At 44.9% G+C, this 127,709-nt stretch overlaps 2 protein-coding genes and 4 pseudogenes across 4 annotated transcripts; all 6 read right to left on the bottom strand.

The window, feature by feature from the left end:
• Positions 1 to 10,662: 10,662 nt before the first annotated feature.
• Positions 10,663 to 15,177, bottom strand: LOC136331971 (leukocyte immunoglobulin-like receptor subfamily A member 5; annotated as a pseudogene).
• An 18,159-nt stretch (positions 15,178 to 33,336) lies between these two features.
• Positions 33,337 to 34,285, bottom strand: LOC136330144 (leukocyte immunoglobulin-like receptor subfamily A member 3 pseudogene; annotated as a pseudogene).
• Positions 34,286 to 42,329: 8,044 nt separating this feature from the next.
• Positions 42,330 to 75,220, bottom strand: LOC136331964 (leukocyte immunoglobulin-like receptor subfamily A member 6; annotated as a pseudogene).
• Positions 75,221 to 88,242: 13,022 nt separating this feature from the next.
• Positions 88,243 to 90,337, bottom strand: LOC136331983 (microtubule-associated proteins 1A/1B light chain 3B pseudogene; annotated as a pseudogene).
• A 93-nt stretch (positions 90,338 to 90,430) lies between these two features.
• Positions 90,431 to 98,478, bottom strand: LOC136331968 (leukocyte immunoglobulin-like receptor subfamily A member 5). Of its 3 annotated transcripts, XM_066271162.1 has the most exons (11): positions 98,339 to 98,478; positions 97,980 to 98,037; positions 97,787 to 97,822; positions 97,317 to 97,601; positions 96,870 to 97,169; positions 96,506 to 96,556; positions 94,962 to 95,078; positions 93,930 to 93,972; positions 93,782 to 93,840; positions 93,533 to 93,585; positions 90,431 to 90,693 (listed from the first exon to the last, which is right to left on the bottom strand). In XM_066271162.1, exons 1-11 carry the CDS (start codon positions 98,339 to 98,341, stop codon positions 90,442 to 90,444), a joined length of 1,257 nt encoding a protein of 418 aa, XP_066127259.1. In that variant the 5' UTR covers positions 98,342 to 98,478; the 3' UTR covers positions 90,431 to 90,441. The 3 variants fall into 3 exon arrangements, with proteins under 3 accessions (XP_066127259.1, XP_066127260.1, XP_066127261.1); XM_066271163.1 differs by lacking the exon at positions 98,339 to 98,478 and having other exon boundaries at positions 97,980 to 98,074; XM_066271164.1 differs by lacking the exon at positions 93,533 to 93,585 and having other exon boundaries at positions 90,441 to 90,693.
• Positions 98,479 to 114,481: 16,003 nt separating this feature from the next.
• On the bottom strand, positions 114,482 to 115,428 carry LOC136330143 (leukocyte immunoglobulin-like receptor subfamily B member 2). The gene is made up of 2 exons (XM_066266650.1): positions 115,060 to 115,428; positions 114,482 to 114,811 (listed from the first exon to the last, which is right to left on the bottom strand). The coding sequence occupies exons 1-2, from the start codon at positions 115,426 to 115,428 to the stop codon at positions 114,482 to 114,484; spliced, it is 699 nt and encodes a 232-aa protein (XP_066122747.1).
• Positions 115,429 to 127,709: the final 12,281 nt, after the last annotated feature.

The following is a 127,709-nucleotide window of genomic DNA, read 5'->3' as shown; positions in this document are numbered from 1 at the left end:
TCCCCCTGGTCCCATGGCTTTGTCCTGCATCTTAGGGGCACTGATTCAGGCTAGAGCTGTGATTTCTCAAGGACAACTTATCTTTATTTAAATATTTATGTGTCACCCACTACCAGGGTGAATTGAGCAGTAACATCACAATCAGATGTTTTCTTTCATTCTTTTTAATTGTTAATGTTTATTGTATTGGTTTGAGAGAGTGAGAGAGGAAGGGACAGAGGGAGGTAGAGGAACATGAATGTGTTCTTGTATGTGCCGTGACGAGGGATAGAACTGGCAACCTCTGTGCTTGGGGACGATGCTCTAACCAACTAAGATATCTGGCCAGGGCTCTTCCATTCTTTTTTTTTTTTTTCTACAAGAGAACACATCCACTTTTATTCATTTACTTTCCAAGACATTTAAATCTGGAGGGGTGCAGCATGCCAATGGCCCCAGAAAGAGGTTGCTTTGGAATTTGGCATGATCTACCCACTGTTTCCTTGAGCGCAAGTGACTTTCCCCAGATGACTCTGGTCTCCTTCAGTTTGCCAGCAGGAGTCACTGTGCTGCTCTTTGTTTTGTAATCAGGAGCACATCTCTTGCCTAGATAGAATTCAGTTTCCCCTCGAGCACAAGCACTTCCATTTTAAGAACAGCTGGGTGCTCCACTGGTCCTGGAGACCCCATTTATCATCAGAAAAATTACCCTGGCCAGGTGGTTCCATGGACAAAGTGTCGACCCGGCACACCAGAAGTCACAGGTCCCACCCCTAAGTCAGGGTACACATGAGAAGCAATCTATGAGCACACAACTAACTGGAAAAACTAAGTGAAACAACTAGTTGATGCCTCTCACTCACTCTCTCTCCCTCTCTCCTTTCCCACTTCTTTCACCCACCCCTCAAATCAATGTGGAAAATTTTTTTCAATCTCTCATTAGGACCCACAAGAGAAGCTACTATCTGCTCCTTTCCCCTCCTTCTCCCCCTTCTCTCTCTCTTCTCCTCTCACAGCCAGTGGCTCGATTGGTTTGAGCATCAGCCCCAGGCACTAAGGACAGCTCAGTTGTAGCGAGACAGCCTCAGGTGTAAAAAATATAGCTCAGTACTCAAGCATTGGTCACAGAAGGGGTTGTTGAGTGAATCCCATTTCAGATGCAGGAGGGAGTCTGTCTCTCTATCTCCCCTCCTCTCACTTAAAAAAAAGTTATATTGTCCTTTTTCCCCCTAACTCATGGATACAAACAACAGTGTAGTGATGGCCAGGGTGTGTGGGGCAGCTGGTGCAGATTATGGGGAGTGTAAGTGGTGATGGGTGAAGACTTGATTTGGTTGACTTGGGGGTGCTGAATGTACAGTATAGTGTGCAAAGACATGTTGTGAAATTGGGCACCTCAAACCTGTATCATTATGTTATCCAGTATCACCCCAATAAATTCATATTTATTTATTTATTTATTTATTTATTTATTCTGTATTTTTCTGAAGCCAGAAATGGGGAGAGACAGTCAGACAGACTCCCGCATGCGCCCGACCGGGATCCACATGGCATGCCCACTAGGGGGCGACGCTCTGCCCACCAGGGGGCGATGCTCTGTCCCTCCGGGGCGTCACTCTGTTGTGACGAGAGCCACTCTAGCGCCTGGGGCAGAGGCCAAGGAGCCATCCCCAGCGCCCAGGCCATCTTTGCTCCAGTGGAGCCTCGGCTGCGGGAGAGGAAGAGAGAGACAGTGAGGAAGGAGAGGGGGAGGGGTGGAGAAGCAGATGGGCGCTTCTCCTGTGTGCCCTGGCCGGGAATTGAACCCGGGACTTCTGCATGCCAGGCCGATGTTCTACCACTGAGCCAAACGGCCAGGGCCTAAATTCATTTTTTAAAAAGTTATTTTGGGCCCTAGCCATTTGGCTCAGTGACACAGCGTTGGCCTGGTAACTGGTTTTCCTGGGTTTTATTCTAGTCCAGAGCACATAGGAGAAATGACCATCTGCTTCTTCACTCCTAGCACTCATTCTTCTCTCTCTCTCTCCCTCTCTCCTTCTCTCTCTTTCCCTCGCACAACCATGGCTCAATTGGTTTGAGCAAATCATCAGGTGTGTTGAGGATGGCTTGGTGGAACCACAGCCTCAGGCACTAAAAATAGCTCAGTAGCAGAGCATCAACCCCAGACTGGGTAGGTGGGTGAATCCCGGTAGGGGTGCATGTGAGAGTCTGTCTCTCTATCTCTCCTTTTCTCATTTGGAAAAGAAGAGCAAAGAAAGTTATTTTGCACCTGAATGTATGTGGAAAACCTAAGTGTGATTTTTCTCTCTTGAAATATCCTCTTCAGGTTTTCATGTTAGCCTAAGTGTGATTGCTCTAGAAAAATGTTTAATATAAAATTAAAGTCTAATTTTCCATAATTGTTTGGAAGAAGTCACTGCATATCTTGATGGACCTGGAGTTAATTTTATGGGATGATTTTAATTTTCAGATATAACTTTTGATAGTTCAATGATGATTCATATTTTCTATTTATTCTCAAGGCCTCCTTGGAAAATAAATTTTGGATATTAGTCCACTTTGTCTAAATTGGATCAACTTTTTCACAAGGTGCACTTATATGTATTGTAAAAGAGGTCATTCTAAAATAGAACTGGAGGATAGAAAATGGATAACTTCACATACGGATTCTCAAGGAAACTAAAAGACTGAAAGAGAATAAATGTTTGATTTATAGAAAACGGAGACAGCCCATCATCAATGAACCTCCACCAAGAGCATCTACCCATCCTCAAGACAACGAAGTTGTTGCTTGTACTTTAGCTACCCTCCCCCTCCTTCCAGTTCTTGCCCATAAATCTAGCTTGCTCCAAATCCTCAGCAAATTCACCTGTAGCTTGCTACAGTTTGCATGTCCCATGTTGCAATTCCTCTGCCATTCCCAAATAGACTAATTTTTTTTGGTCATTGGAGCTTGCCTCAGTTTACCTATTGTATTTATGTTGACAGGAGAAACATCTGTGGGATCTGTAGTGATGTCTCATTTCATGACTGATATGGGTTCTTGATGACATATCTCTATTTTGTGTTTGTTGCGGCTGAGTGTTATACATTTGAAGAATGTCCAATAATAAATATGGCGGGCTTTATGCATGCTGTGGACTGAATGCTTGTGTCCCTGCAATTCACATGCTGAAGCCCTAACCACCAGTGTGGCTGCATTTGGAGGTAGGACCTCTAAGAAATTGGGTTAAATGAGATTACAAGGGTGGGGTCCAGATATGATAAGCTCACTATTCCTATAAGAAGAGAAACCAGTTCATTCTCTGTCTCTCCATGTTCTCACACCAAGGGAAGGCCAAATTCTCTCACACGAAGAAGGGGCTATCTGCAAGCCCAGGGAGAAATCCTTCCAGACTCTGAAGTCTCCTTGTTCTGGGACTTCCATTCTCCAGAACTTGTAAAAAAGTAAGTTTTTGTTGCTTAAAACACTCCATTCATAATATTTTATTATACAAGTATGAGCAAAATAGCATAAAAGTTGGTACAAAGACTTGGAAGCAGTTTTGGAACTGGTAAAAAGAAGAGGCTAGAGTCAGAGTGACGTCACGGAAATGGCGCTGTGAGAAGCGCGTCCGACAGCTCTCCCCTAAATCACAACAAATTTATCAACTAGAAACAGAAAAATTTATCCTCGGAGCATTCCGGAGTTCCACACAAACTGAAAGCAAAAGGACTGTTATCACTTGAATCTGAGAGACGAGGGTGTGGAGGAAGCTACCGCAGCGACGCTCATTCAAGCCGCCAGGGAGTGCACCCGCGGTGAGTCAGCCCATATACTTGGGAACCGCAAGCCGCCGCGAGCCCGCGAGCTGCCGCGAGCCCCCGCGAACCGCCACCACGAGCGGCCGCCACGAGCCGCCGCGCGCGCGCCCGGTCCGGTTGAGCACTGCTGACGTTCCCAGCGGCCCGCACACTGCGAGTGGGGGTCGCCGGCCACCGGTGCCCGGAGCGCCCCATTCGCGCGCGTGCCTTGGGCATTCCACGCGCCCAGGGCGCCCTACTGGCCCGCACACCCAGGGGGCTCCATTATCCTGCGCCTGGTGCGGTCCAGCCGCCAGCGGCGGGGCGATCGGGAGAGGCTTGGGAGATTCTCTCCGTGGGCGGGGCACCTCACCCAGCCATTCAAGCTAACAATCAAGCGTTGGGGGAGGGGTGCGCGCAGGCAGCCTAAAATACCTTCGGAAACACAGCTGCGACCCAATCACTGAAATTAGCTTAACCCATAAAATCTGCGCACCCTCGGTTCTAATTGATAAGATCTCTCTCAGTTCAGCGATCCAAGACAAGAGGCGTGATATTTTTTAGTGCCTCTCCGTAAAGGGGCGGGGGCAACTTCTGATTGATAGAGCCTCCATATTCAGGGATAAACGCTAACAAGAAGGACTTGGCAGATAATAAGGTCTATACTACACTAGTCGTAAGCAGAGACTAGTGCCTCTTCTTCCCTGCAAAAACAGGCTACAAAGTGTGGAAAGCCTGGGTTGAGAGGTCCAACTAAATGATAGGCGCTGAACAGTCACCTTGACAACAATTGACTTCCACCCCCGCCTGATTACACTGGAGGCCCTGACTCTCAGAGCCTTTCCCAAAGCCTTGCACTGAGTGGGGATAGAGTGGGGATTTCCCAGCTCTTTGAGCCTCTTACTCCCCAGGCAGAAGCAGTTGCAGCCTTATAGCTGGATCACCAGGCTGCTAATTCAGAAAGGGGGGACTAGGAGAGAGACTCCAGGAAAGCAAACTCTCTCATCGTTGGACCCGGCAAACGCCAACAAGCCTTTACTTCCAGCAAGACTAAAGCCAATTATATGACATTGCCATAGAATCCCATCAACTGCAAATCCCTAACTAAGAGTGACACAGGGGCAGAGCCTGGGGTACAGAGTCACCGACTAGGAAGAGGGAGAGAAAAGAAAAAGGAAGAAGTTAACCTCTCAAAATCAAGAAAAACCCACAGACTTTACAACTTGATCCACTAATTTTTTTTTTGTTGTTGTTGTTGCTTGTTTCTTCTATCTTTTTGCCTTTATTTCCTCCACCTCGGTCCTTCTATTCTCTGCCCATCTTATGCTTCCCCTTTCTTGAACTACACTACCCATGAGTGTTGCATTTTATTTTTCTTCTTCATCCTCACCCTCCTTTAAGGTTATACTCCAAAACACTTAACTATCACTCTCTCCTCTTTTGTTTTTTGTTTTTGTCTTGCTTTATTTTGTTTTTTTCTCCTCCTATTTTATTTCTTCCTTCGTTTTTCTCTTTTTTTTATTTTTGCCTTTCTACTCGTTTTTTCTTTTCTCATTTTACTTTCCTCCCATATAATCCTCAATCACGAACAAATTAGTTAATTTGGGACTCAAGGCTTTTTTTTGGTTTTATTTCTCTTTTTTGCTTTTGTTTTTTTTTTTTCTCTTGTTTGTTTATTTTTGTGGCATTTTGGGTCCTCCCAACCCAAGGTCTCCATTGTATTTAGTCTTTGCTCCACTTAATACAACAGATTTTTACTTATTATTTTTATTTTTTCTTCTTTATTATTCTTTTTTGGTCCTTTTTTCTGATTCCCTCTTATCCCTCTCATTATATCTCTTAGTTGACCATCACTTACAAGCAAATCATCTTATGCTTGTCTAAGATTTTCTTCCTTTTTTTTTTTTTTTTTTTTTTTTGCATTTAGTAGGTCCCTACTCCCTTTTTTTGCCCCTTGAACTCTTCACCCCAAATCAGGCCCTCCATTATAGGCATGATATTTCCCTGAGGAGGGGAGAGGAGGGAAAGAGAAGAGAGAAAAAAGGGGGAAATAATAAATTATTACTGTTTTTTTTTTGTGGGGTGTTTTACCCTTTTTTTTTTTTCTTTTTACTCTTTATTAATTCTAATTAGTGCTATCAATAAGAAGAGGCTAGAGGAGTCCTGAGGTGCATGCTAGAAAAAAAAAGTCTAGGTGCTGCAATTGGACTGCTTGTGCATATATGGACGTTAATGGTGATTCTGGGGAGGACTCAGAAAGAAAAGAGTAGATGCAGAGTGCAAGGCTTGACCTTCTCTGAAAATACATGATAAATGGTGAACATAATTTTGATTGGCGTCTATGGATGGTAACACCCCTTTCAGTGAGTCCTCAGACAGAAATAATGAATACAGTATTGGAAAATGGAGAAAAGGTGATCTTTGTTATAAAGTGGTAAATAACTTGGCTGGGTCGCCTTCTAATGTTTCTAGAAAATAGCACTTGAGAGCCATGAAATTGCAGATTTAGCTGAAGACTTTCCTAAGCAAAATGTTGACATGCAGCCTTGGTCCTCACGAGTGCTGAGAGTAACTTCAAGAGGAGGGAGCTGAATTGAAGAAGGAACTGTGAAGCAGATGGACCCGGAACTAAATGACTTGGAAAATTTTTGGCTGTCCATATGCTAGAAATGAGAGTGGGTTTGGAGAGAGCACCCCAGAGGGGATGGACAGTCAGTTGGGATAGAGATGATGGGTTTGTGGGAGCAGAAACACTGCTCAGCTACTACAGGCTGAGATGATTCTCTTATCTGTCTGCAAACAAGAGCTATTGTTTTTCAAGAAAACGGAAAGAATGACCCATAAAGGCCATGATGGGTCATTCTGAGATGATCAGAGCTGCCCCATTGACCTCAAAGTTATAGTCACATCCTCAGATTCAACAGGACTGATGTCCCTCAGTCACAGCTTTGGGAGTGACGTCCCCACAAGGAGATAAAGGTGCCATGCCACCTGGCTGAGCCATGGAGGTGACATGGTCATCCAGAAGGGCTGAGCATCAAATCTAACAACAAATGCTATATACCTGAAACTAATATAAAATAATATTGAATGTAAATGGTAATTGAAAAGTAAATTTATTAAAAAAGAAAGAAATTAAACCTAAAAAAGACAAAAAATAATACCTAATGAATATGCTAGGAATGCATCACCCTTTGCATGGGTCTTTCCAATGTTCCCCTTTGGGGATAGGAATATCTCCCCGCTCCCTGCCACAGCCCTGCATTTTGGAAGTACCTAATGTGTCTGGGTCACAGGTTCACAACTGCAGAGGACTTCTGCCTTCCGATGAGTCCTACCCCAGGTCTGAGGCAGACAATACGTAGCTGCAACTTTGAACTTGAGACCTGTTAGTTGATGATGGAATGAGTGGAGATTTGGGCAGCTCAGTAGAGCTGGAATGTATGTATTTTGCATGAGAGAAGGACATGAATATGGGGGTAGCTCTCAGGATGGAATGTTGTGGATGGAATATTTATGTCTCCGCTTAACCCACAGTGCAGTTGTATTTGGAGATGGACCTCTGAGGTAGTAATTAAGGTTAAATGAGATAATAAGGGTGGGTCCTTGATTAGATAGGTTAGTGTCCTTATAAACTGCCCAGTCTGTGGTCCTTTGTTATGGCAACCCGAGAAGATTAATGCAGTTGAGTTTTCTCTTTTTTATTCTTTCCATGTAAATATGTATCCTTATCCTTTTTATATCCTTTCATCTACAGTCATAGGATGAATTTGTTGTTCTTTGATTGTAGTCTTTAGATGCTCACCTAGGTCTCTGAGTTTCAGGCTTTCTTCTCATTTTAAAAATTCCATTTAGGCACTAAATTTTCCCATTTGGTCTGTGTATATCACATTTGCATTACTATTCAAATAAGGATATGTATTGATGTATAAAATTCACATTATATTTTAAGTAAACAAAATTTCTGTCTTTATTTGTGATCTTTCTTCCCTCAATTATTAGTTATGTAAAAGTGTATTGCTCTCTGTCTAAAAATGTAGAGCTCATATTTATCTTCACCTGCAGTACTAGGTGACTTCGAAGGTCTCACGATATCCTGCTTGCTTACAAAATGCCCTCAGGCTTGGAGTCAGAAGCTGAGAGTCCAGTGTGCCTTCCAGAGTCCCTGCAGGGGCCCACTCTGGAGTGTGTGGTCTGAGTCCTCCCTGGGCTAGTGCAAGGCCAGAGCAGTGTACGTGCTGGGCTCATCTGGGGGCTCCTCTGACGGAGAGGAAGGGGTTGCACTTGTCTTCTGTCTGAGGGTTAAGTGGTTCAGCTGGGTGAAGGACATATCCTGGAGGTCCAAGGATGGAGCACCCTGGAAAGTGTAGAGTGAGAGACAGTTGTATTATTTGGGCAGGGAGAAGCCAGGACACTTAGAGCAGGAAGGATCCACCTGACTGCCCATCTTCCTGTCCTCTGCCTCTTATCTGCCATTTGTGGACACACATTCCTCTGCCAGGACAGAAGGCAGGGTGACTATTCCCCCCCCCCCGACCCTTGCGTGGTCCACCTGGGTGTACATCACTCCCTGGGTGTCTTTGTAGTCAGAGCTCTGCTCCGGGGAGACAGGAGGACATGAACCTTCATTCCTTGTTCCCTTTGTGTCTTTTCTGACAAGTCTCCACTCAGAAACCAGAGAGTTGATTTTAAATCATAACTCTGGTCATATGAACTCCTTTTTCAGCTATATTTCCATTCATGTTTATATCGCCCAGACTAGGACAGAGCCCCAGAGGGACTGGCATGTAGAACATGAAATCAGGAGGATCATTCTTGGAGCTAATGGTCACCGACTTGCCGAATATTGTCTGTGCTTGGAAATTGTTATCCTTGCCTTCTTGATTTCTATTAAGGATTTGTTGACTCATTGAATAAACAAATGAACTAATGAGGGAGAAACTATACATCTTGATAGACCTTCATGTAGGCTTTGATTTCTCACCTCACCCAATATACATATATGTGTGTGTGTGTGTATATAATATATATAATATGTACACACACATATATTTTATACACATATATAGGAGTATATTTATAATCATAAATATATAAAATATATACTTTCTATAAATGCTAATAGTGTATACATCTGTGTATCGTTTTGTCTACTTAGCTATATAAAGAGGAAATGACAGAAAGAGCAACTTAGCAGTGGTTTTCAACCTTTTTATACTTGGGGAACAGTGAAAATAAGAGCATTATTTCAGGGACCGCTAGGACAGAAATCATCCTGAGCATAGAGAATTTGACTAAGATCACTGGGTCTATAATCTTTGTACAGCATCAGGGTGGTTTATTATTCCGTGGACTGGCACAAAATTTCTGGTGGACTCGTCTGTGGAGTGACGGTTGAAAACCACTGACACAGAGACACAGAGAAAGAGACACAGAGGGGCAGGGTACTTGTCAAAGGGCCAAGAAGAAGACAGCTAAGGGGCCTGCCCTTGGGGAATTCACAGTCCCTGGGTTGAGGACAGACCATCAACAAGAAGCTCGGTTGTGTGGAACGGTGGTAAGTGTTAGGGATACAAAGAATTAGTGACTCAGTAGGGAGAGAGAGAAAGAATTAGAAAAGGCTCCTTATTTTTTTTCTTTTTTTGTATTGGAAGTATTGAACATTGAGAAGAAACAAGTCTTTGGACGAAACATTTAAGAGTTGTACGTGTGCTCTGGCCTGTGGTGCAGTAGCTAGAATGTTGTCCTGAAACACTGAGGTCAGCAGCACAAGCCCAGGGTCGCTGGTTTGATCACAGGGTCACCATCTCGATCCTCAGGTCACCATATCATTCCCAAGGGCACCGGCTGCATCTCAAGGCCGCAGTTTGACCCAGAGGTCGCCAGTTCAAGCCCCAGTCAGGGTGTGTTTGAGAAGCAATCAATGGGAGTGTAACAACATGGAACAACAAGTTGATGTTTCTCTCTCTCTTTTTATTCCTTACCCTCTCTCTGATTCTCTCTCTCTCAAAAAAAAAATAACTGTAAGTGTAAAATAAAATGTTATATGTGTGACATTAAAATGCCCACTAAAAAGACAATAGAGATGTCTCACAGGTATTCAGATGTTTGAAACTGGTGCTCAGAGAAGAGATCAGAGCTAGAAACAATTGTGGTTTTCTGAACAGAGAGAGGTTCCGGCTATCTCTGGGATTAAATAAATTTTACAATATCAATACAGAGCTGTCTCCATGTGAGATTAACGAGATAGCTGGTGGACTTCCTCAGGGAGTAGGCACCAAATACCAATAGTTACAGCCACAGCACATTGTTGGACAAATCCAGTGCATCTCAATCCATGGGACTGGAGGAAAGACAGAAAATGCAGTTAAAGAAATGCAGAGGCAGAGAGGCTCTGGCTTTTGGCTCAGTTGTAGAGCATCAGCCCAGTTTGTGGAAGTCCCAGGTTGGACTCCTGGGCAGGGCACACAGAAGAAGCGCCCATCTGCTTCTCCACCCCTCCCCATCTCCTTTCTCTCTATCTCTCTCTTCCCCTCCCGCAGCCAAGGCTCCATTGGAGCAAAGTTGGCCCCGGCGCTGAGGATGGCTCCATGGCCTCTGCCTCAGGTGCTAGAATGGCTCTGGTTGCAAAGGAGCAAGGGCCATAGATGGGCAGAGCATCGCATCGCCCCCTAGTGAGCATGCTGGGTAGATCCCAGTCAGGTACATGTGGAAGTCTGTCTCTCTGCCTCCTGGCTTCTCACTTCAGAAATATTAAAAAAAAAAAAAAAAAAGAAAGAAAGAAAGAAAGAAAGAAAGAAAGAAAGAAAGAAAGAAAGAAAGAGGCAGAATGTCATAGTACCAGGTCTGCCTGGTCTACAAGGGGACTTTGTGTGAATCAGGAAAGGCATGTTGGTCAGACAGCACCAGGAGGGTCTCAACCCTACAATCACTATCATGCAGTTCACGAACAGCACAACCGTCTATTGCAGCATGACCATTCAGAGATATGAACAACCAAGGATCAAAGGGACCCAAGTAGGGGAACCAAGAAGAAGGGGCCCCTGTGTATCAGAAAAACCTATTGAGAAGCAGTGTTCCCACAGCCTGCACGTGTTCTCGCATGGATGGGCACGCTCAGATATGCTGAGCTGGGAGTGCCGGTAGGCGGAACAAGCATCCCACGAATTGTTTGTGAGCACGCCTGTGGTGGGCGCCCTGGATATGGCAGGGGTCTTATCCGGCCATCCAGCTCTTCGTCCCCTTCAGCTTGGGGGTCCCTTAGGGAAGCACCTGGAGAATGAGGAGATTCCATCTCATGCCAGGATTCCCACAATCCCCTCCCAAATAGGTGGGAAGGCTGACGTTCATGGAGGAGCAGGGAGGTGTCTAAGACTGCGCTGACGTGGGACTTTCACACTTCCTCACTCCGAAGCCCAGAACCCTTTTCGATCCCTCCTCCAGCTCCCGTGTCCCACCAGGACCTCACCTTCTCCCCAATTGCACCGGTTCTGTTCATGGGCATGGGCCGTGTGGCTGGAGCCGGAGCTGAGGGAGGAGAGAAGGAGCGTCAGGCAGTGGTGAAGGAGCCACAGGTGGAGGCAGGAGGTCTAGGGACCTTTTGGGGAAGAAATCACCTTTTCCTCAGCACTCTGGTCTGAACGTCAGGGTCTGAAGCAGCTGCAAAAAGTTAGACATTAGCTTCGAAAACACCCCAGAATGCAGCCTCCAGGGCCTCACGAGGATCTCAGAGGCTGTGATCCCCAGCCCAGTCCAGTTGGAATTCAACGTAAGTGAAATTAGAAGGTAGCACTAAATTGCATGGTTGATTTAAATATACACATTTTTATTAACCTGGAAGAACAGTTTCAAAAGTCCAGCTTTGTTCTTGTTACATCTCTTCATTCTCACAGAGGATGGTATTTAGAAGCCAAGATCTGGGTGGTAGGAGGGCTTATTTCTAGTGGGCTGTCACTGTGTCTAGAACTTAGCTGGTGCACACAGTACAAACACTGATACCTCTTACTATTTCTATGTCAGTTGATGTGTGTGTGTATACAAAAATATATATATGTAAAATATTTTAAAAATATTTTTCTTTTTTAAATGAGGTTATAGTGACACATTCAATTCCAAAAAATATATCTCCGTTATTTCTAAATTTTTCAAGGATGGTTAACCCCATATATTAATATATTTTCTCAAAGCAATGAAATTCCCAACCTCTTTAACCTCCACCCATTCTTCACAACCAGACCCGCTCCCCACCACTCTTGACTGCAGAATGCCAATGACACCTTCTCATGGTTCCCCCTCTTCACTCACTGGCAGCATAGTTTCCTCAGGTGCTGGGTGCACCCTGCTCCCTCCACACAGGGCCCCTCCTGTCACAGCTGTACTTCTGTGGGAATCCCAGATCTCTGCCCAGGAAGATTATCAGTGGCAGCCGGGATAGAAAGAGCTTCCTAGAAACTCTGGATTGTTTAATTAGGAGAACTTTCAAAACTGAACGTTACCTTACTTTATTTCTTTCTTTCTATTTTTTTGTTTTATATTTTATTATTTTATTTTATTTTATTTTATGCCACATTTTCGCTGGTGCCCTAGCAAGCCACTTCATGTGTCTTTAGAGGAAGGGTGCCCCTCTCAGGTAGACCAGCTCTCCCCGTCTTGGACTCACTTGGTTTCTTGCACTTTTTCCGGTGCTTGAAGAGGAAGAGGAGGAAGAAAAGGTGGAAGAGCAACAGGACGAACGTCACAGCGACCCCAATGAGAACTTTCTGGTGTGTTTGAAGACCTTGGACACAATGATGTCATGAATGAATCAATAATGTCATTGGATTGAGCACCCACTGTGCACTTTTGGGGGTTTGAAACTTAATCACCTGTCACCTTCATAGCAATGAAACAACATGTGAATGCCACCCATGCTTCCACCTATTTCACAGATGAGGAAACTGAGGTTCAGAGAGGTAAATCTGGTTCCCCACGTCTCCCAGCTTAGAAGTGGCAAGGCTGGAATTTGAACCTGGTACGGGGGGATCCCTTGTGCTCTGCTCATGCTTCCCCACCAGACAAGACACCAGCTTTGGGCTCTGAAGGCTGCTTGTCAGATTGGAAAGGCCTTTCCCCCAGTCCCTGTGTGCCCCAGGCCTCTTCTGTAGCTAGAGCTGGATGCAGCCCCCGCATGTAGTTCCCACTCACCAACCTGTCAGAGACTTTGTGGGGTGGACCCTGTGACCTTCCCAATCTTGATGTCCAGCCAAGAAATGTTTTCTGTCCTGCAGACCCGACATCCCCACATGAGGCCTCTGTAAACTTTTCCAAGTGGTTGTCTGCGAGGGGAACTGAGGACAGATCTGCCATTTCCTGAGCACTGGGTGGGCCACTCATGAGGAGGGCCTCCACTTCTGGGATCTCACCTACATTCCTTAGCAAACCGGCAAGGGAGACGTGAGGAGACACATTTCACAGACAGTGAAACAGGGACTCATAGGGGGACGAGGCTTGTCTGAGGCCCCACTGCCGGGAAGCCGTGGAGCTGAGATTCACACTCCGTGGATCCTGGTCTCCCGGCCCTTATTTATTTTTGTTTGATTTGTGATGTTTTTTCTTTGATAAGAACAGGCTGGGCACCACAGACTGCAAGGAAAGCACTTGGGATGTCACCTTGTCATTGCCCTGTGTGTCCCTCACACCCCACGCACCTCACACTGCCCACCCCTCACTTCTGCAAAGCAGGGTGGTTCCTGCTGGGTCAGATCCGCGATGCTCCTGGAAATCTGAGCTGGGATTCTCCTCTGTTGCATGGGGGACAGGCTGAGGCTTAGATGGCAGGGGACCTGTCAAAAATACCCTCTCAAGGAGTACTGAGACCCCGCCCTCTACAGAGGACCCCACCTGTACATCATAAACCAAAGACAAGGAGGGGAGGGTTGGGGGCTGCTGTGTCCCTGCCTCACCTTGACTTTCCCTCCCTCAGTCTGGGCCCCAGCATCTCCTTCTGCCCTGACCACAGCACCCATCATCAGCCAGCCTCTGAGCCTGTGGACCCCTGTGGTCCAACCCCAGCCTCAGCCCTGCATCTCTGCCCGCCTCCCAGCCTCCCCAGGGGACAAGCTCACTCTTGAGTTTCTGAGGAGGCATCAGATCCCCTGAGACACTCAGAACCCCCCTGGGGAGGTCCGTGCTCCTGCGAAGCAAAGAGGTCCCAGGGACTCACCAGCTGTGGAGATGGGCCCCGGGGGTGGGGCGCTGGGGTCTGCAGAGGGTGCTGGGAAACAGACAAGAGGAGAGTGAGGGGTAGAGTGCCCCCTGCAGGGATGCAGTATTTGCTCACACCCATATCCTCTGTCTGCCCTGTGCCCGTGGCGAGGTCCTCCCTCCACACCCCTGGAAAATGTGGTGGCGGGCATGAGGAAGGGGCAGCGGTGACAGAGGCCCTTGGGCTCCATCCCTCTGAGGACAGTGTCTCCATCTTGATGACCCTGCCCTGGAGCCCTGCACTCCTGTCCTAGATTAAGGCTATTCTGGGCAGGACACTGAACCAAACATAAGGACATAGAAGGTCAGGATTGGGGCTCTGTACCTGAGACCAGGAGCTCCAGGTCATTACTGGGCGGTGACCACAGCTGGGGACTGTTCCTGTAATACCCATAGCATCTGAACGTCCACCTGTGGCTGGGGGTTATGGGGCCCACAGGGAACAGGGCCAGGAATCGCCCATTTGGGTGTTGTTTTGAATCCTGGGTCCAAGAAGACCTGTGTTCTCCTTCCTTAGTCAGAATGAATTTTCCAAACCTTTTTCTGAGCCACATTGGAGGATGACGTTCCCTCCTGAGGTCACGACAGGGCTGGGCAGGGCTGAGAGGCTGGGTTTGCTGTAGAATCCTAGGAGAGGAGGAGGCAGCGTGTTAGATGGGCTCACCCCTCCCTCATGTCCCTCAGGGATGGGCTGTGAGAGGGGAGACCCCCTGAGAGCAGATCCCTTTCCTGAGGGCAGAGCCTGAGGCTGGGACACCTGAGTGTCCCCTCACCTGTCATCACCAGCTCCAGGGGGTCACTCTGCTCTCACCAGCCAGTGGTGCTGAGATAGTAACAGTGATATATCCCTGCAGTGCGCTCTGTCATCTGTGTGATGGCGAAGTTGGCCTTGTCTCCAGAATCCATTGGCTTCTTTTTTTTTTTACCAAGGTTTAGAGCTTCTGTCTTTATACAGATGGAATTCCTGGGCCTGCAAGGTCCCCTGACACCAAATGGTTACAGAACTTCCCCAGGCGATCAAAGATCCTGGCTCAGCCCAGATGGTGGGTTTGGGGAGAGTCCCAGGAAGGAAATCAGGGGCTGGGTCACAGGACATCCCTCACTCCCAGTCCCTAGCTCTCACCCAGAACACCTCAGATGCCTCTTATCGATTAGCCCAGAACTACTTTTTTCCATTCACAACTTCCCAGGGCTGACCCCTTGTCCTCATGAGAAGTGGAACCTGGGACACCTGGGGACAGACTCACCTGCCTGCACTTGGGTCCTCAGAGACACACTCAGTCCTGGAAGAGATTTCATGTGAGATTTAGCCCTGAATCCTGAGCAGAACCACCTCCCCCATAGTGAGTCTCCTGAGTCCTGGGGTCCTGACAGACCAGGGCCTGGCTGTGGGGCGGGGTCCCTTCCGGACCAGGGCTTCCCCTCCCCCTCCTCATTCTCACCCAGGCAGAGTAGGGCCGTGAGCGTGGGGGTCATGGTGTCTCTTTCCTCTCCTCTTGGCTGTGCAGATGGAAGAAACCATGGTGCCCTCAGCAGAGACAGACACACAGGGTGTGGCCACTGGGAGGCTGGTTCTTCCTGTCACAGGGCTGTCACGTCTGCAGCCCCTCAGAAAGGGGAACATTCCTTCCCCAGGGCCTAGTTCTCATTTCCATGATTCAGCAGGAAATAACCCACAGTTCCAGGTGAGCTGACTCAGGGAAGGTTCTTCCCTGTCAGAGCCTCCCCCATGAGGTCACCTTTATCCTCAGCTCGTCCATCAGCTCCTCCCTGTGGGGTCCTCACCATGGACGGTGGTCACCAGCCCTGGAGATGCTTCAGGAAGACATGGGTCCCTGTGACTGCAGAGCTCAGATCAGCAGGGACAGGTCCACCGTCTCCCTGTGCAGTTCAGGTCCAGTGTCTCTGACAATGAGCACAAAGGGGAAATACAGGGAAATAGGGAAGGAAACTTGTCCCTTCCATGGCCCCAGAGTGTGGGTTTCCCTTCTGGGAACAAACCGGACTCATTCCTGCCCCTCAGAGCCCCTTGCTCCTTGGGCAGGGTTCTCTTCCTCATTCTGCGGTCCTGCATGTAAGCCTTAGAGGACTTTTATTTGGGTTCAGTGTTTAATATTTAAGAAACTGATAACTATTATGTAAATATTCATCTGTCATCTACTGCCTGTGTGACCCGGACAGTAGCATCTTATCTCGTTCCTTGTTTGGATCATGTTGTCATGAACCATGACTTCTAAAGTGAAAAACAAAAGTCTGGGTGTTTAGAACAACATGAAAGTTGATGTTAGAGCAAAGGTTGATGTGGGAAACATGGCAGAAAGTTCCCTTCTGCTCCATTCATCTCCAGAGCAATGCAGAACTGGTGGCCTCAGGCAATGGAACTAGGACAAAGTAAGTAAGGTCTTTCCTGATCCAAGCTGGGCTATCTGCTACCCCAATAACATTACTTTTATTTCTCTGATAAAAAATATTTTTATAGCTCAGGAGCCTTCTTGTAACATCTAGGAGTCCCATTTAACAGCAAAGCAAGGATTTTGTTCAAAGGGAAACAGACCAATTTCAGATTTTGAGGTGTTTCCAATATGAAATCTATCGTACATTATTATAACATAAATTATCCCACCAACAATTCCTTATTTCCAATAACTTGTTTACAGATTATATTAAGTTCTTGGTTTTCTATTGCTTCTCTTTGAGTTGTCCCATTACAAATGACTCTGATAGGTTATAATTCTGCAACTATAGTGCTCCATGTAATCTGTATGCGAACAAGCACAAAAATGTTGAGACAGCTCTGAACCTTGGTAAAAAAAAGAAGCCAATGGATTCTGGAGACAAGGCCAACGTCACCATCACACAGAAGACAGAGCACTGCAGGGATATATCACTGTCACTATCTCAGCGCCACTGGCTGGTGAGAGCAGAGTGACGCCCTGAAGCTAGTAGTGATAGGTGAGGGGGCACTCAGGTGTCCCAGCCTCAGGCTCTGCCCTCAGGAAAGGGATCTGCTCTCAGGGGGTCTCCCCTCTCACAGCCCATCCCTGAGGGACATGAGGGAGGGGTGAGCTCCATCTAACATGCTGCCTCATCCTCTCCTAGGATCCTACAGCAAACCCAGTCTCTCAGCCCTGCCCAGCCCTGTCGTGACCTCAGGAGGGAACGTGACCCTCCAATGTGGCTCAGAAAAAGGTTTGGAAAATTCATTCTAAGGAAGGAAAACACAGGTCTTCTTGGACCCAGGATTCAAAACAACACCCAAATGGGCGATTCCTGGCCCTGTTCCCTGTGGGCCCCTTGACCCTCAGCCACAGGTGGACATTCAGAAGCTATGGGTATTACAGGAACAGTCCCCAGCTGTGGTCACCGCCCAGTAATGACCTGGAGCTCCTGGTCTCAGGTACAGAACCCCAGTCATGACCCCTCTATGTCCTTATGTCTAGTTAAGTGTCCTGCCCAGAATAGCCTTAATTTAGGACAGGACTGAGGGGCTCCAGGGCAGGGTCATTAAGATGGAGACCCAGTCCTCAGAGGGATGTCTCTCCTCAGCCTGGTCGCAGTGTCCCCGGTTCCTGGCTCAGGAGAGGGGACCGGTCACTGTTCTGGTTCAGACCACGTGCAGACACAGCAGGGTCATGGTGTCGGACTCCACAGTGAAGAAAAACATTTGTTTCATCCACTCTAGAGCCTTGTCTGCTTCGAATACCCATAAATGCCACTACACTGTTTCTGAAATATGCAGAAATCACCATTTTCAGGAAAAAAGAAATGAAAGTTCCCCAAAGAGACAGGAAAACACAAGGAAAAAACCACAAGGAACAGAAAACAAAGCTGTGTGGCAGCCAGAGCATGGGTCCATCAAAGGTCCCTAGAATGTGGGTCCCCAGTCAGGTTCTTGCAAGAAGGAAGGTTCCGGGCTTCAGGCAAAGGCTGGAAGCTGCAGTGCCCCTTAGTTTGTGTCTGTGGGTGGGCTGCTCTTGCTCTGCTCACGGACCCACCCCCTTTGTCAGCACTGAGTCACTCCTTCCGTGGGGTGTGGGAAACAGAATTATTGCACAAACTCACTGGTTATTTTTAGTGGCACGAGTGCATCCCTCATGTGAGCATGAGGCCAGCATTACCTGTCCCCACCTTACACAACCCCGGGCAGACGCTAGGTCTGAAAGAGTGAACACCAAGGAGCAGGAGCAGCTGCCATCATTACCTCTCCACCATCAGCCTGACACCCAGGACAGCCTTGGAAGAAACCTGCGGAAGATCAGGTGTGTGAGGGGAAGAGACTTCCAACAAGAATGGACCGTAGAGTAACCCTCATACATGACAAAGCACTAAGGACAGTGGTCTATGGTAACGGGGACTGTCGAATGCAATGAAATAGAGTCAGTAGGAAAATGTAAGAGTGACTGAAAATGAAGGGTGTATAAATATCTGATAAAAATAAAGGGGAATACTGAATTGTTCAGACAAGAGTATGGAGTCTATTACAGAAGAGTAGGAAACCTTTGAGGTGATTTGGAAGTTTTAGATATGAACAACATAGTAGGATGAAGATAGTCAAAGAAAGTTTTTCCATCCCAGACAAGACACAGCTGAAGAGACGTTTACAAACTGGAGTACAAAATTGTTTGGAGGAAATTTTCAGGTTGTGAGGCTGCGAATTCCATAAGTGTAAATTCAAGACACCTGGTAACTAGAACAAGGAGGACTAATGTCATAGCCAATATGAGTTAAGAAGAAGTGAGAATGCCATATAGGAACAGCTCAAGAGGTAAATAACTGAGCACCTTGCAGAGAGAGCTGAGTCTTAGGATGTGTGTATTTAAAAAACGGATTATGTATCTTGATGTTGTAGGTCAAGTAAGAAAATGGGGATGCATTTAAGAACGTGGCAAGAGCTTTTTCAATGCCGTGCCTCTGCCTAGGGGAGCCAATCGAAAGGGGGAACAGGGGAGTGAGTCTCTGGCTTCCCCAGCTGTGTGGGATTCCGCACCTCAGGAGAAGCCAACACGTGAGGGTCAGAGAAGGGGTGGGAATGATGGAGACAAGGTCGCTGAGATGTGGTCTGAGGAGAATGTGACCTGCCGCAGACTGCCGCCTTTGAAGACAGAGAAGCCCTGAGCTGAGGAATGGGGTTGGGGGGGGGGAGGTGACCTGTGACTCTGGAAAAGGTGAGGCAATGAAGTCACCCCTCAAGCTTCCAGAGAGCATAAGCCCTGGAGACACCATTCTGTCAGCCCAGGGGACCCATGTTAGATGCCCAGCTCTAGACCTGTCAGATCGTAAGTGTGGCTCTTGTTGAGCATGACGTTTGGGGAGTTTCTTACAGGAGCAATGGGAAACGAGAAAAATGGCAAGTTGCAAGGCAATGTATATACTTTGCTGAATGTTTTTTTATTTTAAGAAGGGAGGTGTTTTTCACATATTATTTTCATTCTAAAAACCTGAAACTAACAAAACTAGTCATCTCCCATAGGTAGGGGTGTGGGGTGAAGGGGACAGAATGAAGTGGTTATCTCGGAACATACCATTCTACGTAATTGTCTCTTCTTAAACCTAAAAGGATTTGACATCGTCCAAAAACACAATTAAATCATCAAAAATTGGGAAGCAGGAAGCACAGCCCAACATGAATATAAGCAAATGAAACAAAAGATAAGTTTACATTCAATAACCACAGCCACACGATTAAACAAAATTTTTTTTTAGAAAGGGACCTATAAGAATGTGTTAACAATTGGGTTTTCACATAAGGGACACAAAGACAAAGTAAGTGAACCCTGTAATGTCACACCCAGTGGGGATACCTGTGTGGATTTACACTGTGCACCCTTCCTGGTACTAAGCGGTCCATACAGAACAAAACCCCCATAGCCCTGAGTTCACATAACCCCAGGTCATGTTTTCTAAGTACGTATTGTTCCCAGTAGAAGAAACTCAACAACTTGGGGACAAGGTGGGCTCCTGGTCCAGGGCAGGAGGAACGCAGACAAGACTGGTTTCCCTTTGATCTAGAAAGCACAGTGGGGCACAGGTGACAAGAGGAAATGTCTCAGAAAGGACCGCGGGAAGCTGAAAGTATTACTGGACGGGGACTGGGCCCGGAGCAGGTCTGCCTCGGGTCAGCAAGTGACCTGTAGTTTCTTGACTTCATGTAGGAAAGATTTCACCAGACGAGTCCAGGTGCTTTTGGGAGGGTGTTTATTCCAGCGGGGGACAGTGCAATGAAGGAAGGGCTTAGGACAGGAGAAGCCACAGGAGAGCCCGGGAAGTGCTGCTTTAGCTCACTGGGAAGTCAGAGAAAAGGGGGCCTTGGAGACAAGCTCAAGGGGTTAGCCTGAGAGGAGCTGCCGCTGCCCACTGCTTCCCAGGTACAAGTCTTGTGAGGAACCTTAGTGTAGGAGCAAAAAGTATGGGCTTGCTCTAGACTGAGCATGCTTCTGATTTCTTTGTCTGAAGGTTTCTTCTCTTTCTTCAGTGGACAAAGGGGGTGAATCCTAGGTGAGGTCTCAGAGTAAGGGTCTTAACAGAATATTCATTAGCTTTCCAGGTGTGCCCTCAATATGCACATTCATCAAAATGTGTGTAAAGAGGCGTCAGGGTTCTTTCAGGTGAATTACATTTCATTTTTTCAAAAATTTTCTTGAAGAAGAACCGAGACTGAGGCTCATTTGCCTGGAATGGTCTGGAATGTGTAAACTATTTCCTCCTCAGTGTCCTTAATTAAGGAAGATAAAACCCTGTGATTCATCCACTGGCTGTGAGTTATGCAAATTGTTTGGCCTTGGTTCATTATGTGGTCTCAGCCTCCCTTATTCCATTTGTCAAGGAATTTCCCAGCTTCTTACTCTTCTGCTTCAAAAGGACCTTCAGTGGCCACATTTGGGAAGCTGAGCCACACAGTTAGAAGGGACTGTACCTGCTCTGAGTGGGGTGCAGGGCCGTGCAGTCAGGCCCGGTGCTGGAAGAGCCCCTTCCCCCCTGACAGGGACACAGAATCCAGAGCACAGAGGGGCTGAGGGTTCCGCACAGTTTCTGGAGAGGAGACACCTCAGTCACAGCAGAGTGAGCCTCCCCCTCACAGTCTCCTGCCTGTGCTGGGGACAGGGGAGGGCCAGGGCACCCTGCCCAGCCCTGCTCTGCAGGAGAGAGGTGAGTGAGGACTGCGCCCTGGCCACACAGGGACCGGCACACCACAGCCCAGCCACAGGACAGCCAGCACCCCGGAGTCATGCCATGTCCTTCAGCCCCTGCGGTCGGCGGTGTGCCCTGCCAGACTTCCGGCCCTTGGGGGGGAGTGGTTTGGATGAAGGTCCGGGGTGAGGCCAGAGGCTTCTGAGAAAAGCTCTGTCCCGGTTTTCAGAAGCCTGAGGGTGTCCTGAGACCACAGAGTGTCGGACACCAGGTGCGTGAGATTCCTGCTTCTGCTGTGACCGGTCAGCACCCGGTGGTGGCTCACAGCAACACGGTGTGTGATCTTCCGGCTTTGGAGGTCGCAAGTCCGAAAGGGGCCTCACGGGCTGAAATCAAGGTGTCAGCAGGGCTGTGTTCCCTCTGAAGATTCGGGGACAATCTGTTCCTCATCTTCCCAGCGTCCCCTGGTCCCTGGAGTATGACACGGGGGTCTACTCCCTCCTCCACGCCGCAGGAGCCCTGTGGCCGCGTGGGCTGCTGTGAGTCAGGCTGGTGTGCACACGGGTGTGCAAGCACCGAAGTCATGCTCACTTCTCCACACGCGTGTCCCCGCGGGGCTGCGGGCCGCACGGCAATTCCGTGGTTATGTTTGAGGGAGGGGCACAGGGCGCGTGCGCGCGTTCCACCCCCAGCAACCCTGTGCACTGCCGCCTCCGCCCCACAGCCGGTGACAGGTCTCACTTTCCCCTCCCCTGCTCTTATTTTTAGTCATAGTCGTCCTGATGGGTGTGCGGGGACATCTCACCGGTTTTGGTTTGCGTCTCTTTCCCTGACCTTTGATCCAAGCTGGTGGGGACCGGAGGGGACAGAGAAGGAGACAGAGACCTTTCCAGGCACAGGAGAAGCGGGTGCCTGGGGGCTGGAGCCGGCGCCGCTCCACGGGTGACAGGGGTGGGTGACATCAAGGTTCCTGAACAGCAGGGTTCCCGGAAACAGCTGGGAAGGTGGGGACCCAGGAGGAGAAAGGTGGAGGGAGGAAATCACAGCGCAGGTGTCGCGCGCTCAGACTGAAGGGGGGGCAGCCCAGACGCTGAGACCTCGGGGAGAGGCCTGAGCACCCAGGAAATGGCTGGAGCTGGGCACCTGCAGCCTCAGAAATGGGCGGAGGGAGGGGAGGAAGTGGGGGTAGAGGAAGAAAGGGGGGGGGCAGACTGCAGTGCCTGACCTCTGTCTTAGACTCTGAGGAAGGGAGACCCAGGGTAGAGTCCTGCGGGGCCGTGATCTTCGTGAGGGTCAGACCTGGAGCCAAAGCCTGGCGACCTGAGACAGACCACCCAGGAGCGGCCAGGGCGTCACCACTTCTGATCACAGAGTGCAGTCCCGAAACCAGCCTCCACGGGGCGCACATTTTCCTGCCCAGCTTCCGCTAGAATCGCCATGAGGATCAGCAAGACCGTGCCAGCGAGGCTGATGCGGACACAGTTCCCCACCGTGTAATTCCGAGAGGCGGGGGCTGGAAGCAGAGGACAGGAGGTCAGGGACAGGGGGACAAGACCTCGCCCAGACAGGACCTGTCAGGCAGGAGCTCCTTCTCCACTGGGCAGGACCTGCCCCTCCCAGCACTCCCCCTGGGCACACTCCCAGGTGACTCACCTGTTTGGGGACCTCCTTCTGTTGGTGGGAGGGTGACTTCACGGGGTGGTCCTAGGAGTCAGAAAGGGTCAGCAAATGACTCCTGCAGCCTCTGGCCCCTTCTCATGGTGACCTGTCTCCCGAGCCAGCACAAGCCCTCCCTCCACTGGGAGCTCCCAGACACCTGCCCCTCAGACACCTCCCCTCACCCACCTCAAGACCCTTGCTTCCACATCCCTCAGACCCCCAACCAGTCAACTAGAGGATCCCAGGACCAGGCACAATGGCAAAATTTAGTGAGTTGCTTGATCAAACTCACTCAGGGTCTAGGGCAAGTCCCCTTCCTGTCTCTCAAACGTCCCAGGTTCATTCCTGGTCAGGTACACAGGAGAAGTGACCATTTGTTTCTCTTTCTTCCTCTCCCCCTTCTCTCCTTCTCCTCCCGCAGCCCTTGGCTTGATTGCTTTGAGCATCGGCCCCAGACAGGGGTTGCCGGGGGATCCCGGTCGGGGCGCAAGTGAGAGTCTCACTATCTGCCTTCCTCTCACTTAAAAAAAAGTTGTATGATTTAAGTTATATATCTATAATTTAAATTGCATAAAATATGTAATTTAAAAGAACTTATTCTGTAGAAGTTACCTCTATCAATGACACATTTTATTAGGACATACAGTGCTCATATTTATGCTAACATTTGCATATATTAATTTTAGTAATATATACTATAATGTAGAGCAGGGGTCCCCAAACTACGGCCCGCGGGCCACATGCAGCCCCCTGAGGTCATTTATCCGGCCCCACCGTACTTCTGGAAGGGGCACCTCTTTCATTGGTGGTCAGTGAGAGGAGCATAGTTCTCATTGAAATACTGGTCAGTTTGTTGATTTAAATTTACTTGTTCTTTATTTTAAATATTGTATTTGTTCCCGTTTTCTTTTTTTTTACTTTAAAATAAGATATGTGCAGTGTGCATAGGGATTTGTTCATAGTTTTTTTTATAGTCTGGCCCTCCAACGGTCTGAGGGACACTGAACTGGCCCCCTGTGAAAAAAGTTTGGGGACCCCTGATATAGAGTGTAATATATAATAATGTATTCTGTCTTCATTTTATTTATGTTAATGTATTTTATTATATTATTTATGTTACATATATTTAATATATAACCTAAATATATACATTAACATAATTTAACGTACAAAGCTGAAAAATTACATTTACCAGCTGTCCTGGGCTAGTTCTTCTTTTTTGTAACTTTGTGTCCTTGGGTGAGAAAGTTTATCTCTGTTTCCACAGATTATAAAAGCTGGTCTCTTAGAGGTGAGAGAAGCACCCCCTCACAGGCTGATGCAGCATGAAATGCTTTACAGAGCTGGTACTCAGTGAGTCAGGCCAGTGATGTCACAGTCATGAATATTAGGGATGCTCTGTGAATGGCAACCTGTTGCTGTGGTTTTTCTGGTCTCTGATCCAGCCCAGGACAGAGGGCTGGACATGGGAGCCTTGTCCCCAGCACAGGGGTCCGTAAACATGCCCCAACCCCAGGGTGAAGTCTCTACTCACCAGCTAAGGATACAGGTTTGGTGTGTGTGACGGGAATGGACTTGGTGACTTCAGGGACTCCTGTGAACACAGCAGGAGAAGGGTTGATGCCCTGTGGGGGCTGTCTAGGGTGTCCCACTAAGAATGGACCCTTGTCACCCTGAGCGTCCACCCACAGACCACAACTGCCATCACTCAGTCCCAGATGACATTCCTGAGACACCTGAGAAATGAGAGGACAGAACACAAGGAGAGCCCCTGCTCCCTTCTTCTGGTGGGGGGGTGTTAGCTCCTCTCCCCTCCCACCACCATCTCCCCTTGACCTCAGAGAGCAGCAGGGAGCAGGTCCTCAGAGGCCCAAAGAGGACATAGAGAAGGGTCCAAGCATCGCAGATAGACCCTGAGTTCAGGAATCTCAGGGGCTGAACCCGCACAAGGGAAAGGCAGTGTCATCCCCCAATGCCTTAAAAGCGTGGTCTAGCCCCGGGCAGTGACTCCAGGACCACATGACTTGACCAAAAAGAATTGAGCACAAACAAGGGACACATTGTCCCACAGAGCCTGGCCCATGAAAAAGAAGGTTTGTTACCACCATGAGTGAAATGACACATGTCCTCATGAAGGCAGTCTGTCTTCCTCTGGTCTCTGGAAACCCACATCCCACCCAGCCCTCCAGGAACAGCTCTGTGCCCACTTGAGGCTGAGCTAGTATCCATGTCACCCGGGGTCCAGAGGGGACCAGGACTCTGGGCCCCCTGAGCCAGGTGTGAAGGCCGAAAATCACCTGTGCAGAGGGCAGGGGGCCACAGGGCTGGGGGTCAGCAGGAGAGGGAGCCTGAGGACAGAGACAGAGCTGGGACAGGGTGCAGGGACCTGCGGCAAACCTGAGGGCAGAGTGGACACGTCCTCACCTGTCACCTTCAGCTCCAGGGGCTCACTGCGCGGAGACCAGGTGTGTGTTCCACATAAATGATAGAGGCAGCGATAAGGCCCAGCAGTGTCCTCAGTCACGGCGGGGATGAGGAATCTGGCCTCTGTCCCCTGTGACCCACGTTGATACTCGATTTTGTCATTTTTATAAGCAGTTCTTCCATCCTTGCTCTCCAGGCAGAACACGTCAGCCCGAGTGGGGCCCTGGCACACGATGGTCACAGGCCGTCCCTGAGGGATCACAGACCCTGGCTCGGCCCAGATGGAGGGTGTGGGTGGGACCCCTGGGAGGAAGCAGAGCAGGGTTTCAGGGTCCACTGTGAGGACATCATACACATCACAGTCCCCTGGTTTAGCTGCACACATCAATGTCTGTAGCAACTTACAGAGCTGTGCAGCCATCACCACAACCCAGTCTGAGAACATTTCCACCACCCTCTCCCACAAAGACCACCCCACGCCCACTCCAGGTGCCTGAATTCTCATCACTGCAGAGGGATTTCCCCACTGACACAAGGATGCTCAGTCATGGTCACATCTTGGGCTTTTCTCAGGGTGACACAGGAGGTCTCAGGCAGGCTGAGTCCCCAGGCATGTGTTCCTGCCCACGGCCATGTCTAGGGGACAGAGAGGGCTGGGAGGGAGGCAGAGGATGAGGATGAGCAGGTCATCCGTGGGGACAGGAAGCAGGGCTCTGAGAGGGGGGCAGTGATCTGGGCCGGGTCAGAGGGGCAGCTGGGGAGGGTGTGGAGAACTTATGGGAGCTGCACGTTCCCTGGAAATTCAGGGGGTGCGGCTGTGCTGGAGCTCCTGCCCAGACCTGCTCAAGGGACCCTGTGGATGAGGACCCCCGACTCCAGGGCACGGCCTCTGTGGAGTCCTCATGTCTGGTCCCTCTGCATTTTCTACCTTCCTCTCAGCCTAGTTAGGCTTTCTTGTCCCTGAGACTCCTGAGACCCCATGTGTCCACTAGGCTGGGTGGGGAAAGAGGGGGTTTGTGCCCTGAATCAGGAGGAAGGTGTCCCGGTTACGCCATCACCAACAGAGGCCGGCGCTGACCCAGGGTCACCACTCACACATTTGGTTGCTCATCCACTCACACTTCATCTATATCTCAGCTCCTGTCTGTCCGTGTGCAGACACCCTCCCTGTGCCATTGGCTCCACACACATGAGAATCTTCCACAGGGGTCCTTCTTGGTCTGCAGGTGCAGAGGGAACACAGGGCTGATGAGGGAACTGTGCAAACCCACAGCCACATGCTGTGACACGCACCCTGGGGTGAGTGGGGTCACAGGACAGACAGAGGCTGAGCTGACCTAGTCTGGGATCAGAGGGGAGAGGCTCAGAGCTGAGACCAGACTGCCAAGTGTGAGTTATCAAGGCCAGTGACAGGAGACATTGGCCCAGGAGGAGGTCGGGGTAGAGGGGAAAATGGTTTGTGTCAGTGATAGAAAGGTCAGGACTCTGGTGAAGAGTGAGACAGACAGCAATAGTGCAGACAAGTCTTGACACAGAGAGAGCCATGGGACTCACTCTGGCTAAAGATAAATATTATTCTTAAAAATAAAACATTTACGTAAACCTAAATGAAAAGGCAGACTCACCGTCCTGCGTGTGGATCGTGTGGCCTAGACAGAGCACTGGAGGAGAAGGGCTCGTGAGAAAAGCACCCAGTGCCCGGTGTCCTCACGGGGCTGCTCTCAGGGGCCCTGATGGGGGAATTTCAGCCTCCGAGAATTTCCAAACCACACTCCTCAGTGTTACCTCTGATAAAACCCTTCTTCTTGCTCTGATTGCAAGACAACTCCCACCACCCCCCTCAGGTGCTAGAATGGCTCCAGTGGCAAAGGAGCAGCTCCTCAGATGGGCAGAGCATCGCCCTCTGGTGGGCATGCCAGGTGGATTCCAGTTGGGCGCATGAGAGAGTCTGTTTCTGCCTCCCTGCTCCTCACTTCAGAAAATAAGTAAATAAATATAAAATAAAATAAGATGAGTTTGTATCAGAATACTTGGGATTTCCCACAAATACCTCAGCATGGGCACTCATACTGACCAGTCCTCCTACCATGACTGTGGTGGGTAAATGACCCCCATGGACAGAACAGGGTTCTCAGGCTGGATCTTGGTCCTGTCTACCTGCTGCAGCCCTGGGTCTGGCCTCATACACAGAGTAGCTGCTCAAACCTCGAAGATCCATGTTCCTGAGCAACCCAGTCTGGCTCAGCCAAATGGGAGTGTCCGTAGTGGGTCCCCAGGACACAGTCTGTTCCCAGAATGCCCTGGGCGGGGTCTCCGCTTCCTGGTGTTTCCAGGAGACTCAAATGCAGAGCCCCTCCCACGTCATCCAAACCAGCCCTCTCCCCTGCACTTGAGTCCTGCTGCTGGAAGAACCGTGGTGTCCAGCCCAGAAACCACCGAGAGGAGGGCATGGAATAGTGTAGAAATGACTCACTCTCGCACGTATGTCACCTGGCTCAGGCTGAGCCCTGAAAGGGAAGCCCCAGTGAGAAAGCCACCCACCACCCAATTTCCCTAAGCGGTGGTCAAGGTCAGTGTGCTGTAGGGAAAACTTTGCCACCTTAATCTCCAAACCACCTTCACCAACATGGCTCCCAGTGGGTGGCCTCCTTCCCCTGCAGTGGGCTCCACACAGGTCCCCAAGCCCCTCCCATGCAGATATCCCCTGTCCTTTCTGTGTCTGATATGTCCTCTTCCCACGGTCTACAACAGGATGGAGGCCCTGAACACTTCACTGCAGGCTTAGGCCCGGCTCACCCAGAGTGGACTGGGCCCGCACGGCTGACGATCCCCCAGGGCCCAGCAGGTCCTGTGCTAGAGGCTGCATGGAAGAAGGACATGGACCACAGCCAGAGTCCCCTCATGCTGTCCCTGCACCCCTGCCCCTGTGTTCTAACTCATCGAGGCCCAAGAGGGTGGTGGGATTGGAGGCCATGGTCGGCCGCTCACTGTCTGTTCTGTCCTTCTGAGTGTGAGAGGACAGCGCCCTGCAGGTCAGGAAGTGTGCAGGAACCACGTTACGGGGCTCATGTCCACGGCCTCACAGGAAGTGAGCTGGCTTGCTTGCAGACCCAACTCTAGCTCTCCTGTTCAGGTCCAAAGATGCCTTGGTTTCTGGAAGGCATTTCTACTAAGATATTTCATAACCCATCTGAACTTATGTCCAGATGAAACCTCCAGTGTATTAATTCATCAGAGAGACACAGATAGATTCACAGAGATAGATAGAATATTATAAATAAATAATTACATAGATTGTAATTACAGTGAGATAGTTACACAGATACTTAGATATGATACATATATACAGAGGTAGATGCACATAAAAATATGTAGATACTTACATAGATATCTAGACACATAGATGCATAGACTTGAACAGATACTTATAGAGATACGTAGATACACAGACACCTACATAGACAGTGTGACAGGGAAACTTATTGGTTTGTCATCTGATCCTCACAGCCTCACTGTTACCAAACCACACATCACTTATGCAAACATTTTGGTTTCTCCCATGTAAAAGGGAATTTATAAAATTCTCCAAACACTTGTATGTTACAAGCGGGGTTGCACAGAGAGGTGATGCCACATTGGAAGGATACTCCGTCCATCCCCTCATGCTCCCCAGGACTAGTGACTCCCTGCTCAGGGATGATGCCCTTGTCTCCGGGACCCTCTGTGTCCTGTGACCCCGGGCTGCACTCTGCACACTTCCCCTGCCTCCCAGCTGGTTTCTATTGTTTAAAACTGAAAGCAGGTAAGTCTATGGATGAAAATGCACTAAAACAAAAAACAACAACAACAACAACAAAAACAGTGATGTTGAGGATACGATGGTGGGTGGGGCTTCTTGGGAGGTTAGTCTCCAAAAATCAGAGGCGTCCAGGTTGGTGCCTGAATTTTCATCTGAACACTGATGGGCATCCCCGGGTGTATTTACGACACAGAGCACAGGCACTGTGACTAGGGAAGGTGGCCTCATCGCCTCCGTCCCTCACAACACTGAGTCACATCTTTATGACGTCACAGAGGAGGTCAGCCCCATGAGGAGGAGACAGAGGAGAATCAGGCCCTGGAGGGAGGCCAGGTGAGATCTATAGAGAGGGAGGAGAGGTCTGTAGTGCCGGCTCTCACGTCCTCCTGGAACTGCTGGGCTCAGCCTCTCCAGACCTCGAGCAAAACCCAGGGGACCTTCAGCCCAGTGGTCACTGCTGTGCAAGGCGAAGAGACCATACTCTAGTGTGTGTCACCACCCCCCCTTTGGGTACCAAGGCCCTGTGTTTTGAGACCATTGGACTTGACCCACATCATCCCAGACCCCCATGTTCCCCAGCCCAGCTGACCAGCGCCTCTAAGAAACAAAAGGTCTAGTCTACAGGCCCCACCCTGGGAAAGAACACAGGAAGGGGCCCTGTGGATCCGGGGCGCTCTGGCCCCAGGAGACAGGGTGCCCCACGTGCTGCAGGGAACCTGGGGTCTGTGGTCAGAGTCACCATCCACAGAAAGCATTTTTCTTTCTATAATAGGTGAGATCAACTCCCCACAATTCCCAAGGAAGCATACCCTCTGCTGAGACACGGCCCCAGGCAGAGACAAACAGGGCAATTGCGAAGTGTCACTGAGCACTCGGTGATCATCCATGTTTGTACCAAGTTGCCCCCAGTGGGAGAGTGGATGAGAGGAGCAGGACAGCACGTCACAGACAAAGCCGGTGTCGGAAGGAGGCTCTGCTCACAGATGCGAGGCCTATCCGTGTGGTGCTGGGGACATGGAGTGAACATAGGGCCACCTTCGATGGGGATTTAGGAAAACGCAGCTCACAGGAGGCTCTAAATTATTTCTTACACTGAAAAAAAGCCCACGTGATGCTCACCTCCGTTCTCCCCTGGGTCCTTGAACCCTCAGATCTGGCCCTATTTCCTGTTCTCGGAGTGACCTGACAACAACATAGCACCCTGTTCAACAGCCACCTGAGAACATCTTGTGATAATTATTATTCAACCTGGAGGTCTTATCTGAGTTACACAACTATTTAATAATATCATTTCAAAGAAGCCAGCGACCACTAACTCTATCCGGAAGTTCCAAGCTTTGCTAAGAGGTTCTGTAGGGAGGTGCTTGGGCCCCCTCATGCCAAGAGAGCAAACCGCACACTCCTCAGAAATGCTGACTCTATAGTATTTTATATCGCTGTCTGGTCTCTTGTATAGTTCAGACAGGTCATCGACTTTGATCATTTTATACTCCTTTGTTTTGTCAAAGCATTTTCAAAAGCCCTACGTGGTATATATTTGCCAGTCCCTGGGAAATTAAAACCTGGGTTGGTTAGATACTACTGCATGTAAGTGAGTGACCATCATCATAAGTAGGCATTTTGTGTGCGTGCGTGTGTGTGTGTGTGTGTGTGTGTGTGTGTGTAGCAGATCACAATGCAACTGTTCAGCAGGAGAAATGAAAGATCTTTATTTTGTTCATCACTGATGTGATCTTCTTTATGGGATTTCCTCACTTATTAGCTCCTCTCTGTTTCTCTCTCTCTCTCTCTCTCTCTCTCTCTCAGCCTTTCCCAATCATTGTAAACGTTCCTTTAGCTTTAACTCCATTTTCAGAGTTCCGTTTCCGTACTCCTCCCCAGGATGGTGTTTCGGGTGGAGGGAGCAGGTGGCCATAGTGACTATTGGGGGGAAGGTGGCTCCATGGCCTCCTATGGCCCCTAGGTCTGAGCTGACTGGATCTATGGGCTTTCTTCACCAGGTTGCTGGAGGCCCCACTGAGATCTGTGCCCATGGTCATGAGGCCCATTCTGTCACTGCTCCCTCAAGACATGGGGTCCCTTCTGTTGAAATGTCCGGGAGCCATCTTTGTCCTGGGTGTTCAATGGACATGTCTGAGCCTTCCCTCCTGCCCCATCTGGTCCCAGTGAGATCTCTCCTCACACCACACGGATCTCCTTAGCCTTCCTTGGTGTTCAGCCGTTGGACACCTCAGAAAAATTTGGGGGTCCTTGTGCAAGGTAGAACACCTCTTTTCTGGCCCTGGCCAGTGTCTGAGTGGATAGAGGGTCGGCCTGGTGTATGGACAGCCAAAGTTAGAGTTCCAGTCAGGGCACACAAGAGAAGTGACCATCTACTTCTCTTTCCCTTCTTCTCCCCTTTCTCTCTTACTTTCTGGCAGCTAGCAGCTCGGTTGAGCATCAAACCAGGTGCTGAAGATAGCTCAGCTGATTTGAGCATCGGCCCCACATTGAAGAGGATTCAATGTGCTAATGTTTGCTGGAACTAAAGTAGAACTGCGCTATTATGAGATTTGGTTAAGCTTTAAAATATATCTTCTTAATATAGGATAACATTTTTAATATCAGGCCCTGTAACAGAAATGCAAGTTTCTCTCATTTCTATCAATATTAAAAAACAAACCAAACCAACATAAAAGGTTGCAAAATTCATCAAAATGAGACGCCGGCACCCCCTAGCGGTTCTCAGGATAACCTCGCGTTTTAACGCGATGGGCGGTGGGTCTGACCCCACAAGCAGCAGGAGAAAGAAACAGGTCCCACCTTCTGTGAGCTCAGGCTCACAGCGCTGCTGGCGAGAGTCCCGCTCCGGGCACGTGGTATTGCGGATCCCAAATGTTTCTTTGTGGAGACAGCTCTTTGGGCAGCATCCTTTACAAGCCTTGCTAAGTAACCAATTTTGCGGTTGTGGGTAGGACATGAAATAAATCTGTTTGAACAGATGAACAGACATTCAGAAATAACATGGGGACACGGGAAAGAGAGGATGGATGTGTTCACATGACAAGATTGATGAGCCCGGACCCCATTTGGTCAGCGCACCAGGGGAGAGGGAGGTGTAAGGGTGCCTCCCCCCCTGTGGACTTCCAGAGCACTGGGGGATTTGACACCCCTCGAGGGGGAACAGAAGGAAACTTTCTGCCTTCTGCACACCACAAGGGGGGGGGGCTCTTGCGTAACAAGCACCAAGGTGGCCACACCTCCTCCTGCCACAGCCCTTCCTGACAAAAGGTAGTTCATGGTCAGAATATGTGTGATCAAGGGAGTGGAACTATTAGAGCCAACAGACTGCAAAGAGTATGGACTTACCTGGGAGAAACGGTAATGTCCCACCCAAGTAAACAGCTGAGAGTCACTCCACCTCAGCAGTAGGGGTGGTCTAAAACCCTGTGGTTAGTAGGATGTTTGAGGGGTAGTAAGACTGACAGAACAGGGGTGGTGGCCATTGGAGACACTCTGTCACTGACAGTGCCCAGGAGAGGGGGCGCACAGGGAAAAGCTTCCATGGTTACAGTCCTGATGTGTCCCTTGGACGTGAACCACACTTACACCCTGGACACTCCGAGCAGACAGTCCCCAGTACTGCCCACATGTTCTTCCAGAACCTCCCGGTGTCATCAGTCATTTCCAAGGTTCTACCTCAGTGAATAATGGGTTTGTCATCTCTTGTGTTTCCATCCTGGCTGCACCGTGGGTCTTCTCTGAAGCTAAGCTTGAAACAGCAGCACCCCAAGGACCACGAGGACCAAGCCAGCCACACACATCCGGTTGACATTCTCCACTGTGAGTCTCAGGTGCCTGAGGCTGGAGATTGTGGAGAATGAGGTCACAGAGGGCAAGGTAATATTAAATCACCACAGGGTCACAGGATGTCTACGCAAGTCCTGACTCCCAGATGCCCTGGAACACAAGCCTGTCTTAAGTGTCTGGGGGGCAGTAAATCTTCTGAGAGACTCAGAGCTGCTCTGGGGTGGGCTGTGCTCCCACTGAGGAAAGAGGTTCCAATGATTCGTCACCTGTGGAGATGGGGGTCTGTGGGAGCGGGGTGGAGACCCAGAGGGTCTTGGGAAGGAAGACAGGAGGCGATGAGAGTCTGGGGCTGACCACGGCTGCTCACTCAGACTCTCCCTGCATTGGCAGTGTGTCCCCTTCAGACCCTCCCACTGTCCACCTGGTGCCTTCTGGACCCGGGCTGGAGGAATAGTGGACAGGGATAGGAGAGTTTCTGAGGGACAGGTGTCTTCTGTGTGATCATCCCTGAAACCTCACCCTCTTGTAGCCCATCATTCTTCTGGGGACGGAACCCTGAGCTGACAGAACGACAGTGTCAGGGGCCCCTCTCCTGGCTTCAGGAGCTCTAAGGGCACTGGGATATGACAGCAGGTAGGGGTCATGTTGTCTGAGCTGTAGCATCTGTAGATCCCCCCGTGGGCTGAGGTCACAGGACTCATGGAGAACTCTGCCTGGTACTGCTGAGCTCGGAGCTCTGATGTAAGATGCAGGAACAGGTCGGCTGACCCCTCCTTGGACAGAAAGAAAGTTTCCCTCTGGACTGTGGACTGACACAGCAGGGTCACATTCTTTCCTGAGGCCACTGTAGTTCCTGGTTTCACCTAGAGGGAGGGACGACTAGAGAGAGTGGGGGAATGTGGCTGAGGGCTGCCCGTTACCTTGTTCTGACCTGAGAGTCAGCAGGCCTCTCTCTGAGGACCGTCCTCTCTGTCTGTCTCTGTTTCTCTGAGTCTCCCCTCGCCTCCCATTCTCTGTCTCTCTCTGTCCCCTCCCTGGGACCCTGCACGTTCACTCTGCCCATCACCACCTGAGATCCCCCAGCAGGGCCTGTGCAGAGTCTGGGTCCCTGACTGAATCCATGGGCCCCTCACCTGCCACCAGGATGTCCACAGGGTCACTGGGGGCCAAACACTTGGAGGAGAGGTTGTACCCACCGTAGCATCTGTACCCGCCCCTGTGGACACTTTTCACAACATCAAAGGAGAGGTTGGCCTGAGAGAGCGCAGCCTGGGACCCAAAGTCAATCTTCAGGGAGAGGGAAATTCCCTCTTTTTTGATGAGAACAAACCTGTTATAGGTGACATCAAAGTGACACTGGAAGGTCAGGCTCTTTCCATAGACCACGATGGGGCCCTGCTGGGTCAGGAGGGAGGGCTTCTGAGACACACCTGGGGAGACCAGACGAGAGTTACATGGGCTGCTCCTCCCATACACTGTCATCTCCTGTCCTGGCCCAGGTCTCACTGTCTCTCTCTGTGTCTCTGACCCAGGATCCCCCTATAATCCCTTCACCGACCGTCTCACACGAGGCTCCCCTCCCAGCAAAGATGCCCGTAATGGGTCTGGTGCCTCAATCCATGGATGAGATAGTAATGGGACTTATTCACCTGTCACCACCAGATTCAGGGAGTCACTGGGCCATGACCACCCAGTGGGACTAAGGTAGATACAGTGATATCTCCCTGCAAAATACTCTGTCATCTGTGTGATGGAGAACTTGGCCTTGTTCTCAGACTTCAGTGCCTTCTGTGGCTTCAGAGGTTGTGTGTTTCCCTCTTCATACAGATGATACTCCTAGGCCTGCAGGTTCCCCTGACTCCAGATGGTCACTGACTTCTTCAGGGGGATGACAGAGCCTGGCTCAGCCCAGATGTGAGGTTTGAAGAGGGTCCCTGGAAGAAATCAGAGACTGGGTCCCAAGACATTCCCCACCCCCATCCACAGCTCTCAGCTCCGAACACCACAGATATCTCCCATCTGTCAGCCCAGAATTGATGTTCTCCCTCAACTTCCCAGGGGATAGCCCCTTGTCCCCCATGAAGAATGACACCTGGGGCCACCTGGATACAGACTCACCCACCTGCATTCTGGCCCTTGGGATCATGATCAGCCCTGGAAGAGAGTCCCTATGAGAGATTTGCCCTTAAAACCTAAGCAGATCCCCTTCACCCCATCGTGAGCCTCCTGAGTCCAGGGCTCCTGAGAGACCAGGGCCTGGCTGTGGGGCGGGGTCCCCCCCAGACCAGGGCTTCCCCTCCCCCTCCTCATTGTCACCCAGGTAGAGCAGGGCCATGCGGGTGGGGGTCACGGTGTTTCTTCTTTTCAGTCCAGGAAGTGCAGATTGAGGGGCTTCAGTGCCCTCAGGATAGAAACAGAGGAGTGGCCACTCAGGGATTGTTCTTTCCTGTCACATCGGCAGCCCCTCAGAAAGGGGAACGTTCCCTCCCAGGAGCCTGGCTCTCATTTCCATGATGTAGCAGGAAATAGACTCTAAAGCCTCCTGAGATGTCCCTTCAAGGTGAGGTGACTCAGGGCACGTCCTTCTCTGTCAGAGCCTCCCCCATGGTGTCATCTTCATCCTCAGCCTGTCCATCAGCTCCTCCCTGTGGGGTCCTCACCATGGATGGTGGTCACTAGTCCTGGAGATGCTTCAGGAAGATGTGGGTCCCTGTGACTGCAGAGCTCAGATCAGCAGGGACAGGTCCACCATCACCCTGTGCAGTTCAGGTCAGTGTCACTGTGACCATGAACACAAAGGAGAAATAGAGAGAAATAAGGGAAGGAATTGGGTGCCTTCAGCTCCAAAGTGTGGCTTTCTATCACAGTCCCCAGGTGAACTTCTCTTTCTTACAACAACATTCACCTGCCTTCCTGGGAACAAGTGTGCGTCAATCCTGCTCATCAGTGCCCTCAGTCCCGTGACCCTGTCTTCAGATTCAGTGGACAACAAGTGAGTTATTGATCTGATTTGGGGAACCACACTAATTCTTGAAACATTCCTTCATTGTCCACTGCTTTTGTGACCTTGAGCTGTGATGTACGATCTCTGAGTCCCATGTTCTCCCTGCGCAGCACATGGTGAATATCTGCAGTCCTCAGAGTGTTTGTTGGCTCGGTGCCACCAAGACATGGAGGGGCCTGACCAGGAGGTGGTGCAGTGGATAGAGCGTCAGACTGGGATGCCGAGGACCCAAGTTTGAGACCCCCAGGTCGCCAGCTTGAGCGCGGGCTCATCTGGTTTGAGCAAAAGCTCACCAGCTTGGACCCAAGGTTGCTAGCTCGAACAAGGGGTTACTTGGTCTGCCGAAGGCCCGCGGTCAAGGTACCTATTAGAAAGCAGTCAAAGAACAACTAAGGTGTCACAATGTGCAACAAAAAACTAATGATTGATGCTTCTCATTTCTCCGTTCCTGTCTGTCTGTCCCTGTCTATCCCTCTCTCTGACTCTGTCTCTGTCTCTGGGGAAAAAAGAAAAAGACATGGAGGGGAGGGATCAATCTCTGTTTATTTCCAGATCTGATTGAGACGTGTGAGGTGAGACATGAGCGATGTTGTTTTAACTACAAAAAGTTGGACTATTGCTATACCCACTCAAGAACCCGCATTTGCCCCTGATGCTGAGAAATGTGAATAATATTTCTGAAATGTGTAGCCATATGCAATGCACCAAGCAGAATGTTTCCAAATGTAGAGGGGACCAGAACAGATGAAAGAGGCCAAAGATGAGTGGCTGCTGGTGCCTGGGGCATGCAGGCAGTGCTCAGCGGGCAGGTTATCCACTTCTGTGAGGACAGGAGAGGGGCCTCAGACTCTCACAGGCAGGGAGGTGGAAATCCGAAACAGGGCTGTTCCTGCCACATGTTTAGAGTGAGCACTAGGATATATATCTGTGCCCTCTGGCTTAGCCCGTGGTCAACACTGAGCCCTGTCATGAGTGTGTATGCGATCATGTGTGTAAAAAAAATGGGTTTTAACCCAGGGTTTTTTAAGGTGAAAAAGGAGGGGGTGATGAACAAAAACAGAGCAAAGGAATCAAAAGGTGGAGTCTGAGGGTCCTTTGCTGAAGTGGGTGGGGGTGGGAGGGGCAATGCAACGCAGCTCAGAGCGTTCCGATGACAGGTTGTGGGCACGTATGTTCCAGAGCTGGTATCTCTGCATGTCGGAGTTCATTCCTTCCCTTGGTTGCTGCAAGAATGGCAGTTAGCAAGTAACTTAGAACAAGTGTCCAAGATTCACGGTCAGGTTGTCTTTTTGAAAACCTGTCCTGAGTGAAAATTGGGATTGTAAACCTCGGTGTGGTGTGAGTGAGGAGAAGTGGTTATTCTTCCGGCTTGGCTGTTCACCCCTGATGAGCATCAGAGAGAACAGAAATGGGCATTTTAACTGCAATGAGAGCTTGGCCAGAAGAAAAAGTACAGAATTGATTATATGCTTTGACTTCTTACACAATATATAACTGTGATTACTAAACCAGTAATACTCAATCATGGTTATAAGAGCGACAAAACTGAATTTAACATTTTTCAGGAATCCTTTTATAAGCTTACTTTGTAAGTATATTCTCATGTAGCTCTATTTTATGGCTAGTCAAATTAATATCAGCAAAGCAGTAGTATAGCATATCTACTCCTGGTTAGAATTCTACATGTATGTGAGGTTATGTGGTAGTTGTCTTTCTCTGACTGGCCTATTTTACTTAGTATCATAATTGATTAGGAATGAGACAAAGATGTCTGCTCTTACCACTCTTATTCAACATAGTACTGGAAGTCCTACCATAGCCATCAGGGAAGAAGAAAACATAAAAGTCATCCAAATTGTAATAATAGAAGAAAAATGGTAATTATTCACAGATGACATGATACTGCACATAGAAAACCCTAGAAACTCCATGAAAAAACTACTAGAACTGATCAATGAATTTAGTAAAGTAGCAAGATAGAAAATTAATGTTCAGAAATCAGTGGCATGGCTTAGACATGGAAACAGCCAAAGTGTTCCTCAGTAGAGGATTGGATAAAGAAGGTGTGGTAATTATGTACAATGGAATACTATTCAGCCATAAGAAATGTGACATATTGCCATTCACAACATGGATGGACCTTGAGAACATTATACTGAGTAAAATAAGTAAATCAGAAAAATCTAAGAACTGTATGATGTCACAAATAGGTGGGATATGAAACTAAAACTCATATACATTGATACAAGTGAAGTGTTTACCAAGGGGTGGAGGACATGGGGGAGTGGGAGAGGAAAAGTTGTAAAGAAGGAAAAATATATGGTGATGAAAATGATTTGACTTTGGGTGATGCATATACAATATAACCAACAGTTCAGTTGTTATAATAATGTTAACCTGAAACCTATGCACTCTAACTGATTGATGTCACCCTGTTAAATTTAGTTTTCTAAATAAAATAAAAAAAAATACATCAGTGGCTTGTTTATACACCAATAATGAACTATCAGAAAGAGAAATTAAGAAGAAATCCCACCTGACCTGTGGTGGCACAGTGGATAAAGCGTCGACCTGGAAATGCTGAGGTTGCTGGTTCGAAACCCTGGGCTTGCCTGGTCAAGGCACATATGGGAGTTGATGCTTCCAGCTCCTCCCCTTTCTCTCTCTCTCTCTGTCTCTCCCTCTCCTCTCTAAAATAAAAAAAAAATAAAATAAAAAATAAATAAAAAAAGAGAAGAAATCCCATTTACTACTGGAGCAAGAAAATAAAATAAAATAAGGTACTTAGGAATAATTTTAACCAGGGAGGCAAACCACCTGTACTTTGAAAATTGTGGGATACTGAAGAAAGAAATAGAGGAAGACACAAACAAGTGGAATCATGTATCATTTTCACGGATGAAAAAAATTAACATCATTAAAATATCAATAATATGGAAAGCTATGTATCTTATTAAATATCAATGTCATATCTCACAGATCTAGAACAAATACTCCAAAAACTTAAATGAAATCCAAAAAAGATTCCATATAGCCTCAGCAAACTTGAGAAAGAGGAACATGCTGTGGTTGGGCAGTTCATCTGGCCAGAGTGTTGTCTGACATGCTGAGGTTGCAGGTTTGATCCCAGCCAGGGAACATGCAGAAATCAACCAATGGCCTGCATAAGTAAAGCAATGGATCGATATTCCTCTCTCTCTCTCTCTCTCTCTCTCTCTCTCTCAATTAATAAATTTTAGAAAATGGAAGCATTACACTACCTAATATCTAACTACACTACAAGTTTATTGGAATCAAAAATCAAAATAGCCTGGTACTGGCATAAGAACAGGCACACCGATCAATGGGTTCTTTTGAAATCAGATGAGATTGGGTGCATTCAGAGTGGTATGGCTGTAGATGATACAGATTAATGGGGCAGAATAGAGAACCCAGAAATAAACCCATGCCTTTATGGTCAATTAATATTTTAACAAAAAAGGCAAGAATATACAATGGAGTAAAGACAGTCTCTTCAATAAATGGTGTTAAAAAAATTGGACAAGTACATGTTTAAAAAAATGAAATTAGACTACCAACATATGTGGCATACAAGAGTAAACTCAATGGATAAAAGACTTCAATGTAAGTTGTAAAATCATAGAAATCCTAGAAGAAAACTTTGGAAGTAAAATCGCAGACATCTCTCATAGCAAATATGTTTGCCAATATATCTCCTTGGGCAAAGGAGTCGAAGGGATAAAAATAAACAAATTGGACTACATCTTATGCTCCTTTTGTTTTCCATATAAATTTATAAATAGCCTTTTGATATTTAAAGCATAATCTTGTGATGCTTCATCTTAAAAAATTTTAAATGCTCCTGAGAAGTTGCTTACTCTAGAAACTAGGATTTGAGAGGCTCACTTTGTTTTTTGTCATGGAAAATGCAGAATTTGGGACAGTCATATTTCACAGGCTCATTTACCCAGATATTCTATTCTACTGAGAAGTTTTATGTCCTTCTTAACAGGACACTGATTGTGAAACAGGAGTAGTACATATTTTTAAGGTACAAATAATCCTCTTGATGTGTTTGAGAGAATTCAACAAGCACTGGCCCCAGCCACTCCTGCATGCTTTTCTGTGAGTACAATAATGAGTTAGAGGGGGCAATCTCAACTCCTGGTCAAGGTGAATCTATAGTCCTTTTATCTTCAGCTCAGTTACTACTCTACTTCCAAGGGTCTCTGTCCTTGGACCTCAACTGAACTCTAAGTTCCTGTATTTCTTTTGAAATAAGCTCTAGTGATGAACATGGGGTGCATGTGTCTTTATGTACCAATGTTTTCAAGTTTTGGGTAGATACTCAGTAAAGGAATTGCTGGGTTACATGGTAGTTCTATTCTTTTTTTAATTTATTTATTCATTTTAGAGAGGAGAGAGAAAGGGAGAGAGAGAGACAGAGAGGGAGAGAGAGAGAGGAGAGAGAGATAGAGAGAGAAGGTGAGGAGGAACTGGAAGCATCAACTCCCATATGTGCCTTGACCAGGCAAGCCCAGGGTTTCGAACCGGTGAACTCAGCATTTCCAGGTGGATGCTTTATCCACTGCGCCACCACAGGTCAGGCCTAGTTCTATTCTTAATGTTTGAGACACCACTGTATTTTCTTCCATAATGGTTGTTTTAATTTACATTCCCACCAGCAATGAATGAGGGTTCCTCTTTCTCTACAGCATCTCCAATACTTGTTATTACCTTTCTTGTTAATAATAGCCAATCACACAGGTGTAAGGTGGCGTCCCATTGTAATTTTTTATTTGAATTTTTTGAATAACTAGTGAAGATGAGCATCTTTTCATATATCTGTTGGCAATTTGTATATCCTCTTGGGAGAAAGATCTGTTCTGTCCCAGTCAAGTTAAAGTTAATTTTGTAAATAAAATTGAAAGATTAAAAAAAAAGCTTTAGTTAGTCCTGTAAAATGTGTTCTTGGTGCTCAACACACAAAGGAGTATAAAATACCTACAAGTGCTTAAGATGCAGTTGTAGAGCATGTGAGTTATTAAAGAAAACATGTACCTATGAAATATACTACACAAAGCATGCAAACCTTATATTCATTTTTCTATTTCCCCTTTATATCAAAAACAAGGACTCTGGATACAAAATATATCTGGTTGTGGAATTGTCCATAACCCAGTGCTGAATTTGCTCTCACCCTCTCAGGATTAACATACAAAATGATAGGTAGTTAGGGGAAATGGTGATGGTCCATGGTCTTGAGGTGAACCTTCTAGATACACCTGCATGATTCTGGTCAAGGGAAACTGGAGAGCTGCCCCAACTTGCGTGTTTCATGATAAGAATTTTGAATTTACTTTGCAGTATTAGGTTGGTGTTTTTTATCCATCAGAAAGTGTGGTAAAGTCCCAAAACGGTTTTTATCACAGAGCTCTTCATGATTTATTTTTCAGGTGATAAAGAAGCTCAGGAGACAGACCCACAGGGGCTGGTGGCAGTGTCCCCACACGACAGTTGTGTCAGTCACAAGGTCCCTGTCATATAGAAAGAGGATCAGCTTCTTCTCATCATAAAAATAGTGTGTTTTGCAAGTTTTGTTTGAACCACATTACTGAGCACAACTCCTGTGTAAGGTGTCACAAATAGTTTTCCTAAACTCTACAATTACATATTAATTTTAGGATAGTTTGCTGCCATGTGAAAGTCATAGCAATTATTCAGTACAGAGAACAGGATTGACAGCTGTCAGAGGAGAGGTGGTTAAGGGCTGGGTGAGATAGGTGAAGGTGTTCAGAAAAGAAAGAGAAAGAGTCATGGACACAGACAATAGTTTGATGATTACCAGAGGGAAAGGGGAGTGAAGGGAGGGAGAAGAGGATAGAGGGGGATAAATGGTGACGGGAGGAGACTTGACTCTGGGTAGTACACACAAACAATATACAGATGATGTATAATAGAACTGTATACCTGAAACCTATATAATTTTATTAACCAACGTCATCCCAATATATTCAATAAAATCATGTAATCAGAAGAAAAGTCATATCAATTTTCCAGTGAATGACATTTAATATACCCTGGCCAAGCTATTATACAAAATGATTAATGATGTGAAACAATTTTCAGAAGAAATATGAAGTCCATCTCCACCCTCATTTTAATTAGACCTTGTACTATATTTTTTAGTCTGTGACAAACAAAAACAAAGTGGCCACCTTAATTCTGCATTTTTAAAAGAGAATAAAACCTGAACAATTTGCTTTGTATTGTTTTAGATGAAATTATTTCTTGTGTGTGAGCCAAAATTTAGTTTCACTTGTCAATATGGAGAGGTGTGTGTGTGTGTGTGAGAGAGAGAGAGAGAGAGAGAGAGAGAGAGAATGAGAGACATTGAATTAGTTTGTTAAGGTTATCACAGCAAATGACAACTAACAGTGTGGTTCAAGAAAACTATATTTATTTTATTAGTTCATATTGTCAAGGCCAGAGAGATTGAGTGGCAGATGGAGATAGACATAAAGATAAATAGATAGATGATAAATGATATATAGATAGGTAAGTAGGTAGCTACAGAGGTAGATAGGTAGATAGATGATAGATAGATACATAGATAGATAGACAGAAAGATAGATGATAGATAAAAAGATTGATAGATAGACTGACACACATAGCTAGACATACAGATATGCAGGTAAATGGGCAGAAGAAAGAGAAAGGGGAGGGGGAAGAAAAGCATTTATTTGTTGTTACACTCAGTCCTTCATTCATTGGTTGTCCCATGTGTGCCCTGGATAGGGATCAAAACTGCGACGTTGAAATTTCACTATGATGCTCTAACAGACTTAGCTAACTGTCAATGGTGCACTTCTTTTTATTGACGTAAAATTAGCATAACATGAAATTCAGCTTTCAAAGTATATCATTCAATGGAATATAGTAAATACACAATATCTCAACCACAACTTTTTTTCCACTTGCAAGAAAATTTTGTCATCCCCCAATGAACACAAAGCACTCAGTCTCCAGTCTCTCTTCCAGCGCAGCCCCTGACAAACCTGATTTCTGTGTCTATGGGGTTCTTTCTCCTGGACATTTCATGTAAAAGGAATCTCACAAAATGTGACTTTTTGTGTCTGGCTTCTGTCATTTAGCAGCATAATTTTGACGTCCACCCAACAATGTAGCAGGTGGCAAGGCATTGTTCATTATTGTTTAAAATTTTCAGTGCTCTGAAGATGCCATGTTTTGTTTATGTGAATGTGGTCGGGCGTGAAGGGGTGTATAGATGTGGATCTAATCCATCCATGTGGGCGCACCCTCATGTCACAGGAGTGAGAACAAAAGGACAGGCAGGGAGAGTCAGTGGTGACAGGGAGGGAGGCCCCCAGTGGGTGGAGGAGACGTCCTCCACAGGAACACGGCACACGTTCTCTGCACCTCAATCACAGTCACTCTCCTAGACAGTCTCAGCAGACAGTGTCCCCAACTGTGGTCCCTACTTTCTCTCTCCTGGGTCATCAAATGTGCTCCAAGGCTCCACCTTTCTGAATACTGCATTGGTCCCTCTGTGGACACCTCCTGACTGCATCGTGGGTCATTTCTGGGCTGTGTCGAGCTTGAAACAGCAGCACCCCAAGGACCAGCAGGATCAATGCAGCCATGGCCATCCGAATAAGGTTCTCCACTGTGTAGTCTTGAGGTTCAGTGACTAGAAAATGTGAATATAGAGGTCACCATGGTCAGGGAAGACTCAAATCTCCAGGGTTTGATTGTTTATCCTGGGCTCCCACCACCCCTTGGCCTCACCGTCCCTGTGACGTCTGAATTCAGAACCTGCTCTGAGTCACTGTGATAAGAGTTAGCTGTGTCCAAGAGCTCAGGATTAGTGAAAAAAACTATCTCAAATCAGAAATATTTAAGGACTGTGTGTTCTGTGTTCAGTCTGAGACTCAAAGTCCCCAAAGCTTATTACCGATAGCTGAGAGATCCCACAGTTTTAATAGTTGGAAGCCAGGGATCTTGGAGCAGGGGTTGGTGTTAGGAGCTCTGAATGTCAAAAACACAATACATATATATATATATGGTATATATAACATATAATATATATACAATTTATGTAGTATATTATAAAATAGTATGTAAAATATATTTGTATATATAGTTGCATATATATTCTTTCATGAATACTAGAATTACATATCATTTATATCTACATATATGTGCGCTGTACCAATATGTAGTGGATGTGTGTGTGTATGTGTGTGAGTTGCATGTGCTGTGTATCTAAGGAGAGAAGGAGAGAGAGCTAAATGGATGGCTACTGATGTAATTTTTATCCCAAAAGGCAACCTCCATGCACCCCTTATCAAATGTCATAAACAGGGACGTCCACAGTTCTAGTTTTCAAGCTTTAAGGAACAAAGAAATTCCATCAGATTATAATATTTAATGAGCACAAAAACTAGGAAATTATGTCAATCTGTCACCCCATCTTGATAGAAAAAGCAAAATTAAAAAAGTATTATTGAAGTATCCCAATTACAAAAATCCATGCAAAAATTTTAAATATCATCTCACACAATTCAGGAAATGCACATGGATGATAATGATTATTCTCTTTAGTTAATGTCCAAATGGTTGCAACCAGGAAGCTTTGTAATATGTCTCATGTGGCTGTAAATCAGAGGAAAAGTGTAATTTCTAGGAAATGTGTATTTGTTAGAACAGGAAAGCACGCCTAATAAAACCTTAATAAAACAGAATAACAGATAAAAATGAAAAGATCAATATGCTTTTGAGGGACAGCTTGGGTGTTTCCCTGTCTTGACCACTGTAAATAATGCCGCCATAAAATTTAATTTTCTAAATAAAATTATTAATAAATAGTGCTTTCAGTATAAAATATAGATTTCTCAATAGGTTTGCATTGAAATAATTTGGGGCATGAATTAAGCTGTTTTCCTGAGGTGAAGCTTAAAACATTTTACTCCACCATTTCATCATCAGGAGTTTGAAGTGAGAATGATAGGTATACAGTTTGAAATTAAAAAAGTGAAGTTCCATGAGATCCAAGATGTCTGCAGAGTCAGTGAAAGCTAAACTCACCTGCTCCTGGCCCCAAACCAGACGTACAGCTAACTTACAGAGCAATCAACCTGAATACCCAACTGAAGGCTATCTGAACTGAAGTATTATGCCCATGGATTTACAGAGGAAACCACATAGAGACTGGAAGGAGGGCGGAAATGCATAAAGACTAGCCTCTTCACCCAGGTGTGGCAGCTGAGAAGCTGGAGGAGTACCTTGGCTGGAAAACTTTCTCCCCCCAGGAGCAAGGGACCTCAACCCCATGCAAGGCTCCTCAACCCAAAACAACAGGGATGGGAAGAGGAGCCCATATACCATCTGGTGGTGAAATCACTGGGGATTCGGTCCACCTGGAGAGAAGGGAGTCTTCTGGAGACCCAGATGCTGCCTTCCCAGGGACAAGACCTCCATTGATGGGGCAGCACTGCTATCTCCCCTGCAAGCTCAGCCTTCACTCTCCCAAGCAGACTGTTTGGATCTGCCCTTCCAAGTCCCAGATACCTGACTACCTGAGCTTATTTGTGCAGCTGAAAGGGGGAGCTGCTGGGAGTTGGGACATTTGACTGTGAGTCCCTTGAAGGCTATTGTCTGGGACTAGCATGAAGGGCTTGGCCCCCACCTGTGGGCTGGGCTGACATCAACTTCTATGGGAAACTTTTCTGATCTGTTCTCCTGAGCCCAGGGTCCCACTGGGTGAGATGGCTCCTGTAGAAGGGATGGAGTAGAGGTCACTTTCCCATCATGGAGTGCCTCACTGTATGACGCGCACATTGTGGACCCACTACACCCGTCCTCCCCAGTTCCAGTTGCCCCACCCTACTGAACTCACAATGAGTGAAAAGGGCTCTGGTCTTTCTTTAGAAGGCTCTGAAAGAAGACCAGGCAACCTCAGGGAGAGACAAATTAGCTGACAGGTAGAGGCAGGTTTCAGGGAGCCTCAGTCATTTTACAGATCTGTCTTCAGCTCTAAGCTGGAGGAAGCTGACCCTTGTACATAGGCTGACCCCTTTCATGCACACCCAGGCCCGGGAGATGTATCCACAAACAGTGAGCAGCATGTAGCTCCAGACAGGTAGACCAAGGTTACACACAGTGTCTGACATCATCCTGTACCTGAACCTCGTCTAAGTGGACCCAGAACAAACACAACCACTGGTGGGCTTCAGACCACACTTAAGCTCAACCCAGCTAGCCATACAAGCAGCACACACAAACAGGGATCTCGGCAGCCACAAGACTCTGCTAGGAAGAGCTCCGCCCAAGGGAGAACCTCTGCAGCATGTCTTCAAACAGTGATTGAGGTTTATCCTTATAGTCAGCCAGCCCGAAGGGTTAACTCCATCCACAAGAAAGGCCAACAACATTCATGACCCAACTACAACAGGAGGGTGCCCATAACCCAAAAGAAACATTCCTGGAGCATGGAACTCAGGTAATCTGAAAGATTGTGCCACTGAACCCAACAAGCCACCATCACCAGAAAAACATCATAACAAGTCACAGCAGAGATACTTAACACAGAGAGACAAAATGGGGAGAGAAAGAACATGCCCCAAATGAAAGGACAAAAGAAATCCATAGAAAAGGAATTCAATGAACTAGAAGCAACAAAAATAGCAGGTGCAGAGTTTAGAACAATGGTTACAGGCAGAGGTGGATTAGGGTTGGTTGAGGCCCCGGGTGCAGAAGAAAATATTGGGCTCCTTAAAAAAAGAGAGAGAAACAGTGAAAATAAAAATACATGTTAACCATATTTTTATATAAATAAATAAATACTATGTTCTATTAATGTTGAAATTGCACATATGAAACCAAACTTTATATCATTATAAAAAAGTATAAAGTTGGAGTTTTGAGGGGCCCTTCAAAAATCAGGGACCAGAGTACATGCCCAGTGTGCCTACCTTTAAAGCTCCTCTGGTTCCACGGATGTTCAAGGGCCGTACGGAAAAAATAGATCATCTCAGCGAGAACTTACACAAAATGATACTAAGTATTAAAGAAGGACATAGAGGGAGATGACATCAGAGTAATGGCACAGTGAGAGATACCCTTGATCTCTCCCTGAAAGTCCAACAAATTGAGCAGCTGTGGTGCAGTAAGAAAGTCCCAGCTGGGCTCACAGGTTTGCATGAAGCGATCCAAGCATACAGTCAACTGAAGGTGGGAAGGGTTTAGAAGGAGGGCAGAAAATGAGACTTAATGCCATCAGCTTGGTAAAGGAGAGAAACCTGGATTGTCTGGGTTATTGTCTACTGGATTCCAGAGAGAGTAGAAACCCAGAGTGACTGATACTTCTAACAGGAGGAGTGCTGAGTTTGAGGGGCAGAGAGGGTGATATTGAACCAAGGTGGCAGCAGAATCAGGGGTAATGCCAGGGTTCCCTGGTCTGCTGGCAGCCTGCACTCTGCACAGAGACAGAGAAAAACAAAGTGCAGACCCCTAGCCTTTCAGATCCTGCCTCCCTCACACTGAGGGGTGCAGAGAGTGGCAGAGCCATATCCTACAGCTAGTTCTCCAGAGCGTTTCTCTCCCTTGAAGGACACCAGTACTCTGTGTCTGGTCCCCTGGTCTGTCGAGATGTGGAGAACAGTGCCCAAGGCCTGATACACATATTACTAAAGCAGTAAAGCCTTCACAATATGACTCATCCATCATCATGACTGTAGTCCTGCCTCCATCATTGTGATGGCAGCATCACAGCAGAGGTCAGCATAGAAATTTCAGAGCTGTGGGAGTGATGTCAGAGAAACAGTGCCATGAACATGCTACCAATACTTCTCCCTGAAATTTCAACAAATTCAACAACTAGAGACAGAAAAACAATCCCAGGAGCATCTGAAATACACATACATCAAACAAAGGTATGATTGGGTGAATAGTGGCTTCATATATATTCCACTCTGAAGAAAATAAGTCAGAGAACGGAATATTCTGCTTTCCTCACTGACCTGAGGAAGGGCTGTTTTCACTTGGAACTGAGAGGAAGGGAGGTCTAGGGGTGAGGGAATAAACTGGCTAGGGCAGAGATGTTTAAGCTGAGGAGAGAGTGTGCCTGTGGCTCAGCCTACACAGAGCTAACACCAGCAGCAATTGCCTGCAGGAACTGATATCAGAGTGGCTTTGTACTTTGTTTATTCCTGATCTCCTGGGAAGTGTGGGCAGTTTGCAAGTGGTTTCACCTGGTGCTTAGGGCATGGGTGCCCATGTTTCCAGACACAGGGGCTGGGTCAGAGATTGTCAGCAGTCACCTTCTGTGTGGGCTGTAGCCAGAATTTCTGCATAATCCCAGCTCTCCAAACAACAACACATGGGAAGTGTGTGAGAGCCGGCTTCCCTACATCAGGACCTGTCCAGGCGGGGAGCCTCCACCCGCCAAAACAATCTACAAAACACATTCTTGCCGAAGAACACTGCAGAAGTGCTGGGGGGCAGGGTGATCGGCAGCTTATTACAGCAGGCAAACTTTAGAAAGCACGTCCGCTGAATGCTGAGGCAAACCAGACATACCCTAGAACCCTTAGAAAGGAGCCTAACTCGCAGTCTGCTCACTGCCCTGCTGGCTTACGTTGGGGGCTCTGGCTGACAAAGCCTTCTTTCCCAGGGCTACGATTTAAGCAGATCTTGAGGAGGGACTTGATAGTTCTTAAGACCTCTTGCTCTGCAGGCGGCGGTTGAGGCAACTTCCTACCAGCTGATACAGGTTAAAAAGCACATTCCCATGGAACAGACCTCAGAGAACACTGCGGAAGTTGGGCAGGCTGAGCTGTAGGCTTCACAACAAGTGAGAAGCCCTGTGGAGAACAGACCCATGGAGCGCTGAGGCAAATTTAACTAGACATACCTGGGGAACCTTAGAAGGGGTCTGACCAGAATTCAGCTCACTCTCTTGCCTGCTTGAGTAGGTGGCTCTGGTTGACATGCCTTTCCCACCCAGAGCTGTGCTTTGAATGGACCTGGAGGAGGGACTTGGCAGCTTTTAGGACCTCTTGCTCTGCAGGCAGTGACTGGGGCATCTTCCTGCCAGCTGATACAGGTCACAAAGTGCAAAAAGCCTGTAGAGAATAGACCCATGGAGCACTGAGGCATACTAGACATGCCCAGAGGCTCATAGAAAGACACCTGAAAAGCATTTGGCTCCCAGCCCTGCCTGATCAAGCTGGCAGCTTTGGATGGCAAAGCCTTACCCAGAAACCTGCTTTGAGTGGGGCTGGGGGGTAGGGGGATTGGCAGCTCTTAGAGCCTCTTGCTCTCCAGGCAGTGGCTTTGGCAACTTCACAGCTGGGTCTCCAGGCTGCTGGTTCATGAAAGAGAAATTTGGGAAGAGGCTCCAGGAAAACAGACTCTCCCATTGTCGGAGTCTGCAAATGCTAACAAGCCCTGCCTACCAATGGGACTGAGGCCTAGTTTATGTCATCACCATAGTGACAGATCAACTGCACATCTCTGCTTAAGAGTGCCACAGGGGCAGAACCTGGGGTACAGTGCCACTGGCCAAAAAGAGAGAGAAGAAAGAAAAAGGAAGAAGATAACTTCTCAAAACCAGAAAAAATTCACAGTCTTTATAACTTTTTTCATTTTTTTCTTGTATTTTTTATTTCTTTTTTCTCTTCCACCTTGATCATTTTATCCTCTTTCAGTTTTATTCTTTCCTTTTCATTTTGAACTTCATTACCCATAGGTGTTACATTTTCCATTCTTTTTTTTCTATGAATGTTACATTCCCAAAACCTTAACTCTTTCTTTTCTTTTCTCTCTTTTTCTTTGTTTCTTCTTTTCTCTTTTACTTTTTCTCTCATTCGAATCTCACCCACAAAAATTATTTCATTCTGGATTCAAATTTTTTCTTTCTAGCAGTTTATGTGCATTTTACTTGGCTTTTTATCTCTTTAGCATTTCCCCCAAATCTGGCTCTCCATTCTATGTAGTTTTTGTTGCACTTAATACAATAGAATTTTCATTTTTTATGGTATTTTTTCTCTTTTTCTTTTTTTCTTCTTTTCTCTCTCACTATTTCTCTCATTTGATCATAATTTACCAACAAATTATTTTATTCTTGATCCAGATTTTTTTCTTGTGGCATTTTGTGGGTTCTTACCTCACATTTTGCTTCTTTGTCACTTTCCCCCATCTCAGGCCCTCTGTTCTATGTAGTTTTTGTTCCACTTAGCACAATAGAATTTTCAGTATTTCATTGTATTTTCTCAAAAAAAATTAAATTTTTTTATCAACTCTTATTAGTGTCATTAACAATACCACTCCCAAATGCTATTAAGGAAAAAGAAATCAAATATCATGGATACAAAATACAGAGATGTAGCTCAGACAGATGAGGAAAAAAGTATAAAAAATTTAATAGCTTGGCCCTGGCTGGTTGGCTCAGCGGTAGAGCGTCGGCCTAGCGTGCGGAGGACCCAGGTTCGATTCCTGGCCAGGGCACACAGGAGAAGCACCCATTTGCTTCTCCACCCCTCCGCCGCGCTTTCCTCTCTGTCTCTCTCTTCCCTTCTCGCAGCCAAGGCTCCATTGGAGCAAAGATGGCCCAGGCGCTGGGGATGGCTCTGTGGCCTCTGCCTCAGGCGCTAGAGTGGCTCTGGTCGCCAACATGGCGACGCCCAGGATGGGCAGATCATCGCCCCCTGGTGGGCAGAGCGTCGCCCCATGGTGGGCGTGCCAGGTGGAACCCGGTCGGGCGCATGCGGGAGTCTGTCTGACTGTCTCTCCCTGTTTCCAGCTTCAGAAAAATGAAAAAAAAAAAATCAAAAAAAAAATTTAATAGCTTGGAAAACTTGAAGTTAAAGAGAGAGAATTTAAAATTGAAGCCCTGAAAATACTCAGGGATATACAATAAAGCACAGAAAGGCAATTTATGGAGCTCAGAAATCAATTCAATGAACAGAAAGAATACATCACCAAGGAAATTGAAACTATGAAAATGATTCAAACAGAGATAAAAAACTTAATTCATAAACTGAAAAACTAGGTGACAAGCTTAGCCAGTAGAACAGGCCAGATAGAGGGGAGAATTAGTGACATAGAAGACAGGCAACAAGAGGCACGACTGAAAGAAAAGTAGAGAGACTCGTGAATTTAAAAAAAATGAGAAAGCCCTATAGAAATTGTCTGACTCCATCAGAGAGAGCAACATAAGAATAAAGGGTATATCAGAGGAGAAGAGAGAGAAAATGGAATGGAGAACATATTTAAAAATAATAGACAAGAACTTCCCAAGCCTGTGGAAAGAACTAAAACCTCAAATTCAAGAAGTAAACAGAACACCGAGTTATCTGAACTGTAACAAACATATTCCAAGACACATCATAATGAAATTGGCACAAACTAATGACAAAGAAAAAATTCTCAAGCCAGCCAGGGAAAAGAAGAATACAACATGCAAAGGAAGACCCATTAGATCATCATCAGATTTCTCAGCACAAACTCTAGAAGCTGGGGTAGACTGGACCCCAATATTTAAAGTTCTAAGAATACTTCCAGCCGACTGGACCCCAATATTTAAAGTTCTAAGAATACTTCCAGCCAAGAATACTATATCCATCAAAGCTATCCTTCAAATACGAGGTAGAAATAAAAACTTCACAGATACAGAAAAGATGAGGAAATTTATCACCAGAAAACCCACACTTCAGGAAATACTAAAGGAGATTTTCAGACCAGATACAAAGAACAAAACAAAAGTACAAGTAAAAGCTTCATCAAGATCACAATAAAAACAAGATTAATCTGTGAAAACAAAAACAAAAAAGGGGAGAGGACAAAGATTAACAGTAGTAGCAAAGGAGGTTGGAGTGCAGAAGCACTCCTGAGATAATGGACTACAATAAACATGATATGTATCCTTTCCATTACTTAATGGTAACTACCCCTAAAAAAACCAACACAGAATACATGGCTTAAAAAAAAAAGTAACAGAAGAAAGAAGTATGGATTACAACCAAACAAAAAAAATTTGACAAAAAAATAAAAGAGAAGAACCAAACAAGATACAAAACTATCAGAAAGCAATATATAAAATGGCAATAGGAACCCTCAAGTGTCAATAATTACACTAAATGTAAATGGATTGAACTCACCAATAGAAAGACACAGAGTAGCAGAATGGATTAAAAATGAAAATCCAACTGTATGCTGCCTACAAGAAACACATCTAAGCTACTAGGATAAAAACAAATTCAAAGTGAAAGGTTGGAAAACAATACTCCGGGTGTGACTTCACGGAAATGGCGCCGTGAGCAGTGCGTCTGACAGATCCCCCCCAAATTTCAATAAATTCATCAACTAGAGACAGAAAAATCTATCCTTGGAGCATCCGGGAGTTCCACACACACTGAAGGCGAAAGGACTGCTTTCACTTGGAACTGAGAGTCAGGAGGGAGATGAGGGTGTGGAGGAAGCTAACTGTGGCACAGACATTCGTTCAAGCCGAGGAGGAAGTGTGCCTGTGGAGAGTCAACCCATGCGAGCAACTGTCTGCCGGCACTCTGGGAGCAACAACCTGCATGTTGTGAGCAGCCGCCCCTGTGTCGTGAGAAAGTGCTCGCCCTGCGCACTGAAAATGTCCCCAGTGGCCCGTGCCCTGTGAGCATCCACAGCCGTGGGTGCACAGCGATCATCTCCAGACGCGGTGCGCCCAGAGCACCCCACTAGCCCATGCACCCAGAGCACCCCACTTGCCCTCGTGCCCACAGCACCCCATTTGCCTGCATACCCAGAGCACACCAGCGGCAAGCAGGGAGTGAGCCAAAGCAAACTTCCCTAAGCCAAACTTCTCTCCTCTGGTGGGGCACCTCACCCAGCCATTCAAGCTAACAATCAAGCATTGGGGGAGGGGCATGCGGGCAGTTTGCAGTCTGTCCTGGAGCACATCTGCGGATCCAATCACTGAAATTAGCCTAACCTACAGTCTGCGCACCTCCCAACTGACCTACAGGGCTCTAATTGACAAGATCTCTCTCAGATCAATGATCCAAGACAAGAGGCATGATATTCTTTAGTGCCTCTTGCTAAAGAAGTGGGGGAAACTTCTGATTGACAGAGCTTTCATACTCAGGGATATACGCTAAAAAGAGGGACTTGGTAGATGTTAAGACCTGTACTGCAGGCAGTGAATAGGGCATCTTCTTCCCAGCCAAAACAGGTTACAAAGTGCAGAAAACCTGAGGAGAGTGGTCCCACAGAGTGCCAGGTGTGCTGAACAGTCCTGGAGGCTCATTGAAAGTCACCTTGAGAGCAGTTGGCTCCCAGCCCCGCCTGATTACACTGGCAGCTCTAACTGCCAGAGCCTTACTCAGAGCCCTGCATTGAGTGGGGTTAGAGTGGGGAATTGCCAGCTCTTGGAACCTCTTACTCCCCAGGCAGAGGAAGCGGCAGCCTCATAGCTGGATCACCAGGCTGCTAATTCAGGAAGGGGAGACTAGGAGAGAGGCTCCGGGAAAACAAACTCTCATTGTCGGAGCCTGCAAACGCTAACAAGCCTTGACTACCAATGAGACTGAAGCCAACTATATGACATTGTTGTAGAATCTCATCAACTGCAAATACCTACCTAAGCATGACACAGGGGCAGAGCCTAAGGTACAGAGTTACCAACCAGGAAGAGGGAGAGAAAAGAAAAAGAAAGAAGTTAACCTCTCAAGATGAAGAAAAATCCACAGACTTTATAACTTGTTCCACTATTTTTTTGTTGTTTCTTTTATCTTCTTACCTTTATTATTATCCTTTCTATTTCCTCCACCTTGGTCCTTTTATTCTCTGCCCATCTTATTCTTTCCTTTTCTTGAACTACACTACCCATAAGTGTTACATTTTATTTCTTTTCTTCTTCCTTACTCTCCATGAGGGTTACACTCCAAAACGCTTAACTCTCTCTCTCTTTTTTTTTTCTTTTCCTTTTTTTTTCTTCCTTTCTTTTTCCCCTTTTTCTTATTTCTCCCTTTCTATTAGTTTCTTCTTTTCTCCTTTTACTTTTCCTCTCATTCAATACTCAATCACGAACAAATTGTTTAATTTGGGACTCAAGATTTCTTTTTTTTTTGCATTTTGGGTGCTTTTTAGTTTGCTTTTTAACTCATTAACATTCCTCCCAAACCAGGATCTCCATTCTATTTAGTCTTTGCTCCATTTAATACAGTAGATTTTTTCTCCTTTTTTCTCTTTCCCTCTTATCCCTCTCATTATATCTCTTAGTCAACTATCACTTACAAGGAAATCATTTTATACTTGACCAAGATTTTTTTCTTTTTTGCATTTTGTAGGTCCCTACTTCCTTTTTTGCCCCTTGAACACTTCCCCCCAACTCAGGCCCTCCATTATAGGCAGTTTTTGTTCCACTTAGCATAATATAATTCACAGGTCATCACAATATTTTCCTAAGGAGGAGGGGAGAGGAGGGAAAGAGAAGAAAGAAAAAGGGGTGATAATAAATTATTTGTTTTTTTTTTCAATTTTTTCCATTATTTCTTCCTTTTTATTCTTTATTAATTCTCATTAGTGCTATCAACAAGACCACCTTCAGATGCCATTAAAAAAATGAAATTGAATATCATGGATACAAAAGATAGAGAAATAACACAGATAGATGTGGAAAAATTTATGAAGAAAAAATTTAATATATTGGAAACCTTGGAGCTAAATGACAGAGAATTTAAAATAGAAATCCTAAAAATACTCAGAGATATACAAGAAAACACAGAAAGGCAATTTAGGGAGCTCAGAAAACAACTCAATGAACACAAAGAATATATTACCAAAGAAATTGAAACTATAAAAACAAATCAAACAAAAATGAAAAACTCAATTCATAAGCTAAAAAACGAGGTAAAAAGCTTAGCTAACAGAACAGCCCAGATAGAAGATAGGATTAGTGAAATAGAAGACAAGCAACTTGAGGCACAACAGAGAGAAGAAGAAAGAGACTCAAAAATAAATAAAAAAAAACGAGAATGCCCTACAGGAATTGTCTGACTCCATCAGAAAGAATAACATAAGAATAATAGGTATATCAGAGGGAGAAGAGAGAGAAAATGGAATGAAGAATATACTCAAACAAATAATAGATGAGAACTTCCCAAGCCTGTGGAAAGAACTAAAGCCTCAAATTCAAGAAGCAAACAGAATACCGAGTTTTCTTAACCACAACAAATCTACTCCAAGGCACATCATAATGAAGATGGCACAAACCAATGACAAAGAAAAAATTCTCAAGGCAGCCAAGGAAAGGAAGAATACAACATATAAAGGAAGGCCTATTAGATTATCATCAGATTTCTCATCAGAAACTCTATAAGCTAGAAGAGCATGGACCCCAATATTTAAAGCCCTGAAAGAGAGGAACTTTCAGCCAAGAATACTATACCCATCAAAGCTATCCTTCAAGTACGAAGGAGAAATAAAAACATTCACAGATACAGAAAAGATGAGGAAATTTATCATCAGAAAGCCCCCACTCTAGGAAATACTAAAGGAGGTTGTCCAACCAGATTCAAAGAACAAAACAAAACAAAACCACAAGTAACAGCTCCACTAAGAACACAATAAAACCAAATTTAAACGGTGACAACAAAAGAAAAAAAAAGGAGGGGAGAGGATGGAAATTAACAGTAGCAAAGGACGATGAAGCGCAGAAACACTCATAAGATAGGGTACTACAATGAATATGGTAGGTACCCTTTTCAATACTTAATGGTAACCACACTTGAGAAAACCACCACAGAAGCACATGACTTTAAAAAGGTAGCAACAGAAGAAAGAAGTATGGAATACAAACAAACAAAAACAAATGATAAAAAAGCAAAAGAGAAAATCAAACAAAATACAAAACTAACAGAAAGCAATTTATAAAATGGCAATAAGGAACTCACAAGTGTCAATAATTACATTAAATGTAAATGGATTAAACTGACCAATAAAAAGACACAGAGTAGCAGAATGGATTAAAAAAGAAAATCCAACCATATGCTGCCTACAAGAAACACATCTAAGCAACAAGGATAAAAACAAATTCAAAGTGAAAGGCTGGAAAACAATACTCCAAGCAAATAACATCCAAAAAAGAGCAGGTGTAGCAATACTCATATCTAATAATGCTGACTACAAGACAGAAAAAGTACTTAGAGACAAAAATGGTCATTTCATAATAATTAAGGGGATGCTGAATCAAGAAGACATAATATTCTTAATATATATGCATCAAACCAAGGAGCCCAAAATATATAAGACAGCTACGTATTGACCTAAAAACAAAAACTGACAAAAATACAATCATACTTGGAGAACTCAATACACCGCTGACGGCTCTAGATTGGTCATCCAAACAGAGAATCAATAAAGACATATTGGCCTTAAATGAAACACGAGAGCACCTGGATATGGTAGACATCTACAGGACACTTCATCCCTAAGTGACAGAGTATACATTTTTCTCTAGTGTACATGGAACATTCTCAAGAATTGACCACAGGTTGGACCACAAAGATAACATCAGAAAATTCAGGAAAATTGAAATTGTACCAAGCATATTTTCTGATCATAAAGCCTTGAAACTAGAATTCACCTGCAAAGTAGCAGGGAAAAACCCACAAAAATGTGGAAACTAAACAACATACTTTTAAAAAATGAATGGGTCAGGCCCTGGTCGGTTGGCTCAGTGGTAGAGCGTCGGCCTGGCATGCAGAAGTCCCGGGTTCTATTCCCATCCGGGGCACACAGGAGAGGCGCCCATTTGCTTCTCCAACCCTCCCCCTCTCCTTCCTCTCTGTCTCTCTCTTCCCCTCCCGCAGCAAGGCTCCATTGGAGCAAAGATGGCCCGGGTGCTGGGGATGGCTCCTTGGCCTCTGCCCCAGGCACTGGAGTGGCTCTGGTCACAACAGAGCGATGCCCTGGAGGGGCAGAGCATCGCCCCCTGGTGGGCAGAGCGTCGCCCCCTGGTGGGTGTGCAGGTGGATCCCGGTCGGGTACATGTGGGAGTCTGTCTGACTATCTCTCCCCATTTCCAGCTTCAGAAAAAAAAATAAATAAAATTAAAAATGAATGGGTCAAAGAAGAAATATGTGCAGAGATCAAAAGATATATACAGACAAACGAAAATTACAATACAACATATCAGAATCTCTGGCATGCAGCAAAAGCAGTGATAAGAGGGAAGTTTATATCAGTTCAGGCGTATATGAACAAACAAGAGAGAGCCCAAGTGAACCAGTTAACTTCACACCTTAAGGAACTGGAAAAAGAACAAAGACAACCCAAAACCAGCCAAAGAAAGGAGATAATAAAAATCAGAACAGAAATAAATGAGAGAGAGAACAGAAAAACTATAGAAAAAATTAATATAACTAGGAGCTGGTTCTTTGAAAAGATCAACAAAATCGACAAACCCTTGGCAAGACTCACCAAAGAAAAAAAGAGAAAGGACTCATGTAAATAAAATCCAAAATGAAAGAGGAGAAATCACCACAGACGTAATAAATATACAAAGAATTATTGTAGAATACTATGAAAAACTATATGCCACCAAATTCAACAATCTAGAAGAAATGAATAAATTCCTAGAACAATACAACCTTCCTAGACTGAGTCATGAAGAAGCAGAAAGCCTAAACAGACCAATTAGCAGGGAGGAAATAGAAAAAACTATTAAAAACCTCCCCAAAAATAAAAGTCCAGGCCCAGACGGTTATACTAGTGAATTCTATCAAACATTCAAAGAAGACTTCGTTCCTATTCTACTCAAAGTCTTCCAAAAAATTGAAGAAGAAGCAAAACTTCCAAACACATTTTATGAGGCCAACATAAGACTCATACCAAAACCTGGCAAGGATGACACAAAAAAGAAAACTACAGACCAATATCTCTAATGAATACAGATGCTAAAATACTAAACAAAATACTGGCAAATCGAATACAACAACATATTAAAAAAAATAATACATCATGATCAAGTGGGATTCATCCCAGAATATCAAGGATGGTTCAACATACGTAAAATGGTTAACGTGATACACCATATCAACAAAACAAAGAACAAAAACCACATGATCTTATCAATAGATGCACAAAAGGCTTTGATAAAATACAACACAACTTTATGTTTAAGACACTCAACAAAACGGGTATAGAAGGAAAATATCTCCACATGACAAAGGCCATATATGATAAACCATCAGCCAACATCATATTAAATGGCATAAAACTGAGGACTTTCCACCTTAAATCAGGTCTTGAACAAGACAGGGTTGTCTACTCTATCCACTCCTATTTAATGGGGTGCTAGAAGTTCTGGCCAGAGCAATCAGACAAGAGAAAGAAATAAAAGGCATCCATATTGGAAAAGAAGAAGTAAAGGTATCACTTTTTGCAGATGATATGATCCTATACATCGAAAACCTGGAGGACTCCACAGAAATATTACTAGAAACAATAAACCAATACAGTAAGGTCGCAGGATACAAAATTAACATACAAAAGTCCATAGCCTTTCTATATGCCAACAATGAAATATTAGAAAACGAACTCAAAAAAATAATCCCCTTCACGATTGCAACAACAACAAAAATAAATAAAATACCTAGGAATAAACATAACAAAGAATATAAAGGACCTATATAACAAAAACTACAAAGCATTGTTAAGAGAAATCGAAAAAGAAATAATGAGATGGAAAAATATTCCTTGTTCTTGAATATGAAGAATAAATATAATCAAAATGGCCATATTAACCAAAGCAATTTATAAATTTAATGCAATTCCCATCAAAATTTTTATGACACTTTTTAAAGAAATGGAACAAAAATCATCAGATTTATATGGAACTATAAAAATCCCCGAATAGCCAAAGCAATCCTAAGGAAAAAGAATGAAGCTAGGGGCATTACAACACCTGACTTCAAAATATATTATAGGGTCATGACATCAAAACAGCATGGTATTGGCAGAAAAATAGACACTCAGAGCAATGGAACAGAATAGAAAGCCCAGAAATAAAACTACATATATATGGTCAAATAATTTTTGATAAAGGGGCCAACAACACACAATGGAGAAAAGAAAGCCTCTTCAACAAATGGTGCTGGGAAAACTGAAAAGCTACATGCAAAAGAATAAAACTCGACTACAGCTTGTCGCCGTGTACTAAAATTAATTTAAAATGGATCAAAAACCTAAATATAAGACCTGAAACAATAAAGTACATAGAAGAAGAAATAGGTACTAAACTCATGGACCTTGGTTTTAAAGAACATTTTATGAATTTGACTCCAAAGGCAAGAGAAGTGAAAGCAAAGATAAATGAATGGGACTACATCAGACTAAAAAGTTTTTGCTCAGCAAGAGAAACTGAGAACAAAATAAACAGACAGCCAACTAAATGGGAAATGTTATTTTCAAACAACAGCTCAGATAAGGGCCTAATATCCAAAATTTACAAAGAACTCATAAAACTCAACAACAAACAAACAAACAATAAAAAAATGGGAAGAGGACATGAACAGACACTTCTCCCAGGAAGAAATACAAATTACCAACAGATATATGAAAAGACGCTCATCTTCATTAGTTATTAGAGAAATGTAAATCAAAACTACAATGAGATACCACCTCATACCTGTTAGATTTGCTGTTATCAACAAGACAGGTAATAGCAAGTGTTGGAGAGGCTGTGGAGAAAAAGGGGCTCTCATTCACTGTTGGTGGGACTGTAAAGTAGTACAACCATTATGGAAGAAAGTATGGTGGTTCCTCAAAAAACTGAAAGTAGTACTACCTTATGACCCAGCAATCCCTCTACTGGGTATATACCCCCAAAACTCAGAAACATTGATACATAAAGACACATGTAGTCCCATGTTTATTGCAGCATTGTTCACCATGGCCAAGACTTGGAAACAACCAAAGAGCCTTTCAATAAAAGACTGGATAAAGAAGATGTGGCACATATACACTATGGAATACTACTCAGCCATAAGAAATGATGACATCGGATCATTTACAACAAAATGATGGGAACTTGATAACATTATATGGAGTGAAATAAGTAAATCAGAAAAAACCAAAACTACATGATTCCATACATTGGTGGGCCATAAAAATGACACTAAGAGACATGGACAAGGGTGTGGTGGTTACCAGGGGTGGGGGGACGGCAGATGCGGGAGGGAAAAAAAGAGAGGGGAAGGGGGAGGGGGAGGGGCACCAAGAAAACTAGATAGAGGGTGATGGAGGACAATCTGATTCTGGGCGATAGGTATGCAACATAATTCAGTGACAAGATAACCTGGACATGTTTTCTTTGAATATATGTACCCTGTATTAATGTCACCCCATTAACATTAATAAAAATTTATTAAAAAAATGTCCAATACTTCAAGCAAATAACATCCAAAACAAGGAGGTATAGCAATACTCATATCTAACAATGCTGACTACAAGACAGCAAAGGTAATCAGAAACAAAATCAGTCATTTTATAATGACTAAAGAGACACTGAATCAAGAAGACATAACACTTCTTAATATATATGCACCAAACCAAGGAGCATCAAAATATATAAGACAGCTATGGACTGACTGACAATCAAAAACCAACAAAAATACAATCATACTTGGAGACCTTAATACACCGCTGATGGCTCTAGATCGTTCATCCAAACAGAAAATCAATAAAGAAACATTGGCCTTAAACAAAACATCAAAACAATTGGATATGATAGATATCTACAGGACATTTCATCCCAAAGTGCCAGAGTATATATTTTTTTCTAATGTACATTGAACATTCTCAAAAATTGACCATATGTTGGGTCACAAAAATAACGACAACAAATTCAGAAATATTGAAATTATGCCAAGCATGTTATCTGATCATATAGCCCTGAAACTAGAATTCAACTGCAAAAAAGTGGTAAATCCACAAAAATATGGAATCTCAACAACATACTTTTAAAAAATGAGTGGGTCAAAGAAGAAATAAAAACAAAAATCAAGAGATACATACAGAGAAACAAAAATAATATGACATATCAGAATCTCTGGTATGCAGCAAAAGTAGTAATAAGAGGGAAGTTCATATCACTACAGGCCTGTATGGACAAACAAGAGAGAGCCCAAGTAAACCACTTAACTTCACATCTTAAGGAACTAGAAAAAGAAGAATAAAGACAACGCAAAACCAGCAGAAGAAAGGAAATAATAAAAATCAGAGGAGAAATAGATAAAATAGAAAACAGAAAAACTATAAAAAAGTAATAAAACAAGGAGCTGGTTCTTTGAAAAGAGCAACAAAATTGACAAACCCTTGGCAAGACTCACTAAGGAAAAAAGAGAAAGAACTCATATAAATAAAATCCAAAATGAAAGAGGAGAAATCACCACAGGTATCATAGATATACAAAGAATTATTGTAGAATACTATGAAAAACTATATGCCACCTACTTAACAACCTAGAAGAAATGGATAAATTCCTAGAATATAATCTTCTTAGACTGAGTCATGAAGAAGCAGAAAGCCTAAACAGACCAATTAGCAGGGAGGAAATAGAAACAACTATCAAAAACCTTCTCCAAAATACAAATCGAGGGCCAGATGGCTATACTATTGAATTCTATCAAACATTCAAAGAAGGCTTGGTTCCTATGCTACTCAAAGTAGCAAAATATTTAAGAAGAAGCAATACTTCTAAACACATTTTATGAGGCCAACATAATGCTCATACCGAAACCTGGCAAGGACAACACAAAGAAAACTACAGACCAATATCTCTAATGAATACAGATGCTAAAATACTAAACAAAATACTAGCAAATTGAATACAACACATTAAAAAATAATTTGCCTGACCAGGTGGTGGTGCAGTGCATAGAGCATTGGACTGGGATGTGGAGGACACTTGTTCGAGACCCTGAGGTCACTAGCTTGAGCCCGGGCTCATCTGGTTTGAGCAAAGATCATCAGCTTGCACCCAAGGTCGCTGGCTCCAGCAAGGGGTTACTCAGTCGACTGAAGGCTCATGGTCAAGGCACATATGAGAAAGCAATCAATGAACAACTAAGGTGTCGCAATGAAAATCTAACGATAGATTCTTCTCATCTCTCTTTGTTCTTGTCTGTCTGTCCCTATGGATCCCTCTCTCTGACTCTTTCTCTGTCTCTGTAAAAAAAAAAAAAAAAAAAAAGATCATCATGATCAAGTGGGATTCATCTCAGAATCACAAGGATGGTTCACCATATGTAAAACGGTTAACGTAATACATCATATCAACAAAACAAAGAACAAAATCCATATGATCCTATCATTAGATGCATTTGATAAAATACAACACTATTTTATGTTTAAGACACTCAATAAAATGGGTATAGAAGGAAAATATCTCAACATAATAAAGACCATTTATGATAAATCATCAGCTAACATCATATTAAAAGTCATAAAACTGAGGACTTTTCCGCTAAAATCAGGAGCAAGACAAGATTCTTCACTTTCTCTACTCTTATTCAACGTAGTGCTGCAAGTTCTAGCCAGAGCAATCAGACAAGAGAAAGAAATAAAAGGCATTCATATTGGGAAAGAAGAAGTAAAGGTTTCACTTTTTGCAGATGATATAATCCTATACATCGAAAACCCCAAAGACTCCACAAAAAGACTACTAGAAACAATAAACCAATACACTAAAGTTGCAGGATACAAAATTAATATACAAAAGTCCATGGCCTTCCTGTATGCCAACAATGAAACATCAGAAAACGAACTCAAAAAAATAATCCCTTTTATGGTTGCAACAACAACACAAAAAATACCAGGAATAAACATAACAAAGAATGTAAAGGACCTATATAATGAAAACTACGAAGCATTATTAAGGAAAATCAAAAAAGATACAATGAAATGGAAAAATATTCCTTGTTCTTGGATAGGAAGAGGAAATGTAATCAAAATGACTATATTACCAAAGCAATATACAAATTTAATGCAATTCCCATCAAAATTTCAATGTCATTTTTTAAAGAAATGGAACAAAAAATCATCAGGTTTATATGGAACTATAAAAAATGCCAAATAGCCAAAGCAATCTAAAGAAAAAAGAACAAAGCTGGGGGCATTACAATATCTGAGTTCAAAATATATTATAAAGCCATGATAATCAAAACAGCATGGTGTTGGCAAAAAAATAGACACTCAGACCACTGGAACAGAATAGAAAGTCCAGAAATAAAACCACATATATATGATTAAATAATTTTTGATAAAGAAGCCAACAACACACAATGGATAATAGAAAGACTCTTCAACAAATGGTGCTGGGAAAACTGGAAAGCCACATGCAAAAGAATAAAACTCACTTACAGTTTGTCCCCTTCTACTAAAATTAATTCAAATGGATCAAAGACCTAAATATAAGACCTGCAACAATAAAGTACATAGAAGAAAACATAGAGGTACTAAACTCATGGAACTTGGTTATAAAGAGCATTTTATGAATTTGACTCCAAAGGCAAGGGAAGTGAAGGCAAAGATAAATACATGGAACCACATCAGACTAAGAAGCTTTTGCACAGCAAGGAAATGGACAGCAAAACAAACAGCCAATTAAATGGGAGATGATATTTTCAAACAACAGCACAGATAAGGCTCTAATATTCAAAATGTACTAAGAAGTCATAAAACTCAACAATAGACAAGCAAACAATCCAATAAAAAAAATTGGAAGAGGACTTGAACAGACACTTCTCCCAAGGACGAAATGCAAATGGCCAACAGATACATAAAAAGATGCTCATCTTCATTAGCTACTAGAGAAGTGCAAATCAAAACTACAATGAGATACTACCTTACACCTGTTAGATTGGCTATTATGAACAAGACAGATAATAACAAGTGTTAGAGAGGCTGTGGAGAAAAAGGAATCCTAATCCACTGTTGGTGGGAATGTAAAGTAGTACAACCATTATGGAAGAAAGTATGGTGGTTTCTCAAAAAATTAAAAATAAAACTACCATATGACCTAGCAATCCCGCTACTGGATATATACCCCCAAAACTAAAAAACATTGGTACGTAAACACACATGCAGCCCCATGTTAATTGCAGCATTGTTCACAGTGGCCAAGACATGGAAACTACCAAAAAACCCTTCAATAGATGATTGAATAAAGAAGATGTGGTACATATATACTATGGAATACTAATCAGCCTTAAGAAATGATGACATCGGATCATTTACAATAACATAGTTGGACCTTGATAACATTATACTGAGTAAAATAAGTAAATCAGAAAAAACTAAGAACTATATGATTCCATACATAGATGGGACATAAAAATGAGACTCAGGGACATGGACAAGAGTGTGGTGGTTACCAGGGAGAAGGGGGGGGAGAAAGAAAGGAAGAGTGTGAGGGGGCATAAAAAAACTCAGAGCGAAGGTGACGGAAGACAATTTTACTTTGGGTGATGCGTATGCAACGTAATTGAATGTCAAAATAATCTGGAGATGTTTTCTAAATTTATGTACTCTGATTGATCAATGTCACTCCATTACAATAATTTAAAAAAAAAATAAACATGTTAAAAAAAAAGAAATTTCAGAGCTAAAACTAGTAACACAGTGCCACTAGTTTTTAAAAAAAAACCCAGAAAAACCTCCAAAACTGAAGTCGTATATTTTGAACTTTATTTTCTTTAATATTTATATTTTTATTCTTATTTTCTGTAAGTGTTTTGTTTACTTTTGATTTTTTCTTTTTGTCTTTCCTCTTTCTTTTTTGTGGATTTTCCCTTTTACTTTACATTATTCTCAAATTTTTCCTATTTTTCATTTTATTTGTTTTTATTTTTATTTTTTAGTTGTTCTTTGTTAGATTTCTTAACAATATCATTCTCAAATGTTATTAAGGTAAAAGAAAACAAATAGTATGGTTACACAAAAAGTGACATAGTTCAGTAAGAAAAAGAAAAATCTCCAGAAAGCAATCTCAATCACATGGGAACCTTAGAATTAAACAATAGAAAATTCAAAATTACAGTTCTGAATATACTCAATGAGATGCAAGAAAGAACCGAGAGACAATAAATTAAACTAAAAAAACAAATTAATAAACAAAATGAATACTTCACAAAGGAGATTGAAACTTTAAAACACAGATAAATTCAATACATGAATTTAAAAATGAGCTAGCAAGTTTAGTTATTAAAACAGATCAGATAAAGAAGAGAATCAGTGACACTGAATACAGGTAACCAGAGATGATACAGACAGAAGAAGAAAGAGACTCACAACTTTTAAAAACAATAGAGCTCTACAAGAGTTGCCTGACTCCAACAGAGAGAGCAATATAAGAAATAAGAATAATGGATATATCAAAAGGAGAGAGGAAAGAGGGAATGGACAGCTTATTCTAAATATAATTGATAACAATTTTTCAAATCTATGGAAAAAGTTAGATTCACAAATTCAAGAAGCAAACAGAATGCTGAGTTAACAACCCAAACAGACTTTCCCCAAAGCATATTGTAATAAAAATTTCAAAAATCAATGACAAAGAAAGAATCCTCAAAACACCCAGGAAAAAGAAGAACGAAATATATAAATGAAGGCATATTGGGTATTCCTCAGACTTCTCAGCAGAAACTCTACATGCCAGAGGAGTGGACCCAAACATTTAATTAACAAAAAGAGAGGAGTTACCAGCCAAAAGCACTATACCCATCAAAGCTATCTTCAGATATGAAGGCAAAATAAAAACTTTTACAGACATACAGAAGCTGATAGAATTTATCACCAGAAATCTCCCATTACAGGAAATACTCAAGGGGTTGTTCTTCCAGATACAAAGAACAACGAAAAACAAAACTACAAGTAAAAGCTACATCAATGTCACAATAAAAACAGGGAAATCTGTGACAGCAGTAATATAAAAGAAGAGTGGATAAAGATTTACAGTACCAAAGGAGGATAGAGTGCAGAAGTACTAATGAGACAAAGGAATCTTGTACATACAAATATTTTTCTCTTAATAACCTAATAGTAACCAACCACAAAATACCCCCCACAATAGTAAAACACATTCCTTAAAAAAAGGAAGAAACAGGGAAGAAAGTATGGAATACTATTAAAAAAATACTGACAGAAACATAAAAGAGAAGAACCAAAGGAGACATAAAGCTACCAGAAAAACAAACAAACAAACAAACACATACAATGGCTATAGGAAATCCTCTAGGGTCAATAATTACCCTAAATGTAAATGGACTGAACTCACCAATAAAAAGGCACAGAGTAACAGATTGAATCAAAAAGCAATACCAACTGTATGCTGCCTTTAAGAGACACATCTAAGCTGTGAGGACAAAAGTAGACTCAAAGTGAAAGGTTAGAAAATAATTCTCCAAGTAAATAATACTAAAAGAAAAGCAGGTGTAGCCATTCTCATATTTGACAAGGATGACTTCAAGATAACAAAAGGTAACCGGAAACAAAGATAAACATTTTATAATGGTAAAAAAGACAGTATATCAAAAAGATATAATACTTTTTTATGTATATGCAACAAACCAGGGAGTTTCAAACTACATAAGACATCTACTAACTGATCTAAAAACAGAAACAGACAAAAACATAATCATACTTAAATATCTCAACACACCATTGACAACTTTAGGTAGATTATTCAAACAGAAAATCGATAAAGATATATCAGCCTTAAACAACATGTTACGTCAATGAAACATAAAAAAACATTTAGAGAATATTTCATCTCAGAACATCAGATTATACATTCTTTTCCAAGGTTCATGAAACATTCTCAAGGATAGACCGCAGGTTGGGCCTCAGCACTAAGATCTACATATTCAGTAAGATTAAAATTAGACCAAACATATTTTCTGACCATAAGACTTTGAAATTAGAATTCAACTGCAAAAAGGAAGTAATGAAATCCACAAAAACATGAAAATTAAACAACATACTTCTAAAAAATGACTTGGTCAAAGAAGAAATAAAAGCAGAGATCAAAAGATATATATAAACAAATAAGAATGACAACATAACATCTCAAAATTTCTGGAATGCAGCAAAAAAGTAATAAAAGGGAAGTTTATATCATCATAGGTGTATATCAAGAAACAATAAAGATCTCAAATAAACAACCTAACATCACATCTTAAAGAACCAGAGAAATAAGAACAAAGGCAACCCAAAGTCAGTATAAAAAATTAAATAATAAAAATTAGAGCAAAACTAAATGAAATAGAAAACAAAAAAAAACTACAGAAAAAATTAATACAATTTTAATTGTTGTTTGAAAAGATCAATAAAACCAACAAACCATTGGATAGAATCAATAAGGAAAAGAGAGAAAAGACTCATAAACAAAATCCATAATGAAAGAGGAGATATTACTACAGAGATGACAGATATACAAAGAATCAGAGGAGAATACTATGAAAGATTGTATGCCACCAAATTCAACAACCTAAGGAAATGGACAAATTCCTAGAATTATGCAATCTTCCTAGACTGAATCATGAAGAAGTGGAAAACCTAAATAGACCTTTAAACAGGAAGAAATAGAAACTATTATCAAAGACCTTCCCCAAAACAGAAGTTCAAGACCAGATGGCTAAACTAGTGAATTCTACCAAACATTCAAAGAAGATATGGTACCTATCCTTCTCAAAGTCTTCCAAAATATCGAACCAGAAGCAATACTCCCTAACACATATTATGAAGCCAAAATAGCCTTCATACCAAAACTTGCCAAGGACAACATACAAAAAGAAAACTACAGACAAATATCTCTAAGGAATAGAAATGCAAAAATCCTAAACAAAATATTTGCAAATCAAATACAACATCACTTTTAAAAAATAATATATCATGATCAAGTGGGATTCATTCCAGAAGCACAAGGATAGTTCAACATATGCAAATTAAACATCATAATACACCACGTCAACAAAACAAAGACCAAAATCATATGATCTTATGAATAGATGCAGAAAAGAAATTTGATAAGATACAACATCCATTTATGTTTAAAACACTCAATAAAATCAGAATAGAAGAAAAGTAACTGAATATAATAAAGGCCATATATGATAAACCGTCAGCCAATATCATATTAAATGGTGATGAATTCAATGCTTTTCTTCTAAAATCTGGAAAAGATAAGGCTTCCCACTCTCTCCACTCTTATTCAATATAGTTTTGGAACATGGCATTAACCAGAGTGATCAGGCAAGAGAAAGAAATAAAAGGTATTCATATCAGGAAAGAAAAAGTCAAGGCATCACTTTGTGCAGATGACATGATCCTGTATATAGAAAACTCCAAAAACTCCACCAAAACCTTATTAGAAACAATAAACCAATACAGTAAAGTCACATAATACAAAATCAATATACAATTATTTCCTTTGTATATGTCAATGATGAAACTTCAGAAATTGAACTCAAAAATACAATTCTTTTTACAAATGCAAAAAAAAAAAAAAATTAAATACCCAGGAATAAACCTAGCCAAGGATGTGAGGGACCTAAATACTGAAAACTACAAAGAATTATTGAAAAAAATTGAAAAACACACAATGAATTGGAAAAATATTCCATGTTCATGGACTGGAAGATTTAACATATTTAAAATGGCCATATTACCCAAAGCAATATACAAATTTAATGGAATCCCCATCAAAATCCCAATGTCATTTATTTTATTTTATTTTATTTTATTTTAAATTTTTTTATTTATTTATTTTTAGAGAGGAGAGAGAGACAGAGAGAGAGAAGGGGGGAGGAGCTGGAAGCATCAACTCCCATATGTGCCTTGACCAGGCAAGCCCAGGGCTTTGAACCGGCAACCTCAGCGTTTCCAGGTTGACACTTTACCCGCTGCGCCACCACAGGTCAGGCCCAATGTCATTTTTAAAGAAGTAGAATTAATAATTACCTGGTTTGTATGAAACCATAAAATACCCTGAATAGCCAAAAACAATCCTGAGGAAAAAGAATGAAGCTGGAGGAATCACACCAATTGACTTCAAATTATTCTATAGAGCCTCAATAATCAAAACAGCATGGTATTGGCAGAAAAACCGACATACAGATCAATGGACTAGAATAGGGAGCCCAGAAATAAAACCACATATATATGGACAAATAATATTTGACAAAGAAGCAAAAACACACAATAGAGAAAAGAAAGCCTCTGCAATAAATGGTGCTGGGAAAATTGGAAAGCTACATGCAAAAGAATGAAACTTGACTACAGATTGTTCCATTGCACTAAAATTAATTCAAAATGGATCAAAGACCTATATATAAGATCTGAAACAATAAATTACACAGAAGAAAAGATAGGTACTAAACTTATGGACCTTGAATGTGGAGCGCATTTTATGAATTTGACCCCAAAGGCAAGGGAAGTAAAGGTCAGTATAAATGAATGGGACTACATCAAACTAGAAAGCTTCTGCACAGCTAAAGAAACCAACAACAAAACAAACAGGCAGCTAACTAAATGGGAGATGATATTTGCAAACAGTTTCTATAAGGGGTTAATATCCAAAATATATAAAGAACTCGCAAAGCTCAGCAACAAATGAGCAAACAATCCAATCAAAAAATGGGAAGAGGACCTGAACAGACTTTTCTCCGAAGAGGACATACTAATGGCTGACAGATATGTGAAAAGATGCTCATCTTCACTAGCTATTCGAGAATTTCAAGTCAAAACTACAATGAGATACCACTTCACACCTGTTAGATTGACTATTATCAGCAAGAATGTTAGTAACAAGTGTTTGAGAGGCTGTGGAGAAAAAGGAACCCTCATGCACTGTTGGTGGGAATGTGAACCGGTACAGCCACTATAAAAGAAAGTATAAGGTTCCTGAAAAAATTAAGAATAGAACTACCATATGACTCAGCAATCGCTCTACAGGATATCTACCCCAAAAATCTCAAAGTGATTGGTCCACAAAGACACATTTACCCCTCCCCATGTTCATTACAGCATCATTCACAGTGGACAAGATATGTAAACAACCAAAGTGTCCCTGGATAGAGGATTGGATAAAGAAGAAGTGGCACATATACAATGGAATACTACTCAACCATAATACATGATGACATATTACTATGTACGACAACATAGGTGGACCTTGAGTGAAATAAGTAAATCAGGAAAAGCTAAGAACTGTATGATTTCACATATACTTGTGATATAAAACTGAGACTCATGGCTATAGATAAAAGTGAAGTGGTTACTGGGAAAGGGGGCTGTGGGGAGGAAGAGAGGGAAGTGAATAAAGAGGAATAAATATATGGTGACAGAAAATTATTTTACTTAAAAGTTTAAATGCTATAGGATTGTTTATTGGAACTTATATACTCATTGATTAATGTGATCCTGTGAAATTTAATTTTCTAAATAAATTTAAAAAAAGAAACACAATCAAAGAGAGAGAATCTTAGGAAGCTAGCAAGTTGTGAAATAAATATGCCCAAACCAACAGCTTTCTCATGTTTACTTACTATTATTAAGAAAATATAAGGGAATCAAATACTTTGTTTATAAATTACAAATTAGATGTGTAATTCTGTTTTCAAAAATTTTAAATTGAATTTCTTGGGGTAACATTTGTTAAAAAAAAAAGCCATACTGATTTCAAGTGTACAATTCTTAAAATTATAAATTTACTGAATTATAACAATGCCTATCTTAATGTTTCTGATATTTATTAACTTCAAGAAAGTTTAAACCTGGCCCTGGCCTGTTAGCTCCTTGGCCAGTAGAGTGTTGGCCCAGTGTGTGGATATCTCAGGTTCGATCCCCAGTCAAGGCACACAGGAGAAGCACCCATTTGCTTCTCACCCTTCCCCCTCTTGCTTCTCTATCATCTATCCATCTATCTATCTATCTATCTATCTATCTATCTATCTATCTATCTATCTATCTATCTAATTCTTTCTTCTTCTCCCTTCCTGCAACCATGGTTCAATTAGAGCAAGTTGGCCCTGGATGCTGAGGATGGCTCCATGGCCTCTGCCTCAAGTGCTAAGAAAAGGTTCCGGTTGCATTTGCAAAGGAGCCCGGGCCCCAGATGGGCAGAGCCTCACCCTTAGTGGGCTTACCAGGTAGATCCTGGTCGGGGAGCATGCTGAGTCTACCTCTGCCTCTCCTACTCTCAGTAAAAAAAAAAAAAAAGGTTTAAATCTCCTTTGAAAATGTGTCTGAGACAATGAGATACCACCTCACACCTGTTCGATTAGCTATTATTAGCAAGACAGGTAATAGCAAATGTTGGAGAGGCTGTGGAGAAAAAGGAACCCTCATACACTGTTAGTGGGAATGTAAAGTAGTACAACCATTATGGAAGAAAGAATGGTGGTTCCTCAAAAAACTGAAAATAGAACTACCTTATGACCCAGCAATCCATCTACTGGGTATATACCCCAAAAACTCAGAAACATTAATACATAAAGACACATGCAGCCCCATGTTTATTGCAGCATTGTTCACAGTGGCCAGGACATGGAAACAACCAAAAAGTCCATCAATAGATGACTGGATAAAGAAGATGTGGCACATATACACTATGGAATACTACTCAGCCATAAGAAATGATGACATCGGATCATTTACAGCAAAATGGTGGGATCTTGATAACATGATACGAAGCGAAATAAGTAAATCAGAAAAAAACAGGAACTGCATTATTCCATACGTAGGTGGGACATAAAAGTGAAACTAAGAGACATTGATAAGAGTGTGGTGGTTACAGGGGGGAGAGGGGGGAATGGGAGAGGGAAAGGGGGAGGGGGAGGGGCACAAAGAAAACAAGATAGAAGGTGACAGAGGACAATCTGACTTTGGGTGATGGGTATGCAACATAATTGAACGACAAGATAACCTGGACTTGTTATCTTTAATATATGTATCCTGATTTATTGATGTCACCCCATTAAAAAAATAAAATTTTATTAAAAAAATGTGTCTGATAAGAAGACACTATCAACAAGATGTTACAATAATAAATGTATGAATTTAATGTACTCCCAATGAAAATAGAAATAGAGTTATTTATATTTGAATTGTGACTCCATATAACGAAAATTAAATTGTCAGTTTAGACATTAAAGTGTTGCCTACGAGTTCTCAGACAAGAGCAATAACAGACCCGTGTGCACAGCCCACTGACAAGAATGCACACCATCTGGGGGAAGGGGCTGGTTTCTCGTGAGCTATACACGCCCCCTCCTTATTCCCAGGGAGAACTGAGTGCCTGCAGGCCCCCAGGGGAGCACAGGGGCCATGCAGAGCGGTGCCCACAGGTGGGGACGATTCCTTCTACAGGAGAGTATCTCGGGGGGGCCCGGACCCCAGAGGCCCAGTTTCTGATATGAGGACATCAGGAGGTGAGGGGTGGGGGTCTGTCTTCTCTGCCCAGTCTGATCACATCTCTGCTCATTTCCCACATGCCTCCCTCCACCCGCCCCTTGTTATCTCTGCTGAGATCAGAAATGGGGGCTCAGGGTGGGAGGTCCTGTGTCTTTCCAACCTCACATGGGCTGGATCTTCCTCTCTGAAATCTCCTGCACCCCATCATTTATTACTGTCCCCGACTTTCCTAGGAGCATGGCCCTGAGGTGACTGAGTATAGGAAGGACAGGGTCAGTGTCCCCTTACCTGAAACCAGGAGCTCCAGGGACTCACTGGGGTGTGACAGCAGGTAGGGGTTGCTGTTCTGTGAGCTGTAGCACCTGTAGGTCCCCCCATGGGCTGAGGTCACAGGACTCATGGAGAACTCTGCCTGGTACTGCTGAGCTCGGAGCTCTGACCTAAGACGCAGGGGGGGATCGGCTGTCCCCTCCTTGGACAGAAGGAAAGTGTCCGTTGGGCTCTGTGACTGACACAGCAGAGTCACGTTCTCTCCTGAGGCCACCGTGGGGCCTGGCTGCACCGAGAGGGAGGGTCTGTCAGGGAGCCGTCCTAGAGAGAAGGGGGGTGGGTAAGGGGCTGCCCGCCACCTTGTTGTGACCTGAGAGTCAGCAGCCCTCTCTCTGAGGACCCTCCTCTCTGTCTGTCTCTGTTTCTCTGAGTCTCCCTCCCCTCCCATCCACTGTCTCTCTCTGTCTCCCTCCCTGGGGACCTGCATGTTCACTCTGTCCATCACCACCTGAGATCCCCCAACAGGGCCTGTGTAGAGTCTGGGTCCCTGACTGAACCCACTGGGCCCTCACCTGCCACCAGGATGTCCACGGGGTCACTGGGGGCCGACCACTCGGAGGAGAGGCTGTGTCCACCATAGCATCTGTACCGGCCCCCGTGGGAGCTGCTCACAGTGTCCAGGGAGAAGTTGGCCTGAAAGAGCCCAGCCTGGGGCTGCAAGACAAGGCTCTGGGGGAGGTCATGTCCCCCCTCCTTGATGAGAACAAATCTGTCATAGCAGACATCAGAGCGACACTTGAGGGTCAGGCTCCCTCCATAGACCACGATGGGGTCCTGCTGGGTCAGGAGGGAGGGTTTCTGAGGCACACCTGGGGAGCCAGACATAAGTTACAGGGGTTGGTCCTCCCACAGAATGTCTTCTGCTGTCCTGACCCAGATCTCACTGTCTCTCTCTCTGTGTCTCTGCTCCCCTTCACCCCACCCTCAAACACAGGGCTCCCCTCACAGCAAAGATGTCAGAAATATGTTTTGTGCCTCAATCCAAAAATAGGACACTAATGAGACTCACTCACCTAAGACCAGGAGCTCCAGGGGGTCACTGGGCAATGACCACACGTAGGGTCTGTCTCTGTAACAGCCATAGCATCTGAATGTCCACCTCTGACTGGGAGTCACAGGGCCCACAGAGAACAGGGCCCGATATCTTCCTCTGAAGAAGTGTTACTGTGAGTCCAGGGTCCAGGAGTGCCTGTGATCTCCTTCCTTAGTCAGAATAAACCTGTCAAATCCCTGCCCTGAGCCACACAGGAGGGTCACATTCCCTCCTGAGGTCACCACAGGGCTGGGCAGGGCTGAGAGGCTGGGTTTTCTGTAGGATTCTAGTAGAGGAGGAGGCAGCGTGTTAGATGGACTCACCTCTCCCTCACGTCCCCCAGGGCTGGGCTATGAGAGGGGAGACCCCCTGAGAGCAGACCCCCTTCCTGAGGGCAGAGCCTGAGGCTGGGACCCCTGAGTGTTTCCTTACCTTGAACCACCAGCTCCAGGGGGTCACTGAGCTCTGACCCATCAGTGGAGTTGAGGAATCTACAGTATATCCCTGCATCACGCGCAGGTCATGTACTTGATGGGGAACTTGGCCTTGTTCTCGGACTTCAGTGGCTTCTGTGTGTCCCACGGTTGGTTGTGTGCTTCCCTCTTTATGCAGATGGTACTCCTCAGCCCCCAGGGTCCCCTGACACCAGAGGGTCACAGGGTCCCCCCAGGGGATCACAGAGCCAGGCTCTGCCCAGAGTGTGGGCTTGGGGAGGGTCCCTGGAAGGAGTCAGAGGTCATAAGACATTCCCCCTCCCACACCCCGCTCCCAGCTGTCAGTCCCAGGGCCCTCCCAGAGGTCTCTCATCTGTCAGACAGGTCTGCTGTTCTCCATCCCCAGCTGCCCGTGGGGTGGCCCGTGTCCCCTATGACAAATGGGACCAGGGACTCCTGTGAACAGACTCACCTGCCTGCACTCGGGACCTCGGGCTCAAAGTCAGTCCTGGAAGAGAGTTCCTGTGAGAGATTTGCTCCTGAGCCTGAGCAGAACCCCCTCCCCCAACGTGAGCCTCCTGAGTCCTGGGGTCCTGACAGATCAGGGCCTGGCTGTGGGGTGGGGTTCATCCCAGACCAGGGCTTCCCCTTCCCCTCCCCATTCTCACCCAGGCAGAGCAGGGCTGTGAGTGTGGGGGTCATGGAGTCTCCTCTCTCTGGACCCCGCTCTGCAGATGGAGGAAACTAGGGTGCCACTAGGACAGAAAGACACACAAATTACAGTCACTGGGAGGCTGTCCCTCCCTGTCACAGGGCTGTCACGTCAGCACCCCCCAGAAAGGAAAACATTCCTCCCCAGGGCCTAGCTCTCATTTCCATGAAGATGCAGGAAATAGACCCGCAGCCTCCTGAGATGCCCCTTCCAGGTGAGGTGACCCAGGGCACGTCCTTCCCTGTCAGAGCCTCCCCCATGGGGCCACCGTTATCCTCAGCTTGTCCATCATCTCCTTCCTGTGGAGTCCTCACCATGGACGGTGGTCACCAGCCCTGGAGTTGCTTCAGGAAGACGTGGGTCCCTGTGACTGCAGTGCTCAGATCAGCAGGGACAGGCCCACGGTCTCCCTGTGCAGTTCAGGTCCAGTGTCTCTGACAATGAGCACAAAGGGGAAATACGGGGAAATAGGGAAGGAAACATGTCCCTTCCATGGCCCCAGCGTGTGGGTTCCTATTACACCCTCCACGGTCTTCTCCTTTCTCTCTCAACTGCGTCCACCCCCTCCTTCTGTGGTTACGGCTCAGTGCTGCCTTCTCAGTGCCCATGGTCCTCAGGCAGGGCTCTCCCCCTGGTCCCATGGCTTTGTCCTGCATCTTAGGGGCACTGATTCAGGCTAGAGCTGTGATTTGTCGAGGACAACTTATATTTATTTAAATATTTATGTGTCACCTACTAACAGGGTGAATTGAGCAGTAATGTCACAATCAGATGTTTTCTCCCATTCTTTTTAATTGTTAATGTTTATTGCATTGGTTTGAGAAAGTGAGAGAGGAAAGGAAAGAGGGAGGTAGAGGAACACCAATGTGTTCTTGTATGTGCCGTGACCAGGGATAGAACCGACCACCTCTGTGCTTTGGGACGATGCTCTAACTAACTCAGCAGCTATCAGGCCAGGGCTCTTCTATTCTTTTTTTTTCTACAAGAGAACACATCCACTTTTTTTTTTTTTTAATAATTTTAGTTTTTTAATGGGGGTGACATCAATAAATCAGGATACATATATTCAAAGATAACAAGTCCAGGTTATCTTGTCATTCAATTATGTTGCATACCCACCACCCAAAGTCAGATTGTCCTCTGTCACCTTCTATCTTGTTTTCTTTGTGCCCCTCCCCACCCCCTATACCTCTCTCATTCCCCCCTACCCCCCGTGACCACCACACTCTTATCAATGTCTCTTAGTTTCACTATTATGTCCCACCTACGTATGGAATAATACAGTTCCTGTTTTTTTCTGATTTACTTATTTCGCTTCGTATCATGTTATCAAGATCCCACCATTTTGCAGTAAATGTTCCGATGTCATCATTTCTTATGGCTGAGTAGTATGCCATAGTGTATATGTGCCACATCTTCTTTATCTAGTCATCTATTGACGGGCTTTTTGGTTGTTTCCATGTCCTGGCCACTGTGAACAATGCTGCAATAAACATGGGGCTGCATGTGTCTTTATGTATCAATGTTTCTGAGTTTTTGGGATATATACCCAGTAGATGGATTGCTGGGTCATAAGGTAGTTCTATTTTCAGTTTTTTGAGGAACCACCATTCTTTCTTCCATAATGGTTGTACTACTTTACATTCCCACCAACAGTGTATGAGGGTTCCTTTTTCTCCACAGCCTCTCCAACATTTGCTATTACCTGACTTGCTAATAACAGCTAATCGAACAGGTGTGAGGTGTATCTCATTGCCGTTTTGATTTGCATTTCTCTAATAGCTAAAGAAGATGAGCATCTTTTCATATATCTGTTGGCCATTTGTATTTCTTCCTGGGAGAAGTGTCTATTCATATCCTCTTCCCATTTTTTTATTGGATTGTTTGTTTGTTTGTTGTTGAGTTTTATGAGTTCTTTGTATATTTTGGATATTAGGCCCTTATCTGAGCTGTTGTTTGAAAATATCATTTCCCATTTAGTTGGCTTTCTGTTTATTTTGTTATCAGTTTCTCTTGCTGAGCAAAAACTTCTTAGTCTGATGTAGTCCCATTCATTAATTTTTGCCTTCACTTCTCTTGCCATTGCACTCAAATTCATAAAATGTTCTTTAAAACCCAGGTCCATGATTTTAGTACCTATGTCTTCTTCTATGTACTTAATTGTTTCAGGTCTTATGTTTAGATCTTTGATCCATTTTGAGTTAATTTTTGTACAGGGGGAGAGACTGTAGTCCAGTTTCATTCTTTTGCATGTGGCTTTCCAGTTTTCCCAGCACCATTTATTGAAGAGGCTTTCTTTTCTCCATTGTGTGTTGTTGGCCCCTTTATCAAAAATTATTTGACTATATATATGTGGTTTTATTTCTGGACTTTCTATTCTGTTCCATTGGTCTGAGTGTCTATTTTTCTGCCAATACCATGCTGTTTTGATTGTAGTGGCCCTATAATACAGTTTGAAGTCAGGTATTGTTATGCCCCCAGCTTCATTCTTTTTCTTTAGGATTGCTTTGGCTATTAGGCGTTTTTTATAGTTCCATATAAATCTGATGATTTTTTGCTCTATTTCTTTAAAAAATGTCATTGGAAGTTTGATGGGAATTGCATTAAATTTGTATATTGCTTTGGGTAATATAGCCATCTTGATTATATTTATTCTTCCTAGCCAAGAACAAGGTATATTCTTCCATCTCATTCTATCTTTTTCGATTTCCCTTAACAATGGTTTATAGTTTTCATTATATAAGTCCTTTACATTCTTTGTTATGTTTATTCCTAAGTATTTTATTTTTTTTGTTGCAATCGTGAAGGGGATTATTCTTTTGAGTTCCTTCTCAGTTGTTTCATTGTTGGCATATAGAAAGGCTATTGACTTCTGTATGTTAATTTTGTATCCTGCGACCTTACTGTATTGGCTTATTGTTTCTAGTAGTCTTTTTGTGGATTCTTTGGGGTTTTCGATGTATAGGATCATATCATCTGCAAAAAGTGATACCTCTACTTCTTCTTTTCTGATATGGATGCCTTTTATTTCTTTGTCTTGTCTGATTGCTCTGGCTAGAACCTCTAGTACAACATTAAATAAGAGTGGAGAGAGTGGACAACCCTGTCTTGTTCCTGATTTAAGGGGGAAAGCCTTCAGTTTAGTGCCATTTAATATGATGTTAGCTGATGGTATATCATATATGGCCTTTATCATGTTGAGATATTTTCCTTCTATACCCATTTTGTTGAGAGTCTTAAACATAAAATTGTGTTGTATTTTATCGAAAGCCTTTTCTGCATCTATTGATAAGATCATGTGGTTTTTGTTCTTTGTTTTGTTGATATGGTGTATTACGTTAACCGTTTTTACGTATGTTGAACCATCCTTGAGATTCTGGGATGAATCCCACTTGATCATGATGTATTATTTTTTTAATATGTTGTTGTATTCGATTTGCTAGTATTTTGTTTAGTATTTTAGCATCTGTATTCATTAGAGATATTGGTCTGTAGTTTTCTTTCTTTGTGCCATCCTTGCCAGGTTTTGGTATGAGGGTTATGTTGGTCTCATAAAATGTGTTTGGAAGTATTGCTTCTTCTTCAATTTTTTGGAAGACTTTGAGTAGAATAGGAACCAAGTCTTCTTTGAATGTTTGATAAAATTCGCTGGTATAGCCGTCAGGGCCTGGACTTTTATTTTTGGGGAGGTTTTTAATGGTTTTTTCTATTTCTTCTCTACTGATAGGTCTGTTTAGGCTTCCTGCTTCTTCTTGACTCAGTCTAGGAAGGTTGTATTTTTCTAGGAATTTATCCATTTCTTCTAGGTTGTTGAATTTAGTGGCATAAAGTTTTTCATAGTATTCTACAATAATTCTTTGTATATCTATGGTGTCCGTGGTGATTTCTCCTCTTTCATTTTGGATTTTGTTTATATGAGTTCTTTCTCTTTTTTCCTTGGTAAGTCTTGCCAAGGGTTTGTCAATTTTGTTGATCTTTTCAGAGAACCAGCTCCTTGTTCTATTAATTTTTTCTATATTTTTTCTGTTCTCTAATTCATTTATTTCTGCTCTGATTTTTATTATCTCCTTTCTTCGTCTGGTTTTGGGTTGTCTTTGTTCTTCTTTTTCTAGTTCCTTAAGGTGGGAAGTTAAGTGGTTCACTTGGGCTCTCTCTTGTTTGTTCATATATGCCTGAAGCGATATGAACTTCCCTCTTATCACTGCTTTTGCTGCATCCCATAGATTCTGATATGTCGTAATTGTCATTTTCATTAGTGTGTATATATCTTTTGATCTCTGCACTTATTTCTTCTTTGACCCATTCATTTTTTAAAAGTATGTTGTTTAGTTTCCACATTTTTGTGGGATTTTTTTCCTCTTTTTTGCAGTTGAATTCTAGTTTCAAGGCTTTATGATCAGAAAATATGCTTGGTACAACTTCAATTTTTCTGAATTTGCTGATGTTGTTTTTGTGGCCCAACATATGGTCAATTCTTGAGAATGATCCATGTACACTGGAGAAAAATGTATACTCAGTCACTTTGGGATGAAATGTCCTGTAGATGTCTATCATATCCAGGTGCTCTAGTGTTTTGTTTAAGGCCACTATGTCTTTGTTGATTCTCTGTTTGGATGACCGATCTAGAGCCGTCAGTGGTGTATTGAGGTCTCCAAGTATGATTGTATTTTTGTCAGTTTTTGTTTTACGATCAATAAGTAGCTGTCTTATATATTTTGGTGCTCCTTGGTTTGGTGCATATATATTAAGAATTGTTATGTCTTCTTGATTCAGTGTCCCCTTAGCCATTATGAAATGGCCATTTTTGTCTCTGAGTACTTTTCCTGTCTTGTAGTCAGCATTATCCGATATGAGTATTGCTACACCTGCTTTTTTTTGGATGTTATTTGCTTGGAGTATTGTTTTCCAGCCTTTCACTTTGAATTTGTTTTTATCCTTGTTACTTAGATGAGTTTCCTGTAGGCAGCATACAGTTGGATTTTCTTTTTAATCCATTCTGCTACTCTGTGCCTTTTTATTGGTGAGTTTAATCCGTTTACATTTAGTGTAATTATTGATACTTGTGAGTTCCCTATTGCCATTTTATATCTTGCTTTCGGTTAGTTTTGTGTCTTGTTTGATCCTTCTCTTTCGTTTTTCTATCTTTTGTTTTTATTTGGTTGTATTCCATACATCTTTCCTCTGTTGCTATCTTTTTTATCTCATGTGCTTCTGTGGTGGTTTTTTCAATGGTGGTTACCTTTTAGTAATGAAAAGGGTTTCTACCCTGTTCATTGTAGCGAACTATTTTGTGAGTACTTTTGCACTCCATCGTCCTTTGCTACTGTTAATCTCCATCTTCTCCCCCTCTTTCTTTTTGTTGTTGTCACAGTTTAAATTTGGTTTTATTGTGTTCTTCTTGGAGCTTTTACTTGTGACTCTGTTTTTTTTTTGTTCTTTGTATCTGATTGGAGAACCCCCTTTAGTAATTCCCAGAGTGGGGGTTTTCTTATGATAAATTCCCTCATCTTTTCTGTGTCTGTGAATGTTTTTATTTCTCCTTTGTATTTGAAGGATAGCTTTGATGGGTATAGTATTTGTGGCTGAAAATTTCTCTCTTTCAGGACTTTAAATATTGGGGTCCACTCTCTTCTAGCTTGTAGAGTTTCTGCTGAGAAATCTGATGATAATCTAATGGGCCTTCCTTTATATGTTGTATTCTTCTTTTCCCTGGCTGCCTTGAGAATTTTTTCTTTGCTGTTGGTTTGTGTCAATTTCATTATGATATGCCTTGGAGTAGGTTTGTTGGGGTTAAGAAAACTTGGCGTTCTGTTTGCTTCTTGTACTTGAGGCTTTAGTTCTTTCCACAGGCTTGGGAAGTTCTCATCTATTATTTGTTTGAGTATGTTCTCCATTCCATTTTTCTCTCTCTTCTCCCTCTGATATACCTATTATTCTTATGTTATTCTTTTTGATGGAGTCAGATAATTCTTGTAGGGCTATCTCATTTTTTTTTATGTTTGAGTCTCTTTGTTCTTCTCTCTGTTGTGCCTCAAGTTGCTTGTCTTCTATTTCACTAATCCTCTCTTCTATCTGACCTGTTCTATTAGCTAAGCTTGTTACTTCGTTTTTCAGCTCGTGAATTGAGTTTTTCATCTCTGTTTGATTTGTTTTTATAGTTTCAATTTCCTTGGACATATATTCTTTGTGTTCATTGAGTTGTTTTCTGAGCTCCCTAAATTGCCTTTCTGTGTTTTCTTGTATATCTTGGAGGATTTTTAGGATTTCTATCTTGAATTCTCTGTCATTTAGCTCCAAGGTTTCCAATATATTAAATTTTTTCTCCATAGATTTTTCCTCATCTAGCTGTGTTACCTCTCTTTCTTTTGTATCCATGATATTCGATTTTCTCTTCCTTAATGGCATCTGAGGGTGGTTTTGTTGATAGTATTAATGAGATTTAATAAAGAATAAAAAGTTAAAAATAAAAATAAAAAAATAAAAAATCGAAGAGTTGTTTTTTTAAAAAAATTAATAATGAAATAAAGAAAAATAAAATAAAATAAAATTTTTTTAAAAAAAGGAAATTATTCCCCCCTCCTTTTTTCCTCTCCTCTCCTCTCCCCTCTTTCTTGAGAAAATCTTGTGGTAGACTGTGAATTATAACAAACAATGCCTGTGATGGAGGGCCTGAATTGGGGAAAAGTAATAAAGGGGCAAAAAAAAAAAAAAAGAGCGTATGGACCCACAAAAAGCAAATAAAGAAAAAATTTGGGTCAAGAATGAAATGATTTGCCTTTAGGTGTTGGTTGTCTAAGAGTTATGATGAGAGGAATAAGAGGAAAATGGAAAAATGGGGGGACAAATTAAAAAATTACTATTGTATTTAGTGGAACAAGAACTAGATAATATGGAGAGCCAGAGATGGGAGCACTGCTAGTGAGTTAAAAAGGTGAAGTAAAAACCCCCCAAAATGCCACAAACATAGGTTTGAGTCCCAGAGAAGATAATTTGTTTGATATTGAGGTTTGAATGAGAGGAGGTGTAAAGGAGAAAGGAAGAAACTAATATAGAGGGAGAAAAGAAAGAGAGAGAGAGAAAAAAAGAGGGAACCACTAAAAGAAGAAAAAAGAAAGGAGAGAGAGAGAGAGAGTTAAGGGTTTTGGAGTGCAACCCTCATAGAGAGAAAGGAAGAGAAGAGAAAAGATAATGGGAGATGTAACACTTATGGGTAGTGTAGTTCAAGGAGAGGAGAGAGTAAGACCGGTAGAGAGTTAATCGGCCAAATTGGAGGAGGAAAAAAAAGTATCAAGAATGAAGATAAGAGAAACAAACGAACAAATATAATAAAATGGGATAGGTTATAAAGTCTGCAGATTATTCTTGATTTTGAGAGGTTATCTTCTTGCTTTTTCTTTTCTCTCCCTCTTCCTGGTCGGTGACTCTGTACCCCGGGTTCTGCCCCTTTGGCACGCTCAGGTAGAGGTTTGCAGTTGATAAGTCTCTATGGCAATGTCATGTATTGTGCTTTAGTCTCATTGGCAGTCGAGGCTCATTAGCATTTATATGCTCCGACAGTGAGAGAGTCCGTGTTCCTGGAGCCTTTCTCCTAGTCTTTCCTTCCTCAATTAGTAGCCTGATAATCCAGCTATGGGGTTGCTGCTGCCTCTGCCTGGATAGTAAGAGGCTCAAAGAGCTGGCAACTCCCCACTCTATTTCCACTCAGCACAGGGCTCTGGGTAAGGCTCAGTCAGTCAGAGCTGCTAGCATAATCAGGCGGGCTTTCCGCCCACTCAAAGACCTCTGGCTCTGCCACTCTGTCCGGTAACACAAGCGGGCGCCCCCTTCTGGGGCGCTTGGAGGAAACTCTCACTCACTGTCTGCGACCAGGATATCCGGCCAGCAGTCTCACGCTCTGAGTGAAACCCCCAACCGCAGGGAAAAGTTGCAGCGTTAGAATTGAGTCTCGCTCCGTCCCCGTGCGCGGCTTTTGCAAGGCGCTGGGGCAGCTCGAGATTCTGCTTTGGCCCACACAAAGGCCCTTGACTCTGCCCCTCTGTGCGATAACACGGGCGCGCACTGCCGAGGCACTCGGAGGAATTGCTCACTCCTTATCTGTGCACGCAAACCAGGATATGAGGCCGGCCGCGTTTCCCTCTGAGTGAGACAACCTCCAGCACGGAAAATCTCCACCGTTGGAATTAGTTCTCACTCCCTCCCGTGCGTGGCTTTCCCAGGGCGCTGGGGCTGCCCAGAGACTCTGCCCTTGGCCCACAGAAAGGCCTCTGACCCTGCCTCTCCGTGGGGCAACATGGGCACCCACTCTCGGGGCCTAGGAAGAAATTCTCGCCCACTAACTGCGCACCGACCAGGAGACCAGGTAAAATGGCCGCTCCGCTTGTCTTTCTTTGTTTGGGTTTGGTGCGAGTGTTAGCTTGTATTGCCCGGGTTGCCACAGGATCAGATTTTCCTCGGCTTGGATCTGTGTGCCACAGCCTGGTTCGGCCATTTGTGCCGCGGCGGCCTGGATCTATTCACCCCCTTTGCCCGCCTCAGTTTCTATATTCACAGTTACCAGAGAAAGCCGCCCTGTTTAGGTTAGTGAGGAAGGCGGAGCATTTCTTACTCCCTATTTCCTTCGGGGTTTGGTTATATATTTAGCCAATTATTCACTCAATCATACCTTTGGGTGTATTGTGAAGCATCTTGAAGCTCCAAGTATAGGTTTTTCTGTTTCTGGTTGAAGATCTTGTTGAGTTTTGGGGGAGATTTATCGGTATCGCTTCCTACCCTGCCATTACTATGACGTCATCTCCCACATCCACTTTTATTCATTTACTTTTGAAGACATTTAAATCTGGAGGGGTGCGGTATAACATGGGTTCTGTGTACAATGGTCCCAGAAGGAGGTTGCTTTGGAATTTGGCACAAACTACCCACTGTTTCCTTTAGCACAAGTGACTTTCCCCAGATGACTCTGGTCTTGTTCAGTTTGCCAGCAGGAGTCACTGTGCTGCTCTTTGTTTTGTAATCAGAAGCACATTTCTTGGCTAGATAGGATTCAATTTCCCCTCGAGCACAAGTACCTTCCATTTTAACAACAGCTGGGTGCTCCTCTGGTCCTGAAGACCCCATTTATTTCCATAAAAATGGCTCTGGCCAGTGGTTCCGTGGACAAAGTGTCGACCCAGCACACCAGAGATCACAGGTTCCACCCCCAAGTCAGGGTACACACGAGAAGCAATCTATGAGCACACAACTAACTGGAAAAACTAAGTGAAACAACTAGTTGATGCTTCTCTCTCTCTCTCTTCCCCTTCTTTTCCATCTCTCTCTCTCAATTCAATGCAGAAAATTTTTTTCAATCCCTGGTTAAAATACACAAGAGAAGCTACTATGTGCTCCTCTCCCCTCCATCTCCCCCTTCTCTCTCTCTTCCCCTCTCACAGCCAGTGGCTCAATTGGTTTGAGCATCAGCCCCCGGCACTAAGAACAGCTCAGTTGTAGTGAGACAGCCTCAGGTGTAAAAAATATAGCTCAGTACTCAAGCATTGGTCACAGACAGGGTTGCCGGGTACATCAAATTTGGGGTGCAGGTGGCAGTTCATCTATTTCCCCTCCTCTCACTTAAAAAAAGTTATTTTATCCTTTTTTTCTCTAACTCATGGATACAGACAACAGTGTGGTGATTGCTAGGGTGTGGGGGGAGCTGAAGAGGTTATGGGGGGTGTAAGTGGTGATGGCTAAAGACTTGACTTGGTTGACTTGGGGGTACTGAATGTACAGTATAGTGTGCAGAGACATGTTGTGGAATTGGGCACCTCAAACCTGTATAATTATGTTAACCAGTGTCACCCCATTAAATTCAATTTTTAAAAAAGTTATTCTGGGCCCTAGCCAGTTGGCTCAGTAATACAGCATTGGCCTGGTAAGTGGTTGTCCTGGTTTTATTCTCAGCCAGAGCACACAGGAGAAACGACCATTGCTTCTCCACTCCTAGCCCTCCTTCTTCTCTCTTTCTCCTTCTCTCTTTCTCTCTCTTTCCCTCCCACAACCATGGCTCAATTGGTTTGAGCACATCATCAGGTGTGCTCAGGATGGCTTGGTGGAGCCACTGCCTCAGGCACTAAAAATAGCTCAGTAGTGGAGCATCAACCCCAGACTGAGTAGGTGGGTGAATCCCGGTAGGGGTGCATGTGAGAGTCTGTCTTTCTATCTCTCCTTCTCACACTTGGAAAAAAAAGAAAGTTATTTTGCACCTGAATGTATGTGGAAAACCTAAGTGTGATTTTTCTCTCTTGAAATATACTTTTCAGGTTTTCATGTTAGCCTAAGTGTGATTGCTCTAGAAAAATGTTTAATATAAAATTAATGTCTAATTTTCCATAATTGTTTGGAAGAAGTCACTGCATATCTTGATGAACCTGGAGTTAATTTTGTGGGATGATTTTAATTTTCAGATGTAACTTTTGATAGTTCAATGATGATTCAGATTTTCTATTAATTCTCAAGGCCTCCTTGGAAAATAAATTTTGGATATTAGTCCATTTTGTCTAAATTGGATCAACTTTTTCACAAGGCGCACTTATATGTATTGTGAAAGAGGTCATTCTAAAATAGAACTGGAGGATAGGAAATGGATAATTTCACATACGGATTCTCAAGGAAACTAAAAGACTGAAAGAGAATAAATGCTTGATTTACAGAACACGGAGACAGCCCATCACCAATGAACCTCCACCAGGAGCATCTACCCATCCTCAAGACAACGAAGTTGTTGCTTGTACTTTAGCTACCCTCCCCCTCCTTCCAGTTCTTGCCCATAAATCTAGCTTGCTCCAAATCCTCAGTGAACTCACCCATAGCTTGCTACAGTTTGCATGTCCCATATTGCAATTCCTCTGCTGTTCCCAAATAAACTCAATCTTTTGGTCATTGGAGCCTTCCTCAATTTTCATCTTGTATTTATGTTGACACAAGAAACGTCTGTAGGATCTGTAGCGATGTCTCATTTCATGACTGGTATGAGTTCTTGGTGCTATATCTTTATTTCTTGTTTGGTGCTGCTGAATGTTATTCATTTTAAGAATGTCTAATATTAAATATGGCGGGCTTTATGCATGCTGTGGACTGAATGCTTGTGTCCCTGCAATTCACATGCTGAAGCCCTAACCAACAGTGTAGCTACATTTGGAGTGGGACCTCTAAGAAATTGGGTTAAATGAGATTACCAGGGTGGGATCCAGATATGATAAGCTCACTATCCCTATAAGAAGAGAAACCAGATAGCTCATTCTCTGTCTCTCCATGTTCTCACACCAAGGGAAGGCCAAGTTCTCTCACAGGAAGAAGGGGCTGTCTGCAAGCCCAGGGAGAAATCCTCCCAGACACTGACCCTCCTGTCTTCTTGATCTGGGCCTTCCATTCTCCAGAACTTGTAAAAAAGTTAGTTTTTGTTGCTTAAAACACTCCGTCCATAATATTTTGTTATAGAAGTATAAGCAAAATAGCACAAAAGTTGGTACAAAGACTTGGAAGCAGTTTTGGAACTGGTAACAAGAAGAGGGTAGAGGAGTCCTGTGGTGCATGCTAGAAAAAAAAATTCTAGGTGCTACGGTTGGACTGCTTGTGAACATATGGACGTTAAAGGTGATTCTGGGGAGGACTCAGAAAGAAAAGAGAAGATGAGGAGTGCAAGGCTTCACCTTCTCAGGAAATACTGATAAATGGTGAACAGAATTTTGATTGGAGTATATAGATGGTAACACCCCTTTCAGTGAGTCCTCGGACAGAAATAATAAATAGAGTATTGGACAATGGTGAAAAGGCAATCTTTGTTATGAAGTGGTAAATAACTTGGCTTGGTCACCTTCTAATGTTTCTAGAAAATAGCACTTGAGAGCCATGAAATTGCATATTTAGCTGAAGACTTTCCTAAGCAAAATGTTGACATGCAGCCTCGGTCCTCCCGAGTGCTGATAGTACCTTCAAGAGGAGGGAGCTGAATTGAAGAAGGAACTGTGAAGCAGATGGACCCGGAACTAAATGACTTGGAAAATTCTTTGCTGTCCATATGCTAGAAATGAGAGTGGGTTTGGGAGAGAGCACCCCAGTGGGGATGGACAGTCAGTTGGGAAAAAGATGATTTGATTGTGGGAGCAGAAACACTGCTCAGCTACTACAGGCTGGGATGGTTCCCTTATCTGTCTGCAAACGAGAGCTATTCTTTTTCAAGAAAAAAGAAAGAATGACCCCTAAAGGCCATTCGGAGATGATCAGAGCTGCGACATTGACCGCAAAGTTAGTCACTAAAAAAAAAAAAAAAATTAGAGTCACTTCCTCAGATTCAACAGGGCTGATGTCCCTCACTCACAGCTTTGCGAGCAGTGTCCCCACAGGGAGACAAAGGTGCCATGCCACCTGGCTGAGCCATGGAGGTGACAATGGCTATTCAGAGGGATGGAGCATCAAATCTAACCACAAATGCTATACACCTGAAACTAATATAAAATAATATTGAATGTAAATGGTAATTGAAAAGTAAATTTTTTTTAAAGAAAAAAATTAAACCTAAAAGAGACACACACAAAAAAAGACATAATGAACGTTGCTAGATGCTGAAGGTACTAGGAACCCATCACCCTTTGGATGGGTCTTTCCAATGTTCCCCTTTGGGGATAGGAATATCTCCCCGCTCCCTGCCACAGCCCTGCATTTTGGAAGCACCTAATGTGTCTGGTCACAGGCTCACAACTGCAGAGGACTTCTGCCTTCCAATGAGTCCTACCCCAAGTGTCACCCAGGTCTGAGGCAGACAATACTTAGTTGCAACTTTGAACTTGAGACCTGTTAGTTGATGGTGGAATGAGTGGAGATTTGGGCAGCTCTGTAGAGCTGGAATGAATGTATTTTGCATGAGAGAAGGACATGAATATGGGGGTGGCTCTCGGGGTGCAATGTTGTGGATGGAATGTTTATGTCTTCGCTTAACCCACAGTGCAGTTGTAATTGGAGATGGACCTCTGAGGCAGTAATTAAGGTTAAATGAGATAATAAGGGTGAGTCCTTGATTAGATAGGTTAGCATCCTTATAAACTGCCCAGTCTGTGGTCCTTTGTTATGGAAACCCGAGAAGATTAATGTAGTTGATTTTTCTCTTTTTTATTCTTTCCATGTAAATATGTGTCCTTATCCTTTTTATAATTCTTTCATCTACAGTCATAGGATGAATTTGTTGTTCTTTGATTGTCGTCTTCAGATGCTCACCTAGGTCGCTGAGTTTCAGGCTTTCCTCACTTTCTAAATATTTCATTCAGGCACTTAATTTTCTCATTTGGTCTATGTATATCACATTTGCATTACTATTCAAATAAGGATATGTATTGATGTATAAAATTCACATTATCTTTTTTTTTTGACAGTTTTTAGTTGTGCCTTTATTCACCGTAGTTCATTAAAAATGTACTTGTTTTCAAGATCCTATAAATATAGAGTGACCACCCACTAACATGGGATAAAAGCCACCCACCCCTTTCAGCATGGTCTTTTTGTTTTTAAAAAAATTTCTTATAGGAATCTTATTGATCACACAGTAGTTACAAGAATGTCAGATATAATGACGTACAATCTAAACAAAACAGGCTGAGTAAGAATGTACATAATGTAAAAATATACATATTACAAGTTAGCCACGGAGACAAGACACATGCAGCAGCAGGAGTGGGTGATGGGAGATTGGGGGTGAGAAATTAAGGACCCATGTGCAGTAATATTGCATTATCCCTCCATTACAGTAAATAATTTCCACTAACTGATACAAGTATTCCATACACATCTAAATACAGAAAGGAAAATCCATGACCTGCTACATGTAATTTATAAAGTGGTATGTGATCTTTTTGTTATACTCCCATGAATATAATAAATAATGAACCCCATGCAGGTAGTAGGAAGCATTGGTTATTCTAGTTGTAGTTGGAAAATGTTTTAACTTCTGACATTAATATCTGTGAAGGGAATATATCTCCTTTTACTGTTCTTTTTACAACTGACATGCACTTAACTGGGGAAATTTTGATGGTTATTTGACCTAATAGTGATAACTGAAATACTCTTAGAAATATGGTAACTTTTTAAATAACATTTTAGTCACACACTTAACATAAAACATGGACCATCTGCAGCTTGAAGCCAAGTGTTTTTAGTTTCAGGGTAATGTAGTTTCTACCACTGTCCTAAAGAATGAAACTGCCACAAGTGCTCGTTTATTTCCAAAGCAGGCACTAGATTGAGCTCTTTGATCAGAGAATATCCAAAGCAGAAGAAATGTCACTTTTTTTCCTCTAGGCCTTTTGAGAAACTAGACCAAATAAATTATGCAAGGTTCTGACTAAGCAGGGGTGTTTTTCTGTGTGCTACTGTCTGGAGAACAAACCAAGTAAGAACTTCACTGCAAGAGCACTGACTTGGGGTATACTTACTAGGATCAGGAATCTTTAACAGCAGTTTACCCCCATTTAGCCTGCTTTTTGCCAACTATTATGGCAAATGTGTTTTGGGGGGCTATGCTTGAAAACTTATGCTTAAAGATCCTCTTAGAGATTTCTCTAGTTGGGTAGAAACCATTCATTAAAAAGTCAACAGGTTCTGTATCTCTAGAGAAAAGAATTACTGTCTGAATGCTTAAAATACAAGTTCTTATTGAGGAAAAAGCATTAAAATAACTTGAAGATCTATTTTATTGGTAACTTAGAATGCAAAGTATTTTATTTTTTTAAACTAAATGTGAAAACAAGACAGCCTAGATTAAATAATATAGTTTCCAAAGCTGAATGTGCCCATTTGGAGCTCAGTTTTTCTGCTTGAAGTACAAAAACAATTTTCTAAAACTCCTAGGCAGGAACACTACTGGTTTGATGATCTGTGATTAGATGAACTGATCAATCTTAGTTGGTAACATCCCTTTTTTTCCTGTTGATAGGGTTTAAAAATTCTAGAACAGATGCATTTTTTAGTCTTACACCGACAATTTCATTCCAAATGTCTCCTGAGAGGCATATACCATATACAGGAATCCATCTTCATCCTTCTCACTTTCATATACTTCCGAAATTGGTGTGGACACGCTCACCATGCTGTGCCCATTCACTAACAGGAAGAAGGCTTGATTAGCATTGAGCTGTAAGCGCCTTCTAATTATCTTGATGAGTTCACTCATGTTGACATGATCAGGTACAAGAAACTTGGTTTTATCCAGAACAGGAAGCTGCTTCTCACCCTTATATCGTTCTATTATCACCGGGATCTTGGTTGGATGCTGCTCTCGGATAAGTCGGACATCTTCTACTCTTTGTTCGAAGGTGCGGTGCTGCTTGAAGGTCTTCTCCGACGGCATGGCGTGGGAGGCTGGTCGGGGACGGCGAGGCAGAGGGTCTCGGCAGCTTTAGGTGGCAGCGGACACGTCAGTGGCGACAGCGACTTCCCCAGTCCACATTATCTTTTTAAGTAAAAAATATTTCTGTCTTTATTTGTGATCTTTCTTCCCACATCATTAGTTATGTAAAAGTGTATTGCTCTATGTCTAAAAATGTAGAGCTCATATTTATCTTCACTTGCAGAACTAGGTGACTTCGAAGGTCTCTGCGATATTCTGCTTGCTTACAAAATGCCCTCAGGCTTGGAGTCAGTAGCTGAGAGTCCAGTATGCCTTCCAGAGTCCCTGCAGGGGCCCACTCTGGAGTGTGTGGTCTGTGTCCTCTCTGGGTTAGTTGTGGCCAGAGCAGCGTACACGCTGGGCTCATCTGGGGGCTCCTCTGATGGGGAGGAAGGGATTGCACTTGTTTTCTGTCTGAGGGTTAAGTGGTTCAGCTGGGCGTAGGTCACATCCTGGGGTTCCAAGGATGGAGCACCCTGGAAATGGTAGAGTGAGAGACAGTTGTATTATTGGGGCAGGGAGAAGCCAGGACACTTAGAGCAGGAAGGATCCACCTGATTGCCCATCTTCCTGTCCTCTGCCTCTTATCTGCCATTTGTGGACACACATTCCTCTGCCAGGACAGAAGGCAGGGTGACTATCCCCCCGCCTGACCCTTGCGTGGTCCACCTGGGTGTACATCACTCCCTGGGTGTCTTTGTAGTCAGGGCTCTGTGGTGGGGAGACAGGAGGACATGGACCTTCATTCCTTGTTCCCTTTGTCTCTTTTCTGACAAGTCTCCACTCAGAAACCAGAGAGTCGATATTAAATCATAACTCAGGTCATATGAACTCCTTTTTCAGCTACATTTCCATGCATGTTTATATCGCCCGGACTAGGACAGAGCCCCAGAGGGCCTGGTGAGCAGAACATCAAATCAGGAGGATCATTCTTGGAGCTAATGGTCACTGACTTGCCAAATATTGCCTGTGCCTGGGACTTGTCATCCCTGCCTTCTTGATTTCTATTAAGGATTGGTTGACTCATTGAATAAACAAATGAACTAATAAGGGAGAACTAGACATGTTGATGGACCTTCATGTAGGCTTTGATTTCTCTCCTCACCCAATTTACATATATATATGTGTGTGTATATAATATATATATAATATGTATATATACACATATATTTTATACACATATATAGGAGTATATTTATAATCATAAATATATAAAATATATATTTTCTATAAATGCTAATACTGTATGCATCTGTGTATCCTTTTGTCTACTTAGCTATATAAAGAGATAAAGACAGAAAAAGCAACTTAGCAATGGTTTTCAACCTTTTTATACTTGGGGATCAGTGAAAATAAGAACATTATTTCAAGGATCGCTAGGACAGAAATCATCCTGAGCATGAGAGACTTTGACTAAGATCACTGGGTCTATAATCTTACAGCATCAGGGTGGTTTATTATTCCGTGGACTGGCACAAAATTTCTGGTGGACTGGTCTGTGGAGTGACGGTTGAAAACCACTAACACAGAGACACAGATAAAGAGACACAGAGAGGCAGGGCACTTGTCAAAGGGCCAAGAAGAAGACAGCTAAGGGCCCTGCCCTCGGGGAATTCACGGTCCTTGGGCTGAGAACAGACCATCAACAAGAAGCAGGGTTGTGTGGAACGGTGGTAAGTGTTAGGGATACAAAGAATTAGTGACTCAGTAGGGAGAGAGAGAAAGAATTAGAAAAGGCTTCTGTATTTTTTTTTTGTCTTGGAAGTATTGAACATTGAGAAGAAACAACTCTTCGGAGAAAACATTTAAGAGTTGTACGTGTGCTCTGGCCTGTGGTGCAGTGGATAGAATGTTGTCCCGAAACACTGAGGTCAGCCACACAAGCCTAGGGTCACTGGTTTGATCACAGGGTCACCAGCTCGATCCTCAGGTCACCAGATCATTTCTAAGGGCACCAGCTGCATCCCAAGGCTGCAGTTTGACACAGAGGTTGCCAGTTCAAGCCCCAGTCAAGGTGTGTTTGAGAAGCAATCAATGGGAGCATAACAACATGGAACAACAGGTTGATGTTTCTCTCTCTTTCTATTCCTTACTCTCTCTCTGATTCTCTCTCTCTCTCAAAAAAAATGACTGTAAGTGTAAAATAAAATGTTATATGTGTGAAACTAAAATGCCCGCTAAAAAGACAATAGAGATGTCTCACAGGTATTCAGATGTTTGAAACTGGTCATCAGAGAAGAGATCAGAGCTAGAAACAATTGTGGTTTTATGAACAGAGAGAGGTTCCAGCTATCTCTGGGATTAAATAAATTTTGCAATATAAATACAGAGCTGTCTCCAGGTTAGATTAACAAGATAGCTGGTGGACTTCCTGTGGGAGTAGGCACCAAATGCCAATTGTTACAGCCACAGCACATTGTTGGGCAAATCCGGTGCATGTCAATCCATGGAATTGGAGGAAAGACAGAAAATGCAGTTAAAGAAAGGTAGAGGCAGAGGGGATCTGGCTTTTGGTTCAGCAATGGAGCATCAGCCAGCTTGTGGAAGTCCCAGGTTTGATTCCTGGGCAGGGCACACAGAAGAAGTGCCCATCTGCTTCTCCACCCTTCGCCTTCTCGTTCCTCTCTATCTCTCTCTTCCCCTCCTGCAGCCAAGGCTCCATTGGAGCAAAGTTGGCCCAGGTGCTGAAGATGGCTCCATGGCCTCTGCTTCAGGTGCTAGAATGGCTCTGGTTGCAAAGGAGCAAGGGCCCCAGATGGGCAGAGCATCACATCGCCCCCTAGTGGGCATGCTGGGTGGATCCCAGTCAGGCACATGTGGAAGTCTGTCTCTCTGCCTCCGGGCTTCTCACTTCAGAAAAATACAAAAAAAAAACCCACCAAAAAACAAATAAACAAACAAAAAACCAAGAAAGAAAGAAAGAGTGTCACAGTACCAGGTCTGCCTGGTCTACAGGGGGATTTTGTGTGAATAAGGAAAGGCACGTTGGTCAGACAGCACCAGGAAGGTCTCAACCCTACAGTCACTATCATGCGGTTCACAAACAGCACAACCATCCATGGCAGCGTTACTATTCGGAGATATGAACAACCAAGGATCAAAGGGACCCAAGTAGGGGAACCAAGAAGAAGGGGCCCCTGTGTATCAGAAAAACCCACTGAGAAGCGGTGTTCCCACAGCCTGCATGTGTCCTTGTTTGGATGGGCACACTCAGATACCCTGAGCTGGAAGTGGCAGTAGGCGGGACAAGCATCCCACGAATTTAGTTTGTGAGCATGCCTGTGGTGGGCGCCCTGGATAGGGTAGGGGTCTTACCCAGCCATCCAGCTCTTTGTCCTCTTCAGCTTGGGGGTCCCTTAGGGAAGCACCTGGAGAATGAGGAGATTCCATCTCATGCCAGGATTCCCACAATCCCCTCCCAAATAGGTGGGGAGGCTGACGTTCATGGAGGAGCAGGGAGGTGTCTAAGACTGCGCCGACGTGGGACTTTCACGCTTCCTCACCGCGAAGTCCAGAACCCTTTTTGATCCCTCCTCCAGCTCCCGTGTCCCCCCAGGACCTCACCTTCTCCCCAATTGCACCGGTTCTGTTCATGGGCATCGGCCGTGGGGCTGGAGCCGGAGCTGAGGGAGGAGAGAAGGAGCGTCAGGCACTGGTGAAGGAGCCACAGGTGGAGGCGGGAGGTCTAGGGACCTTTGGGGGAAGAAATCACCTTTTCCGCAGCACTCTGGTATGAACGTCAGGGTCTGAAGCAGCTGCAAAAATTTAGACATTAGCTTTGGAAACACCCAGAACGCAGCCTCCAGGGCCTCACGAGGATCTCAGAGGCTGTGATCCCTAGCCCAGTCCAGTTGGAATTCAATGTAAGTGAAATTAGAAGGTAGCACTCAACACTTGCATGGTTGATTTAAATATATTTTTATGAACCTGGAAGAACATTTTCAAAAGTCCAGCTTTGTTCTTGTTACATCTCTTCATTCTCACAGAGGATGGTATTTAGAGGCCATGATCTGGGTGGTAGGAGGGCTTATTTCTAGTGGGCTGTCACTGTGTCTAGAACTTAGCTGGTGCACACAGTACAAACACTGATACCTCTTACTATTTCTATGTCAGTTGATGTGTGCGTGTGTATATATACAAATATATATATATATATAATATTTTTAAATGTTTTTCTTTTTTAAATGAGGTTATAGTGACACATTCAATTCCAAAAAATACATCTCCGTTTTTTTCTAAATTTTTCAAGGATGGTTAACCCCATATATTGATATATTTTCTCAAAGCAATGAAATTCCCAACCTCTTTAACCTCCACCCATTCTTCACAACCAGACCCTTTCCCACCACTCTTGACTGCAGAATGCCAATGGCACCTTCTCATGGTTCCCCCTCCTCACTGGCAGCATTGGTTCCTCAGGTGCTGGGTGCACCCTGCTCCCTCCACACAGGGCCCCTCCTGTCACAGCTGTACTTCTGTGGGAATCCCAGATCTCTGCCCCAGGAAGATTATCAGTGGCAGCCGGGATAGAAAGAGCTTCCTAGAAATCTGGATTGTTTAATTAGGAGAACTTTCAAAACTGAACATTACCTTACTTTATTTATTTATTTCTATTTTTTTGTTTTATATTTTATTATTTTATTTTATTCCACATTTTCGCTGGTGCCCTAAGAAGCCACTTCATGTGTCTTTAGAGGAAGGGTGCCCCTCTCAGGTAGACCAGCTGTTTCCATCTTGGACTCACCAGGCTTGTTGCACTTTTTCTGGTGCTTGAAGAGGAAGAGGAAGAAGAAGAGGAGGGAGAGCAGCAGGATGAAGGTCACAGAGACCCCAATGAGAACTTTCTGGTATGTTTCAAGACCTTGGAGACAATGATGTCATGAATGAACCAATAATGTCATTGGATTGAGCACCCACTGTGCACTTTTGGGGGTTTGTAACTTAATCACCTCTCACCTTCATAGCAATGAAACAACATGTGAATGCCACCCATGCTTCCACCTATTTCACAGATGAGGAAACTGAGGTTCAGAGAGGTAAGTCTGGTGCCCCACGTCTCCCAGCTTAGAAGTGGCAAGGCTGGAACTTTAACCTGGTACGGGGGGATCCCTTGTGCTCCGCTCATGCTTCCCCACCAGACAGACACCAGCTTTGGGCTCAGAGGGCTGCTTGTCAGATTGGAAAGGCCTTTCCCCCAGTCCCCGTGTGCCCCAGGCCTCTTCTGTAGCTAGAGCTGGATGCAGCCCCCACAAGTAGTTCCCACTCACCAACCTGTCAGAGACTTTGTGGAGTGGACCCTGTGACCTCCCCAATCTTGACGTCCAGCCAAGAAATGTCCTCTGTCCCACAGATCCGATGCCCCCACTTTATGAAGCCTCTGTAAACTTTTCCGAGTGGGTGTGTGGGAGGGGAACTGAGGACAGATCTGCCATTTCCTGAGCACTGGGTGAGCCACGCATGAGGAGGGCCTCCACTTCTGGGATCTCACCTACATCCCTTAGCAAACCGGTGAGGGAGACGTGAGGAGACATGTTTCACAGACAGTGAAACTGGGACTCAGAGGGGGACGAGGCTTGTCCAAGGCCCCACCGCCGAGAAGCCATTGAGCTGCTATTCACACCCCGTGGGCCCTGGTCTCCCAGCCCTTGTTTATTTTTCTTTGATTTGTGATATTTTTCCTTTGATAAGAACAGGCTGGGCACCGCAGACTGCTAGGAAAGCACTTGGGATGTCACCTTGTCATTGCCCTGTGTGTCCCTCACACCCCAAGCACCTCACACTGCCCACCCCTCACTTCTGCAGAGCAGGGTGGTGCCTGCTGGGTCAGAACCGCGATGCTCCTGGAAGTCTGAGCTGGGATTCTCCTCTGTTGCGTGGGGGACAGGCTGAGTCTTAGATGGCAGGGGACCTGTCCAAAATACCCTCTCAGGGAGTACTGAGACCCTGCCCTCGACAGAGGACCCCACCTGTACATCATAAACCAAAGACAAGGAGGGGAGGGTTGGGGGCTGCTGTCTCCCTGCCTCACCTTGACTTTCCCTCCCTCAGGCTGGGCCCCAGCATCTCCTTCTGCCCTGACCACAGCACCCATCATCAGCCAGCCTCAGAGCCTGTGGACCCCTGTGGTCCAACCCCAGCCTCAGCCCTGCTTCTCTGCCCGCCTCCCAGCCTCCCCAGGGGACAAGCCCACTCTGGAGTTTCTGAGGGGGCATCAGATCCTCTGAGACACTCAGAACCCCCCTGGGGAGGTCCGTGCTCCCGCGAAGCAAAGAGATCCCAGGGACTCACCAGCTGTGGAGATGGGCCCCGGGGGTGAGGCGCTGGGGTCTGCAGAGGGTGCTGGGATACAGACAAGAGAAGAGTGAGGGGTAGAGTGCCCCCCACAGGGATGCTGTTTGCTCACACCCATCTCCTGTGTGTGCCCTGTGCCCGTGGTGAGGTCCTCCCTCCACACCCTTGGAAAATGTGGTGGCGGGCATGAGGAAGGGGCAGCGGTGACAGGGGCCTTTGGGTTCCATCCCTCTGAGGACAGTGTCTCCATCTAGATGACCCTGCCCTAGAACCCTGCACTCCTGTCCTAGATTAAGGCTATTCTGGGCAGGACACTTAACCAAACATAAGGACATAGAGGGTCAGGACTGGGGCTCCCTACCTAAGACCAGGAGCTCCAGGTCATTACTGGGCGATGACCACAGCTGGGGACTGTTCCTGTAATAGCCATAGCATCTGAACGTCCACCTGTGGCTGGGGGTCATGGGGCCCACAGGGAACTGGGCCAGGAATCGCCCATTTGGGTGTTGTTTTGAATCCTGGGTCCAAGACCTGTGTTCTCCTTCCTTAGTCAGAATGAATTTTCCAAACCCTTTTTCTGAGCCACACTGGAGGGTCATGTTCCTGCCTGAGGTCTCGACAGTGCTGGGCAGGGCTGAGAGGCTAGGTTTACTGTAGAATCCTAGGAGAGGAAAGGGCAGCATGTTAGATGGGGCTCGCACCTCCCTCACGTCCCCCATGACTGGGTTGTGAGAGGAGAGACCCTCTGAGAGCAGACCCCTTTCCTGAGGGCAGAGCCTGAGGCTGGGACACCTGAGTGTCCCCTCACCTGTCACCACCAGCTCCAGGGGGTCACTCTGCTCTGAGAAACCAGTGGTGCTGAGGCAGTAACAGTAATATATCCCTGCAGTGTGCCTTGTCATCTGTGTGATGGAGAAGTTGACCTTGTCCCTGGAATCCAGTGGCTTCTTTTTGTACCAAGGTTCGGAATTTCTGTCTTTATACAGATAGTACTCTTGGGCCTGCAGGGTCCCCTGACACCAAATGGTCACAGAACTTCCCCAGGTGATCCAAGAGCCTGGCTCAGCCCAGATGGTGGGTTTGGAGAGGGTCCCTGGAAGGAAATCAGGGGCTGGGTCACAAGACATCCCCCACTCCCAGTCCCTAGCTCTCACCCTGAACACCTCAGATGTCTCCTATCCATCAACCCAGAATTACTTTTTTCCATTCACAACTTCCCAGGAATGGCCTTTTGTCATCATGAGGAGTGGAACCTGGGACACCTGGGGACAGACTCACCAGCCTGCACTTGGGTCCTCAGAGCCACACTCAGTCCTGGAAGAGATTTCATGTGAGATTTAGCCCTGAATCCTGAGAAGAACCTCCTCCCCCATAGTGAGCCTCCTGAGTCCTCGGGTCCTGAGAGACCAGGGCCTGGCTGTGGGGCGGGGTCACTTCTGGACCAAGGCTTCCCCTCCCTCCTCATTCTCACCCAGGCAGAGCAGGGCCGTGAAGGTGGTGGTCATGGTGTCTCTTCCCTCTCGTCCTGGCTGTGCAGATGGAAGAAACCATGGTGCCCTCAGCAGAGATAGACACACGGGGTGTGGCCACTGGGAGGCTGGTTCTTCCTGTCACAGGGCCGTCATGTCTGCAGCCCCTCAGAAAGGGGAACATTCCTTCCCCAGGGCCTAGTTCTCATTTCCATGATTCAGCAAGAAACAACCCACAGTTTCCTGAGATGTCCCTTCCAGGAGAGCTGACTCAGGGCAGGTCCTTCCCTGTCAGAGCTTCCCCCATGAGGTCACCTTCATCCTTAGCCCATCCATCAGCTCCTCCCTGTGGGGTCCTCACCATGGACGGTGGTCACCAGCCCTGGAGATGCTTCAGGAAGACATGGGTCTCTGTGACTGCGGAGCTCAGATCAGCAGGGACAGGTCCACTGTCTCCCTGCGCAGTTCAGGTCCAGTGTCTTTCTGAAATATGCAGAAATCACCATTTGCAGGAAAAGAGAAATGAAAGTTCCCCAAAGAGACAGGAAACCACAAGAAAAAACCACAAAGAACAGAGAACAAAGCTGTGTGGCAGCCAGAGCCCGGGCCCATCAAGGGTCCCTAGAATGCGGGTTTCCACTCAGGTTCCTGCAAGAAGGAAGGGTCAGGGCTTCAGGCGAAGGCTGGAAGCTGGGGTGCCCCTTACCTTGTGTCTGAAGGTGGGCTGCTCTTGATCTGCTCACGGACCCACCCCCTTTGTCAGCACTGAGTCACTCCTCCCATGGGGTGTGAGAATCAGAGTTATTGCACAAACTCACTGGTTATTTTTAGTGGCATGAGTGCATACATGTGAGTATGAGGCCAGCATTATCCATCCCCGCCTTACACAACCCAGGGCATATGCTAGGTCTGAAAGAGTGGACACCAAGGAGCAGGAGCAGCTGCCATCGTTACCTCTCCACCGTCAGCCTGACTCCCCCAGCTACCTTGGAAGAAACCTGTGGAAGATCAGGTGTGTGAGGGGAAGAGACTTCTAACAAGAATGGACGTAGAGTCACCCTCATATATGACAAAGCACTAAGGACAGTGGTCTACGGTAACGGGGACTGTCGAATGCAATGAAATAGAGTCACTAGGAAAACATAAATGTGATTTAAAATGAAGGGTGTGTAAATATCTGATAAAAATAAAGGGGAATACTGAATTGTTCAGACAAGAGTATGGAGTCTATTACAGAAGAGTAGGACATCCTTGAGATGGTTTGGAAGTTTTAAATATGAACAACATAGTAGGGTGAAGATAGTCAAAGAAAGTTTTTCCATCCCAGACAAGACACAGCTGAAGAGACGTTTACGAACTGGAGTACAAAAATGGAGGAAATTTCCCGGTTGTGAGGCTGCGAATTCCAGAAGTGGCAATTCAAGTCACCTGAGAACTAGAATGAGGAGGACTAATGCCATAGCCAATATGAGTTAAGAAGAAGTGAGAACGCCATCTAGGAACAGTTCAAGAGATAAGTAACTGAACACCCTGCAGAGAGAACTGAGTCTTAGGATGTGTGTATTTAAAACACGGACTATGCATCTTGATGTTGTAAATCAAGTAGGAAAATGGGGATGCATTTGAGAACGTGGGAAGAGCTTTTTCAATGCCGTGCCTCTGCCTAGGGGGAACCAATCGAAAGGGGGAACAGGGGAGTCTCTGGCTTCCCCAGCTGTGTGGGATTCTGCACCTCAGGAGAAACCAGCAGTTGAGGGTCAGAGAAGGGGAGGGAATGATGGAGACAGGGTCGCTGAGATGTGGTCTGAGGAGAATGTGATCTGCCGCAGACTGCCGTCTTTGAAGACAGAGAAGCCCTGAGCTGAGGAATGGGGTTGGGGGAGGTGACCTGTGACTCTGGAAAAGGTGAGGGAATGAATCCACCCCTCGAGCCCCTGGAGAACACAAGGCCTGCAGACACCGTCCTGTCAGCCCAGGGGACCCGTGTCAGATGCCCAGGCTCTAGTCCTGTCAGATCGTAAGTGTGGCTCTTGTTGAGCATGACGTTTGTGAAGTTTTTTACAGGAGCAATGGGAAACAAGAAAAACAGCAAGTTGAAAGACAATGTATATACTTGCCTGAATATTTTTTATTTTAAGAAAGGAGGTGTTTTCCACATATATTTCATTCTAAAAACCTGAAACTAACAAAACTAGTTACCTCCCATAGGTAGGGGTGTGGGGTGAAGGAAACAGAACGAAGTGGTTATCTCTGAACATGCCATTCTACATAATTGTCTCTTCTGAAACCTAAAAGGATTTGATATCATCCAAAAACACAATTAAATCATAAAAAATTGGGAAGCAGGGAGCACAGCCCGACATGAATATAAGCAAATGAAACAGAAGATAAGCTTACGCTCAATGACCACAGCCACACGATAAAACAAAATTTTTTAGAGAGGGATTTTTAAGATTGTGTTAACAATTGGGTTTTCATATAAGGGACACAAATACAGCATAAGTGAATCCTGTAATGTCACACCCAGTGGGGATACCTGTGTGGTATTACACTGTGCACCCTTCCTGATACTAAGCGGTCCATACGGAACAAAACCCCCATAGCCCTGAGTTCATGTAACCCCAGGTCGTGTTTTCTAAGTACGTATTGTTCCCAGTAGAAGAAACTCAACAACTTGGAGACAAAGTGGGCTCCTGGTCTAGGGCAGGAGGAACGCAGACAAGACTGGTTTCCCTTTTGATCTAGAAAGCACAGTGGGGCACAGGTGACAAGAGGAAATGTCTCAGAAAGGACCGCGGGAAGCTGAAAGTGTTACCAGACGGGGACTGGGCCCGGAGCTGGTCTGTCTCGGGTCAGTAAGTGGCGTGTGGTTTCTTGACTTCATGCAGGAAAGATTTCACCAGACGAGTCCAGGTGGTTTTGGGAAGGTGTTTATTCCAGCGGGGGACAGTGCAATGAAGGAAGGGCTTAGGACAGGAGAAGCCACAGGAGAGCCCAGGAAGGGCTGCTTTACCTCACTGGGAAGTGAGAAAAGGGGGCCTTGGAGACAAGCTCAAGGGGTTAGCCTGAGAGGAGCTGCCGCTGCCCACTGCTTCCCAGGTACAAGTCCCGTGAGAACCTTAGTGTAGGAGCAAAAAGTATGGGTGTGCTCTAGACTGAGCATGCCTCTGGGTTCTTTGTCTGAAGGTTTCTTCTCTTTCTTCAGTGGACAAAGGGGGTGAATCCTAGGTGAGGTCTCAGAGTAAGGGTCTTAACAGAATATTCATTAGCTTTCCAGGTGTGCCCTCAATATGCACATTCATCAAAATGTGTGTAAAGAGGCGTCAGGGTTCTTTCAGGTGAATTACATTTCATTTTTTCAAAAATTTTCTTGAAGAGGAACCGAGACTGAGGCTCATTTGCCTGGAATGGTCTGGAATGTGTAAACTATTTCCTCCTCAGTGTCCTTGGTTAGGGAAGATAAACCCCTGTGATTTATCCACTGGCTGTGAGTTATGCAAATTGTTTGGCTTTGTTTCATTATGTGGTCTCAGCCTCCCTTATTCCATTTGTCAAGGAATTTCCCAGCTTCTTACTCTTCTGCCTCAAAAGGACCTTCAGTGGCCACATTTGGGAAGCTGAGCCACACAGTTAGAAGGGACTGTACCTGCTCTGAGTGGGGTGCAGGGCTGTGCAGTCAGGCCCCGTGCTGGAAGAGTCCCTTCCCCCCTGACAGGGACACAGAATCCAGAGCACAGAGGGGCTGAGGGTTCCGCACAGTTTCTGGAGAGGAGACACCTCAGTCACAGCAGAGTGAGCCTCCCCCTCACAGTCTCCTGCCTGTGCTGGGGACAGGGGAGGGCCAGGGTCACCCTGCCCAGCCCTGCTCTGCAGGAGAGAGGTGAGTGAGGACTGCGCCCCGGCCACACAGGGACCTGGCACATGACAGCCCAGCCACAGGACAGCCAGCACCCTGGAGTCATGCCATGTCCTCTAGTCCCTGCGGTCCGCGGTGTGCCGGCCAGACCTTCGGCCCTTGGAGGCGGGGGCGGGGGGGAGGTTTGGATGGAAGGTCGGGGGTGAGGCCAGAGGCTTCTAAAGAAAGCTGTGCCCTGGTTTTCAGAAGCCTGACGGTGTCCTGAGACCACAGAGTGTCCGACACCAGGTGCGTGAGATTCCTGCTTCTGCTGTGACCGGTCAGCACCCGGTGGTGGCTCACAGCAACACGGTGTGTGATCTTCAGGCTCTGGTGGTCGGAAGTCCAAAAGGGGCTTCACGGGCTGAAATCAAGGTGTCAGCAGTGCTACGTTCCCTCCGGAGGCTCGGGGACGATCTGTTCCTCATTTTCCCAGCGTCCCCTGGTCCCCGGAGTATGACACGGGGGTGTGCTTTCTCCTCCATGCCGCAGGAGCCTTGTGGCCGCGTGGGCTGCTGTGAGTAAGGCTGGTGTGCACACGGGTGTGCAAGCACCGAAGCCATGCTCACTTCTCCGCACGCGTGTCCCCGCGGGGCTGCGGGCAGCAGGGCAATTCCGGGGTTACGTTTGAGGGAGGAGCACAGGGCGCATGCACGCGTTCCACCCCCACCAGCCGTGCGCACTGCCGCCTCCGCCCCACATCCCATGACAGGTCTCACTTCCCCCTCCTCCGCTGTTATTTTTAGTCATAGTCGTCCTGATGGGTGTGCGGGGACATCTCACCAGTTTTGGTTTGAGTCTCTCCCTGACCTTTGATCCAAGCTTGTGGGGACCTGAGGGAACAGAGGAGACAGAGACCTTTCCAGGCACAGGAGAAGCGGGTGCCTGGGGGCTGGAGCCGGCGCCGCTCCATGGTGACAGAGGTGGCTGACACCAAGGTTCCTGAGCAGCATGGTTCCTGGAAAGCAGTTGGGAAGGTGGGGACCCAGGAGGAGGAAAGGGGAGGGATGAAATCCCAGCACAGGTGTCGGGAGGTCAGTCTGGGAGGGCAGCCCAGATGCTGAGACCTCGAGGAGAGGCCTGAGCACCCAGGAAATGGCCTGAGCTGAGCACCTGCAGCCTCAGAAATGGGCGGAGGGAGGGGAGGAGGTGGGGACAGAGGAGGAAAGGGGGGGCAGGCTGCAGGACCTGACCTCTGACTTAGACCCTGAAGAAGGGAGACCCAGGGCAGAGTCCTGCGGGGCCATGATCTTCGTGAGGGTCAGACCTGGAGCCAAAGCCTGGCGACCTGAGACAGACCACCCAGGAGCGGCCAGGGCATCACCGCTTCACAGCACAGAGTCAGTACGGAAACCAGCCTCCATAGGTGCACATTTTGGGTGGGGCTCAGTCTCCAGGGGCTCCAGCATGAGCCTTGGGCCCTGGGTCTAATCTCTCTAATGGGTTTCCTCATGTCTCCATCCCCGTGATGCGTGCGGGGACCTGCGCTGGCTGTGCCCAGCTTCCGCCAGAATCGCCACGAGGATCAGCAAGACCGTGCCAGCCAGGCTGATGTGGACACAGTTCACCACCGTGTAATTCCAGGAGGCGGGGGCTGGAAGCAGAGGACAAGGGCTCAGGGACAGGGGGACAAGACCCCGCCCACACAGGACCTATGAGGCAGGAGCTCCTTCTCCACTGGGCAGGACCTGTCCCTCCCAGCACTCCCCCTGGGCACAGGCTCAGGTGCCTCACCTGTCTGGGGACCTCCTCCTGTTGGTGGGGGGGTGACTTTACGGGGTGGTCCTAGGAGTCAGAAAGGGTCAGTAAATGACTCCTGCAGCCTCTGTCCCTTTCTCATGGTGACCTGCCTCCGGAGCCAGCACAGGCCCTCCCTCCACTGGGAGCTCCCAGACACCTGCCCCTCAGACACCTCCCCTCCCCCACCTCAAGACCCTTGCTTCCACATCCCCAAGACCCTCAACCAGTCAACTAGAGGACCCCAGGACCAGGCACAGTGGCAAAATTCAGTGAGTTGCTTGATCAAATTCACTCAGGGTCTAGGGCAAGTCCCCCTCCTGTCTCTCAAACGTCCCAGGTTCATTCCCGGTCAGGTACACAGGAGAAGTGACCATTTGTTTCTCTTTCTTCCTCTCCCCCTTCTCTCCTTCTCCTCCCGCAGCCCTTGGCTTGATTGCTTTGAGCATCGGCCCCAGACAGGGGTTGCCGGGGGATCCCGGTCGGGGCGCAAATGAGAGACTCACTGTCTCCCTTCCTCTCACTTAAAAAAGAAGTTGTATGATTTAAGTTATGTATCTATAATTTAAATTGTATAAAAATATGTAATTTAAAAGAACTTATTCTGTAGAAGTTACCCCTATCAATGACACATTTTATTAGGACATACAGTGCTCATATTTATGCTAACATCTGCATATATTAATTTTAGTAATATATACTATAATGTAGAATGTAATATATAATAATGTAATCTGCCTTCATTTTATTTATGTTAATGTATTTTATTATATTATTTATGTTACATATATTTAATATATAACCTAAATCAGTGGTTCTCAACCTTTCTAATGCTGTGACCCCGCAATACAGTTCCTCATGTTGCGGTGACCACAACACAGGAGAAGCGGGTGCCTCTCCATGGGTGACAGGGGTGGCTGACAGCAAGGTTCTTGAGCAGGGGTGGCTGACACCAAGGTTCCAAACCAAAAAATAATTTTGGTGGCTACTTCACAACTGTAATATATGCATTTTGTATTTTCTGATGGCTTTAGGCGACCCCTGTGTTTTGGTCGTTTGATCCCCGCCGGGGTCATGACTCATAGATTGAGAACCGCTGACCTAAATATATACATTAACATAATTTAACTTAGGAAGCTGAAATATTACATTTACCACCTGTCCTGGGCTAGTTCTGCTTTTTTGTAACTTTGTGTCCTTGGGCGAGAAAGTTTATCTCTGTTTCCACAGATTACAAAAGCTGGTCTCTTAGAGGTGAAAGGAGCACCCCCCTCACAGGCTGATGCAGCATGAAATGCTTTACAGAGCTGGTACTCAGTTAGTGAGTCAGGCCAGTGATGTCACCGTCATGAATATTAGGGATGCTCTGTGAGTGGCAACCTGTTGCTGTGGTTTTCTGGTCTCTGATCCAGCCCAGGACAGAGGGCTGGACATGGGAGCCTTGTCCCTAGCACAGAAGTCCGTAAACATGCCCTAACCCCAGGGTGAAGTCTCTACTCACCAGCTGTGTGTGTGCTGGGGGTGGACCTGGTGACTCCAGGGACTCCTGTGAACACAGCAGGAGAAGGGCTGATGCCCTGTGGGGGCTGTCTAGGGTGTCCCACTAAGAATGGGCCCTTGTCACCCTGAGCTTCCACCCACAGACCACAACTGCCATCACTCAGTTCCAGATGACATTCCTGAGACACCTGAGAAATGGGAGGACAGAACACAAGGAGAGCCCCTGCTCCCTTCTTCTGGTGGGGGGGTGTTAGCTCCTCTCCCCTCCCACCACCATGGCCCCTTGACCTCACAGAGCAGCAGGGAGCAGCTCCTCAGAGGCCCAAGAGGACATAGAGAAGGATCCAAGCATCGCACATAGACCCTGAATTCAGGAATCTCAGGGGCTGAACCCATACAAGGAAAGGGCAGTGTCATCCCCCAATGCCTTAAAAGCATAGTCCAGCCCTGGGTAGTGACTCCAGGACCACATGACTTGACCAAAAAGGATCGAGCACACACAAGAGACACACTGTCCCACAGGGCCTGGTCCATGAAAAAGAGGGTTTGTTACCACCATGAGTGAAATGACACATGTCCTCATGAAGGCAGTCTGTCTTCCCCTGGTCTCTGGAAACCCACATCCCACCCAGCCCTTCAGGACAGCTCTGTGCCCACTCTGAGGCTGAGCTAGTATCCATGTCACCCGGGGTCCAGAGGGGACCAGGACTCTGGGCCCTGAGCCAGGTGTGAAGGCCGAAAGTCACCTGTGCAGAGGGCAGGGGGCCACAGGGCTGGGGGTCAGCAGGAGAGGGAGCCTGAGGACAGAGACAGAGCTGGGACAGGGTGCAGGGACCTGCGGCAAACCTGAGGGCAGAGTGGACACGTCCTCACCTGTCACCTTCAGCTCCAGGGGCTCACTGCGCGGAGACCAGGTGTGTGTTCCACGTAAATGATAGAGGCAGCGATAAGGCCCAGCAGTGTCCTCAGTCACGGCGGGGATGAGGAATCTGGCCTCTGTACCCTGTGACCACGATGATACTCGATTTTGTCATTTTTATAAGCAGTTCTTCCATCCTTGGTCTCCAGGCGGAACATGTCAGCCCGAGTGGGGCCCTGGCACATGATGGTCACAGGCCGTCCTTGAGGGATCACAGACCCTGGCTCAGCCCTGATGGAGGGTGTGGGCGGGACCCCTGGGAGAAAGCAGAGCAGGGTTTCATGATCCACTATGAGGAAATCACACACATCACAGTCCCCTGGTTTAGGTGCGCACGTCACTGTCTGTAGCAACTTACAGAGCTGTGCAGCCATCACCGCAACCCAGTCTGAGAACATGTCCACCACCCTCTCCCACAAAGACCACCCCACGCCCACTCCAGGTGCCTGAATTCTCATCACTGCTGAGGGATTTCCCCACTGACACAAGGATGCTCAGTCATGGTCACACTTGGGCTTTTCTCAGGGTGACACAAGAGGTCTCAGACAGGTTGAGTCCTCAGGAATTTGTCCCTGCCCACGGCCATGTCTAGGGGACAGAGAGGGCTGGGAGGGAGGCAGAGGATGAGGATGAACAGGTCATCCGTGGGGACAGGAAGCAGGACTCTGAGAGGGGGGCAGTGATCTGAGCCGGGTCAGAGGGGCAGCTGGGGAGGGTGTGGGGACTCATGGGGGTCGCAGGCTCCACTGGAAGTCCAGGGGGCTGTGCTGGAGCTCCAGCCCAGACCTGCTCACGGACCCTGTGAGTGAGGACCCCCGACTCCAGGCCATGGCCTCTGAGGAGCCCTCATATCTGGTCCCTCTGCATTTTCTACCTTCCCTTCAGCCTAGTTCCATTTCCTTGTCCCTGAGGCTCCTGAGACCCTATGTGTCTCTCTAGGCTGGGCTGTGGAGAGCGGGTTTTTGCCCTGAACCAGGAGGAAGGCGTCCCCAACAGAGGCTGACGCTGGCCCACGATCACTACTCACACAATCGGTCGCTCATCCACTCAATCTTCATCCGTATCTTAGATCCTGTCTGTCCGTGTACAGACGCCCTCCCTGCACCATTGGCTCCACACACACGAGACACTCACACAAGATCCTCCATTCCTGAGCTGCAGGTGCAGAGGGAGCACAGGGCTAATGAGGAAACTGTGCAAACCGACAGCTACACGCTGTGACATGCACCCTGGGGTGAGTAGGGTCACAGGACAGACGGAGGCTGAGGTGACCTCGTCTGGGATCAGAGGGGAGAGGCTCTGAACTGTGAGTTAGTCAAGCCCAGCGACAGGAGACGTCAGCCCGAGAGGAGGTTGGGGTGGGGCGTTGGTGGGGAAATGGTTTGTGTCAGTGATAGAAAGGCTGGGATTCTGACGATGAGTGAGACAGACGCTGTGAGCGCAGACAGGTCTCAACACAGAGAGGTGTGGGACTCTTTCTGGCTGAAGTTGAATGTTGATACAATGCTAAGGAAAATTAATATTTGCTTTGAAAATAAAACATAAAAGAAATCCTAAATTAAAAAATGGTAGTAGATTTGAGTCCTGGCCAGTTTGCTCAGAGTTAGAGTTGGCCTAGTGTGTGGAATTCCCAGGTTCAGTTCCTGCTCAGGGCACACGGGAGAAGAGAACATCTGCTTCTCTACCACCCCCATTTCTCCCTTCCTCTCCCACAGCCATGGCTGGAATGGTTTGAGCAAGTTGGTCCCAGGTGCTTAGGATTGCTGCATGACCTGGTTTCTGGTGCTAAAAATAGCTTGGTTGCCAAGCAACAGAGCTGCAGCCTCAGATAGGCAGAGTATTACCTGGCAAGGTGCTTGCTGGGTAGATCCCAGTTGAGGCACATGTGAGAGTCTGACTCTGCATCACCTCCTCTTATTTAATAATAATAAAAAAGAAATAGAAGGAAAAAAGCTAAACTCACCCTCCTGCATGTGGATCATGTGACCCAGACAGAGCACTGGAAGAGAAGAACTTGTAAGAAAAGAACCCAGTGCCCGGTGTCCTGACGGGGCTGCACTCAGGGACCCTGATGGGGGAATTTCAGCCTCCGAGAGTTTCCAAATCACACTCCTCAGTGTTACCTCTGGTAAAACTCTTCTTCTTGCTCTGATTGAAAGACAACTCCCACCACCCCCCTCAGGTGCTAGAATGGCTCCAGTGGCAAAGGAGCAGCTCCTCAGATGGGCAGAGCATCGCCCTCTGGTGGGCATGCCAGGTGGATTCCAGTTGGGCGCATGTTAGAGTCTGTTTCTGCCTCCCTGCTCCTCACTTCAGAAAATAAATAAATAAATATAAAATAAAATAAGATGAGTTTGTATCAGAATACTTGGGATTTCCCACAAATACCTCAGCATGGGCACTCATACTGACCAGTCCTCCTACCATGACTGTGGTGGGTAAATGACCCCCATGGACAGAACAGGGTTCTCAGGCTGGATCTTGGTCCTGTCTACCTGTCGCAGCCCTGGGTCTGGCCTCATACACAGAGTAGCTGCTCAAACCTCAGAGATCCATGTTCCTGAGCAACCCAGCCTGGCTCAGCCAAATGGGAGTGTCCGTAGTGGGTCCCCAGGACACAGTCTGTTCCCAGAATGCCCTGGGCGGGGTCTCCGCTTCCTGGTGTTTCCAGGAGACTCAAATGCAGAGCCCCTCCCACGTCATCCAAACCAGCCCTTTCCCCGGCACTTGAGTCCTGCTGCTGGGAGAACCATGGTGTCCAGCCCGGAAACCACCGAGAGGAGGGCATGGAATAGTGTAGAAATGACTAACTGTCGCACGTATGTCACCTGGCTCAGGCTGAGCCCTGAAAGGGAAGCCCTAGTGAGAAAGCCACCCACCACCCAATTTCCCTAAGCGGTGGTCAAGGTCAGTGTGCTGTAGGGAAAAATTTGCCACCTTAATCTCCAAACCACCTTCACCAACATGGCTCCCAGTGGGGGCCTCCTTCCCCTGCAGTGGGTTCCACACAGGTCCCCAGGCCCCTCCCACCCAGACATCCCCTTGTCCTTTCTGTGTCTGACATGTCCTCTTCCCACGGTCTACAACAGGATGGAGGCCCTGAACACTTCACTGCAGGCTTAGGCCCGGCTCACCCAGAGTGGACTGGGCCCGCACAGCTGACTATCCCCCAAGGCCCAGCAGGTCCTGTTCTAGAGGCTGCACAGAAGAAGGACAAGGACCACAGCCAGAGTCCCACCACGCTGTCCCTGCACCCCTGCCCCTGTGTTCTAACTCATCGAGGCCCAAGAGGGTGGTGGGATTGGAGGCCATGGTCGGCCGCTCACTGTCTGTTCTGTCCTTCTGAGTGTGAGAGGACAGCACCCTGCAGGTCAGGAAGTGTGCAGGAACCACGTCACGGGGTTCATGTCCACATTCTCACAGGAAGTGAGCTGGCTTGCTTGCAGACCCAACTCTAGCTCTCCTGTTCGGGTCCAAAGATGCCTTGGTTTCTGGAAGGCATTTCTACTAAGATATTTCATAACCCATCTGAACTTATGTCCAGATGACACCTCCAGTGTATTAATTCATCAGAGAGACACAGATAGATACACATAGATAGATAGATAGATGATAGAATATTATAAATAAATAATTACATAGATTTTAATTACAGTGAGATAGTTACACATATACTTAGACACATATATACATAGGTAGACACACACATCAATATGTAGATACTTACATAGATATCTAGACACATAGATGCATAGACTTGAACAGATACTTATAGAGATACTTAGATACACAGACAACTACATAGACAGTGCGACAGGGAAACTTATTGGTTTGTCATCTGATCCTCACAGCCTCACTGTTACCAAACCACACATTGCCTTATGCAAACGTTTTGGTTTCTCCCATGCAAAAGGGAATTTATAAAATTCTCCAAACACTTGTATGTTATTAGTGGGGCTGCACAGAGAGGGAGTGGCCCATTGCAAGGACACTCAGTTTGTTCCTCTCATGCTCTCCAGGGCAGGTGACTCCCTGCTCAGGCACGATGCCCTGGTCTGTGGGTCCCTCTGTGTCCTGTGACCCCGGGCTGCACTCTGTACACTTCTGCTGCCTCCCAGCTGGTTTCTATTGTTTAAAACTGAAAGCAGGTAAGTCTATGTATGAAAATGCACTAAAACAAAAAACAACAACAACAACAACAAAAACAGTGATGTTGAGGATACGATGGTGGGTGGGGCTTCTTGGGAGGTTAGTCTCCAAAAATCAGAGGTGTCTAGGTTGGTGGCTGAATTTTCATCTGAACACTGATGGGTGTCCCCGGGTGTATTTAAGGCACAGAGCACAGGCACTGTGACTAGGGAAGGTGGCCTCATCGCCTCCGTTCCTCACAGCACTGAGTCACATCTTTATGACGTCACAGAGGAGGGCAGCCCCATGAGGAGGAGACAGAGCAGAATCAGGCCATGGAGGGAGGCCAGGTGAGATCTATAGAGAGGGAGTAGAGGTCTGTAGTGCTGGCTCTCACGTCCTCCTGGAACTGCTGGGCTCAGCCTACAGACCTCGAGCAAAACCCAGGGGACCTTCAGCCCAGTGGTCACTGCTGTGCAAGGTGAAGAGACCCAGACTCTCAGTGTGTGTCACTACCACCCCCCTGGGCACCAAGACCCTTGTGTTTTGAGACCATTAGACTTGACCCCCATCGTCCTGGATCCCCATGTTACCCAGCCCAGCTGACCTGCGCCTATAAGAAACAGAAGGTCTACTATAGGCCCTGCCCTGGGAAAGAACACAGAAAGTGGCCCCGTAAATCTGAGGTGCTCTGGCCTTGGGAGACAGGGTGCCCCACGTGCTGCAGGGAACCTGGGGTCTGTGGTCAGAGTCACCGTCCACAGAAAGCCTTTCTCTTTCTAGGTGAGATCAACTCCCCAAAATTCCCAAGGAAACACACCCTCTGCTGAGGCACAGCCCTGGGCAGGGACAAACAGGGCAACTGCGAAGTGTCACTGACCACTCGGTGATCATCCGTGTTTATACACAGTCGCCCCAGTGGGAGAGTGGGTGAGTGGAGCAGGACGGCACGTCACAGACAGAGCCGGCATTGGAAGGAGGCTCTGCTCACAGACGCGGGGCCTATAGGCGTGGTGCTGGGGACGTGGAGTGAGCATAGGGCCGCCTTCGTTGGGGATTTAGGAAAACGCAGCTCACAGGAGGCTATTTCTTACACTGGGAAGGAGCCCACATGATGCTCACCTCCGTTCTCCCCTGGGTCCCTGAACCCTCAGATCTGGCCCTGTTTCCTGTTCTCGGAGTGAACTGATAACAACATAGCACCCTGTTCAACAGCCACCTGAGAACATCTTGTGATAATTATTATTCAACCTGAAAGTCTTATCTGAGTTACACAACTATTTAATAATTTCATTTCAAAGAAGCCAGTGACCACTAACACTTTATCCGGAAGCTCCAAGCTTCGATAAGAGGTTCTGTAGGGAGGTGCTTGGGCCCCCTGCATGCCAAGAGAGCAAACCGCACACTCCTCAGAAATGCTGACTCTATAGTATTCTATATCGCTGTCTGGTCTCTTGTATAGTTCAGACAGGTCATCCACTTTGATCATTTTATGCTGCTTTGTTTTGTCAAAGCATTTTCAAAAGCCCTACATGGTATATATTTGCCAGTCCCTGGGAAATTAAAACCTGGGTTGGTTAGATACTACTGCATGTAAGTGAGTGACCATCATCATAAGTAGGCATTTTGTGTGTGTATGCGTGTGTGTGTATGCATGTGTGTGTGTGTGTGTGTGTGTAGCAGATCACGATGCAACTCTGTTCAGCAGGAGAAATGAAATATCTTTATTCCATTCATCACTGATGTGATCTTCCTTATGGGATGTCCTCACTTAATAGCTCCTCTTTGTCCCTCTCTCTCTCTCTCTCTCTCTCTCTCTCAGCCTTTCCCAATCATTGTAAACATTCCTTTAGCTTTAACTCCATTTTCAGAGTTCAGTTTCCATACTCCTCCCCAGGATGGTGTTTCGGGTGGAGGGAGCAGGTGGCCATAGTGACTATTGGGGGGAAGGTGGCTCTGTGGCCTCCTATTGGCCCCTAGGTCTGAGCTGACTGGATCTATGGGCTTTCTTCACCAGGTTGCTGGAGGCCCCACTGAGATCTGTGCCCATGGTCATGAGACCCATTCTGTCACTGCTCCCTCAGGACATGGGGTCCCTTCTGTTGAAATGTCCAGAAGCCATCTTTGTCCCGGGTGATCAGTGGACGTGTCTGAGCCTTCCCTCCTGCCCCATCTGGTCCCAGTGAGATCTCTCCTCACACCACACGGATCTCCTTAGGCTTCTTTGGTGTTCAGCCGTTGGACACCTCAAAAAAATTTGGGGGTCCTTATGCAAGGTAGAACACCTCTTTTCTGGCCTTGGCTGGTGTCTGAGTGGATAGAGTGCGGCCTGGTGTATGGACAGCCGAAGTTTGAGTTCCAGTCAGGGCACACAAGAGAAGCGATCATCTGCTTCTCTTTCCCTTCTTCTCCCCTTTCTCTCTTCCTTTCTGGCAGCTAGCAGCTCGGTTGAGTATCAAACCAGGTGCTGAAGATAGCTCCGCTGATTTGGGCATAGGCCCCACATTGAGGAGGATTCAATGTGCTAATGTTTGCTGGAACTAAAGTAGAACTGCGCTATTCTGAGATTTGGTTAAGCTTTAAAACATATCTTTTTAATATAGGATAACATTTTTAATACCAGGCCCTGTAACAGGAATGCAAGTTTCTCTCATTTCTATTAAAAAACAAAATAAACCAACATAAAAGGTTGCAAAATTCATCAAAATGAGACGCCGTCGCCCCTAGCGGTTCTCAGGGTAACCTCGCGTTTTAACGCGATGGGCGGTGGGTCTGACCCCACAAGCAGCAGGAGAAAGAAACACGTCCCATTATCTGTGAGCTCAGCCTCACAGCGCTGCTGGCGAGAGTCCCGCTCCGGGCACGTGGTATTGCGGATCCCAAATGTTTCTTTGTGGAGACAGCTCTTTGGGCAGCATCCTTTACAAGCCTTGCTACGTAACCAATTTTGCGGTTGTGGGTAGGACATGAAATAAATCTGTTTGAACAGATGAACAGACATTCAGAAATAACATGGGGACACCGGAAGGAGAGGATGGATGTGTTCACATGAGAGATTGATAAGCCCCGCCCCCATGTGGTCAGCGCACCAGGGGAGGGGGAGGGGTGAGGGTGCCTCCCCCCTGTGGACTTCCAGAGCACTGGGGGACATGACACCTCGCGAGCCGGGACAGTAGGAAACTTTCTGCCTTCTGCACACCACAAGGGGGGGGGCTCTTGCGTAACAAGCACCAAGGCAGCCACTCCCCCTCCTGCCACAGCCCTTCCTGACAAAGGGCAGTTCATGGTCAGAATATGTGTGATCAAGGGAGTGGAACTATTAGAGCCAACAGACTGCAAAGAGTATGGACTTACCTGGGAGAAAGGGTAATGTCCCACCCAAGTAAACAGCTGAGAGTCACTCCACCTCAGCAGTAGGGGTGGTCTAAAACCCTGTGGATAGTAGGATGTTTGAGGGGTAGTAGGACCAACAGATCAGGGATGGTGGCCATTGCAGACACTCTGTCACTCACAGTGCCCAGGGAGCACACAGGGAAAAGCTTCCATGGTTACAGTCCTGATGTTTCCCCTGAACGTGAACCACACTTACACCCTGGACTCTCCAAGCAGACAGTCCCCAGTACTGCCCACATGTTCTTCCAGAACCTCCTGGTGTCATCAGAGTCATTTCCAAGGTTCTACCTCAGTGAATAATGGGTTTGTCATCTCTTGTGTTTCCATCCTGGCTACAGAGTGGGGTCTTCTCTGAAGCTAAGCTTGAAACAGCAGCACCCCAAGGACCACGAGGACCAAGCCAGCCACACACATCCGGTTGACATTCTCCACTGTGAGTCTCAGGTGCCTGAGGCTGGAGATTGTGGAGAATGAGGTCACAGAAGGCAAGGTAATATTAAATCACCACAGGGTCACAGGATGTCTACGCAAGTCCTGACTCCCAGATGCCCTGGAACACAAGCCTGTCTTAAGTGTCTGGGGGGCAGTAGATCTTCTGAGAGACTCAGAGCTGCTCTGGGGTGGGCTGTGCTCCCACTGAGGAAAGAGGTTCCAATGATTCGTCACCTGTGGAGATGGGGGTCTGTGGGAGTGGGGTGGAGACCCAGAGGGTCTTGGGAAGGAAGACAGGAGGCGATGAGAGTCTGGGGCTGACCACAGCTGCTCACTCAGACTCCCCCTGCATTGGCAGTGTGTCCCCTTCAGACCCTCCCACTGTCCACCTGGTGCCTTCTGGACCCGGGGTGGAGGAAGGGTGGACAGGGATAGGAGAGTCTCTGAGGACAGGTGTCTTCTGTGTGATCATCCCTGAAACCTCACCCTCTTGTAGCCCATCATTCTTCTGGGGACGGAACCCTGAGCTGACAGAACGACAGTGTCAGGGGCCCCTCTCCTGGCTTCAGGAGCTCTAAGGGCACTGGGATATGACAGCAGGTAGGGGTCATGTTGTCTGAGCTGTAGCATCTGTAGATCCCCCCGTGGTCTGGGGTCACAGGACTCATGGAGAACTCTGCCTGGTACTGCTGAGCTCGGAGCTCTGATGTAAGATGCAGGAACAGGTCGGCTGACCCCTCCTTGGACAGAAAGAAAGTTTCCCTCTGGACTGTGGACTGACACAGCAGGGTCACATTCTTTCCTGAGGCCACTGTAGTTCCTGGTTTCACCTAGAGGGAGGGACGACTAGAGAGAGTGGGGGAATGTGGCTGAGGGCTGCCCGTTACCTTGTTCTGACCTGAGAGTCAGCAGGCCTCTCTCTGAGGACCGTCCTCTCTGTCTGTCTCTGTTTCTCTGAGTCTCCCCTCGCCTCCCATTCTCTGTCTCTCTGTCCCCTCCCTGGGACCCTGCACGTTCACTCTGCCCATCACCACCTGAGATCCCCCAGCAGGGCCTGTGCAGAGTCTGGGTCCCTGACTGAATCCATGGGCCCCTCACCTGCCACCAGGATGTCCACAGGGTCACTGGGGGCCAAACACTTGGAGGAGAGGTTGTACCCACCGTAGCATCTGTACCCGCCCCTGTGGACACTTTTCACAACATCAAAGGAGAGGTTGGCCTGAGAGAGCGCAGCCTGGGACCCAAAGTCAATCTTCAGGGAGAGGGAAATTCCCTCTTTTTTGATGAGAACAAACCTGTTATAGGTGACATCAAAGTGACACTGGAAGGTCAGGCTCTTTCCATAGACCATGATGCGGCCCTGCTGGGTCAGGAGGGAGGGCTTCTGAGACACACCTGGGGAGACCAGACGAGAGTTAGAGGGGCTGCTCCTCCCATACAATGTCATCTCCTGTCCTGGCCCAGGTCTCACTGTCTCTCTCTGTGTCTCTGACCCAGGATCCCCCTATAATCCCTTCACCGACCGTCTCACACGAGGCTCCCCTCCCAGCAAAGATGCCCGTAATGGGTCTGGTGCCTCAATCCATGGATGAGATAGTAATGGGACTTATTCACCTGTCACCACCAGATTCAGGGAGTCACTGGGCCATGACCACCCAGTGGGACTAAGGTAGATACAGTGATATCTCCCTGCAAAATACTCTGTCATCTGTGTGATGGAGAACTTGGCCTTGTTCTCAGACTTCAGTGCCTTCTGTGGCTTCAGAGGTTGTGTGTTTCCCTTTTCATACAGATGATACTCCTAAGCCTGCAGGTTCCCCTGACTCCAGATGGTCACTGACTTCTTCAGGGGGATGACAGAGCCTGGCTCAGCCCAGATGTGAGGTTTGAAGAGGGTCCCTGGAAGAAATCAGAGACTGGGTCCCAAGACATTCCCCACCCCCATCCACAGCTCTCAGCTCCGAACACCACAGATATCTCCCATCTGTCAGCCCAGAATTGATGTTCTCCCTCAACTTCCCAGGGGATAGCCCCTTGTCCCCCATGAAGAATGACACCTGGGGCCACCTGGAGACAGACTCACCCACCTGCATTCTGGCCCTTGGGATCATGCTCAGCCCTGGAAGAGAGTCCCTATGAGAGATTTGCCCTTAAAACCTAAGCAGATCCCCTTCTCCCCATCGTGAGCCTCCTGAGTACAGGGCTCCTGAGAGACCAGGGCTTGGCTGTGGGGCGGGGTCCCCCCCAGACCAGGGCTTCCCCTCCCCCTCCTCATTGTCACCCAGGTAGAGCAGGGCCATGCGGGTGGGGGTCACGGTGTTTCTTCTTTTCAGTCCAGGAAGTGCAGATTGAGGGGCTTCAGTGCCCTCAGGATAGAAACAGAGGAGTGGCCACTCAGGGATTGTTCTTCCCTGTCACATCGGCAGCCCCTCAGAAAGGGGAACGTTCCCTCCCAGGAGCCTGGCTCTCATTTCCATGATGTAGCAGGAAATAGACTCTAAAGCCTCCTGAGATGTCCCTTCAAGGTGAGGTGACTCAGGGCACGTCCTTCTCTGTCAGAGCCTCCCCCATGGGGTCACTTTCATCCTCAGCCCGTCCATCAGCTGCTCCCTGTGGGGTCCTCACCATGGATGGTGGTCACCAGTCCTGGAGTTGCTTCAGGAAGACGTGGGTCCCTGTGACTGCAGAGCTCAGATCAGCAGGGACAGGTCCACCATCACCCTGTGCAGTTCAGGTCAGTGTCACTGTGACCATGAACACAAAGGAGAAATAGAGAAAAATAAGGGAAGGAATTGGGTGCCTTCAGCTCCAAAGTGTGGCTTTCTATCACAGTCCCCAGGTGAACTTCTCTTTCTTACAACAACATTCACCTGCCTTCCTGGGAACAAGTGTGCGTCAATCCTGCTCATCAGTGCCCTCAGTCCCGTGACCCTGTCTTCAGATTCAGTGGACAACAAGTGAGTTATTGATCTGATTTGGGGAACCACACTAATTCTTGAAACATTCCTTCATTGTCCACTGCTTTTGTGACCTTGAGCTGTGATGTACGATCTCTGAGTCCCATGTTCTCCCTGCGCAGCACATGGTGAATATCTGCAGTCCTCAGAGTGTTTGTCGGGTCGGTGCCACCAAGACATGAGGGGCCTGACCAGGAGGTGGTGCAGTGGATAGAGCGTCAGACTGGGATGCCGAGGACCCAAGTTTGAGACCCCCAGGTCGCCAGCTTGAGCGCGGGCTCATCTGGTTTGAGCAAAAGCTCACCAGCTTGGACCCAAGGTTGCTAGCTCGAACAAGGGGTTACTTGGTCTGCCGAAGGCCCGCGGTCAAGGTACCTATTAGAAAGCAGTCAAAGAACAACTAAGGTGTCACAATGTGCAACAAAAAACTAATGATTGATGCTTCTCATTTCTCCGTTCCTGTCTGTCTGTCCCTGTCTATCCCTCTCTCTGACTCTGTCTCTGTCTCTGGGGAAAAAAGAAAAAGACATGGAGGGGAGAGATCAATCTCTGTTTATTTCCAGATCTGATTGAGACGTGTGAGGTGAGACATGAGCGATGTTGTTTTAACTACAAAAAGTTGGACTATTGCTATACCCACTCAAGAACCCGCATTTGCCCCTGATGCTGAGAAATGTGAATAATATTTCTGAAATGTGTAGCCATATGTAATGCACCAAGCAGAATGTTTCCAAATGTAGAGGGGACCAGAACAGATGAAAGAGGCCAAAGATGAGTGGCTGCTGGTGCCTGGGGCATGCAGGCAGTGCTCAGCGGGGAGGTTATCCACTTCTGTGAGGACAGGAGAGGGGCCTCAGACTCTCACAGGCAGGGAGGTGGAAATCCGAAACAGGGCTGTTCCTGCCACATGTTTAGAGTGAGCACTAGGATATATATCTGTGCCCTCTGGCTTAGCCCGTGGTCAACACTGAGCCCTGTCATGAGTGTGTATGCGATCATGTGTGTAAAAAAAATGGGTTTTAACCCAGGGTTTTTTAAGGTGAAAAAGGAGGGGGTGATGAACAAAAACAGAGCAAAGGAATCAAAAGGTGGAGTCTGAGGGTCCTTTGCTGAAGTGGGTGGGGGTGGGAGGGGCAACGCAACGCAGCTCAGAGCGTTCTGATGACAGGTTGTGGGCACGTATGTTCCAGAGCTGGTATCTCTGCATGTCGGAGTTCATTCCTTCCCTTGGTTGCTGCAAGAATGGCAGTTAGCAAGTAACTTAGAACAAGTGTCCAAGATTCACGGTCAGGTTGTCTTTTTGAAAACCTGTCCTGAGTGAAAATTGGGATTGTAAACCTCGGTGTGGTGTGAGTGAGGAGAAGTGGTTATTCTTCCAGCTTGGCTGTTCACCCCTGATGAGCATCAGAGAGAACAGAAATGGGCATTTTAACTGCAATGAGAGCTTGGCCAGAGGAAAAAGTACAGAATTGATTATATGCTTTGACTTCTTACACAATATATAACTGTGATTACTAAACCAGTAATACTCAATCATGGTTATAAGAGCGACAAAACTGAATTTAACATTTTTCAGGAATCCTTTTATAAGCTTACTTTGTAAGTATATTCTCATGTAGCTCTATTTTATGGCTAGTCAAACTAATATCAGCAAAGCAGTAGTATAGCATATCTACTCTTTGTTAGAATTCTAAATGTATGTGAGGTTATGTGGTAGTTGTCTTTCTCTGACTGGCCTATTTTACTTAGTATCATAATTGATTAGGAATGAGACAAAGATGTCTGCTCTTACCACTCTTATTCAACATAGTACTGGAAGTCCTACCACAGCCATCAGGGAAGAAGAAAAAATAAAAGTCATCCAAATTGTAATAATAGAAGAAAAATGGTAATTATTCACAGATGACATGATACTGCACATAGAAAACCCTAGAAACTCCATGAAAAAACTACTAGAACTGATCAATGAATTTAGTAAAGTAGCAAGATAGAAAATTAATGTTCAGAAATCAGTGGCATGGCTTAGACATGGAAACAGCCAAAGTGTTCCTCAGTAGAGGATTGGATAAAGAAGGTGTGGTAATTATGTACAATGGAATACTATTCAGCCATAAGAAATGTGACATATTGCCATTCACAACATGGATGACCTTGAGAACATTATACTGAGTAAAATAAGTAAATCAGAAAAATCTAAGAACTGTATGATGTCACAAATAGGTGGGATATGAAACTGAAACTCATTTACATTGATAAAAGTGAAGTGTTTACCAAGGGGTAGGGGACATGGGGGAGGGGGGAGGGGAATAGGTGTAAAGAAGGAAAAATATATGGTGATGGAAAATGAGTTGACTTTGGGTGATGCATATACAACATAACCAACAGTTCAGTTGTTATAACAATGTTTACCTGAAACCTATGCACTCTAACTGATCGATGTCACCCTGTTAAATTTAGGTTTCTAAATAAAATAAAAAAAATACATCAGTGGCTTGTTTATACATCAATAATGAACTATCAGAAAGAGAAATTAAGAAGAAATCCCATTTACTACTGGAGCAAGAAAATAAAATAAGGTACTTAGGAATAATTTTAAACCAAGGAGGTAAACCGTCTGTTCTTTGAAAATTAAAGGGATACTGAAGAAAGAAATAGAAGAAGACACAAACAAGTGGAATCATGTATCATTTTCATGTATGAAAAAAATTAACATCATTAAAATATCCATAATATGGAAAGCAATGTGTCTTATTAAATATCAATGTCATATCTCACAGATCTAGAACAAATACTCCAAAAACGTACAAAAAAGACTCCAAAAAAGACTCCATATAGCCTCAGCAAACTTGAGAAAGAGGAACATGCTGTGGTTGGGTAGTTCAGCTGGCCAGAGTGTTGTCTGACATGCTGAGGTTGCAGATTTGATCCCCGGCCAGGAAACATGCAGAAATCAACCAATGGCCTGGATAAGTAAAGCAATGGATCGATGTTCTTCTCTCTCTCTCTCTCAAAATTAATAAATTTTAGAAAATGGAAGCATTACACTACCTAATATCTAACTACACTGCAAGTTTATTGGAATCAAAAATCAAAATAGCCTGGTACTGGCATAAGAACAGGCATACTGATCAATGAGTTCTTTTGAAATCAGATGAGATTGGGTGCATTCAGAGTGGTATGGCTGTAGATGATACAGATTAATGGGGCAGAATAGAGAGCCCAGAAATAAACCCATGCCTTTATCGTCAATTAATATTTAACAAAAAAGGCAAGAATATGCAATGGAGTAAAGACAGTTTTTTCAATAGATGGTGTTAAAAAATTGGACAAGTACATGTTTAAAAAAATTAAATTAGACTACCAACATATGTGGCATACAAGAGTAAACTCAATGGACAAAAGACTTCAATGTAAGTTGTTAAATCATAGAAATCTTAGAAGAAAACTTTGGAAGTAAAATTGCAGACATCTCTCATAGCAAATATGTTTGCCAATATATCTCCTTGGGCAGAGGAGTCAAAGGAATAAAAATAAACAAATTAGACTACATCTTATGTTTCTTTTGTTTTCCATATAAATTTATAAATAGCTCTTTGATATTTTAATGGGGTGACATCAATAAATCAGGATACATATATTCAAAGATAACAAGTCCAGGTTATCTTGTCGTTCAATTATGTTGCATACCCACCACCCAAAGTCAGATTGTCCTCTGTCACCTTCTATTTTGTTTTCTTTGCGCCCCTCCCCACCCCATATCCCTCTCCCATTCCCTCTCCCCCCCGTAACCACCACACTCTTATCAATGTCTCTTAGTTTCACTATTATGTCCCACCTACGTATGGAATAATACAGTTCCTGTTTTTTTCTGATTTACTTATTTCGCTTCGTATCATGTTATCAAGATCCCACCATTTTGCTGTAAATGTTCTGATGTCATCATTTCTTATGGCTGAGTAGTATTCCATAGTGTATATGTGCCACATCTTCTTTATCCAGTCATCTATTGATGGGCTTTTTGGTTGTTTCCATGTCCTGGCCACTGTGAACAATGCTGCAATAAACATGGGGCTGCATGTGTCTTTACGTATCAATGTTTCTGAGTTTTGGGGATATATACCCAGTAGAGGGATTGCTGGGTCATAAGGTAGTTCTATTTTCAGTTTTTTGAGGAACCACCATACTTTCTTCCATAATGGTTGTACTACTTTACATTCCCACCAACAGTGTATGAGGGTACCTTTTTCTCCACAGCCTCTCCAACATTTGCTATTACCTGACTTGCTAATAACAGCTAATCGAACAGGTGTGAGGTGGTATCTCATTGCCGTTTTGATTTGCATTTCTCTAATAGCTAAAGAAGATGAGCATCTTTTCATATATCTGTTGGCCATTTGTATTTCTTCCTGGGAGAAGTGTCTATTCATATCCTCTTCCCATTTTTTTATTGGATTGTTTGTTTGTTTGTTGTTGAGTTTTATGAGTTCTTTGTATATTTTGGATATTAGGCCCTTATCTGAGCTGTTGTTTGAAAAAATCATTTCCCATTTAGTTGGCTTTCTGTTTATTTTGTTATCAGTTTCTCTTCCTGAGCAAAAACTTCTTAGTCTGATGTAGTCCCATTCATTAATTTTTGCCTTCACTTCTCTCGCCATTGGAGTCAAGTTCATAAAATGCTCTTTAAAACCCAGGTCCATGAGTTGAGTACCTATGTCTTCTTCTATGTACTTAATTGTTTCAGGTCTTATGTTTAGATCTTTGATCCATTTTGAGTTAATTTTTGTACAGGGGGAGAGACTGTAGTCCAGTTTCATTCTTTTGCATGTGGCTTTCCAGTTTTCCCAACCCCATTTATTGAAGAGGCTTTCTTTTCTCCATTGTGTGTTGTTGGCCCCTTTATCAAAAATTATTTGACTATATATATGTGGTTTTATTTCTGGACTTTCTATTCTGTTCCATTGGTCTGAGTGTCTATTTTTCTGCCAATACCATGCTGTTTTGATTGTAGTGGCCCTATAATACAGTTTGAAGTCAGGTATTGTAATGCCCCCAGCTTCATTCTTTTTCTTTAGGATTGCTTTGCCTATTTGGGGTTTTTTATAGTTCCATATAAATCTGATGATTTTTTGCTCTATTTCTTTAAAAAATGTCATTGGAAGTTTGATGGGAATTGCATTAAATTTGTATATTGCTTTGGGTAATATAGCCATCTTGATTATATTTATTCTTCCTAGCCAAGAACAAGGTATATTCTTCCATCTCATTATATCTTTTTCGATTTCCCTTAACAATGGTTTATAGTTTTCATTATATAAGTCTTTTACATTCTTTGTTATGTTTATTCCTAAGTATTTTATTTTTTTTGTTGCAATCGTGAAGGGGATTATTCTTTTGAGTTCCTTCTCAGTTGTTTCATTGTTGGCATATAGAAAGGCTATTGACTTCTGTATGTTAATTTTGTATCCTGCGACCTTACTGTATTGGCTTATTGTTTCTAGTAGTCTTTTTGTGGATTCTTTGGGGTTTTCGATGTATAGGATCATATCATCTGCAAAAAGTGATACCTTGACTTCTTCTTTTCCAATATGGATGCCTTTTATTTCTTTGTCTTGTCTGATTGCTCTGGCTAGAACCTGTAGTACCACAATAAATAAGAGTGGAGAGAGTGGACAACCCTGTCTTGTTCCTGATTTAAGGGGGAAAGCCTTCAGTTTAGTGCCATTTAATATGATGTTAGCTGATGGTTTATCATATATGGCCTTTATCATGTTGAGATATTTTCCTTCTATACCCATTTTGTTGAGAGTCTTAAACATAAAATTGTGTTGTATTTTATCGAAAGCCTTTTCTGCGTCTATTGATAAGATCATGTGGTTTTTGTTCTTTGTTTTGTTGATATGGTGTATTACGTTAACCGTTTTACGTATGTTGAACCATCCTTGAGATTCTGGGATGAATCCCACTTGATCATGATGTATTAATTTTTAATATGTTGTTGTATTCGATTTGCTAGTATTTTGTTTAGTATTTTAGCATCTGTATTCATTAGAGATATTGGTCTGTAGTTTTCTTTTTTTGTGCCATCCTTGCCTGGTTTTGGTATGAGGGTTATGTTGGCCTCATAAAATGTGTTTGGAAGTATTGCTTCTTCTTCAATTTTTTGGAAGACTTTGAGTAGAATAGGAACCAAGTCTTCTTTGAATGTTTGATAAAATTCGCTGGTATAGCCGTCAGGGCCTGGACTTTTATTTTTGGGGAGGTTTTTAATGGTTTTTTCTATTTCTTCTCTACTAATAGGTCTGTTTAGGCTTTCTGCTTCTTCTTGACTCAGTCTAGGAAGGTTGTATTGTTCTAGGAATTTATCCATTTCTTCTAGGTTGTTGAATTTAGTGGCATAAAGTTTTTCATAGTATTCTACAATAATTCTTTGTATATCTACGGTGTCCATGGTGATTTCTCCTCTTTCATTTTGGATTTTGTTTATATGAGTTCTTTCTCTTTTTTCCTTGGTAAGTCTTGCCAAGGGTTTGTCAATTTTGTTGATCTTTTCAAAGAACCAGCTCCTTGTTCTATTAATTTTTTCTATATTTTTTCTGTTCTCTAATTCATTTATTTCTGCTCTGATTTTTATTATCTCCTTTCTTCAGCTGGTTTTGGGTTGTCTTTGTTCTTCTTTTTCTAGTTCCTTAAGGTGGGAAGTTAAGTGGTTCACTTGGGCTGTCTCTTGTTTGTTCATATATGCCTGAAGCGATATGAACTTCCCTCTTATCACTGCTTTTGCTGCATCCCATAGATTCTGATATGTCGTATTGTCATTTTCATTAGTCTGTATATATCTTTTGATCTCTGCACTTATTTCTGCTTTGACCCATTCATTTTTTAAAAGTATGTTGTTTAGTTTCCACATTTTTGTGGGATTTTTTCCCTCTTTTTTGCAGTTGAATTTTAGTTTCAAGGCTTTATGATCAGAAAATATGCTTGGTACAACTTCTATTTTTCTGAATTTGCTGATGTTGTTTTTGTGGCCCAACATATGGTCAATTCTTGAGAATGATCCATGTACACTGGAGAAAAATGTATACTCAGTCACTTTGGGATGAAATGTCCTGTAGATGTCTATTATATCCAGGTGCTCTAGTGTTTTGTTTAAGGCCACTATGTCTTTGTTGATTCTCTGTTTGGATGACCGATCTAGAGCCGTCAGCGGTGTATTGAGGTCTCCAAGTATGATTGTATTTTTGTCAGTTTTTGTTTTAAGGTCAATAAGTAGCTGTCTTATATATTTTGGTGCTCCTTGGTTTGGTGCATATATATTAAGAATTGTTATGTCTTCTTGATTCAGTGTCCCCTTAGCCATTATGAAATGGCCATTTTTGTCTCTGAGTACTTTTCCTGTCTTGTAGTCAGCATTATCCGATATGAGTATTGCTACACCTGCTTTTTTTTGGATGTTATTTGCTTGGAGTATTGTTTTCCAGCCTTTCACTTTGAATTTGTTTTTATCCTTGTTACTTAGATGAGTTTCCTGTAGGCAGCATACAGTTGGATGTTCTTTTTTAATCCATTCTGCTACTCTGTGCCTTTTTATTGGTGAGTTTAATCCGTTTACATTTAGTGTAATTATTGATACTTGTGAGTTCCCTATTGCCATTTTATATCTTGCTTTCGGTTAGTTTTGTGTCTTGTTTGATCCTTCTCTTTCATTTTTCTATCTTTTGTTTTATTTGGTTGTATTCCATACATCTTTCCTCTGTTGCTATCTTTTTTATCTCATGTGCTTCTGTGGTGGTTTTTTCAATGGTGGTTACCTTTGAGTAATGAAAAGGGTCCCTACCCTGTTCATTGTAGCGAACTATTTTGTGAGTACTTTTGCACTCCATCGTCCTTTGCTACTGTTAATCTCCATCTTCTCCCCCTCTTTCTTTTTGTTGTTGTCACAGTTTAAATTTGGTTTTATTGTGTTCTTCTTGGAGCTTTTACTTGTGGCTCTGTTTTTTTTTTGTTCTTTGTATCTGATTGGAGAACCCCCTTTAGTAATTCCTGGAGTGGGGGTTTTCTGATGATAAATTCCCTCATCTTTTCTGTATCTGTGAATGTTTTTATTTCTCCTTCATATTTGAAGGATAGCTTTGATGGGTATAGTATTCGTGGCTGAAAGTTCCTCTCTTTCAGGACTTTAAATATTGGGGTCCACTCTCTTGTAGTTTGTAGAGTTTCTGCTGAGAAATCTGATGATAATCTAATGGGCCTTCCTTTATATGTTGTATTCTCCTTTTCCCTGGCTGCCTTGAGAAGTTTTTCTTTGCTGTTGGCTTGTGTCAATTTCATTATGATATGCCTTGGAGTAGGTTTGTTGGGGTTAAGAAAACTTGGAGTTCTGTTTGCTTCTTGAACTTGAGGCTTTAGTTCTTTCCACAGGCTTGGGAAGTTCTCATCTATTATTTGTTTGAGTATGTTCTCCATTCCATTTTCTCTCTCTTCTCCCTCTGATATACCTATTATTCTTATGTTATTCTTTTTGATGGAGTCAGATAATTCTTGTAGGGCTATCTCATTTTTTATTAATTTTTGAGTCTGTTTCTTCTTCTCTCTGTTGTGCCCAAAGTTGCTTGTCTTCTATTTCACTAATCCTCTCTTCTATCTGACCTGTTCTATTAGCTAAACTTGTTACTTCGTTTTTCAGTTCGTGAATTGAGTTTTTCATCTCTGTTTGATTTGTTTTTATAGTTTCAATTTCCTTGGACATATATTCTTTGTGTTCATTGAGTTGTTTTCTGAGCTCCCTAAATTGCCTTTCTGTGTTTTCTTGTATATCTCGGAGGATTTTTAGGATTTCTATCTTGAATTCTCTGTCATTTAGCTCCAAGGTTTCCAATATATTAAATTTTTTCTCCATAGATTTTTCCTCATCTAGCTGTGTTACCTCTCTTTCTTTTGTATCCATGATATTCGATTTTCTCTTCCTTAATGGCATCTGAGGGTGGTTTTGTTGATAGTATTAATGAGATTTAATAAAGAATAAAAAGTTAAAAAAAAATAAAAAAATAAAAAATCGAAGAGTAGTTTTTTTAAAAAAAAAATTAATAATGAAATAAAGAAAAATAAAATAAAATAAAAATTAAAAAAAAGGAAATTATTCCCCCCCTCCTTTTTTCCTCTCCTCTCCTCTCCCCTCTTTTTTGAGAAAATCTTGTGGTGGACTGTGAATTATAACAAACAATGCCTGTGATGGAGGGCCTGAATTGGGGAAAAGTAATAAAGGGGCAAAAAAAAAAAAAAAAGAAAAAGAAAAAAAAAAGAGTGTATGGACCCACAAAAAGCAAATAAGGAAAAAATTTGGGTCAAGAATAAAATGATTTGCTTTTAGGTGTTGGTTGTCTAAGAGTTATGATGAGAAGAATAAGAGGAAAACAGAAAAATGGGGGGACAAATTAAAAAATTACTATTGTATTTAGTGGAACAAGAACTAGATAATATGGAGAGCCAGGGATGGGAGCACTGCTAGTGAGTTAAAAAGGTGAAGTAAAAACCCCCCAAAATGCCACAAACATAAGTTTGAGTCCCTGATAAGATAATTTGTTTGTTATTGAGGTTTGAATGAGAGGAGATGTAAAGGAGAAAGGAAGAAACTAATATAGAGAGAGAAAAGAAAGAGAGAGAGAGAAAAAAAGAGGGAACCACTAAAAGAAGAAAAAAGAAAGGAGAGAGAGAGAGAGAGTTAAGGGTTTTGGAGTGCAACCCTCATAGAAAGGAAGAGAAGAGAAAAGATAATGGGAGATGTAACACTTATGGGTAGTGTAGTTCAAGGAGAGGAGAGAGTAAGACCGGTAGAGAGTTAATCGGCCAAATTGGAGGAGGAAAAAAAAGTATCAAGAATGAAGATAAGAGAAACAAACGAACAAATATAATAAAATGGGATAGGTTATAAAGTCTGCAGATTATTCTTGATTTTGAGAGGTTATCTTCTTGCTTTTTCTTTTCTCTCCCTCTTCCTGGTCGGTGACTCTGTACCCCGGGTTCTGCCCCTTTGGCACGCTCAGGTAGAGGTTTGCAGTTGATAAGTCTCTATGGCAATGTCATGTATTGTGCTTTAGTCTCGTTGGCAGTCGAGGCTCATTAGCATTTATATGCTCCGACAGTGAGAGAGTCCGTGTTCCTGGAGCCTTTCTCCTAGTCTTTCCTTCCTCAATTAGTAGCCTGATAATCCAGCTATGGGGTTGCTGCTGCCTCTGCCTGGATAGTAAGAGGCTCAAAGAGCTGGCAACTCCCCACTCTATTTCCACTCAGCACAGGGCTCTGGGTAAGGCTCAGTCAGTCAGAGCTGCTAGCATAATCAGGCGGGCTTTCCGCCCACTCAAAGACCTCTGGCTCTGCCACTCTGTCCGGTAACACAAGCGGGCGCCCACTTCCGGGGCGCTTGGAGGAAACTCTCACTCACTGTCTGCGACCAGGATATCCGGCCAGCAGTCTCACGCTCTGAGTGAAACTCCCAACCGCAGGGAAAAGTTGCAGCGTTGGAATTGAGTCTAGCTCCGTCCCCGTGCGCAGCTTTTGCAAGGCGCTGGGGCAGCTCGAGATTCCGCTTTGGCCCACACAAAGGCCCCTGACTCTGCCCCTCTGTGCGATAATACGGGCGTGCTCTGCCGAGGCACTCGGAGGAATCGCTCACTACCTATCTGCGCGCGCAAACCAAGATATGAGGCTGGCCGCGTTTCCGTCTGAGTGAAACACCCTCTAGCACGGAAAATCTCCACCGTTGGAATTAGTTCTC

Source organism: Saccopteryx bilineata, chromosome 3, assembly GCF_036850765.1.
Source record: "Saccopteryx bilineata isolate mSacBil1 chromosome 3, mSacBil1_pri_phased_curated, whole genome shotgun sequence".
Lineage (NCBI taxonomy): Eukaryota > Metazoa > Chordata > Mammalia > Chiroptera > Emballonuridae > Saccopteryx > Saccopteryx bilineata.
This window is presented reverse-complemented; position numbering and strand designations above follow the sequence as displayed.

What these genes read in the sequence shown, in the direction of transcription:
- LOC136331968 (XM_066271162.1), bottom strand. An exon ending in CCTGGAGCTCCTGGTCTTAG is followed by an intron (nt 96,557 to 96,869) that starts GTAGGGAGCCCC and finishes TCTGTATCCCAG; the next exon opens with CACCCTCTGCAGACCCCAGC. An exon ending in ACCAGAGTGCTGCGGAAAAG is followed by an intron (nt 93,841 to 93,929) that starts GTGATTTCTTCC and finishes CTCCTCCCTCAG; the next exon opens with CTCCGGCTCCAGCCCCACGG.
- LOC136330143 (XM_066266650.1), bottom strand. Translation starts at nt 115,428, where the DNA reads ATGACATTGTATGGGAGGAGCAGCCCCTCTAACTCTCGTCTGGTCTCC. An exon ending in GTGAGGGGCCCATGGATTCA is followed by an intron (nt 114,812 to 115,059) that starts GTCAGGGACCCA and finishes CCCTCCCTCTAG; the next exon opens with GTGAAACCAGGAACTACAGT.